The 121,896-nt window shown below is 47.0% G+C and overlaps 1 protein-coding gene across 1 annotated transcript; it reads right to left on the bottom strand.

Annotated features, from left to right (window-relative positions):
- Nucleotides 1–279: 279 nt before the first annotated feature.
- Nucleotides 280–98,187, bottom strand: HCN4 (hyperpolarization activated cyclic nucleotide gated potassium channel 4). Its single transcript, XM_032194909.1, has 8 exons — nucleotides 97,484–98,187; nucleotides 69,270–69,693; nucleotides 41,147–41,308; nucleotides 34,151–34,369; nucleotides 20,895–21,041; nucleotides 19,724–19,964; nucleotides 17,565–17,729; nucleotides 280–1,972 (listed from the first exon to the last, which is right to left on the bottom strand). Exons 1-8 carry the CDS (start codon nucleotides 98,185–98,187, stop codon nucleotides 378–380), a joined length of 3,657 nt encoding a protein of 1,218 aa, XP_032050800.1. The 3' UTR covers nucleotides 280–377.
- Between the last annotated feature and the right edge of the window lie 23,709 nt (nucleotides 98,188–121,896).

Genomic DNA, 121,896 nt, shown 5'->3' with positions numbered 1-121,896 from the left:
CTCAACAGGAAAACCTTTTTTGGTGGCTTCTATGGCTGATCATTCACATGTTCCAGCTCAGGCACACGCCTCGTCTGTGTGTTACCTCGTTGGATTAAATTTGCTCATATCCTTTTGTTCCATGTATTAAAATATTCTATAAAATCAAGTGACCAAAAATCTATAGCTCTAAGAATACCTGGTTATCTTCTTTTTTTTTTTGTTGTTTTTCGTGTGTTTTTTTTGTTTGTTTGTTTGTTTCTAATCACAGTTAAACCTAAACAAAAGAAATGGAGGAAAAAGAGGGAAAATTAAAAAAAAGAAAAAAAAAAGATTAATGAAAGTCTAATTGGGAACCGAATTGCACGGCTGACATAACCAGCTCTCAGAAGGAGTCCTCACAAATTGGAGGGCAGTTTGGATCTGACAGGCTCCAGATCCCCCGTGAGCACTATGGATTCTTTCCGCCCACCAGCAGTCAGGGAAGCAGTGCCCGCAGTGCTGGCCCCAAACACCAGCGGATGTGGTAAAGAACCTGAGGACATCTGACGTGGTAAAGTCACGCGCCCAGGAATTGAGCTACAAGGCTTCCCGAGAAGTCCAGTCCCTCCACCAGGAAAAGGAGAGAAGCTGGAAACAGATTCTCTAGAGGAATGAGAACTTTGGCTCAGTGTCTGAGCCAGCTCTTGGGGCAAAGATGGCTGGGAAGCAGAAATCAACTTGATGTCCTGGTTCAGGCGTCCGGGCGGCACGGGCGGCGTGCTCTTGGACTGCAGGATCTGCGGAGGTGGGCTGGCCGTCTGAGGCAGGAGCAGAGAGCCGTGAGAGCCTGAGGCCCCAGAAGGGCCACACTGAAAAGTTCTTGTTGCCACTGGGCTCTGAGTAGGAGGACTAAGGCCAGAAGGGGTGTAACAGGGAGAGGCGATGCCAGACTGTTGGAGAGGAGACATGGAGGCAAAAGGCGACCGTTCCTGGTGGAGCTGGGCTATCGTGCCAGTTACAGACCCTAATGCACTTGGATGTGTTTGGCACAGGCCTGAGGACGGCCCACCAGAGGCCTGTGCCAGCTGGCTTAGGCTGGCGGATGGCGAGTTGGAAGAAGGAGGGGGCTGGAAGTGATTAATTCCCCCCAAAGTCCCACTGCCTGAGAGCTGCTGTAACTGTCCCCCCTGCAGTGGTCTCGTGGTGGGCTGGAACTGGTTGAGAAGGCCGGGGGGTGAATTCGATGCGAGCTGGGTGAGTGATGCTGATGGGGAGCTAGTTGTGGCTTGCTGGAAGTGCCCGAATCCACTGCTGGGAAGGGGTGGCTGCTGCTGCTGCTGCTGCTGCTGCTGCTGCTGTTGTTGCTGCTGCTGCTGGGTGGGCTGAGCTGTCCCTAAAGGTGATCCGGACGGTGCTTGTTGGAGCTGGCTCAGTGCCACGGAGGATGCACCACTCAAACCCGTCTGGCTCGAGCCAGCAGGAGGGGATCCCACCTGGAACTGGCCTAAGCCAGCGGCGGCCGAGTATCCTGCGAGCTGCTGGATGTGGTAGGAAGAGGACGACGGGGTTTCTGCTCCCGGTGTGTGCAGCTGGGACGGAGTGCTGGAGGGGGAGCCGACGGCGGAAGGCCCGGCTGATGGGATTAGAGACTGAAGCCTTTTCAGCTGCCTCGGGGTCTGGCTGGACTGCTGCCCCAGGGAACCCAGGACGGACACCGGGGGCCGGAAGATGGCTGTGGGGAGGCGCGGGTGGTGGGTCAGAGCTATCGCGACAGAAGTGGTGGCTGCTGCAGCCTGCAGGGGTGCCTGGATCAGTGGAGTCCAGATGACGGGCGTGGGGGTGGATGCGGCGGCGGCAGCGGCGGCAGCAGCAGCCTGGACATTGTGAGCACAGTGTGCCATCTCTCTGTCGTGCTGCACAATCTGCTGGATGATCTCATTCTCTTGGTAGTTGAAAACACCTGAATTGAGGTCATGCTGGACTTTATGCAGCAGAATGGAATTTTTCTTACCTGTAGGGAAAGCGAAGAGAGAAAGGGTCATTCTGATATGGCAAAGTAGGGGAGGCTTCCTCAAAGCTTCCTGCCAGACCTTCCTCGAGTTGTTGGCACTGTCTCCCCTCCACTGTCATTATGGGCTCTGCATACAGTCTTTGTGCTCCAGCAACAAGATGATAAACATCGTCTCTTCAGCTTTTGTGGTATGATCAACATACATCAAGGTCCCATAAAACTGCCTGGCAGGACACATAGTCTTAGACAGTAGGGCCAATTTTGAGAAGTGTGGCAGACTGGTAGCAAAGCTTATGAATCTGGAAGAGTGTCATTTTGCAGCTCATAATCTAAATTTCCATTTAGAAAAAGAGCAGGAAACCAAAGACCATAATTTTTGTATTTGCAAAGGAAAACCTCAGAAACACAAGTTCAGTGCAGTCTCCTGAGTTGTCAGTTACTCTCCAGACATGTCTTTTCATCATCTGTCTCATGCATCTTGCTCATTCTGAAGTCGAACATTTGTTTCTAGTTGAAATGGAATTTCTCTATGAAAAATGGGCAGGACTTTACGTGCTGGAAAAGCCCAGGTGGCCCAAGTAAGAGCCCTCAGACACGCTGCAGCTACCATTATTTGGCTGTGCCCTTCTAGCCCAAACTTTAAGGAAACTGCAGGCTAGCAAACCTCATGTTCCAGCTGGACTTTCTAGCCTGCAGCAAAATATTAGCTCAGCGCTTTGCCTTTTCAATGGGCTGGAAAATGTGGCATAATGAGTTTGTCTGGCCTGAGTGTGCACCTGGCACTGAAGGGATGATCTCTCCTGGACTGAAGCAGGGGGATGAGATGCTGCCAGCGATGCCCTTTCACCAGAGCACAAATGCCTTCTCAAAGGACAGGATTTGTGATGTGGATAGGCACTCTGTGTAACGACTTTTGTATCTGGGTTCTCGTAACAGTCTGTGCATGGGTAACTGTGCCAGCATTGATTTGTAAGGCATTGGTGTATGCTGGCTTGAATGGTTTTCTTACAAAACTGGTGTGGATTAGATCCTCTCTTCTTGCCTTTTCAAGGGTCCTCTATCCTGACAGCATATGCCAGTTTGAACTGATGACAGCACCTGCCTATCAGCTTCCTTTTCGCTTTTATTTATTGCAATCATTTGGATGTGAAGGGTTCAGCCTAGCAAGCTGTGTGCACCCTGGTTGTGTGTCTGCACACAGCTCATTCTGCGGCTGAAGCTCAGGGGTGCAGAAGGGTCACCTCTACACGAGATGCCGGCTGGTTTGGATCAGACCAAAACCTGAACTAACCTTCCTCTTGAACCAAACGCTTCCTCAGGCCCACTAGCAAACCTCTGCTCCGATTCAAATGTCATTTCTGCTGGTTCTGATAGCTTTGAGTTCCTGTACAGTACCAGGGTAAGCACTCAGCATCTTGCCAGCTGCTGGGGAACCAGAGGGGCCTCTTTTCAGTACTTTAATCCCCAAATCATGGCATGTTTTAAGAATTAAAAGCTGGCAGTGCTGCTCCTGTCCATTAACAAGTTTGCTGCAAACAAAGGCTTGTCCATTAAGTTTGTCTCTACTCTCATGAAATCGCTGCTTTCAAAGTAAGTCAGCCCTTGTTATTACCAACTAAAACCACAGTATGGTATTTAATTTGTCCCATATGGCATTCTAGTTTAAACTGGCCAGCTGATAGTTTCCAAGAAGGAATGGTTAGGAGTGGACTGCAACCTTGGTATTAGTTCCCAGTGAGATTCCAGAAGAATTTCCTTTCAATCCTATGCTGCTGAGGTCTCAGGTCTTTGCATGCAGATGACATCCAGACTGTTGTTTCTTTTACTGTATGGTGTATCTTTTACATCTGTAACAGGTAAAAGGCTTACAGCTGAAGGACATGATTCTTACTCTAGCCAAATGTAAACTCAAACATCTGGCAGCCAAGGACTTGAATGACACTCAGAGGAGAGTAACTGGTATCCTGGTATCCTAAAAGTAACTCTGACATGAGGGAGTTTTGAAGATAACTAGCTGAGTTCTAAAGCTACCACAAGAAAGAGGGGAAGCAATTGTTGCAGAAATAAGGAGGAATTTATAAATCATAAGAGAGATTCTAGTCACTACCACATACAATGCTAGGAAGGCATACAATGTTTTAGTTCTAGTGTCTACCTGCAAAGCTGGAGAAGGTGCAGAAAATATCCACAAATCAGGCTTGAAAAACATCTGTGGGTGAGTACTACGTATTCAGCTTCTCTCGGACAAGAGGTGACTTGATACTGATTTATAGGGAACTTCACAGATGAAGGAAGCTGATAAGAAACATTCCCTTTGGTTCCAGAAAGCCCCACAAGATACTGTGATTTTAGACAAGCTCAGAAAAAAAGATAAGGAGCAATCTGACAGTAATTGTAGTTTTTCCTTCACTGTACTTTTCAAAATCAAGCGTTTCTCTCCTTATAAAGGAGGAGGTGTGGGCTCTAACAACTGAGTGCTATGCAATAGTGCTATGCAATTGTTCAAAGCAGGTAAAGCTTAAAATCCACAGCTCCATGGTCAACCCCTCCAGTGGGCTGAACTGCACCATAAAACCAAACCAAAATGCTGACTGGGTTTTAAGGACGTATCTGTTGTGGGTAGAGCTATGGGATGCTTAATGGTTTTGTGGTTTACCTGCTGCTGATTACTCCCTCCAAAAAAGCAGAAAGGCAGATGTCCAGGAATGGATCTTAGAGCTCTGGAAGGACACAGACCTGAAGGCAGCCAGTGTTCAGAGCTGCTAATGCCATTACAGGGGCTGGAGAGCCCGTCCGCACTGAAATGCTTGTGTACAATACCTATACTACGCCCGTTTCACTGTATAACAAGCTGGCATGGACAGCACCAGGTATCCCCTAAACAGAGCCTGCCTCTACCTGCCAAGCATGCCAGCGGAGCACGAATGTCACCTTTAAAATTCAGAGCATTTTGGCAGTGAAGGAGCAGAGGGTCACACTCTACACAAACACTACTTTCCAGGCAGCGTCTTCTAGAAGCACACACCCACTCACAAACAAATTAGATCACAAAATGCTGCTTAAACAGAAACAAAAATGCTAACTGCTCCAAGTCTGGAGAAAAAGAGCAACCAATCTAAATAAATTGACAGGTAAGAGAAAATCTGGCCAGCACACTTGAGATAAAAAGCAATTCAGTCTGCAGGTTTGTAATCATTTTCTTTCTGGAGTTGAAGGTACAAATCCCAGCATGGGGAATCTTGCACAACTGCAAGGTCAGGATGTGGATGGGAGACGGCATGCTGAGTTCGAGCCAGACAGGCAAAAAACTGCCCTGCTGCATTTGCTTTCCTGATAACAGCTTGTAGCAGAACCGGGCTGAGGAGGGACAGCTTGGGTAGAAGAAGGAGAAACAGCAGATGTTGCTAGTGCAGCTTTCCGAAAAGCTCGATACCAGCAACTGCTCTGCGCTTCCATCACTGCACCTCATCTCGCTCTTTTAATTCCATGTCACCTGTCTTTGGCTTCTGATTTGCTTGTCTGTGCTTGAATAGCCTGCCATTTCCAGTGCTGCCCTCAATTCCAACGAGAACCCATTGCGATGTTAATCAGGGCTGCACGGATGAATTGAGGAGACTGATGTTTTCATAACTGGAGCTCCTGACAACACGGAAAGACTTCAACAGCAGACTGGTTTCCTTGGCAGATCACTAAATGGAGAATACACTAACATTTTCCAAACGTACATACGATTTACTGCAAAATGGTTTGATCAGAGCTCCTTAAATTTGTGTCACATTGATAAAATAATTCCAGTAAAAGCCTTGGAATGACTATTTTTGTTATTTTTTAAACAGGACGTTTCAGTTTTCCTTTGGAATTACATTACATTTTACTGTTTTTCTGAACCCAACTTGAATTTATTAACTGTTTCATTAGATCAAATTTTTCCTCGTCTTTTTTTCCCAAGAAAGTCTCAGATTTCAGCTCCAGGTCATTAAAAGAAAATACTGAAAATGTTCTTTCAATTACTGAAGGGGAGAAGAGTTTTCAAAATAATTTTTTCAAACTTGTAACTGGTTAGCAGACTGAAATATTAATTGTTTCCACTGTTCTAATTAATTGCATCACTCATATGATGCTTCCACACCCTGATATAAGTCTGATTAGTTGCTTCTGGAGAAAAACTCTCCTTCCAGCCAGCACCAGATTACAACAGGCACACAGCAGTGCCCTGCTGGCATAAAAACATTTTCCTGGCAGGTCTGACTGAAGTCCTGCATGAAACAGAAGCCAAGAGCAGAATGAGGCAGTGGGAGTCAGTTTGCTTGGGCTGGTGGTTCTGAGATTATTTCTGCCCCCCTTCCATCTTATTTATGAAGTTGCTTCAGTTTCAAATTCATTTTTCCTTGTCTGGATTTTCACTGCACCAGCCTCAAAAGGAGAGCAAACAAGACAGCAATCTGAAGACTGAAAGGCTGATTAGTTTGGCTCTGTGTAACCCTAATTAAAACTATGTTCTGCAACCTACAGTTATACTCGGTGAACTGCAATAGAGCCCTGTGTTCTTGCTAAGCCAGGGAGAGGCTTCATTAGGAGAGAGGAAAGGGGACTCCAGCTTCCCCTTCACCCTAATCATGGCGTGATTATGGAGGCTGGCTGCTACTGGAGTTTCTCCTTCTGTGCTGTTTACCCCACAGAAAGTGCTGAGCAGAATCTCAGGTATTAAACAACCCATCCATGCATTTCTCCTAAACCCCAAAATATTATATAAATTTAGAGAGATTCTAAAGAAAGCTGTAATTTTAACCTATAGCATTTTGTTGACATATTCTTTGAACTGGAAATTCAGCAGAACTTTTGCTTTGGACAAGTCAAAATGTAAAGGATGTTTGCCTTGGAGTCCTGGCACTGGAGAAGCCTACACACACACGGTGACCCTGCCCGAGGCCAACCCGAGACCTGGCGTGTTCAGGTTCTGCTGGTGGGAACATCTCTTATGCAAAAATAGGGACCAGGGCACAAGGAACCAGGAGCCAAGTCTGCAGGTCTGCTCTCTGTAAGCCCGGCACTGGGACTGGCCTGCATGTGTATGTGAAGGAGAACAGCAAAGCCCCGATGGGCACCCTGCAAACTGCTCAGGAAGGGGCTCCTGAACGGACGTGGTCTGCTTGTGAGCAGAGGCTGAGGACTGGGGGCTTGCCGGGAGTCAGTACTCACGGTTAATCAGAGTTTAAAGCTTTCTGACATCGAGCATTCCACGCTCCACCAACTCGAAGGGCACTGACATCCTTGTGCTGCCAGCTCGGGAACTGGGAAGCCCTGGCAAGCAGTGCTGGGTCTGGGCCGTGGGGTGAAAGGATGTCTCTGGAGCAGCAGGGACCTCTCCTCAGGAAAGCTGCCCGTGCTGCCAGGGTTAGGGAGGCTTTTAGGTCGCCCAGCCTCTCTAGGTGGCTGGCTTCTGATCACCAAATTCCACTCTCCAAAAATGTTGGTTTGTAGAGAACAGGGAGTTAATTCCAATTCAGCAACTGCTCTGGCAGAGCTCAGGGGAGAGGTGCAGGAGGAAATACGTCAGAGTGTGTGTGGCTACAGAGAGGGATAAACATAAAGTCAGGTTATGCAACTTCATGTGGGGCCCTTGCTAACAGATGATTCCCAGGGCTGCCTTTCCAGAGGGTACTGTTTTTCCCCTTTTCCTGGTTGGATCATGTCTTTCCAGTTCACCCTGCAAAGCACTGCTCAGATCTGCACCCAGGTCCTCTGAGGTGAAGGTCTGATGGATGAATACTGCCACACATCTGTCTCTAGAGCTCTCATCTGATTTTCGAGGGGAAAAGCATCGCTTTTTACCTTTCCCTGCCATATGTTGCTTTAGCACTTCCACTGGAGCAGGCAGTTACATCTCCCTAGGTAGATTCTGCCTCAGAGCACTGAATCTGTTTAATGCACCTGTGGACTGTTTAGAAGCTCAGGTCCTGCTCACTCAAAATCCCGATCTGTACTAATGTGAGCTCGTGGAAGGCCACTCCTCAACCTCAGCAGACCTCTGACCTACAGACGCACACAGGGACAGCCTAGTCCAGTGCAGGAACCAAAGCAAGGCTTGGAAGCAGGGGCCAAGTTGTCTCTTAAACAGTACCTGTCCTGTCTGCCCCAATAACCTCTTCCATGGTCAGACCCAACTCACCATTTCCAGTCCCACATCTCCTGATTTCCTGACTCCTGACCCTCCTTCTTTCCTTAGCAAGACCTACCACCCCCACTTTCTCTTCATCCTACAGCCAGTGACATGTTACCCATCTCTATCACCCCATGTTCCGGACTCCCCAAACTCCTACTCATCAACCTTTCTCTTGGAGACAAGTCCCAGAGCTCCCCGGGGTGCCATGGAGCTGGGACAGAAGCCACCTTGCAACCACCTCAAGCACCAGCTCCCCACCATTGCTTACTCTGAGGTAGCTTCAGGCTCCTTCTTTCTACTGAGGGAAGAGAAGCTGCCCTGATTGTGTCACGGGGCAAGACTCCACTCACAAGGGGTTCTGCAGAGCACGTGGTGTGTGGCAACCTGCGGAGCGGAGGTCTAGGTGCTACAGGAGTAAAATTAAAGTACCTAGACTGAAGGGTCTCCATGGCACAACTCACCTTTTTGTCCTCTTTGTACAGCTCCTAGCACAGTATGGTTTTTTCCCATGGTCAGACAGAAATAAGTAACATTAATGGAGTGTTGTGTGCTCTAAAAACTCCGTATTTTCCTCACTGCAACAGTGGACTAAATACAGGAGAGAAAAGAAGATATTTAAAGCCTACGAGATGTTTATAACAAAGCTGCCGGTGCTTTGAAGTGGAGTGGGGTATGTGAAATTATGGAAACCAAGCTAATAGATGTTTCTCCCTTAATAAAGAATTGCAAAGTCAGATTTTCCTCAACTGCAGATAGCACACAAAAGAATGGGGAGAAAGGCTCATGTGATTTCATAAAAAGAGCCAGCACTCAACAATAATTCTCCTATCAAATAATCAAAATTAGCTTTCTGTTGTTGAAATTCCGCACAGACACAGGGGAAATTAGCTGTGACTTTCTGTTCATTTCTCTTTTCAGTTCTGTCTAAGTCAGCTGGCTGCAGTTTAAGAATTCAGGTCACTGAATTGCTTTCTGAATTTGCATGCATTTGAAATAATCTCACTTTATTAGGTTGGCTTATGCTCTGGCCTGCTGTCAAAGTGGCTGCCCCCTGCACCACATGGTTACTTCTTTCAGGTCTTCTCTTCTTATTATTCATACGACTGGGTACTGAACGCCCTGCTTGGATCACTGGTTGCTGCAGAGAGCTCACAGCGCGGTGCAGGTACGGAGGTGGTCTTTGCCCTCCCTTGCCACAGCTGCTTCTGTGCCCTGGGGGGATCCTGCCCTGGGACTGTGCTGGCTGGGGGGTGTCGCAGCACCAGCTCCTGCCGCTGTCTTAGGGTCTGCACACACAGGGAAATCAGCTGGAGCAGAGATTTCAAAATAATTCTCAGCCCCCGACGTATGTACTCTTCTGCTGTTAGAGTCTGCCTTCCTCCCCAGTGTAGGTCACCCCACACTTTCTCAGCTGCCTCGCAAAGGGGTCAGCTCAGAACTGAAGGAGCTCCTGGAAGCAAGGCAAAGCCAGCTGGATCCCAGCAGCTTGAACTCTGCCTCAGTGCATCCACACAGGAGTTCCGTGCACTTAACAAATCTGCTCTACAAACTAATTCACATTAACCTTCCTGAGAGCAAGGCTATGTAAACACATTACAAACTGGATGTGCAGTTCTTGATGAACTGCTCTGCAGAACTTGCCATATGTGTGCTCTTATGCCATGAGACGTACAAGGCAGCACCCACCTGCTTAATGCAGTCTATTTCTTTCTTGTCAAAGCCACATCATTTGAAGTACATTTAATGTACAATATTCCCTTCTTCCCCTGCTCTGTCCTCCACAAGCCTCTCTGGAGATAAAACTGTACAAAGGGGTTTATTGCAGGAAAGCCAAGCGCCATATGGGAAGGGAAATAAATGTTATCAGCATAGAGCCCATTGCACTGGGGTGGTTAGCTGAATCTGTTGTCTTATGACCATCTTAACAAACAATAGTGAGTTTAAAATGTTGCCACAGACAATCCCGTCTTTCCAAGTAGAGGTCTGCTCTCCCCGTACAGCTCAGGCCTACCACTGATTGCTTCTCCTCTCCCATATACCTATTTGAAGTATGGGACATCCCTTTTAAGGGACAGAACGCAACCTCCAACTGTGCCAAACTGCTGTAGGTCAAACGATACACAGAGAATGATGTTATCTGATGAATCTCATGATTGTTAAACAAAACGTGAAATAAATTAAGCTGATGATGCTCTTCCCTCTCACTTGTCACATTTATGCCCATCATACAGGAAAAAAAATCAAACCTATAGGGCTCTGTAGAGCAAATTGTTTGTGAATAGCCGTGAGTGGGTGTAAGAATTGTGCAATTCCGAAGCACAGTGGCTGCTACTTATTACTGCTGGAGACTGAAGCCAAAGAGCCTTCTCTTCAAGTGGCGAGAGTGCTTGTATCTAGAGCCAAAGCTTCTGCATTCAATTCTCAGTGTCCTGCTGGAGCTGACAGCTGTGACAGGGACAGATTCTGGAAGACTCTGGGCTGGTGACATTCTGGCACTGCTTTCTGTCAGCAGTGTGGTCAGGGTGCGGAGTTTACAGGTCCCCTGAGTTTACAGGTGTGGTTGGCAGGCAGATCCTACTTCATGTAATTAGAGTCAAAAACTTAAAAAGGTGTTGGAATGGGAAAAATTATCTGAACGGGTGTTTTATTTTGATACTGATAGCAAATAGATGTGAGCATGGCTCTCTAAATGCAAAAGGAATTTGGTAACTTTGGGGATCCATGAAGATGGGTCACAATTATATTGCATCTCCTACCACTCTCCAACTCTCTTGCTTCTGCTGAATGTCTCCCAGCTCTCCAAGTGTCTGTGGTACTAGTGACATCTGCCTAGAAGACCAAACTCTTCCCAGAGAATTTGCACCCTGTGAGGTAGACTTGCAACCTGTGAGGTTGGGATAAACCGAGGTGCTCAAGGTTATTTACAAAGTCAAAGGCAGGTCTCCTGAGATCCCACCACTGTCCCCACCACCCCTTCTACTGGGGTGTCTTAGGCTTTATTTTCCTTCCAGAGTTGCATGAGAAACAGCACTTCTGTATCAAGACAGGGTTGGCAGTTCTTAATTAAGATGAAGTCACTTGCACTCACCCACGGCTGATGAGTTGCTGATAGCTTTCCTTAGGCGAAAATACTCCAAATCTGGGACTTTACTTCCAAATAAAAAGTAATTCACAAATTGAATTCCTGCTGAAGTCTGAGCTCCTACCATGAAGACACCGGTATCTGAGCTAGATCACATTTCTACCTTGGCCATTTTAGATAGCTATCTCAGGGAAGCCAAATCACACTCCAGAAATGCCTTTTTCTCTCTGCTGACTGTAAGTCAGATTCAGATCTGCACGCCTTACTGTCAGAAATTATGGGAAAGGATTTGGGGTCAGAGAAGTACACACAGTGGTATTTGAACTCTGAGTCCTCATAAACAGTTATGTTTGTGGGTGACCCGAGAGGACACAACACGGGAGAGCCCATGTTTCCTCCTGTCAGGCACCGGTATTGCAGCAGCTCAGTATGTGGATAATAAGTTTCTGTCTACTTAAAGGGCTGGGTAGTCTTCAATGCGGCTTGGAAACAAAGCTTTCTCCCAGAGCACACACACTGTAGCACGGTACAAATCCTAGGTCACAGGAACTTATGTCCTAACATCACCTGTGCCTGGATCAGCAGCCTCAGTAAGAGCCATATAGAGCTTTATGACCAAATCTGCTTGCTCATCTCTCACGTGTGCAGCTCTTTGGGGATTACTCACTGGCATACAGTAAACAAATCTGGGACCTCAGCGTGGACATTTTATGCTGAGTACATATTGTTTTATTTCTACTCATTTCAGTCAGTTTCATGTGATTTTGATGGCACCTGCACCAAGGGAGTAAGCGGCTAAGGTGTGTTCAGAGACTGAGCTCCACCTTTGCTGGTATTGTTTTCCCTGTAGGAGAGAAGAGGAACTGAGGCAGAGAGCAAAGGCATGACAAGGACAAACGGGGAATCTGTGGCAGAGCTTGGCACAGGTCCCAGAGCTTCTCATTCACAGCTCGCCCAGCCTAACCCAGGCCAGTCCTACCTCTGAGGCAGCGGATCCCAGAGCATTAGTCACGACCCAGACACGCGGGGTTGCAAACCCAACGGGATTTCTGTTGCAGAAGCATGATCACGAGCTGACAAATGGGGTGCCCAGAGAAAAAGTTGGAGAACAGCTATTTTCGTGGCTTGTATGACAAAGCTTCTAAAACTTCTCCCACTACAATATCTTAAACAGACACTCTTGTACTGTAATAATGTTACGTAATAATATTTAGATGGGTATTTTGTTGCCTTAGCTTTGTTTTTTAGCATCTGCAGTGCCTGGAGGAAATGCAAGGCATTTTTAATCCAGGGTTAACTGGGATCCCTGGATCTAAATATATGCAACTGGCATTCAAAATGTATGTATTTCAAACTGTTTGGTGTAAAGTATTCCCAAAGAAATTGAAAAAATAACATTCCCTGCCTTCAAAATGTTCTTTCAGCTCCCACTGGTGACCTTGATACGGATGGTGAGCAACCTTATGGCAGACGTTCATGGTATTTATTACAGCACAGTGAGCACTGGAAAATAATTGTCCCCCAATATTTTTGGAATGCACTGGTGAATTTCAATTTGACAATATCCACGACCCGTATTGTATTTACTTTCAGTGAACATTTGAGTGGTTGTGTTTTACAAGTGCAAATACTTGTGAAAATCTAATTTTAAGCTTCAATGGTCACCGAGAGCCAGTTTCAAAGCCAGACAAGAACAGAATCCTGAAACTTACGTAACTAACTGACACATCACAAACTGGGGCTGTTCACAAACGCTTGTCAGACACAGAATTACTCACTGGAGAAACAAACAAATCATTTCAACAAACAAACACTAGGAAGAATTTTACAGCTTGGTCAAGAACAAGAAAAAGAGGGAAATTAAATCAGTGGTAAAATCGTTATTAATCAGTGCTCAGCCTGATTTCCTTGAGTCTCAATCTTCAGGCTTTGAGCTTGTGGAGACCTGTGCATGTGATTTTCTGCAGCCTGAGGAGTTCTTTAGAGTCTGAAGTTACTCAGAGAGCAGAGTTAAGCAGGGACACAAATCATTGCAGAATCCTGGCCTTAGTCAATTCTCAGAGACTAATCCCTTCCAGTCTTTAAAGAGCTCTGCAAGTGCAAGACACCTGGGAAACCTCTTCCCCAGCCACGCATGGCCCAGGCAGGATGCCAATATCAATTCCCATTAACGACAGAGGTTAGGAGGAGACACCAACATGCTCTTTGCCAGAACGATCAACGGAGCTGACAGCTCCTGGGGGCTGTGCCCTCCATGTCACCGCACCGCTGGGCTACCAGCAGGAAGCGATGGGGGGCACAGATCTGCGTACATCTGCCCCTCTCCTTGCCCTCTGTCTAGCCACTGGCTTTCAAAGTGCATTTGCTCTGCAAAGCGAATGCCTCATTGCACCTCCAGTCAACCAGCACTGCTCCTGGTGCTTCAAGGGATGGGGTCTTACGTTCTTACCCTGTCTCTCTGCTACCAAGGTGAGCTCAGACCACGCTTTCTAAGTCTTCTGTATAGCAGCTAATCCTGTAAGCATGCCTCCTGTGGCTGGATGGACTGAGATTTTTCTCCCTGCTCTCGACTCCTCACTGCACAGGCAGAATACTGGATGGATCTACCCTGGTACCAGAGCAATGATGGAGGCCTCCAAATCACTTTGTGTACTCAGTGAAGCTTGGGCTTCTCAAGGGCATGTTGTTGGGTCGAATGAATTCAGTGAATGCAACACTGACTTGGAAAGAGGCTCCCACTTGCTTCCATCCTGTGTACAGATCCTGAGCTGAATGCAGCATGAACCAAAAATACAGATCCTCTGTTCATACCAGGCCCTTCTGGCCCCTAGTCCTTTACTCTCAGCCCCCTGTAACAATCCCCTTACTGTCAGTCTCAGCTCGGTGCAGCGCTCCTGACTTCCCTAACCAGTCACGTGCCGTTATGCAGCTACTGTGCTGCTGCTTCTGGATGGCGCACATTTCAGGGGAAGGTGAAGAAATGTCTTATTTATAAAAGGCAGGGATTTCCATGGGATCTGCCAATTCCAGTAGGATGGGCATAACTCCCTTAGGCTCTTTTTGGAAATTCCAGCCAAAGAATGTTACACATGACGGGGCTGGAAGGTGCTATGAGGATGCTATTTTGCAATGGCAGAGGACATAAAGCTGGAGAATAGGCAGCTGTCGAGTCTGATTGCCAGGGAAACAGGGAGAGCACTAGGATTTTCCAGAGTATGGCTCTAAAGGTCTGTGCCTTTTTTATGGTGCAGGGACTGATATTGGCTCTGGTCAGCAGAATGGCAAAAGCAGGGGAGGACAATGCCAGAGCTCTGCACCAAAGGGCATGTTATTCCAGTAGCTCTGTGCCACCTTCTGACCTTATACTGACATTTTGCAGCTGCATGTGGAAGAGAATTTCTCCTAGGGGAAGAAACAAATGAGTTTTTTTTATGATGGTTGAGAAAACATAGCTGTGAGGAGCAGCTTTCCCCCTCGACCATCACTGCAAAGAAGGCTTCCCACAGCTGCACAGACATGGAGGTTCCTGTCTGGCTTTTGGCAGCCTTTCCTGCATGCCTCCACACTGGAAATGGGAAGGAGCTACAAGCCAAAAAGGCTGCCTGCAATGAAACGCCCCAGATGAGCGGTCTGACTCATGGTCTAAGTGTTGTTCCTTGGAAACTTGAGTAACATCACAGGGATAGTTCAGGCATAGTTCTGATGGAGCTGTGGAAAGGGACCGCTGCCTTGGGCTTACAGGATTACGAGTTGAGCCAGCAAAGTTTATTCTCTGTAGCCTCTGACTCAGCGTCAGCTTGAGCAGGTTGGCTTTACCTCCCCTCATCTCAGTTTCTCCACTGTAAAATTCCCTGCCCTAACACCAATTATTAATGCAGTTTTGGGCAACTCGCTTTGATCTGCATCATGAAAGGCTCCCAAGTGTTTATCGCATTGAAATCAACAGCAACTGGACAGCTGGGTAGCTCTGGGTTAAGATTACTCTGTATAATGGGGAGAATAGCACTGTCCTGCCACTGTATGAGAAATGATTGCAATCCATTCTCAAACTGACAGCAGCAAAGCAGAGTGAGAAAGGTGGAGGAACTCTGGGAAGTTCTTTAATGTGGAGACGCAGTCTGCAAGGGGACCAGTGAGGCATTTTCTCTCCTTCAAGTTGACTCCGGGAAGGAGCAAAAGGAAATCAGCATTCAGCTGGTCCAGCCACCACCCCAGTGGCAGAACAGTGGCTGGTGTGCGCATCACTGCAGATCTCTGAATGCCTGCGATGCAGCCACTAAGCAAGCACGATCCTGCTCTCTGACCTGCAACCTGTCTCCCACACCTCCAGCCCTTACACCCAGGGATCTGGCCTGACTGATGATTGCCACCAGCGGTATGACGACAGGCAGTGCTGATGGCTGGGAGTGAGGATGACAGATCAGATCTTCAACAGTAAAGTGCCTGTCTCTGATCCTCGCACTGAGACAAGCAATGCTGCAGGGCAGTATCAGTAGTAGCTTCTCATCCTCTTCTGTCTACACAGCAGCTCAAGGACTGCAGCAGGAAAAGACACCAGCTAGCTTCAGACTAGCTCCCTCAGGTTCTGGTAACATCACTGCAGGTTAAGCACCCAAGGATTTACCTCATTCCACAGTGGTTTTGGGAACGTCCTGAAAGTTCAGCATCACTGCTGACGAGCAGTCTGTGCTACATTTGCCTTGAATTTTGGCTGTGCATGAGGCTGCACACAGAGCAAAGGACAAGGAGCACACAATGCCCTGCCCTCCTGTATGTACAGTTACAAAGAGCACCAGGCTAGGAAGCGGAGCAGTACTGACCATCTGAAGACAAAGAACTTCAGATAAAGTCAAGCTGGCCCATCCCTGGTTGTGCTCGATATTACATTTTCTAGAAGATTGTTCAGTCTAATTTAAATAACCTAAGTGAGGAGACTGTTGCCACTTACACTAGGGCCTCATTAGTGGCCAAACTCTACATATGTAGCTCATAACCTTTTCTTCAGGGGTCACGCTTTCTGGTCTGAAGCAGGTAATGAGATGCACAGAATACAATGTTCCTGGCATGAAAAGCCCCAGAGACACTGCACCTCTTGCTGGGATGCCAGCTTCCTCCCTATCCCTCCACCCCCACCCCATTATCCTCCTTGCTTTCTGCGTTGTACTCAAGACTTGCACTGACCTTTTTGATTCTGGAAAGCAATGGAAATGTGTGCAGCTTTAAGTGATGTAGAATAAGAAACTAAAGAAGTTAGGCTGGCACTCTGAAATGCTCAGTCTTTAACTCTGCAGAGACTTCCTGCATGACCTTGTGTAAGCCACTTAATCTCTATGTTAAATGCCTCTGGTTGTGACCAAGGCCGGGTACCTGGTCTCCTCTAATCAGACAAGGCTGTTTGCAGCACAGGTGATGTCTCCCCCAAGACAGGACGGCATCGTGGCATGGGTGACTGTGAGCTATTCCAATTCACTGGTGCTCTTTGGTTATCTGTGTTTACTCTGGGCTGTGGGAGGTTAAGTGTTCTATCAACTGTTCCAAGTCTTTGTTCTGTCTGGTGCCCATTTCTACTGAAAATATTGGACTCCTGTGGACAGCTGGGAAGTGCTTTGCGGCTGTGCTTTGCTGATGGCTTTGCACAAGACATCAGAAAGCACTCCAAGCTTTCCTGTCCCAACAGCACTTTCTGCTTTTCCAGCTGTTTGCCAGCTATGACCAGAAAAACAACTGTCCCAAAAAGCTGCATTATGGTCTGCATTTCATAGAGGAGACTCCTCCTCATCAATGTGGCTCCAGTTTTTGTCTTTTAAAAAGTAATACCACTAACCCATTCAGCCATAGCCCAACCAGCATCCATGCAAAAGACAGGCTACCCTCCAACAAACACCCAAGACCTCGTGCTGAGGGATGATTGCTGCTGCAGAACATTTCAATGAAATACTGAAGTTTGCTCACAGGACCTGGGGGAGGTCACAGCCTGGCCTATTTTCTGTTGAACCTGGGGGGCTCTGGGTACTTACACATTCTGAGCTAAAATTCAAAATCTAGAGAATTCACCAGGATGGTTCTAATGGGGTCAGAATGATCTTGGTTCTTTAAAAGGAAATGGTAACAAATGAAGCAGGAGCAGGCAGAAATGTGTATGTGAGAGACAGAGAGAGAAGGATGAGGTTCTAACTGATCATAAACGGGCTTCTTGTTGGAGCTGAAACCAGACAAGGAGAGACTGCGTAGGATCTCCTTCAGTTCACAAATGCAGCAAAGGAAAAAGGGACCAAAAGGACCAAGTCTGGGCCCAGGATGCCAGAGCAGCATGTAGTTGAAAGGAAACCCTCACATCTTCTACTTACCAATTCTGTCCAGCCTGTCAAGAGCCACTGTTTCAAAAGCTCGCCGCATCATGGGATACTCTTCCAGAACCTCGTTGAAGTTGTCCACCGAGAGGGAGTAGAGCCGGCAGTAGGTATCGGCTCGCACACTGGCTGTGCGCCGGCCGCGAGTCAGCAGGCAAATTTCTGGAATGAGAACCCCAGCCTGAGAACGTGGGGACAGACACCACCACCCCTGCCATACAAAACCTGGCGCTGCCACTCAACGGGCAGTCCTGCCAGCCACCCAGTCTCCCCTCCAGATAGACTCTACCTGCTCTCCCCCTGGAAGCATGAGCAGTGGTAGTGTTCTCCATATGCAGTAACATTTAAACAAGAAAATACCAGGGGGCTCAGTTGTGGCAGCTGCTGCGTACAATTGCACCTCAGGGATTCTGCTGATCTAATTAGCCAGTCAAGTTTTGTTATGGTGGATTATCAAAGATGTCATTTGTGCATTCAGAGTGGAGAAGCTGTCTTTCTCCAACTCCTCATGGGCACTGGGAGCAGAAGGTCATGCCGTGCCCTCATTGAAGCTAATTCTCTCTTTAGATTTGCAATAAAGGCTCTGTGCTGACCTGTGGCCTTGGTGCCTGGTAGTAACAGCGATCCTCAAACCCAGAACATTTATCTGTTCAAAGATGCTTGGAAGTTACTTGCAGATGTGTCACAAGCTTACAGATAGGATAAGCCAAGTTAGTGGTACCCACTTACTAACTCTTGGTGTATTTACACTGCAGTCAGCTACTCTCAGAGGTTGCTCAGCTGGCTACAGAACAGAAAGTCCTTGATTCTAACATAAATGCCTCATTTGGGCACAGACGCTCCTTGAGCACTCAGCAGAGAGCTCCTGAGTCCTGCTTTTCCACTGATTACACACAGAGTCTGGGCACCTAAGACAGGCACTTAAAGACAGATGGTGTGACCTAAAGGCAGAAGGTCTGGTCACAGCATGCTTTTCTGTGCTGTTGGGTGTCAATCTACCAGCACCACTCTCAGGATTCATTCTGGGTGCACTTCAAAGCGCCAGTGTAGCAGCACTACAAGGTTGTGAGTTTTAGGCTGCTTTCCTAACAAAATAATGCCTCTGAAACTGTGCTGTCTTTGAATGTGTGAGAAGTTGTGCGTGTGGTATTTGAAATGCATTGAATCTCATGGGCAATTTTAATAAAATCTGTCAGAGTAAGGGTATCCTGACTCAAACCCTCCAACTCCAAATCCCGGGAAGCTGACCCAACTTGCTAGTGATGCACAAAATCCCTGTACCCCAAGGGATTGGGGTACAGCTCTCCAAGGAGCTACCTGTGCAGGTAGCTGCAAACAGGTTATTTTGCAGGAAATAACAGAAGAACTGTGTAGGAAATGCAAGATTGGAATTTCTTAATAGAGAACGGTTCTTACAGAGAGGAAGGAAAGTCAGGTTTCATTCTACCCCTCCTGGTAGGCGATTAATTATGATGCATTCAGTGCTTGTACTGAAATGTGCATCTACCAGAGAACTGTCTGTCTTGGGGTGTCAGTGAGGTCTCTGTGGGGCTGTGATAGCAGGAGTTTCTGTGTTACTCATAAAAGCAATATCCTAAATCTTCTCTTATGGTGTTTTCTGACCTTGTATTACTTTCACTGTTCCAGGCCTCTGCTGCTGATACATTATGCCTGCCTGCCGACCTTCACGACATTTTGCTGAGCCACAGACTGGGGAGATGATGGACTATGTTTTTTCCTCCATGTTTATACAGTACCTCATATGATGGATGCCAGGCAGTAGGAGTAGGTAACACTATAAATGTGCTTGGAGAATTGAGAATGCTCAATTTTTTTTCCTTTAGATTCTCAGCTTCACAGATCTGTCAGTTTGCTTGGGGCAAAAGGAAATGAAACTACAAGAACTAAGTTTTCCTTCTCCACTTTGTTATTATTTATTGCCTCGACTCCCACACTGCCCACGACTCCCAACCACCACTCATTGCACAATTTACTTATGGGAAGCTGCAGGACAGGTGAGATGAACAGAGACAGGGGGTGGAGGAGGTGACTGGGTATCAATACCACATTCTGCCCTGCCTGTGTATGACAAGCGAAGGAAAATGTGAACGCTACCAGTGGGTCTCACTACACAAGGGTGACTTGTTAACACTCACCTCCAAAGTAGGAGCCGTCTGCCAGCTTGGTCTCCTTGTTGCCTTTGGTGAGGACGCTCACCACGCCATGCTGGATGAAGTACATCTTCTTGCCAATGGTGCCCTCCCGGATGATGTAATCCCCGGGCTGGAACACCTCGAACCGCAGCTTGGTCAACATGGATGTCACAAAGTTGGGATCTGCGTTGGCGAAGAGGGGCATCGAGGCAACCAGCTTCCGGCAGTTGAAATTGATGATTTCCTGATGACAATGTGAGTGCAAACAAGAGAGAGGTGGGGGGGAGGGAGGCGGGGAGAACACATGGGACAGGGAGCAGAAAAGACACACACATATGTTTAGTCAGCATCTAATAATCCATGAAGTTTCCCCACTTGGTGTGTATGTTAAAAAGTCAAAAATAAAACAATGCTGTCCTCTTTGTCTGGCGCCCCCAGTGCAGGCTGGAATGGGCCTTGGGACACAGCACATAGCAGTGCTAACTGAAGCTGATAGCTTGACACCATGCTTCATTGCCTTCATTCATATGTTTTCTCTCTGAGCAGGGATAAAACAGGAACACCCCACCGTGCCAAATACATAAAATATACCTCTTACTTCAGAAAGCCTTGGATTTTGTGAGAGGTGTGTAGTGCTGGTGAAACGCTGTATGAAAATGCCCAGGGCTCCTCTCTGGGAAAACGTTATAACTCACCTTGGCAGCCCTACGTTCTCTGTTGCCCTTGCTTGACAATGAGATATTAAACAGCACAGAAGTGCCAAGGCGCTCAGAGAAATAATTATCCTGGGCAGCTGGGGACAGTGTCAAGAGGAGGGAGGGAAAGGTGCCCACCAGTCACCAGGGCATGGGCTGCCTCATCAACCTCAGATGAAGAAAGCCCAATTCAGCTGTTCAGCTGTCAAACAGCAGACAGGGACCGTGCCTCTTCCTGTGGCTTGGTGTCACTCGGAGGGTGTGACAGCACCTTCCGTCGCACAGGAGCTGCTGTGCCATGCCAGCTCAGACTCAGGGAGCAGCAGCAGGTGATACTGAGTACATCTCCCCAGCACAACGCTCCCCAGCCAAGCGGTGAAGGAGGATCTGGATGACTGGAGCAGGAAGAAAGAGGGCAGGGGAAGCATCTGTCTCCTCCTCACTGGAACACACACTGCCCATTTGCAGCCCCTCCTCACCTCTCGGAGGGGCTCGCTCAGCTCTCCCAGGATGCTCTCCTCATCGAACATCTTCCCCTGGTAGCGGTGCTCGTAGTAGTCATGGATGCGCTGCCGCATGTCTGCAGGGAGCTTGTGGAAGGACATGTACTGCTCCACTTGTTTGTACTGCACGGGGGAGAGAGAAAGAGAAGGAGTTAGCAGGACACGCAGTAAATGGCACCGCACCCACTCAGGGACAGCTACATGCCAGGCTGATCCCCATACCTGCTTTCTTCACGCCACGCTGTGTTGGCCGAGGCAGGTAAACCTGGTGCAGGATAGAGCGATTGCCTGAACACAGGGGAAGCTTGCAGATACCTTTATTATATTCCCCAAATAGCTGCCCAAGGTTTTAACCCTTAAACTTACCCTCAATCAATTACACCATGGACATAACTCCACATTCCCTGGGTACTAACACGCAGAGATAAAACTGATGGGGGTAAAGAGCGACCAGCAGTGCCCTGCTCAGCAAATAACGGTGTGAGAAGTCTGTGCAGAATGGAGGCCGGGGCACACGTCCTGGCAGCTTGGCTCCATTCCAGTAAGTGATGGGTAGCACCTCGGTGTCTCAGCCCAGCAGAGGATCCCACTGTCCCAGGTGCCGCACCAAGCAGCAGAAAGCAGTCCTGCCGTGGATGTGCAGTCACAGGCAAACTGAAGGAGGCGCAGAAACCTGACAGTTGCTTGCATGAAGCTGCAGCACCCATGGGCTGCTTCTCCTGTCCTCTGTGTTCTCATCCACCCAGCTACGAGGCCGAGCACTTTTGTTTCCCACTCACAGCTGCACAGGTCCAGGTTTTTTCACCTTTTCTGGGTCCCTGCTGGCCCATGCACTTTTGCTGTCAAACCTGCCTGTATTTTTGCCTAACAATTTGCATTTCCATCACGTCACTTAGAGGGGAATACAAGGGCGTGCTGCCTGATGCCAGAGCAGTATCTGAGGATGAATGGTGCTTTCTATCAGTACCTGACACTTCTTCAAGGGCACGGGGCTGTAAATGTGCCCACTTGCCCTGCAGGTGCTGCAGGGACAAGGTGTGTGTGCTGGTCATGCCCCCTCCCCCAGTGTGCAACACGGAGCATGATCCTGAGCATGTACTGCACTAAATAATGCTGATAAGAGGATCACGCACCCCCTTTTCTTCTCCCCTTCCCCTCTTTCCCCCAATAAATCTGTCCCTGAATGTCCCTTTACTGCAGCTTGTGCTGAAGTGCCTAATTACCGAACTCCTGCTCATTACAGACCTCCCCGGCACACACCAGTGTCACTCAGCTCTCAGTACAGTCTGTGCTGGCACTGCCTTGCATGCTAACAACTTGATCTGCACCAGAGAGGAGAAGGAATTACTCGGAGAAGCCAAGGTGGCAGAGGGGACACTCGGGGTTTCCTGGCATTTCCAGAGCTTTTTGTCTGTAGCTTGCAGCAGAGGAGCTGGCTGTAAATATTCATGATCACTATAGCATGATCAAAGTCAAGCGAGTCACCACCTCCCCACGGGGAGCCAGGCGGTGAATTGGCAATGAACGGCGCACTTTTTTATTTGGATTGCTGAAGTTCTGTAGAGACTGGCAGGAAGCTGCAGTGGGCTGTGCTGGGCGCTGCATAGTCCGCGGCTCCTCAACGGGGGTGGCAAAGGCAGCAGAAAAAAAAAGGAGCAGAAAGGCTCCGGTGGGGAGAACTCACCTGGTCTGAGCCAGTCGTGGATGTTGCAGGCTGTGCTCTTAAATGCACCAAGTGTAAGGGCTTGGCTCAGACGGTGAAGCAGAGATGTGTGCTGCCTCTGGAGATGCATCACGACACCTGGGGCATCCATGGGACTGGCAAATCAGATGCAGGACATGCAGGACACGCACTATGGAAAGGGCCCAACTTTTGCTGACTCAGGTTTATGAAATTTATCTCGAATCCACAAACAGCTCTGTTTTAATGCTGTGCTTTTGTTCAATAAATTACTTGCCAAAAATACCACTTCAGACTCTCAGTTTTAGCCCCGTGTCCTGTATCAGACCGTGTCTACCACACAGCAAACGCACCACAACACATGTTCCATCACAGAGATTCACTGGTCAGAGCTCCAGGTGACCCCTTTGAGTGTGCCCCATGTCACAAGATGCCACTCATCACCTGCTCCCAGCCACCAGCCCACTACCCCTCATCTCCCCACCATAAGCACTTGCTGTCAATCTCCAGCTGACCTCTGCTTCTCAGGAAAAATATCCCTGACTTCTCAAATTCACAAGCACAGTTTGGATGGGGAGACTCAGACTCTGCTTACTCACTACTGTATACAGATTTATTGCTTTGTAACAAAGAGCAATAAATTATGGCTCTGCAAAGTCCCTGGGACTTGTCAGATTCTCCTACAGTCACTGTCCCCAGATAAGGCGCAGAGTAAAAGCAGGACAAATTTACTTCACTGGAATGAAAGGTTCTGCTTCAGATCACAAATTAAAAACACGGTTACAAAAGAAAATTGTAAAATAAGGAATCACAGTTGACAAGAAGGAGGTATTTTGGCTCTCCTGCCTTTGGCAGTGCCATCTCCCCTCACCCATGCCAGGTGGAGAGTTTTTGAGCTCTCCTGCATGTAGAGATGGAGTCCTGCAGAGCTGCTCGCAGGTGAGAGCATCAGCCCCTTCTCTCTGTGTGTGATGGAAGAAAAACCTGCATGAGGGAGGACCTTTCAGTCCATGGTGGGCAGTACATATCACTCCTCAGCTCCAGATAAGATCACTCCCGAGGCCACCAGCAACATGCGGGAACGGGACTAAGTCAGGGGCTGATGGTGACTGTGGTGAGCACGACCGCCAGAGTGCATGGATATTAATCAAGGCTCTCAGATGGTGCAGACCCCGTCCCTAAAGCCACTTGATGCCCACGGAGTTGGCTCCCTGTCAGGTGCCTTTCAGACGTGGCCAGCCATAGCCTTACAGCCTCCTTTTGCCTCCCTTCTCCCTTGCATTCCAGCCCTCCAGTCTCCACATCCTCAGTCTGACCTGTGCTTGGAGGACCTGTGCAGAGATTTCGTGGCCTCTCTGAGTTCAAATGGAAAGACTCATTTAGGAATTATTTAAATCTCTCTGAAGACAATTGAGTCAATTTAAATCCTAACTCATTTTCTTTAAGTCTGTTTTTCCTCGAATAAGCCCTTGAAGAAGGCATTAATATATCAAAAGGGAACCATTTAGATGAGTATTTTTCCTTCTAGAACCTGCTGCTTTCCCTAGTTGTCTCCCCATTCCCCTCCCTTCCAGCAAAGCTCACATCACTCACATTCGAAAGAGAACAAAATATTTTTAACTCCTTTCATACCCTCGATCTCTGTCATGAGTCCTCCTTTGGCAGTAATAAATCACTGTCTGGAAAAGCTGGGCTACTTCCTTGCCCTACTTCTGAACGCAAAAAAGATCCTGCATTTGAGAAGAGCTGCTTGCACCCCAGCCCTGGCACAGACACCTCCCTGAGTCCTCTTTGGTCCACAGACATCACTCTGCAGAGCTGCAGAGCAATGCTGATTTCCAGTTTTGCAACTCAGTTAATTCAAACACGTTTACACGCTTTCACAGTATGCTCACCAACACGGGCACACACACATAACCTACTGCAATGAAAGGCCCTGGGATGCTAGTTGCCTTTTACCCGAACATCAATATACATTTCCTATACAGAGCTGTGTTGCTTGCATCCTTCCGGAAATAGGCTGAGGCAGCTGTGGGGAAGACTTTAATCTCGCACACAGTCTCCACATCCAAACTCCTGCAGATCAACAGAGATGAACTCATGTAAGAAAAGGAGAATCGAGCAGAGTAATGCATCTTCAATTAAGTGAAACGTTCTGATGCTCTGACAGCATTTCGAATGCTGTACGGGAATGGCAGTGCACATCCTGTGAGACTGCATTAAGATACATGGAAGCAGCTATGATGGACGATGCTGTGGATCTCTTAAGTGGATTTGTGCTTCATAAGGGCAAAGATCAAATGACAAGATTGACCGGATGGAGTGTCTTGATGGGACACAGTTGCATCTTTGTTTATTTTATCTGACATATGATTAGGAGTAAAACAGTGCTGCAATGTCAGCTCCCCAGCATTTAGTAATCATCAAAAACTAATAAATGCTAAGTTCTGTTTTTTGTCTTCTACGTCATTTATATTTCCTCCCTCCGGATTTGTTCTGCGACCAGGAGATCTACTCAATGTAGCTGAGGTACATTCTCTTGGAGTCCAATGAGGAGAAAGAGAGGAAGAAAACAGAACTTCTGTAACACAGTAACACCACGCCAACACTGCTGGTGCAATCTTTCCTGGTTTCAAAGGGAACTTGCAGAACTTGGAGCATATTTAGTATCAGTCCTAGCCTATAGAAGTTTGCTCTCTGCCTGATAGTTTGTCTGTACCCGGTGCAGGCTGTCACATTTTGACCTGCCAACTTAGGAATGTAGTTGGCTTGACATACACACTCGTGCTCCTGAGCACAGCCCTGCAGTTTTCCAACAAGAACAAGGGAAGTCATAAAACGCCATGTGAACATGGCCATGCTGTCCATAGTGACGGGAAAGTTCCTGAGGGGTGCTGTATGCAGGCATATGCTGCCCTTTCCATCTTCTTTGGCCTGCAGGCAGCAGGAGGATGGTGCTAGGGATGAGGCTGCAGGATTCTGCATGATTCTGCATAAACCCATGTCTGTCTACTCTTCAGCTTTGGACGCTGTTTGGTCACTTCCTCTAGATCCAGTCTTCATTCTGCAAGAAGCCTTCTGTGCTGTCCTGGGTCTGAGCCCTTCCAAACACTGGGTTATTTTTGGCACCGCAGCACCAGCTCAATTTGCTACAGGAGGATGACTTTCAGGTGTTGCATGTTACATGCTGAAATACATGGAAAGCTTTTACCTTCACTGCAGTGATACCTTCAGGTATTATTTTATGTAGAATCAGGCTCTCTATCTCTTGCTCTGTTACAAATACCACAGACTCCAGCAGAAAATTCTTGGAGCTTTTTTTTCCAGTTTCTATACAACATTGATTATACTGAGGATGGCTGCAATGATGAGCCGCTGTCGCTGCCTCCCCTTGCTGGTAATCAGTACCTATTCAGGCAGGGATTATGCTTCAGACAATCCCATTTCTGGGCTGTGACATGTCAACAGACTGAGTAGGGTCAATTATGAGCCTGATGGATGAAACAGTTGTTTACTTCCTCCCATCGGCTGCAGTGCTGCAGTGGCCCCAGCACAAACCAGGGAATCCCAGCACAGGGACGGAGCCGTTCAGCACGTAGCACTGAGCCAGCAGTCACACCATGGGGGGACACGGCCTTGCTTTGCTGCAAGCAATGGAAACATCTGAAAACTTCAGGGGTCCTAGGAAATCAGATCCAAACACCTTGGGACCAACCTGTTCCCATTTAATGCTGTGGCAACGCCCTGTTTGTCTGCTTTTACAGGTGCTCAGCCTTAAGGTCTAAGCCTGTGCACCATGGCAAGGTTTTCCACAACCAACTTCTGCCTGGGAAAGACGCCTGAGGAGAAAGCCTCGCTGGGCTTGAGGCCACATCCTAGCCCAAGCATATTGCCCTGCACCATGCACTTTTGGACCTGGTCAAGGAATCTTTTATTATTCATCAAGCATTGTGAAACAGGATATTTTGGAGACGTCAGGCCATGTCACAGGATCCACCTATCTTAAAGGGTGACGGGGAAAAAGAAATCAACATTACTTTCATCAGCAGAGTAAGACAAGAGAGATGAGGTAAAATCTGCCAGCAGACAAAGGCCAGAGATGTGGAAAAGGGAAGAGTGAGTCTGTGAGCTTGAAATCAGTATTGCCGGGAGCAGCCTTTTGCCAGGAGAGGTGGCTCAGCAGGGAGGCTTAGCTCTTCGTGTTATGATGTATTTACTTTTTTTATTTACAGTTCAAGTGCCAAAATGAATTTCAAAACTGATAATGAAGTTTGAAATCCCACACTGGGATACAAAGAGCTGCTGAGGAAAGAGCACTTTCCGTGACAACACACAGTGTTTGTGCATGCACGAACACACCGCTCAGACCAGGCTGTGCTTGACATTGCTTAAAGAATAAAACTATTTGTCTGGTTTCTCCTCTCAGAAATAAGATGTCAAAATCTTAGCTATAATTACTGTATCTCTGATACAGCAAACCAAGACCAATCCCCTACGTAAACCTGCTGACAGAAAGCAAAACTACATGGCAGCTTCGTTTTTCCTTCTGTGAAGACGTGCTGCAAAGACATAGAAATGTCAACAAATCCTTCCTTCGCCTGCTGAGCATGGAGAGGGCACTGCCTATACACCTCCACTTCATCCCCCTCACCCAGCCACACGCTCTGTATGGGCGCTGCTGCCTCCAAGATGGACACACTCCCACCTGGGCACTGAACTGCCTGCTTCGTGCCGACTGATCACCACTGCACAGGTATCGAGAAGATGTTTTACAGCTTCTCTTAGTAAAGCTTGGGTAAACACTTTCAAGAAAAAGGAAGTTCACCGTGAAATATTCTTCTGCAAAACCAAAAAACTACTTGATCCCAGTTGAGTTACAGCCATAAAGGGAAGACAATTTCCACTGCAAGATGTTTTTAAAAGAAACCGTTGGGTTTTCATTCAGAAAGCATTTCCACGTTCCTTAATCAATGCAGGATTCTTTTATGAGAAGGATTTAATAACCTTAAAACAACTGACACAAATTTCTGATTTTCTGGTTGAGTTCCTGAACTGAATGAACTATTATTGGCACCACTCTATTGACTATTTCTTACAAACATTCTTCTCAAATCAAGGTGGATGTGGTGTCCATAAGAGGAGGGCTGTCTTGCAGCACTGGATGCACAATCCGGAGCCAGCCGTTCTCACCAAATCTTGACTGCTTGTTGCCTGAAGCAATCAGGGACTTTGGGTCACGAAGACCAATGTAAGCTGGAAGGGACCCCCTGGGGGTCACCTGGTCCAAATCCCCTCTCAAAGGAGGGCCAACTTACACCAGGTTGCAAATTTTGGCAAAAAAAAGGTGGGGATAAGGACCCCTTGCTATTCCAGCTACTCTTTACCATGACGGGGGGAAGCTGGACCCCTCCTGGTATCCTGAGCTGCATCCAGGCTTGCTCCTTTCCCTTGCTGACTCTGGCCTGCACAGCTGCCAGAAAACCCAGCCCTGATCACAGAAGAACCTACCAGGAGGCACTGCCTGAGACACCGAGCCCAGAACACATCGGCAGCCCTCGCAGCTAGACGCAATCAGTAAAGCACATCATTTATAAGCCTTGTTATCTATCCCAAATGCTTTGATTGATGGTAGCATAGGACATAACACTTCTCAGGCCATCTCTGAGCAGACTTGAGGTAACACACAACCAGCACAACCATAACAGGATAAAGCAAGGCTCTCCAAACTTTTTTCCAATGAGGAAATTTGATTACATTTTGCATTTGATTAAATTTTCCAGACACCTTCAATTTCTGGAGTGCTACACACTCCCAAGCCTCTCCTTTACACACCCTACCACAAGAGTCAGGGAGTTCTGCAGCCTTCCCACCATCCAGAACCGAGACACTAGCTGGGGGGGACACTTGCCCCTTTGGACTCTAAGAAACTGAGACCACCACCTGAGGAACCACCAATGCTGGTGACCTGTTGTCTTGGGAATAACACTACAAACCCTGTCCAGGTTGGTAATGAACAAGAAATCTGCCATCTGACAGAGTGCGTGCAGGAACAGCAGCAGTCTTTGCCCAACTCCACGCCAGCAGAGCAGCTGACACGAGTTATTTTCATATTTCTGCACTGTGTCATCCCCAAGGTAGCACTGGCTAAACCAACCCTGGAGCCACAAGAATTAATACAGCTTCGGTGCAGTGCTGCGTTTGGGTTAATTAGCTCTGCTTAGAGGGGAGGGAAGGGGGCTAATCAGCAAAGGCGTGCTGCCAGGCTAATGTGATTATACCCTGTCCAGGACTCCAGCTAGGATCTCTGCACCAAATTCCATGCACACGTTCATTTGGAGCCCGTTCAGAAAACTGTGTAGTCCAACAGCCTAAAAACACAAAAAGGGTGAGCTGAGGGCTCCTCTCGCCTGTGTTGTCTCTGACAGTTTCAGATGCCTTGAGGAAGAGGAGAAAGAACAAACGAGGCGTAGGGCAGCCCAGCTCCTGGCCATACCCTCCCAGCTTCTGACAAAAGAGGATGAGGGATACCCACTGCCAGGGGTTATGGCTGCATCTTAGTATTCAGTAACACTTCAAAGATTTTCCTTGTGTGGATTTATTTAAATATTCTAAGGCTCATTAAACTTTGGGCCTCCGCAGCACCCTGTAGCACTAAGTTTCACAGTTTAATTACATACCAGGAGAAAAAAATCACTTCTTAAGCCTGCTGTGTAATAAAACTCTGTCCTGCTGGTCTCCAAGGAAGGGAAAGGCCTGATTAAGCCCAGGAGATGGCTTCCCAGCCCCCTCTGTAGCAGTAAGGCACAATGGCAGTGTGTGCTCTTTTGGCTCTGTCCGTTTTTGGAGCACCGAATTTCAGTCCGCAGGGCTGATCCAGTCCCCAAACTGCCTCCATTCTCAGGGGAATAACTCATGCTGCAGACTTAGCGTGGCTCTCTGGGGAGAGGACTTGTGCCTGACAGTCTGAGGGATGAAGGCTATCATCTCTGGCCAGTGGCATCAAGCCAGTACGCTGAGATCACCCTGACCTGTACTGTGCCACAGGGATGCTGTGGGAAGGATCACACAACATCACTTGGTTCAAACTGTTGCCTGACAAGAGTCTCCCACTTCTGTCCTGATGAATATTGGTCTAACATCTGCTTTGTCCTCCAACAATGATTGTACTTTCCAGACAGTATGCTTCAGCCTTTACAGTTATTACATTTTCCCCAATTACCAGTATCAAAACCCTCTTTGCTGAGCTCAGGCCAATGACAGAAGGATTGAAATGTTGAGAGTTGGACAGCAAAGTGCATTTTGGCGTGGACAGCCAGAGAATGGGATGAGTCTGTTGCAGGAATGAGGGTGCTGGCGGTTGAACAGGGCTGTTTCAGGAACTACAAATGATGTCAGGAGTGCTTCTGCAGGAATTGGAGAGCACTTCTCTCTGTAATGTTACCCTTTGCAATTGTGCTGCAGCAGGTGCTTCTTCGGAACAACGCTGTGCATATGTAAGTATCTACCCGGTTTCAATCTGTATTTTAAGAACAACAGGCACTGGATAGACTGTTCAGGGGAAGGGGGAGCAGGGGAATGAATATGGAGAACAGAGAGCTTGAGAGAACACCAGTGTAGCAGACAGATCTTGAGCAGAGATGAGGCTCTGGCAGAAGAGATTACAGCTTTGCCGGGCTCTGCAATGCTGACAGCAGCAATTCCTACTTGTCATCAGTCATTCTTCTGCATGTACCTGAGCAGATAACGCGGGAGAGCCGAGCCTCTCTGCAGGATGCCCATCACTGCCTGCATCCTGCTGCGATGGAAGAGTAAAGCCCAGAGTCTCTCTCTGCTTTGTTCCGAGGAGCATGGCTGCAGTCAGCAGCATAATCACTGCTCCCAAAAGCCTCAAGGTTACAGCGCCTACCAGGGAGAATGAGTGAGTGTGTGTGTGTGCATTCGTGGTGACTTGACATAAATGTTAATCCAGCTGAGCTTTAGGATTAGAGAAAGAAATTAATAGGGCAACCTGCAAAAAGCATGAAAATAACTTTCATATGCAACTAGTTTACTCATCTCCTGAGCAGGAAGCACTCTCCCACTCTTGTACTTTCCAAGTACTTGTGAGCCACAGTTACTGCAGGTTGCACGATGATTTTGCAGTCAATGATGAATCTACATGCTAAGTTGTGAGTTGATACAAGAACAGCCGAAACAGGCCTCGAGCCTCTGCTCTTGGCTATGGACCTCGTCCACCATCACCCTGCACCAGCTCTGGCACTCGCTGGACTCTACAGCAATTCAACCCAGTCACCTGGCAGAAAACTAACCCAGAAGAGAGAAATCGTCTCGGTAGAGGTCTGAGAAGCATACGATGTGGTGCACAAGAATGGAACTGTGCAGCTCTGAGTAGGAGAGCGCCGTGTGAAAACAGGTGTGCAAGGCTTCCCCTCGCTGGTCAGAGCTGTCAGATCAATTCAGTTATAAAATGTTAACTCCATGACTTTGGAAGATTTTTCTATCAGAACCCCTCAGGATGAACTTCTAATATTCTCCCATCATACACACGTAAGAGAAAGGATACCAGTCATGGCTGCAAAGAGATTTTGAAGCTAGACACTAGACTGCAGTATAGAGATAGGAGTCAGCTTCTGACCCTGCTGTCACTGACTCTCCCTGTGTGACCACAGGCAAGCCATTTAGGGTGTAACACACTGTGCAATGCAGGACAGGACAGAGAGGTCTGTTCTAGCTTTGTCTCGGGGACTGGAAATAAAACAGCCACTTCACAGTGCCAGAGCTAAAGAGCTATTCCGCCTCAGAGCTTTTTAAGGATGGCACAGAGCCATACTTACATGATGGCTGTGCCACTTCCAGTGCCTGAGCTGGTGTGAGTGCTCTCTGCCACATGGGACTCTCCGCTTGCACTTGGGAACCCTGGCACTGAGTTGTCTTGGAAGGTTCAACCTCCCTCTCCAAAATCTCCATGCTTCCTACCAACATGCTGATCCTGTATGGCTTCCCTGCCTTGCAGAAACCAGCACAGCATGAAGTTCAGATGCTACAGGAGGGGATTTAGACAGAACAGGGATAGTGTCTCCAAATGTTCAATGAATCCAATCAAGAGTGAAAGATGGGGCTAAATCATGTACTGTTTACTGTGACAAGCCTGCTATTGAATCCAACAGCCAGCACATCTTGTCTTTTATTCCTCTTCTCAGAAACCCTGTTTGTACAAGGGAAGAACAAGTTGTTTGGCAGAGACACAGACCAATCTGAAATTTCACCACAAATTCCCTCCCAAACCTTGTCTTGAAGGTTACACAAAGCCTGCCAATAAAGTTACTAGCTATACTCTTCTGTCCTGTTACGATGGTAATTTCTGCCGCTCCTCTCCCTCCCAACTGTACCCCCTTTCTTTGGCTACTCCCGGAACAGCTGCAAAAACCTCTGCAGCCTGTTGAGGTAAGAGGCAGAGCCCTATCTGCACCCGAAGGGGTACTCGGCAGAAGTCTCCAAACTCCTGCCTGCTTCTCCCAGTCGACCCTGCCAACTTGTTGAGATTCTTTGCTTATAATATGCTTCAACAGACACATTGTCCCAAGAGGACCGAACTAAATTGAGTTGCAGGGCTGCAAATCACGAAGCAGCCTCATTTTAATCATGGCTATTCAAGTGCTAAGGAATGCAGAAAGTAAATACATATTTGTTTTTAGACCATCATTTGTCCCATTTGCAAGAGGAAATTGAATGTACTCAGTCCCTGAGGCTTTGTTCCTAGGAGAATACCTTGGGAAATGAACCTGCTATAACCACTACACATGAAATACACCCTTTGTTAAACCCTCTACTCACTGCTTTCATCACAAAGCTTTTCTCCTGGATCTATTAACCCTCTCATTCACTTCTTCACATTCTAATCAGGCTTTATTTAACATTTCACACTTCTGACACCCTGCCTACAGTCTCTGCTGGCTTACTGGTGACTGATTTCCCTGAGCACTGAGTGGAATCAAATGTCCAGGGTCAAGTTCTGCCCTTGTCTTCAGACCTGGCTGGGGAAAAAATCGTGCTGCCCAGTCCTGCAGGTGTAAACTTGGCTGCGGCTAGGCTGACCAGGTGGCTGGATTTGCAAATCAGTCCTTGACTTCTATGCTACTTCAAACACATTTGAATAAATATTCTGCATACACAGATTTTATCAGCTTGCATTCCTAGTGCTGCAGTGTCCTTCTCTTTGGCATGCCTTAGTCTCAATTAGCCTTAGTCCAGCCAATCTGGAACACAGAGGCAAAACGCACCCCAGACCTCCATGCTTTTTCTCCTGGGCTTTTTCTTTTAGCTCAAGCTGAGGTTTGATATTTTCCCTATCCTAAAAGCATGATTCACCCTCTGGTCTTTGCTTTCAGTCTCTGCCCTCCTACAAGGTCTTTCTGTGGCCCAGCATTGTAATCCCCGTATCTCAGACCTGCTCTAGGCCACCTAATAAAGCCTTTCTCCCACCCCCTTCCATGCAGCAACTTAAACCTCACCTTTCTTAAGCCCGTGCATACTAGCCGTACTTTATGGACTTGAACACCAGCTACCCTCTCACCTAATCTAATTGCACCAGGCAAGGTCAGAATAGTACTAGCACCTCATTCTTCCTCTTCTTAATCTTCACCTGACCCTGACTGTAACACCTCTGAGCCAGCCAGGCCCTTGCTCTCAGTTACACACAGTCACTCTTCAGTGAGCCCTCCTGTTTCGTGGAGGTGCAGACCTGCTGTTTCAACCAGAAGGTGAAGGCAGCTTTTCCTGCCCATATCCTAGAAGGAAAAGCATCACTGCAGCAGCAGCTCCTTTGCTTTAGAAGACGAAATGCCACTGTACAGACAGCAATATACTGCAGGCATGGAAAGAGTGAAGGAATTGAGGCAGTTCCATAAGTTTTTATATCACAGTGAGTGCCCCTGTTTGCCCCTTAACTTCTTACAAATTCGCAGCATCACCTTAAAGCCACCACCAGGCGTTATTGCCACTGCAGTGGTAACCTGATCAATGGTGACATTTCTCTCTGTGCCCTACATTATGCAATTCAACCACCGCGCAATTAATTCGATAGCTACCTGGGGAACCTAACTGGTGCTCCTGAGCTTTGATCTGTGCTTTGGGGTTTGTTAGGTAGCTTCCCTCACAAGCACTGAAGAGATTAATCTGGATATTTTTAAAGGAAGTGCTTGCTAAACAAAGCTGCACGTTCTGAGTGTTTACTTGGGATTTGGAAGAAGATCTCAGAAAGGAAAAAGTGACTTTTAATTTTAGATACCAGTGACATTGATAATGCCAATCTGAAAAGATAGTCTGATACAAAAAGAATCACCCAGTTGCCCTACTATTATTCATCTGATCCCACATCTGTTTCCTCCATGGGTCTGTCTGGATAAACAAATTAAATTACCCGTAAACTGCTGTGGTGTCAAAGACACCAGACCTTTGGCCTCTCACATGAGTTACTCGCAGCCCTGATTTCCTCCAGACAACACGTAAACCACCCTTGGGTCACATAAGGGTTGCAAAGCCCAGTCCTTACCTTCTCCTGGTACTGACGCCGTGAGGAGTCCAGAGACTGGATTAGGGCTGTGGCATGGCCGATGAACATGGCATAGCAGGTGGCACCGACAATCATGCTCAGCATAGTGAGCCACACATCTGACATGCCAACGGGCGCCTGCTGCCCGTACCCAATGCAGAGCATGTGACTCATTGCCTTGAACAGCGCATAGGAATACTGCTTCCCCCAGGAGTCATTCTAAAGAGACAGATAGACAGACAAAGCTTTAGCAGTGGGACACGACATTCTTGGAGATGTACACATTTCAGAAAAGGATACCTAATGTTAGACCCCAAAGTCCATGTTTAAAGCACCCCTGTATGTTAAACAAGCAATTTGATTCCTCGATGGCTTGGAAGTGTTGGGCATGCTGGATTTAAAAACAAAGCCTAAATTCAGCCATCTGACAATAACTGACTTTGGTCAGGGTTTTAGAGGTCCCATGTGCTCTTTCCAGCAAGGCTTTTCAGAAAGAAAGCCAGACTGACACGCTGCTATCCTGGGATAAAATGGGATCATGCACTGGGATAATTTCAAAGAGACCCACATGTGGGAGAAGGGACTGATGCAAATGATTACTCTCCCGGGAAATGGATTTTTCAGAGAACTGGTAAAAGAGAGCCTGAGCAAGGTTGCCAGCAGTAAGATCTTAAAGTGGGGAAAATCACTTCCTCCCCGGCAATTTAGGAAATGTTCAGGATCTCTGGTCATTACCTGAAGAGATGGGAAGGGCAGAAAATTAAGATGATAATGTCCAGACAGCGAGTTCTTTGCAGCTTCAAACTGGGCTTTTTTTCGGGGAGCTGAACAAATGGTCTCATTCGAGAGATGCAATAAACCACCGTGAGAAGCCAGCTGAAGTCAATGGCCTGTTTTGGACACCCTGTGCTCTCCCACTGCAACTAACAGCAGAGGCACCTTGGCAATTATATCATGGGAAAGGGAGAAAAATACAACATAAGCTTCATGACTATTCTGATTAGCTTGAGTTCATGGAACAGCACAAGGTACATTTACTGTCCTGTGGGTATTATATGCTAGCAAGTCCTTGCCACAAAACCTTGTAAAGTAAATGCACTGTCATCACACACTGCTGTTACAAGGCATGTGAAAAAATACCGCTGCTACGGTGACATTCATCACAGCACATAATCTGTACATTCATCAGTCTTCTTTCTGTTCCTAGGAAGGTGCTAACATCGTGGATATAGCAGTGCAGATACATACACCACGGCAACTTAGAAGGTCATGGTGCAGCAGGCCTGCTTTGGGGCTTGGCAGAGATGAGCAATACTTTTGGGAACTCCTTCAGAGAGATGCAGCAGCCTCAGCACCAGTGACCAGCAGTGCTGGACGCCTCCCTGGAGGGATTAAATCACAATCAGGTGAATGGCTGATGACCTGTCTACAAAAACCAGCTTTCTGGGTGTCACTAATGTTGATGGAAATTTTTCAGTAAGCTGACTGGTAGTGAACAGAACCAAAGCGTACTGTTGCTGTTTGGGAGCCGTGGCAAAGAGCTGGAGCCTCCAGAGAGTGGTCACGCTTGGTTAGGAGATAAGCACGTGGACAAAGACAGGCGGTAGTGTTACCTCAGCCCTATTTGGTTACGTTATGCAAGACAGGCCCGGTTCACACTGCAACAAGAAGGGCAAAGCAACACAAGTGACAGCGAAGCGGACACAGAAGCAGCAGCACATCCAGGGTCCCAGAAGGGACCGCTCCCTCCTGGCGCCAGCCTGTCTGGGCTCCCCTCCCTAACAGAGCAGAATCAGTTCACCTCCTGCACTGGAAAAAAATACCTTTGAGTCCTCAGAACAGACAATGCGGCCACTGGGGTCTCTATTCCTGGCTATGCAGTTGGCTTGCTCCAGTGTGACTCTCCAAAAGGGAATCAAAAAGAATTTGTGCTCTGCTGCCTGCACAGGGCCGAATGCAGCTCCTTGAGAGGAGCACGGCAAGGAGAGGAGATAAGAGTCAGTCCTAGCACTAAATACAAACTGCAAGACGTGAAAAAGCATGATTTGGCTATCAATTGAACAATTTGATGCTCCTGGTTGAACAGGGCAGTTTCAGGACAAAAATCCAGCAACCCATGGCGCAGGGGTTAAGCTCACCCCAGCCCACCCGTCTATTATGGACCCACCAGTTGAGTCTGGCAGAGAAAGGACAGAGATGGGCACTTGGCCTGATGGAGCAGCGCGTGAGTTCTTCTCCCCTTGCCCCCTCAGGCCAGTTCTCTTCTTAGCCAGAAGGTTCTCAAAGCAAATACCTTTCCCATGCAGACACTTCTCACCCGCACTGCAGAAATGCTGCTGCCTCCTGAGTTCAGTGTGGCAGTAGTTTAAGAGGGCAGCATCTCCGGAACAGAATTCTGCCAAAATCTCACAGCAAGCTAAAATGGAGCCACAGATCTGTGCTTGAGCATAGTCAAGAGGGATGTTATCTCAAACACATGCCAGGCACTAAGAGTGTTTGCAAACAGGAGTTAAAGTTACTTTGAAGTGGTTTCTCAAACTAGCTTGCTTTCAACATCCACGCTGGCAGGACCATAAGGATTTCTCTAGGATTAGTGTCTGGACTTCAATGCCTCTGCTCAGATCCACCCCTGAATACTTGGAAACACATAGCTGAAACTCTTCAAAGGCAGCATGGGGCTCTGTGCCTTACAGGAGCACCTAGAGAAACAGGACGGGATCTCACAGGACACTGCTGGATCTGAGGAACGTGTGAGTGTGCCTGGCCCAGCCCTCATAGGAGAGGACTAGAGAGAGAGAAGTGGGGAAACAGAAAAGTCCTGGCAAGCTCTTGGGGTAGGGGCGCAGTCCACGGGCACAAGGCAATGCCTGACTTATACCACTGACGTTTCACAGAATTAAGAGTCTGTCTGTAGTGAACGGGTGTATTTTCCCCCTCCAGCTGTCACCCTAGCCAGATGAGCTGGAGGTTATGTGTGGTTCATGTCTGAGACCACCAGCCCAGCCAACCGGGGTGTGAGCACTCTTTGTGAACCCCCTGTTGGTCCCAGCTGTGATATATGCTGGCCACAGGCTGTTACCCCGGGTTTGCTGCTGCCCACCACTTGGGTCGTGCTGCAAAATAAGGCCTCTGAGCATCACTGCCCTCCCCTGGACAACACCATAACTGCTGGGCAGGGAAATGGACCTTCAGATCCAGTACAAGGGACAGGAATAGTGGGGTCAGAGATGGAGCTGAAGGGTCGTACCTCACAGGACAGCACCCGCCTGTTCTGGGCTTGTTTCCAAGGGCAAGTTTTGTGTGGCCTTTGCCTTACAGAAGAGAAGATCCTCTCAGGACTTTGGGTGCACCACGAAGTCTTCACTGCCCATCAGCTTTGTGTAGGACCCCCACCCATGCACACCTTGTTCCTGGAGCTCAGCCTGGGCACCCAGTCCTTGTCAGAGCTGTCAGGGCTGTACCTCTGCCAGCCCTGTCCCCTGGCTGGGCCTTGGACACGTGCTTTAGCCTCATCTCCAGCCCTGCCTCTGGTCACATGTCTTGCCACTCCTAACCGGAATCCCTGGATGGGCCTTGGACACCATTAGCACCTTGCCTTCTCTGGGATGATCAACGGAGCCTTCCATCACCAATTCTGCTCTGCCCACCCTGTTCAGGTCCAGCAGATGAGGGCACTGCCTGTGCAGGGGTCACCTTGCTGACACCATCATGGAGCAGCCCTACCCATGCAGCTGCTCCTTGACAGGTTTATAAAACACAACACTACTACGCAGCTTTGCAGGCCTGCTGAGTGAGGGTATGAGGGAGCTGCTCACCAGAGCCTTAGGGGGAATTAGGAATCAGCCAGGAGCCCCATGCAGGATTGCTCTGTCTTCTACTCTATGTGCTGCACCGGCGTCTCTTCTTCCTTTCTCTCAGCAACACAACAACAGTGTGGCAGGGGAGGGGGTGGTAGGCTCAAAGGGGAGCAGAAGGGAAGATGAGCAGTATTTCCCGTGCAAGGTCGCTGCATTTGACAGGGGGATGTTTGCCTTCCCCGCAGGGTTTATCAGTTGAGCGCCGTACCCAGGGGAGCGAGCCACGTGTTTCCAGCAGCTTTCAGGTCTCAGCAGAGCTCAGATTTCTCTGATGAGGAGCTGCCAGGCGAGGGTCATGGGGCGATGCTGCTGCCCGCACATATGCCTCCCTGGACCTGACTCACCAGTGTTTCCCTTTTTAATAAAGTGCCCTGTAGGGAAGCTAACGCCAAGGCCCCTGAGACTGGGGCTGAGCAATTAATACCGCAGACATCCTTCCCTGCCATGTCAGAGCCCGTTCAGAAAGAAGGCTCACACAGAGTCAGCGCTACAATTGCAAAAGATGAAAGATGGAAACATAGAAAACAACAAAATGAACTGGACCCAGGGATTTATCGAGCCCCTGATATGATTTTGGCAACACCAGATGCTTCACAGATCCCCTGGAAGAGGATCAAACTTTAGGAAGCAGATGGGAGGTGATGAATCTTCTTTTCCTGCTGCACTGGAGTCGGAGCTGGCTTTATGGACTGCCAAGTGGCTAGGTGGGAAACTCTGGAGCAGGGATAAGCAGCACCAGCACACTCAAGGAGCAAGCCTCCAAAGCATTTGGCACCTTACGAATAGCTCCCCTTGGATGCAGCAGCCTCAGAAGATTCCTTTTCTCCCTGCAGTGGTTCCACCCCAATTTTTTTAGCTCCTGTGGGCAGTCCCAGCAGTTGTGCACCCAGTGCGTTTATCCCTTCCCAGCTGTGACCAGGTCCGTACTGGGCATCCCAAGATCCACCCTGGGGACTGTCACAGGCAGATGCCATCGGGGCCTCCCAGCCCTGCCCAGCACAGCTCTCAGAGAGCACAAGCACCATCAGCACCTCAGCACCAAGGCCTGGGAGCAGCCCAGGCCATTGTTTTCTGGCTGTTTCCTGACTTGGTGGCCTCTCCCACCACTTCACATCAGACTACAAGGAAATCGGTGCACTAATCGTGCCATCCACATCCATCGCTAGGGAGCAGGCTCCCAGTGACACATCTGGAAGTCCCAGGAGATCAGAGGACAGAGCCTTAGTGTGAGAAGAAACTATCTGATTCCAAAAATTCTTTTTGTTGAATGTTCTAAAAATGAGCTATTTCAGGGCTGGCATTTTCCTGTACAAATTTTGGAATGGAAGCCACCTAAATTCTAGGTGGGGCAGATAACCATCTCTCCAGCTCCCCATCCCAGTTTCCTGAGATTCCATTTCTGAGACAGTCATTGAGATCACCATTTTTTTTCACTTTTAAGAAATGGAAAAAATGAAAGTGATTTAGCTGCAGATGAGAAGCTGAAAAAAAAATCACACAAGGCAAATTTAATTCCCAGCTTCACAGGCTCTCAAGGAGGGGAAGACAAGCACTGCAGCATGAGTCCTTGCCTGGTAAAGCCACGCTCTGAATAAAAAGTTTCTATCCTATCCTTCCTGGAGACTCTGCTGAGTCCTCCTGCCTGCAGGACACATCCTTCCCCCTCCTCCTCAGCCCTGCAGCTAATAAAGGTGCCCAGCCTAAGCAGTAAGAACATGAGGTGGCTCACCCTTTGATCTGCGGTTTTCACCCAAGCTCTCAATGCACATAAACATATCCTCAACGATCATTTGGCTAACGAGCACTCCCTCTGCAAGAAGACTGAACCACTTAAGTGGGAAAGAGCAGGAAGCAGGACTGGGAAACGTATGTGAGGAATAAGGAAACACGGTTCAGATCTGCTGCTCTCAGACTGTCCTGCAAGGACACCGTGGCTGAGCCACTTCATCCAATGGGGATGATTCGCCTGCACCTCTGAGCTCTCCAGGACAAGGAGCTGTCTGTCCTTTTGAACCTGAAGAGCACAAGCACAATGAGGCCTTGATCTGTCATTGCTCCTGCCATATAAATAATAAAAAGGCAGCACTGGGGAAGACAGGGCAGCTGCTGCATGGGTTGTTCCTCTGCTATAGATAAATAAGGGACTGGAGTCTCCAGAACTGCCAGTCTGGCACCTTTCAACAGCAGGAAATGAATGATTACTGCAGAGGGAAGAAGTAACAAATAAACCCCCAAACAGACGACTTTTTCATGGCTGCTCACTCATCTCAAGCATGGGCAGCATGTGCCCACAGCTCCGCATGTGGGAGGCATGGAAGTTGGCAGTTTTAAACATTTTACATTTGTTCTGTTCTGCATGAGTGCCTGATATTATTTTTTTTTAAAGAAGGAACTGGCTGGGGGAATCTGGAGGTTAAGAGCTGCAATAAGAGGCAATTTTTTAAGCTTTGTCAGTTGTTGCTGCTTAATCAACTGGACATTGTCCCTTTGAATAAAAGATCCTGAATTCTCAGTGAGACAGTTGAAAGGTACCATGAAATCCCCGCGCATGCACCATATGGAACAGATCTCCCTCACAGCAAACAGCGCAGTGAGCAGCACAGCTTGGGACATTACAGGGAAGTCTGGTCGCTGTTCCTACAACGGAAGGCCAAATTGTGGCTTGTCTGCTTCAGCCTGGTTTAATGGGATATTGTGCAGCTCCCCAAGGAGCAGCAGGCAGTGCGATCACACCCACCCTTCATGTGGCTATGGAGCAGGAGGCTCAACAGTTTCCTTGGGACCAGTAATGGGAATTAGGATGTTACGGATAAGACCCAGCTATGGCTCTAGGGCTCCCCTGCCTCTTCCCTTTGGCTCAGCAGAAAGAGGGATCTCAGATCCCAGCAGAAAGACGCTCTCATTTTTGCTCTTTGCTGTCTCCTGCCAGGAGGGGGAGCCTGACTCCTGCCTTGCGCTGCAGGCAGCCCACAGCAGGCTGCGCTGGGGCTCTGCTCCGACACTGCCATGGCTCTACCAGCGCTTGCTGGACCGTGGAGGATGCCCCTGAAAGGACGTGGGGTAAATGGGAAGCTGGGGACACCACGTTAGTGCTGGGAGGCGACCAGGGGCCTGGGGAACATGACGGGCAAGCACTTACCACCATGCGGTTGAGGGATACCCAGCAGTCATCAGGGAAGTCCTGCAGCATGGGCACGAGGAACTGGAGGCAGCCATCCCAGTGACACAGCAGCAGCATCATCCCGATCAGGTTCACAATGCGCACCACCGCGCTAGCCAGATCATAGGTCATGTGGAAGATCTGCAGGGGACAAGAGGGAGCAGATTAGATGGCAGCTCCCCAAACAACCAACCCAGCATAATTAGACGCAGTATCGGGGTCAAGAGCCTTGCTGATGTGACAGGAAAGGCTGCATCAGCTCAGCTCGGGTCAGTCACTGTACGCGAGCAGAGCCAGCTGAAAAAAAAAATAGATTAAAAACCAAAATACAAAATTGTAAGCACTCAACCCTCTTGCCCTTTGATTTTACCTTCAATTTACATTGAAAGCTCCATAACTGCTCTTATAAAATAAGTTGGTTGCAAATATTTCCAGAACATCAGCCACACCTCAGAAATAAACTCCATCATCACATCTTTTTAACCGCAGTGACCTTCTTTGATTTCTGCTCTTGTTGGATATATGTGTTGCACTGACCCATGGCTGAAGCTGTCTTTGTATCAGATGTTGGATGTAGCCTCTGTATGTATCAAATGCAAGAAAGAACAGCCTCAAACTCAGCAGACTTCTACCAGAGCACCTGGTTTAACTAATTCTTGTACCAGCTGCTGCATCACTTCAAGTCTTACGAGATGGATAAGAAATTGCACTTAAATGAAGTGCAAGGAAAAGAAAAACATGCCAGAGCTACACAGCAGCTCTTCGCAAGGACACCCAGAAACCTGACAGAAAGGAGCTGCAACCCCTTCTCTGCAGCCAGTTCTCTGATTTCTCTGATACCAAGGAAGCCTACATCCCTCTCATCCACAGCACTAGTCATAAGCAGGACACACGGAGACAACTGGGTACTCCATCATCAAATCCACATAGGTAGTCAAGAATTACTTGATGGACACTATTTGGGGGGGACTTTGTTGTAGAGACATTGAGGGTGCTTGGCTCTTTTATGCCCAGCAGCCCTAAGCTACATGCCTGCCTAGGACTAGTTTTCCTTGCCCTGCAACATGTCACGGTGAGCAGCAGCAGAGCCCTGGAGAGCATGGTCACCCTGTGTGACTGAGCACAGAGCCTCTTCCAGCCTCTTTTCCCATGAACACATCCCATGAAGAGGGGGAGCAGGGAGCAGCCCCTACATGCTGCTGTAGTAGCAGCAGTCCCTCCAAGGAAGCAGGATTGTTGGGATGCAGAGGAGGCAGCATGGCCACCTACTACAAGGGAGATGCTCTCGCTCTGACATCACCCCGCAGAGACCCCGAACACATCTGACATCTTTTCCCACACGCTGCCGCATCGCCACAGCAATCTGGGAGGGATGGAGGCCTGAGAGCCATGCCCTAGCGTGTCCTGCCCTAGAGTTCCACCTGGAGAAATATTAATCACCACTCCCCACACACAGTGCTGTGCTGCTGCTGCTACTGGAGGAGTGAAATATTTGCAGGGCTGGGTGTGAGTGCAGCAGAGACTCACTGCTGTCACAGCCGGGCCCTCTCAGGAGGCCTCCCCGTGGTTTGGAGGCACGTGCAGCCTGGCTGGTTTGTGTCTCAGCCCGCAACCCGGTGACACAATGTCCTACTTGGATTTAATGGAAGGAAATGGAAACAGCATGCCTCCTGGTGCTGCTGCAAAGCTGACCTCCAAGTGAGCCACGCAGAGCGCATTTATCCAGACCTGCAATTTCCCTAGGGGTGTAACAAGATTTACTCTCAGTTCTTCAGATGTAAAATAAGCCACAAATGCGACTTTCTTACGAGTTGGCCAAAAGACAGGGAGACACTGACACAGGCTTATATAGGGTGGCAAAGCCATTTTCAGTTTGCTGAGTTATGAACAAAAACAGAGAGTGCAGTGACAAAAACTGCAGGGAGAAGCATTTCCTGAGTGCTGAACAGCTCCACGGAGCCCCAGTGCATAAAGCTGGGGCAGATGATTACTGAGGAGCTGTCTGTCTGTCAGGGAAGCAGGGGACAGGGCCGTAGGCATGCTGTGTGACTGTATGGCAAGGTCCATCTACCTGCTTGCTGCTCTTACAGGGTTAGCCCTGCTCCTTGCAGCCACCAGCAGCAATATGAACCTGCCATCCTTGCCAACATCATGGACTGGCTCCTCTGCTCCCACAGTGAGTCAGTCTGAGCAGCTAAAAAGGCAGAAAACTAATGTTATGAAAGAAAGGAATCGTGTTTGTCAGTTTAGCTCCCTAAATTGGCTCATCACTCTGTTGTCAGAGCTAGCTGTTCAATTTCAATGCTCGTTGCCACACCAGATATTAACACTTCCCTACCTAATCAGGATGCCACGAGGTCACATGCATTAGGAGATGCCAGCATGCTCAAACCAGACCAGAAGGGAGCCACAGAAGAATGCCGGGAAGCAGAATGATGAATGATGTGGATAGCTGCTTCTAAACCCCATTATTTCCGCTGCATCCAAGGTGCAGCTGGAGTCCACAGTGTCACTTAGCATGAGAAAAGCCATTCTAATGATATTTCTGAGCTGAAAAGAAGAAAATATCCAAAATCCAGCATGAAAGGCTGTTCTAGGAAATCCGACTCTCAATGCTGACTCAATAGGTCAGTATGAAAGCCAAGCACATAATTCATAAAGAATAATTCCTACTGGTTTCACCTTTTTTTTTTTCCATTGCAGAAACGATCATTCTCATTTAGATAACCCGAAGTGAAGCCAGCCTATCTGAGTGACAGCCATGGGCTATGGTTTTAATGAAGCCAGAGCAGCAGTTTGCAGAAGGATCACTGGGTGGATCTTTTGTATTGCCAGGGTTTTACTATATTAATTACTTTTCCTCTCCCACCTATGTGTGTTTTTCAAAGAGCTTCAGCCCTCCTGTAACCCAGGGAACTCCAGCCAGGGAGAGAGAGAAACCCAGTCTGGTTTAGGAAGTGCCTTTCTTCCTTTAATATATTAAAAGTAGAGAGTGAAGAGCCTGAGGGAATGGATGGTTTAGGGGAAAGGTAAATGGATATGGGGCTTCTTATACGATGAATGGCATCTGTTCTGGTCAGGGTTGGGCAGCAAGCCCTTATCCCGTGGTGCACCTGCAAAATCCAGCCGTAAATGAATGTGTTTGTTTCTGCCACTGGGTCCTGCTGCTTTCTCTCACTCTCTAAAGGGTGGCTTCAGCTCACCTACTGTGGGCCTAGAGGCCATTAGTCACTAGATGGAAGCACGCCTACTGAGGGCAAGACATCTGGTTTGCAGCACTTGTGTACCTGAGAAGGGGACACATCACATCTCAGGAGTTCCTGCTTCTCTCTGCTGCCCATAGCGTAAGCCTGGGTCAGAACTCCAGCTGTAAATGTCTGAGCTGCAGGTAAGACAAATCTAATTTCAAATGTCAGTCTGTGGAGCTACCAGCCCACTCCTTGGAATACATTTGCATTCACGTGCAAGAGAAAAATATGAAACACTCACCCTGCAGCACATGGGAATAACAGTGCAGGGGTGGAATGAACACCTTTCACTGGGAAGAAGCTCCTGTAAATGCACTGCGGCACTGCAGGGAATGCTAACTCCAGGAGTGTGCTGGAGAGGGCCTCGCCAGTGCTGCAGAGCCCAGAAGCAGCCTCCAGCTCACCAGGGAGAGAAACCTTCCAGAATAGCTGCTCCAGGAGCAGAGGAACACGCACGGTAATTGGTACTTCTCTGGTTTTCATTATTAACACTTGGGGCTTTCTTGTCCTGTTGTAACACAACCCCAGCTGGGTCCCAGCGCATTACACCTCTGTCTGTCCCTGGAACTGCTTTTGCCTGCCGGCTTTCAGCTGCCTGTCATTTAGAGGAAGGGAGTGGGGAGGAGGAGGAGGAGAAGGAGGAAGCATGGACTCTAGCTTAAAGGTACCTGTTTCCAAGGGCATTTTCTGATCGAGCCAATAGTGCTGTTATTTGACTGTCCAGAACAAGCTGTGGCTTCAGAATCCCTGCCACAAAGTCCACTCTGTGCTTCTAGCCAAAGGCACCTTGCGGCACTCTCTAAAAGGATAGGTGGGGGAAAGTGGAAGGACCAAAGCTTTCCTCAGCAAAGTCATCTCTAGGTATAAGGGCTCCGTCTTGGAAATCCAGCCCATACTGAGCAAACTATCTGTCAGGATCCTAATGGCATGAATCCACGATCCTGGAAGTCCCAACTAACTCCATGCAGCACCCCTCACTTGGCTCTCTGCTGCAGCAGGTTTCCTCTGTCCTGAACCTTTGAGCTGGAAGAAATCAAAGACACCTTGGAGAATTGGGGGCCTGGCTCTGGCAGTGAAACGAGGGCTTTGATTCAAGTCGAAGCTGTATATTTAAGTGTTGTATGTTGGCACATAGCTTGCTGTGGCCATCCAAACCACTAGGTCAACAATATTTCTCAGATCCTTGCGAGCGATGCTGCATTGCCGTGTCCGTCTGTCTTGGGACCACAACTGCAAGCTCCTGGTGGCTCTGCATGGGCTGGAGGTGCCGTGCTTGGAAGAGGCAGATTGTCCTGAGGGGCTGGGGACTGCGATAAGGCGTAGCGATGATTCTGTTTGGAGCCAGTGTTTGAGCCGGAGCTAGACACCCTGCCAGACAGAGCTAACAGCATGCACAGTCACTCAGCTGAATGCTGGCTCTGCGCAGAACTGCCTTGCATCCGCTGGGTTTACGAACAGATTCTGCACCACAGGAAAGCAGTGAAACTGCCTGTTGCCCTTCACTACCTCTACTAGCAATATCGCAGGATTTCTGTAGCACTGCATCCAAACTGAGAAAGCCTGCTGGTCCTAAGCCAGTTCTGGCGTCTGTAGCCACACCGTGGATAACACACAACTGTGATAAATCCCCTGTGGCTAATCAAGTGGCTGTGACACTGCTCCAGCTTAATAGAAAGCAAAGAATCTACTCTTAATTTATGGCTTAAAATCCCAAAGACCTTAAAAGGAAACATAAATATCAAAAGAGACCCAAAACGTTATCATATGTTATTCTGAGAGCTGTAGGGGTCAGAGTTAAGGTTGTTCTGCAGGGAGGAAATATGTATTTTTATTCCTACTTAAGAAGAATATTTGTGGACTCTGGGGAAGAAGGTTGAGAGGTCTCTGAGTTCACCTTCTCATACTTGGCTTTTGTAGTTAAAATCAGAGGTAAAGATATCTTTTCCTCACAGAGGCACTGGCCTTTCCAAACCTAGGTGCTCAGTCTCAATCTGCTGGAGACAGGTGACTGCTCTGAAGAACTTTTTGGGAGCCTGGCCATGCAGCTCCATCCTGGAAGGCTGAAGGGAGGGAACAGACAAACAACTGGCAGAGCTTGCAGGAGGGGCTTCCCCCAGAAGAGGAATCCTCTCTGGGCACATACAGCATCACGCACGTTAGAGCACTGAAGCATGGAAGCCACGAGCATACACGAGGCACACGCAGAGCCAAAACCCCTGAGCAGTTCAGACACTGCTAAAGACATGCAAGAAGTTAGAGTAAGGAAAGAAGGGGCAGCTCCCCAAGACATTCAGCCTGTCATGTAGGCACACACCATTGGGAAACACAGTGTTTCAGCAGAGCAACACAGAAGACCTCAGCTGCTGATGCTGTTGATGAGAAATGCATCATCAGCCCCTTTATTTGCTCCTTCCTCTCCCTCCCCAACTTTGTGTTCATTCTTCCAGGGATGCCACATTTAAGCTGTGCCAAAACATAAAGAAATCCTACCCCAAAAGGCTTGTTGTCTCCAGTAACTCATCAGGCCACGCATTTTGTTCTTGTGGATGAATAGACAAAATGCTGTTCTTGCCACTAAAACATACAAGGATAGAAACTTTGAATTTCTAAGGCTGCTTTTGCTCAGACTGGACTGCTGAAAAGAAGCTTAAGAAGGAAGGAAGGAAAATTATGTAAAGGAACACAATCAGGCTTATTTACAACCTCACAGCATACTGGGAAGCAGAAGGCCCATATGAAGGCTCAGCTTCGGGTCAGACAGCTTTGGGCTGTGCTAATCACACTGTGTTTGGCAGAACGGTGAGGGAGGGAGGGAGCTCTGGGATCCAGATTGTATTGGGACAACGCTGAAAGCACCAGCCAGCACAGAGCAGATGGACTGGAGACGGGAAATCATCTGTGGTGCACAGCTACATCTGCAAGCAGTGTGCAGATTCGGGGCTGACAGTTTGAGACGGTGTGGGATTTGGTTCTGCCCGCTTTTTGCTGTGCCAGCAAGGAAAACTATAGCCAGAAGATCAAGTTTTAGATGAAGGCAAGGGTTTGGGGTTGATTCTCTTTTTATGCTTGCTTTGCACCGAACGACATAATCAATGTCAGCAGAGTTGCTGATGCTGCCTTGAGTCAGGGTGAGAGGAGAAGCAGGTCCGTGATTCACTCGGTGTAACACTCACAGGGGGAGATGTTCGGGAGCGTGCCTGTCGCAAGGCTGCCTGAACAGTGAGTTGGAGGGATGTGCATTGAGTGCCAGGTGTTAGGAGAGAGATCCAAGTAGATTTTACACTTTAAATAATAATCCTTTGTGCTGCTGTGGCAGTTTTCATCTGAAGGTCTCCAAGGGCTCGGCTGACATTAATCTGGTGTGCTTCAATATCTCCAGTGAATGTGTTATCTCCATTTTCCTAGATGGGCAAAATGAGGCACATAAAAGGGAAAAGCCACGGGCGCAGGAAGCTTTAAGCAAAGTTTTAGATCAAATCTGGGGACACCAGCTTTGGAATCCTGCTCTACCCACTGCCCATGTGGTGGGGCTCCCATACAGAACCAAGGAGCTGCCCTTAGCAAGGGCCACTGCAGTCCAGAAGCAGGGCAGGGGGAAGAGATCCCCGAACAGCCCGTTGCTCTCGAAGCCCTACAAGAACATGATGCAGGTCTGCAGACCTCTACCTCCTCCTGAGGTCTTTTAACTCTTTCCAGGCAGCTGGTGTCTGGCTAAGGGAAGTTCTCCAGCTATGAGATAGATATGGGGCCGTAGACAGGGAGCAGCAGAAAGCCCAAGCCAAAAGTAAAAGAAAAAAAAAAAAAAAAACAACACAACTTTTCTTGCCTTCTCCCTCAGAGACTTGTGTCTACTGGAAAATATTTACAGCAGAGAAAGGTGAAATAGCAGGACTAATTAGCACTGAGAAAGCTGGCATAGATGGCAGATGTTTATGGATATATATAAACCCCAAAGATCCTGCCACCACCATGTGTTTTGCCTCTTGCACTCTCAGAGTTCGCGTTGTCTTGACAACAGCCCCCCTTCCCCTCCCCATGCCACCCCCCAAGCCTAGACTTTAATCTTCCTCCTTTTAAGAACTTTTGTCACCACGGCAACATGACACAGACTTTTAAAAATATTTTCTAGCACAACTCAGACGACTGCCTTCCCTGCATGGTTTTCTTTAAACCTCGCGGATGAAAACATTCGGGGTTCCATTCTGCCTCCACGGAACCGAGCTGGAAGCACCTCGGGTGCTGTTGAGCAGGGCCAGGAGTTGGCCACTGCCCCCAGCCTGGGGGGACGATGGCAGCTTCTGATCCCAGGGAACGTGTCCCAGAGCTGCAGGGTCCATGCACAGCCTGGGGCCAGGAACTCCACGACTTTGGAGCATGTGCCCCTTTGCTTTTCAACGGGGCTTGTGTTCTCATACGCCTACAGCTCAGGTTTTCAACAGTATTCGTGCATCTCTTGATATAGTTAAACGCCTTTGGAAGAAAAAAAAAAAAAAAAAAACAAGCCCTGGAGCTGTAAGTAGGTTAGGTGTCTAGCTCTCTGTGGGAATGAGATATCTTACCTGCCTAGGCATTTTTTTAAATCTCTCATGGCTCTTATCTGCATCTTTGGGGGCAGTGATTCTTCTGAGAGGCCAGCAATGAATCACTTCTGGAAATAGGTCACGGGCTTTTTTGGAAGTTTAAGAATGACCACAGTCATCAGGCAAAAGGCCCATCCGGCTCGGTGGCTATACTTAGGTACGCCTAGGGAAAGAAATATCTGGGAAGGCAGAGGGGAAAGGAGGCATAAATACCTGAGAGAGAGACAAGATACACAAGCGGTTTGAAACCAGGGCGGTGGAGGTGGCCGGCACAAGAGAAGGCAGCCGGGTGGCGAGCTGAGGTCATCGATGGACGACTTGGATGACGGAGGTGAGGCCAGGCTGCAGACTCTGCCAGAGGAACCTCAGCTGTGGCCTGATCAAAAATTCATCAAGCTAAGTGGGAAGACACCCCCTGAGTCCATTGAGCTACCAGGCACAAGGCCAATTAAAACAGTTAGCACGGGCAAGTAATGAGGCAAAATAATACTGGAAATATTGACCATGCTGTGCTGTCGCCTAGGTCGGGCACAGCCCTCCCCTCAGAGCATGGCTCTATTTTCAGGCAGGAAGCTGAAAAATTGCTTGAAAAAACATCAGCTGGCGAGAGGAAATGCTGCTCTCCAAGCAATGTGCTGCTCGGCCTGTGGAATGCATCGACGCAGGAATGCTTGAGGCCAGGAGCTTGGCAGGTATTGAACGCACACCTAAATAGACACCTGGCTGAAAAAGAGTAACTTTAAAAACTAGGATATATTCTTCCTTTTCAGAGCTTAAAAAAAAATAATAAAATGACCGAAGAATAGATCTACCTGCAAGCAGATTATTACAGAGCTGTTGTTCTGGAATTCATCACATGCTCCCTCTGAAGCATTTCATCACCATTAAGTATGGGAGAGCGGAATGAAGGAATCTCTGGTCTGCCACACTGCTTCTCCTTCTCCATTTAAATACATGAAAGAGCTGGACCCAGAGAACCAAGGACTGTCAGCAGGATTTTTAGCCGCAAACACACAGAAGAACATGAGAGAAAGAAAATGAGATCCAGAGAAGAGGCCCTTCAAACAACAGAGAATCACCTCAACATTCAGACTGCCTGCAAAACAACCGCAGCTCATGTTCTAGAGAAAGCTGCCACAAAACACGAGCAGTGACCTTTATTTTCATAGTTCCTTCAGTCACGCTTGAAGTTTTTTAGCCTAAGATTCGTACCAGATTTAAAAAATCCAAGGCTGTCTTTCAACACACTTACAGACTCCTGTGACTGGCAGCCAGGCTGTAACAGTAATTCATTAGGACCTGCCCAGGAAGTGCAAACTCACCCAACAATTACAGAACTTGGCAGTTTCCTCTTGATCAATTAGTATGTCTTTAGTGCTTCTTGCCCTTCAGTGGAGAGAGGCCTTTATTAACTTTCTGTCAAGCCCCACTCAAACACAACAGCACAGCAAGAGGGTGAGGCAGAAGGCTCACACCCCAAAATGAAATGAGCTCGTTGTCTCCAAAGCACTTCTCTGCACCAGCATCCCAGTTCTGGAGCCAGTGTTTAAAGGACTAGCCTTTTGGGAGACTGAAATGACAGCAAGTTTTCCTCCTCCCATTTTTAAGCAGCAGATAACATCGTTTTCAAAGAGGTGCATCTGCCGGCCGAGGCTGCAGCTGCGGGACGTTTGGCTGTGCTTCTGTCCTCCAGCTTCATTCGATTACAGCCTCAGCAACCCAGCCCAACTTCCACCCCTGACTTTTTTATGCTGTTAGTGACTGAAACACCTGTGAAAGGAAGCAGCCTGGCAGGCCTGGAGCCTTAAATAGTTTCCTGTGCCACGAGGCAGAGAGTGTGAGCAAGATAATGACAAGCTCCTCTGGCTGCAAACTCAGTGACACTGGATGTGTATGGAGAGCAGAGTTCACGGATTGAGGATGCTCAGCACAATGGCCTGATTTTCCAATGGGCTGAGCATTTGCCTGCAGAGTCTCCATTGATCCATATTGGGCCCTTTCTTTTTCTTGCGAGTAACGTCTCGCAGGCGGCGGATGAAAAGGAAGGTGTACTTGACACCGCAGCAAAAGAAACGCTGGGCTGCAGCAGCACACAAATTCAGAACGGAGGTGTGCCAGGTCACTGGGGAGGCTTCAGTTTGGTCCTCAGTAGCACAGATTTGAATGGTGGTGTTAACATTGCTTTTATGACTAAATTACTTTGATGAAGGCTGGTCTGAATAAGTCCAACGAGGATCTGAATCATCTTTTGGGGGACCTCAACCAGTTTGCCAGCAGCATGCCAAGAGATTTCATTGCACAGACTGATGGAGATTTATTTGCATACGGTGTCACACGTCGCATCCTGACCAAGACAAGTAACAGGAGAGACAAACGCCCTCCCACTCTTTCAGAGTAATAATAGCAATATAACCTTTTCAGTACTGCCATGTGCACCTTAGAGAAGACATCTCTTAAAAGGACAGTGCAGAGAGAAGAACTCCTTGGGTAACATACCTAAAAAAACCTGTACCCTCCCGTAAGCTTCCCAGGGCAGAGGATGGTCCAAAATGAGGGGAAGAGGAGCTGCTGAAGGAAGTGCAGCCACCACCCTCACACCACGCAGGCTGCGGTGGACCAAGGAAGAGGGAGGAAGTGACATTTTTTTAATTCACTTTAGGGATTTGGGGCACAGAAAAGTGATACTTTTTACTTTAACTGACAAGCGCTAGATTATATTTATGAAAATATGACAGCATCCTGCTATGGTTGTACAGAGATACTTTGGGTGATTATAAAACAAAGAAAGTTCTGTAAGTCAGAACAAAGATGGTTAAAAGCCGTATTTAAACACTACCTAAAATGTTCCTAAACCTCCCTTAATACATGCTGGGCAGGAACATAGTCCCTAAAGGCTGCCATTTTAATTATAAATGCATGAGGAAATGGTGCCTGTTGACAGGTATCAAGGCAAAAATACCCAGAGCTGCAGCCAGGAAAAATGAGGAAATTTGTGCAGCTCTTTTAGGGGTATAACATAATAACACCACACTAATAGCAGTAATAGTAGTAATGAGAGTTTGACAGGGATGCTGTACATCCAAGCGAAACGCCAGGTCTGCAGCTGTGCCTCAGAGGCTGAGCTCTGGAGTAACGTCACCCAGCGGAAGTGTGGCGCGAGCCCCTCTGCACTGTCCCAGCACAGGGCTCTTCTATCCTAGAAACACATCTTCCAGATATGGCACCCTTTCTTTGCAGCAAACCCATACCAACCAACAGTCCCAAAGGTAAAGGGTGCTAGCAATTGCTTTTAAGGGCCACACCCTTTCACAGGCAAGTTTTTATCTCTTTTTTTTTTTTTTCCTGAAAGGATGAGGCATGAGGTACTAGGTCTCTGCTGTCACTGCTGGAACAGAGCCAGGTACCAAGGTGCTCACACAAACATTAACAAAGTCCTAACGAACCCTTTTCTTCTTGCTGCATCATATAATCAGCAAGTATTTTATTTTTTCTCCAAAAGGCACACTCCCTCATAGAATTATTGAAAGAAAGTGACTTGCTTTGGCCCTAGTGCTGCCATTGTCCTTCAGAAATAGCTTTGCTGCTAACTCTGATCAAATTTTCATTTTAGTCCTGATGGAACGTGACCCACCACCCTTTCCTGACGCAATCCTCTCCTGCCCTGTAAGCCCGGCTCCCTTCCCACTGGTAAACATGCAGAATAATTCCATTAACTGCATGAGCAGAACAAGGACAAACCACATCTAGTGTCCATCCCAATCGCTCTAGCAAGCTCTTAGGCAGCAACCAGAATCAGGAAATCCAGAAGGAGGCAGAGGAAACCTCCCATCGGGCGGAGGGAAGATAACCCACCTCCTTGGAAGACATCACCTGAATGTGTAATAGTGAGAGATTGATTTAAACTTGGAAGCAGGAGTGTTTTTTAACCTTCCGAAGCTCTTGCCTACCTTTTGACTCTGGATGTTCTTATAGCTCACATAAACATCCAAACTGCCCTTGAATTGTGCTGTCTGTGGAAGAAGCTCCGATGTCTGAATGCACGCCATCTGAAAGAGTATTTCTTTGAATTCATTTGGAATTTGCTGCCTTTTCAATTTCACTGACTGCTCCATATCCTTCCTGTATGCAGCAGGCAAAATATATATGGCCCTCATCTTTTTCAGGCTCAGTTACTACTTTACAGGCTTTTTTTTTTTTCACCACTTCCCCTTAAAGGAAAGGATTTCAAACTTCTGATTTATTCCAAGTTGCTCTCAAGCATTCTCATCAGTCTTCTCTGAATTCCCTTTACTCCTACAGTGCAGAGGTAGTCCCAGTGACTACAGTTGGGATATTTTCATCCCCCGTTGTCCTACGATAGAGATTTATAACATTTTTAATGCTTGTCTCCACCCTGTGGTCCTCCGACACCTGCTCTGCTTTTTTATCACCTCCAGCAAAGACCTGGGCAGGAAGAAACTACACAGAAGCAGCTTTCACAAAGAAGCTACAGTACCAAACAGAACTGGAGCTGCCTCCCTGCTCTGCTTGGTTTCTTGTTTAGTTTGAGAAGAAACTGAGTCCTTTGGGAATTCACTTCATAACCTGCTCATCCGACCTCTCCTGCCTTGCCCTCTATATTCTGGATCATTCTTCAACTTCTGCTGCCTTGTCTGATTTAATGACACCTCATTGCTGTGAAAGCCCCCAGTGCAGCAGCAGGAACATTTGCCCCCATCAGTGTAAGAAGAAATGGGCAGAAGAAATGATGGTGGCAGCACTGAAAAATCGCCAGGGGAAATGAAGTACATAAAAATGACAGCATTGATCATTCTTTACAATCCCCTAGCAGCTCGCTGCATGCTGCTGCGGCAGAGCCTCCCTTGTCAATACCTCTGAATATTTATTCAGAGAAATTAAGTGCGGGGTAGGAGCTGCTTTACCTCTGTGGCTGTCTGGGCTTTGCAGGAGCTGTGCCTACACTGGCTATGTCTACAAAGGCTACAGACTACATACACTGAGGCTCTATCGACACTGGGAAATGAGAATGGACTCCGAGCAGTGCCAGCCTTGTGGCACGCACCTCTCCAGCACCGCAGTGCCTGTAGCATGGGCTCGATGTACTAGAGGTGAATTTAGGAGGGCTTGAACATCCCAAGGGATCTGCTCCTGGATGGTGCTGAGCCTCAGTCACGCTTGATCTGTCCAGACCACACAAATGAGGGCTGTGTGGAAGGGCTGAACATACTCAGGCTCCACGCCTCACAAGTAAGGCCAAGGCTCAGTCCATGTCTGGATGCATGATTATGGGCATGCGGTGCAGATACAAGAGGGGACTCAAGAAATAGCACAGACTCCTGCTGAAGTAACAGCCCAAACCCAGAAAGGCTGGGCACTGCCTTTGCTGCCCCCCCAAAAAATGTTAAGAAAGTGGTCAAACTGCAGCCCAGGACCAGCCTTGTGCCCTAGGGAGCCATGCTATGAGAAGGGTGGGAACAGGACCAGCACAGTGCTTCACTGCTTTACATTTACTGTAACGAGTGGTTTTACATGAACACTTCTAACCTAAGGCAGAATTATTATTAAGTGTCACCAGTGATTATAAATGAAGCTGGATCCCTGACCCCGTAAAGCTCTGGCAGAGCAGGAAACGTGAATCAGGACACAAGCATATAAGGCAGAGGATGTAGAGCCCAGGAGCAGCTGTAACTTGTGGGATCGGGCAAGGAGAAGCAGCAGGGCAGTAGGCACATTCCTCCTACACAGTGTCAAAGGTACTCATCTCAGGAAGCTTTAGCACGAGGAGTAAATCCTTCTTTGTTTTAAATAATTCTATCACTTACTTTCTTTGTGTTTATGGAGCTTTTCCTCCACAAAGTGAACAGAGAGTGAAGCTGCAGTCAACCAGTTCCTCTAGAGCACCACGGGGTAAGAAATGCCTCTTGGAAACCCAGCTTCAGACAAAGTCTTGGCCCCTTCTCAGGCTGCTGCCCTCCCAGGGGAGTGGGAAGCCTCAAAAAGCCAAGGTACAACCATGCATGGGATGAAGCAAACTTGAGCCACTTCAGATTTTAAAGCCAATATGGAGGAACCCAGATATGAGCCTGCTCCATTAGATGAGGACTCAGCATGAATTCAGAACCATGGGACCTGATTGCCCAGCTCCATGTCTGATATGGTTGAGATCGCATGAGAAGGGAGGTTTTGGCTCCTTTCACTAAACTTCCATGAATATCTTTCAAGTTTACAGCACCGTTGTATTCCAGAATTTTGCGCACATGGTGGGCAGCAAGTGAGACACGGGAATCGTCGTGAAGTTTCTCTTCCTGACCACCTACAAGCTGGTGACTTCCTCGAGAGAACGTACTCTGAAGCACGCAGATGGGTGTGGGCACTCTGAAGAGCAGTAAACAACACAATCACAGGGATCACATATTTCACAGCCCCCAGTGGGACGACTGAAAATGGAAGGGAGTCAAGAACAGATGCCTGTTATTAGTCTGGATCTCCCTAAAACCTCAAACTCCGAAAGGATTAAACTTGTGTCCACGTATTTAGCAAGCGATTGCTATTTGAGCCTCAGCTTTGTAACTCTCCTTATTGCAGAGACGAGAAATGATCTGAACATCAGGATTTCAATTAGAGAGCCCTCTCTCCTCTGTAGGCTAAATATCATGGGGGATGTAAACACTTCTGATGAGAAAGCATTTGGCAATGGGGTCTTTTTTGATCTGCTGGATGCCAAAAGGGAGGTGAGGAGGAAAGAGATCTTTGAGGATGGGGTGAGGAGCACAGAGCGCAATGTGTTGGGATGCAAGTAAAAAGGAAAACCTCAAAAGGAACTTCAGGGCAAAACACAGACTGTAAGACTCCTGTAGCAGCATTAGCTTGCTGAATGAAAGGCTGGGAGGCCACATCACTTGGGGAATCAGAAATCAGAGCTGATACAGGGTAAAGGAGCTTCTTCCAGCAGGTGAAATTGCACCTGGATTTCCCCAGCACACCCAAGGTGACCTGGCAAACCCTTATGGTCACAACAGGCAGTGAGGGAGGGCCGCAGTGACAACCAGGGCCAGGCAGGGCCAGGCACGGAGACAAGTGCCAGCGCCCTGCAGCAAGCCGGCTGGGCTTTGCCGAGCTGTCAGCCCCACAGCGCAGCTAGGTGCACGTACGGAGGTGAAAGGATGTCCCTGCTGAAACTAATAGCCACAGATGACCTCCTGCTGCCATCGCCCCAGGAATCAAGAGGATCTCTACCTACTCTCTTGCCCCTTCTCTGATGCCAATGCAGGCATCTGGAGTTGGCAGCTGCCTCCCACCCATTATCACATCTCATTTTCTGGGCCAGTTGTCAATTAAGCTGGCTCATCGGTGCAACCTCCCCACCTTCCAGCTCCAGCAGCAGCCCACGGTGTGCTGCTCTGCCAGGCCCACAGGCAAGAGGCTGGCTGTCAGCTGTCACACAGGGTAAGCTCTGGACCACCTGCAAACAAGCAACAGGAACAAGAAGCCACTGTGTGGGGTGCCGGTGCCCAGCCCTGCCTGGAATAAAATATCCTCCGTCCCTTTTAGCCTGGTCTTTCCACTTCAGTCACATGCAAACATCTTCTCTTCCATTAGAAAGGTCTCTTCAAAGAAGAGTTTCTGCCCTCTGTCCTAAAACAATGCAGCAAGTTGTGGGGTGCTGTCCTACAGCTCACATCTCCCCCAGGGAGGAGGGAATGTACGCGAGCAGCTTTTCCTCCAAATGCCCCCCAGATTGCTAGCTAATCAAAGCAAGCACTGCTTCGCTCCAATGGCTGATTGCAGCACTGGCTCTTTGCCCTTCCCTCACCCCATTAGTTGATCAGGGTCAAACGCTGGGCTCTGAGGCTGCTTCCCCTCCATCTGCTGCTGCTGGCTAGAGGCTGCTGAGGTAGGAAGGAAAGGGAAGGAGGTTGAAGTGAGCAGCACATCCTGCAGCCAGTAATCACTCGGGCTGGGGCAACATTTATCAGGCAAGGGAATGGCAGAGCACTCCTACACTTTAACCCCCAGGAGCTTGCTGCAGCACACTCGGAGCCCACGGTGCTCGAACACAAAGAGCAGCCGGGGCAATGAGGCAGTATGAGCTTCCATGGGGGCTGTGCAAACCTCACCAAGGCCCTCGGGTTTTCAGTGAGAGCGTGATCTCTGATCTCTAAGATCCCCCCTCCATGGTGCTACTGAGCAAAGCCAGTAGAGATGCATGGGCACTCTTCTGCAGTGCTGGTGAACCTTGAAAAGCGGGAGGCATGGCTCTCCCGGGAGCGTGCACGGCTGGTGTAGCGGCTGCACTGCTGCAGGCAGGCTGGGAGGGAGGCCCGGAGAGCTTTCTGTCTCCAGCAGCAGAAGGAAGGCTGCTGCCAGCTGCTGCACGTCCCCAGCCAGCACTCTGTGCAGCACATCCACGTCTGAAGGCTGCAGATAAGGGGCGAGTGCTTTGCGATAAAGTTGCTTTTAAAGGAAGCATCTCCTACAGGAGCTCGCAGCATGCTCTGCCTCAGGAAGGGGGGAGGAGGGAAAGGGCAAAGGCCAGAGAGGAAATGTCCCAGCCTGGCTCCATACCTCATCGCCTGCGTTCCCAGCGCTCCCAGCGACCCAGGATGGAAACCAAAGGGTTTTTTTCCATCTTCCTAAAATGGGCTGCACTCTTCCTTCCCTGCTAGCTGCTGAAATGACCTTGACGAGAGCAAGGAGAGGGGCAAAAATCTGTACAAGAAGCAGCAGCAGCATGCGCTTGTATCTCATCTCCAGCAGCATTGTTGCCAAGGGTCATGAGGGGAGCTCCAGGAAGGATTCCTCAAGTTCTCCTAAAGCATCGCTGCACTGCCTCTGCCCTGTGTGCACTCATGGGAAGCACTGTGCAAGGCGAGACGGAGCTACAATCTGTCATGCTCACTTCTACATGCTCACTGCTACGAGCATTTCCTTTTGCTTTCTGTGCTGGAGAAACCAACCTCTTCCCCCTAGAAACAGCAAAGACCAGCTCTCTGCTCCCCAGCCCACTCATTCTTTGTGCAGCAGCAGGCAGAGCCCGGCTAAGCAAGGCAGTCTCCTGTGCTTGAAAGTAAGTAATCCTTCACAACACACAAGGCAATGCTGCAAGATGAACTTCTCAGAAAATGTGACAATGCCTTGTGACTTGAGGCATTTAAAACTTATCTCACAACAGCCTTGAAGATCAGATAGTTCTGTGCCAGGGCAGATTAGATGATGCAGCAGGTCTTCCTCATTTCTCATTTCCTCTTCGTTCTGCCTTCCTCCTGCCCTGCCGGCCTTCCTCCGCTTTTCTTTCCTATTCCAGAGTTGGACTGGGGCTGCTTCTCCCCCAAGACAAAATGCAATGTGTCTTTCAGATCCGGAAGGCAGACAGCTGAAGGGGAAAGTTCGTATCCATCCTTCCCTGTACCTGCAAGCTGGAGGTGATTTATCGACTGAACAAGCCAGCTGGTGAGATGCCTGCTCAGCCTGGCAGGCAGCAGACCTTTGTGGAAATATTTGGGGTGCAGAGGAGCAAGGCTCACACGTAGGTCAAGCCTGAGGGGAGGGGGAAAGCCTGCTGGAGAAAGTGCCATCAACCCGAATCACACGTGGGTTTTTTTCTCTCCACCTGTATGCAAATGACAGCCCTTTTTGTCCTCTGTGTGCATGGCGGAGCAATATGAAAATAGGGAGGATGGTGATCATGGCACAAGCTCCTTGTGGTTCATTTGTGGCTCCACTTTGCATCTCCTGTGGCTGCTCCAGCACAAGGCGGGGATGGACACTCACGGAGATGGGGAAGTGCTGGGCTCACGTGATACCCCAAGTCCACCAGCGCGTCCATCAGCATCTTACAATGCATTGCTGTAAAACCACCAGCAGAATATCACCCTCCAACCAAGGGGCACATTCCCAGCCCACGGGGAGTCCCCATGCAGTCACTGGGCTCTCTCTACGTGGTCTCTTATGTGAAGGGGCAGGCAAAGCTCTGCCAGCCCAGCCATTTTCCAGGGCTGCTCCCAAGCTTTTTTGGCCCCCACGATGTGCTCTAACACCCTTGCAGAAGACACAACTACCCTGACGTGGCTCACCTCCTGCTCCTTCAGAAACCAGTTAGAGCCGAGCCCAGTAGATGGGACTGATTTGGGGTGGTGGTGACATGATGATGACTAGGACCTCTCGGTGATCACTGCTGGGCCCTGACAGAGCCTCTGGACTTTGGCTGCACCCAATTTATCTAACTAACTACACAATCCCAGCCTAATTTTTTGTAGTGTCAAAAAGCCAATCACTGTTGGGATAAAGTGGAATTAGGGATGTTTGGGTGGTGCATACTGGAGAGGAGTCTAATCAGCCCTATTCGAGGGACAGCCTCTCCAAACTGGGCTGCACTGAGACACAGCAAATCAAGAGGAATTAACACCCGGCAGTTTGCTGGGTAAAAAAAATATAAATGAAGAAAAAAAAAAAAACATAACAACAAACACAGCTGCTGCGTCTTAACTGTTCTCCACCCCCTCCAGGGACTTGAGGAAGAGCAGGCCTGTCAGCTGCTTTAAGAGACATTATCCTCACAGTTTCTTCCCAGTGTTTACAAGGAAGCACTGCTGCTGCCTGTTTGGTTGCCTGTCATTGCCAGCGCAGAGCGAGGTTCTCTCCAAGTTCACCCTCCGCAGGCTCCACCACCCAGGAGCGGGGCCAGACCTAACCCAGCGCCGGGCAAGGGCAGGCTCCCAGGGCTCCGTGCACTCCCCCGGTACCAGGCAGCATGCTGCACAGCCCAGCTCTTCCCAAGCCACTTCTTTTCCAGTTGGTCCCTGGCCACTGTCAGGGCTGGCCCTTACCTCAAGACTTCCCCTCAGGCCCATCTCCTTCTGCTCCAAGTCCACTTGCTGACTGCAAAGCCCATCCGTCCTTCCTTCAGATCCTGGTGGGATCCAAACTTGGGAAACATTCACCAAGCTTCTCCTTCTCTCCTGCCCCTTACGGGGCAAAGATCCAGAGTAACCACGATGTCACCCTCTTCTGTGCTCATCTACCTGCACTAAGTTAACAGGTGATAGGCAATGTGAGACACGTCACAGTACAGTGAAAAGCCACACGCTACGACAGAGACATCTCTGTCTGACGTTGGGTTAGGGCTCTGCTTCTGGAAAAGAGTAGGAACAGTGTCCCAGCAGCCCAGGGGCAGGACCTGCCAGAGGGCACATAGCCGAGAAATCTGTGCTTAGGTCACATCTCATCAGGATTGTTCAGGGCCTGTGTCGGAGCAGATCCCAGGCCTGATGGCACTGCAGAAGCTTGAAGGACATGCTGCTGTTTAAGCTCGTCAATGAGGTGACTACATCATTACCTCCACTTCACAGAAAGGAACACTGAGGGATGACGGGCACAGGGCTTATCCTAAGCCCAGAAGGAGGCTAGGAGAAGAATTTGGGTATTTCTGTTTTCCAGTCACATCTCTCACATTCTTTTTGCTGCTGTCATGAAAGGCCAAAAGTTTCCTGTGATCAGGCCTTCCCTGATTTCTGGCTTCTCCCTCATAAATACTGGATGAGCAATGACAAAGATACAATCACCAGTTCAGTTGCGGACTGCCTGCCACGGGGCTCTGCCAAGGTAGACAGGGCCACCGCTGCCATTCCACAGCACCAGGAAAAATACTTTTCCCTTGCGATTAAAAAGCCAAACTCCACAGTCTTCATTCCCCTTTCCCTCTGGACGTGCACACATATACCCCCACGTTCAGCCCTAGACCAACCTGATCATGTAGAGAACCGCTGAGGGGAGGACGGAGAGCGTGGCATCATCCAGGCTCCTGCGCTGCTGACCCAGCTCAGAGCTGCATGGCACCTGTGGCTGGCTGCCACCACCCGTCCCTCTGGCGGTGGCACTGCTGTTCCTCGTGCTGCCACCTGCTCCAGGAGCCCTGGGGGCTTGGGCTGCTGTGTGCTTTGGGACTCTCATGCCATCAAACTGTCACAAAAAGCTCAGAACGGCAGGGTCCCAATGAAACGCTCGCCAACTTTTGTGATAAAAAAGCCAGTCGAGGGACGCTGATTGAGGGGAACTAGAGCACTGTTGCTTTTTTGGATGAGTTGTGTTGTAAAATTCTGAAGATTTTTGTTGTGAAGTTTTATTTTTTATTCCTTTGCCCAGATCATACAAAGGATTTTTCATGTGTTCCTAGACTAAAACACCACGTGCGTGGCACAACCTACTTCAGGAAGGACTGGGGTAGGAGTACTTGAGAGGAGGAATATTTATCAAAAGTGGGGCAATTACCTCTATTCTCTCCAATTTTATGGCACACTCTTGTTGAAGAACTTCTCCAAAGACATTATCCAGCTCACAGCTCCAGCACCTGCTGTTCTGCAGGACTTCTTGCTTAGGAAGGGAAGAAACAAGGGAGGAATAATGACCAACTTATTCCTGACCATGCAGGAGCAGGGAAGGTGACAGAGGCTGGAAAGGCAGCAACTTGGGGGACACTCATTCCTTGGAATGAAAACCCAGGGTGAAGGTCGGCATCGTTAACAACACGTTACAATTCTTTCCTGGTGACGTGGTGCTGGAATGAAAGGAACAAAAAGGTTCTTGTCCTGAAGTCAGAGCTGCAGTTCCAAGTCCTTTTCCAAGAAGGTAGCAAGGAGAATTTTGCAAAGAGATTGCATAAACATTTTCCACTCTTAAATGATTCTGGGAATATGGAAATTGCCTCATCCTTTCCTCTAGCCCTTAGGGTATTCCTGCTTAATCAAAATGGGGAGAGGGAGGAGTTAAAGCAGAAGAGGAAGCTTAAAAATATGTATCCTTGTGAGAGAAGCAAGAATAAAATGTCATCTCTAGGCTCTGAAAAAGTTACCACATTGATTTCTGCTTCATAAAAATGAGGTTAAGTTGAATGCATTAAGCTGGCAAACCGGATAATTGCATGTCCTGAAACTGTCTTCGAAACAGCTCTTTTCACAGCGGTGCTCAGAAAATAACTTCATCAATAAGGCTCTTGCCCATTAAACCTTCGCACCTCTCTGTGCCTTGCTCAGGAGTGAAGCTTGTCCTTCCCCAGAAAGATTTTTTCCTCCTTTCACCTCAAACTAGTGGAAAAAGTAAGGCTGTTTTGCATTGCATTAGCATATTTCTGGCAAAGAAGTAAGGAGGATAAAAACCAACCGTCTTCTCAGGGCTTCTCAGGCTTTCCAGCTCCCTTTCCCCACACACGGTGTGCTGCAGAGCCTCGCACTGTGGCTGGCAGCTTTTTTCTCCGGAGTGGAAGTGAGAATTGTTCGGAACCTCAGGTTTTGCCCGCTGAGCCCTTGTGCAGCCCCCCTGGCAGGATGGGTCCTGCCCTTTCTGCCCAGCTGGCATCGCCCCGTGCCCCTGCCTCTGCACCTTTGAAAGGCAAGAGCTTGCCTTCGGCTACCTCGTTCACATGGCAATGCCTGGGACTTCTTTGGCTCACAGTATTATGCAGCGCTGGTGCTGAAGCCTCAGGTCTGAATGCTGCACTGTGTCCTAGCCAGCTTTGTCTGGGAGGGGGACTGAGGCTTTTTGCTCTGCCTCAAGCCCCACAGCACAACAGCACTTGCCACAGGGTGTAGCAAGTGCCTACAGACAGGGAGATGTGGTGATAATCGGCTGTTCTCCCCCTGGGTCCCTGTCCTCCTGCTGGAACAGAATGGACTGGGTAGGTCCCCACTACCCTGAATTGATCTGGCGTGCAGAGGTGCCCCCGAGTGCCCAGCAGGTCTGGGGATGACAAGCAAACAAGGATGACAAGCAGACTTGCCCTCACCCATCGACTGCTTCAGAGCACACAAAAATGCTCCATGGGGAAACAAAGCAATCAACTTCAATTTCTCCTGGCAAAAAAGCAACTCAATGCTGCTGTGCTCCTTCTTACACTCCCAAATCCCCTCTTCGTCCTTTCCCACTAACCAGCTTCTAATTTTTTTCCCTCATGGCCCTATCTGGGCCAAGGTCCTACTTCATTCACACAACTTATGGATCTGGCACAGCCCTTTCCAACCCTGTCTCACTAAATAAGAAAAGTGAGGCGAGGAAATGCTGTTCTCTTCAGCTACCTCATTAAAGTTTTTCACTTGATATGAATGCAATCAATAGTGCCTTCCTGAAGAAGCTTCAGTGACAGGAGCAATTAATTTGCTCCCACTTGCCAAGGCTAATGTGCCTCAGACACACCGGCCTTAAAGTATGGGGTGAGCCTGGCAGAACATTATTCCCATGCAGCTAAAACACAGGGGAGAACGCCCCATCAATAGCATGCAGCCTCCATGGTAGGAAGCCTTGGAAAATGGCATGGATTGCAGCAGGAACCTCCTCACGCCAGGCTCCAGCACTTCTCCTTTGAGGACCCTCTGTTACTGTGCCACAGCAGCAAGAACAAAGGCTGCCAGAGAGCCCCCTCCAAAAACAATGGCCTGAGGACAAATGACAGGCAGCTGGCAGGATACGGGCGTCGGGCTGCAGGCAGCTGGTGCTGGCAGAGAAATGCGGAGACGTGAGCTCTCTGGGAGAAAAGCGAACTTAGCACGGTACCCAGCAAGGGGATGTGTAAGGAGGAAGCTGGGAGGAGTCTGAGGGAAGAGGAAAATGAGAGGCTGGAGCAGCAACCAGCTCTCCCAGTGATTAGAGATCATTAGCAGATCAGCCTCTCTCTTTTGAAAGCCTTTATAATTTCATCACAGCGTGAAAGCCCAGACTGAGAGCCCTCTGACACGCAAAACGAGAGGCTGGGCACAGGCAAGACCCTCTTATTGCTGTGCCCTGTGCCCCGATCACTGGGGACTTCTCTTCAGGGGCTTGTGGGGCCTTAAACCTCCCAGATGCTACTAAAGGGAGCCAGAGGCTTCCCAGGGCCAGCCCCACAGGTGATTGTGTCATGCAGGCACCCAGCTACTAAGAACAGCCCAGAGACAAGCGGCCGTGAGATGGCAAATGGCTTTCACTTGCTACGAGCTGCATCTGAACCACTGACCTAGAGACAAATGGCTCTGCGCCCTCCTCCCGGCCCCTCACGCCATCTATTCCCCGTATCATACCACGCTGTTGACAGGAGACGCATTAAGCACTGCCAGAAGGTGACTATAAAAAAAAGAAGAAGGCTTTTTCCTTTTTATGGCACCCTCTGTAGCCGCACAGCTATTCAAATATTTGCCTTGCTCCTTATAATTCATTATAACCCATTTTTTACGATACCATCTTTGCAACTGTGTATTCCCATTGCCCAGGTAGAAAGCTGAATTTGAATTATGGCGGCAGAACTTCCTGCCGGAGACAAACCCTGCCAAAAAACTTTGGGTAAGGTTTCTTTCTCCCGAAAGGTGACACAGCCCAGGGCAGGGGTTGGGCCACTGGCTACGGGGAAATGTAATGTGTGCACAGAAATGGAGAACATCTCCTTCCTTCTGGTGTCTGCCCCTGTTCGGCAAGGATATTCTGCTGCACAAGTGAAACAGCTCGACGTAAAGGCTGTGGTAAAATCTTGAGCGACCTTCTTCTCGTGTGGCAACAAGGGGGTTTTGCTATTAATTTCAGTGCAGCCGGGATTTTCTCGAAAAGGAAAAGATGCTCCAGTTTTGGGACACTTTGTGCAGTGAGAATGCAAATGACTGTAACTGGCATTCTGATCCTAATTAGCTCTTGTGATGACATTAAGACAAATGCTTGGTAATTCTGCCTTCAGAAATGAGGTAATGCAAACTAAGGAAGAAACTCAGCCCGTTCTCCCCCTCCCTGCCACGTTCCCCGTGTTTGCTGAGTCCGATTTTGCCCAACGGAGGCCAGAGGTTTTAACGAGTTACTCTCATGGGTCTGCCTCGCTATTTAACGCAGCAGAATTGCAAACCATATCGACGAAAATCTGCTAAGCTATTTTCAACTGCTCGTGGAATGGGACCCTGCTGTGCTGCTCGAGTACAATAATTCTGCCCAGCTCCTCCCCTCTCAGGAGCCAGTTATGGATTTGGACTATCATTACATCCCCCAGGCCACTAGCCATGTTAAGTTAATTTAATTTAAGGAAGGCTACAAATAGGTCAGAAGAACCTAGGGGAATTAGCTGTTCAAATGAAAATGGAAATCAATTGGGAGCTACGGTCTCACAGTTGTTGGAAGCTTTCTCCTGGTCCTGCCCGGCGAGCCCTCTAACCTTTGAATCAGCCTTCTGAATCTCTCTGAATCTTCCTAAAAGCGACGTCATCTTTCAGATGATGTAATCTGTGGCCAGTAACAGACCGGAGAAGATGCATTTCTTCCATTCTGAAACTTTTATATAATATGGAAACACAAGGGGGGAAAAAGGACAGTATCTGGGAAGGTTTGGACGTTTTCATTGAAGTAATAGTCTGAAAATGACACAATTGTCCTTTCTTCAGGTTTCAGCTGCCAAAATAGAAAAGTACACCTTTCTTTTTGACAAAAATATTTACAAAATCCTCTCACATCTGACAATCTCTTATTATTGTGATATATATCAAAACCAGTTAGATGCTTTCCTTCCCACCATAGTCTCTCGCATGAGATTCTGAAAACAAAATGTTTTGGTTAGCATTGCCTATGTGCTATTTGAAAACCAATTTCCAGGAGCAGGGTATTACTGTTGTGCCAATAAATGTTCCTTGTCCGTAAGTCACAACAGTTTGATCTTAAATATAGGTTCCTGCATCCTGGCACCAAACACAGGGCAGATGTGCATAAAACAGGGGAAGCTCAGCAAATTGCTCTTAAGGAAAAAAAAATCAATCAATTTTCCTATGAAAACCTAAAGGGATTTTTTTGTTTGTTTGACACTCGCAGTCTGCGCTGCCTTTTGATCGGGTATATGGATTACAGGGCATTATTCTGCTTTATTATTTCTTCTGGGTGACCTTGGGATAAGGTCTGTAGGATATTACCGTTCAGTCTGCTTTCTTTGAACAGTTTCTCAGGGATGACACCGCGAAGGCCCAGCTCCCTGTGCCTGGGAGCTGCAGTGTGCCCCTCTTTTCACATGGCCCAGAACCACAAACCTGCCTGGATACCCTGACTAGCTGCTGGGGTGGGCCGAAGGCCGAGGTGGGCAGAGTTCCCCTGGGGTGCCACCAAGCCTGGCAGCATGAAGCAGGGTTAGGCTGGGTGTGCACAAGCAGCAAGTACTGCCTTCTGCAGCCTCTTCTGTTTGTTTTTTTTTTTTTTTTGCTGCTGTATCCTGAGCTCAGGTTGCTCCTTGCTGCAGCACAGCCACTTTCCCAACCACTCCGGAAAGCGCAGGGGTCACCTGTAATCTTGTCACCGCTTGTTGGGCCACCTCTGGACTACTCCCATGGCTGCAACCGAGGCATGACAGGAGTACCTGTGTTTGTTCTCACCCTGCCAGCACAGCTCCAGACCCAGACTATGTTGGCTGCTCTGGATTTCTGCTAATGCACCTGGAAACTACCAGACACCAAAGCTTATAATAAGGCGATGAGCAGGCATGCTAGGCTCAGCCAGTGCAAGCATGCCTTCCTCCACTGCAGTCCAACTTCTGACTGCAGGACAGATACGGGCAGACACTTCAGAAAGACTCTATTTATATTCTGCCCTACTGGTAAATTCATTCCTTGGACCACTCATGCAAAATGGATAATGCAAATAAATGCTACATTTGGAATTAAGCTTATTTTTTTACTCCAGTGAACATGAGCGCAATGAATTTTCTTTTTTTTTTTTTTTTTTCCTTTTTTCTTTTTTCCCTTCTTTAGGGTGTTTTCCAAGCTGCAGGCCCCAAAGTGCTTGGTTCAGGTCTGGGGGAGGATGTCACAGCAATCTGCTGCTGAGACAGAATGGCGCAGGCACTTCAAACCACTGGCTCTCGAGCCCACAGACTCATGACTAGCATTGATCTGGAACTGATGAGTGGCTGGCTGTTTTACAGCATTGCAGCCCTAGAGAAGGCTGCTCCCTCCTCACTGCAGGGTGAGTGATAAATTCATGCAGAGCATAGCCAATTGCAGGGGGAGAAACAGAAAGGCTCTCTCAACTCAGGAAGTGACCACTCATCCCTGTACTCAGAGTGACACTAATGCACAGATGCAATGTTCACATAGGAGGCAGAGCAAGGAGACTGACATCTCTGCGCACACTGCATCCTCCTCCCCTCCTCAAACAGGACTCGGCGTCTCAGCAGTAGGTACAAGCGAGGAGCTAAGTTCCCCGTGGCAGCAGTGATTGCTCCAAGAATTGTCAGCGTGGTTCCAGCGAGCACAACAGCTTCCTCCCACACAGAGATGAAGCAGCACTTCTCTTCCCCATCTCCTTGGTGCTTTGTAGCATGCACTGCACCGACGGCAAGGGATTGCCCCTTCTCTCTGCTTCCCTCCCTCATTCAAGAAGGTGGAAAACCCCCTAGTGCCACACTCTCTCTGGGAAACTGCTGCTTGGGTCGAGCCCTGTTTGAAAAAAGACTATCGTGTTTGCTCTGCTGGGCTCTGCAATGCATAACAGAGTCTGCATTGCAGTCTCCAACTGCAATCCAACACCATCTGTCCCTTCCACTTGCAGCACTGCATCACTCCAGGGAGTCTGCTTTTCAGGAGGGATCCAGAGCGTGCCCAGCTATGCTGTCCCCTGGTGCCCAGCACAGCCAGCAGAAGGGCAGAATGCCCCACCCCAATCTGCAGTACGAGACTGGAACCACCACCGGCTGCTCAGTGAAACCCTGTGAGAAGCAAGACAGGGAAAGGGTGCCGAATTGCTTCCTGTTCACTATGTTTTTAAAAGAAAATCAGTGCACTTAACAGCAATTATATTTAACTCCTCTTCAACCACCTTATGGAAAGGAAGTCAAGTAGCAGAGGTGCGCAAGTGCTGAGCCCTACACCCCCATGACTATGGAAATCAGCATCAAGGAGCTACGTTGGCATCAACCTAAGCCACCAACTCCCCTTTCCTGAGTGTCAGAGAAGCAAGGCAACCAGGGGACAAGACAAGAGACCTGGAGATACTTCATTGCTCAGCCCTGTCTCCGAGCTACTGAGCCACACCAGGAAAGACATTTCTGCTTTATTGGTCTCCATCTCTCAATGCACATCCCGTCTGTCTGTGCTATGAAGCAAAGTAACCTAGTAGTGAATTCTTCAGGGCTGTAGCTGTCTCTCCCTATGCATCTGTACAGCACCTAGCACAATTTCATCCCAAACTTCAGCAAGGCGTTGTGCTCTGCTCAAAGTGAAACATTCACAAATCATAAGGCTATGAAGGTAAAGCCCGAGATTTGTAAGGTATGCACCAATGCTCTCCCTCTGAGCCCGTGATGCTGGGAGGAGGAAGCAGTTCACCTCCGTCGTGAGTTAGTGTTCTGACAGCTTGGTGCAATCTAGCCATGACTTGCATGGCTGCTTTCCCTTCACATTCCCAGGAGCGCACACTGCATTAGATCATGTTCTGCATCAGCCTCTGCTCCAAAGCAGAGGAGAAGGAATGGGGAAGAAGATGAAATTGCCTTGACCAGCTTTCATTGTCCTGAAAATATGCTACTGACATGTGGAGAAAGCTGCAGGGAGCTTTCTCTCTGCTTTGGAGAGCACGGAGACAGGAAAAAATAACTAATTTTCGAGCTACTTGTAAGGTTGTGGCTTCACTCACAGTAAGCCTGACAACTTGCTCTTCACATTGCAGCTCCTCTGAGAACAGCACAGGATACTGGGGCTCTTGCTTTTCACCAGACCATTATGTTTTTAAACGGACCCTATTTGTCTGCAAAATGTTCTTCTTTCCTCTTCCCCTTAACATCATGTCAGAGAATTTAGAAAGCAAAAAGGTTATAAATATATAACCAAGCCATTTATTCAGGAGCTAAGCATGTAGAAGTTGCTTGGGTAAATAAACGCCGCAGGTTCTGCAAATCAGCTGTCTCTAGACCCTTCCTCTGCACCATCTCTGGACCCCCTGGGGCTCTGAGAGGGCAAGACCACACTGCATAACTGCTCCCCGCACAGCCAGCTCTGGCTTCACACTGCCTGCAGCAGACCCAAGTGCACTTGCTCCCCACTCAACCCATGCATCCCCTCCCCAGAGCACGCGCAGTACGACCCTGAAGGAGATAGTAGAGTCTCAAGTGACTGTGCAACAGCAAGCTGATGGCCCTCTTGGGAACCTGCTAAAAGCAAAGCATTACACTCAAGACACAATCTTTAGCATTCGCACTGGAATAAAGTGGGAGAATGGGCATTCAATCTAAGCACCTTTGTGTAATACCGGCATAAGCGGAGAAAAGATTTAGGATGCAAATGCACCGCAGGCTCTGCTCACCTCCTCCCACTGATGAATGTAGCGGATGAGCCGGGAGAGCCGCAGGAGCCGCAGGAGGCTGAGGATCTTAGTGAAGCGCACGATGCGCAGTGCCCGGGCTGTCTTGTACACTTCAGAGTCAATGCGGGTTTCAACGATCAGGAAGATGTAGTCAACGGGGATGGAGGAGATAAAATCCACCACAAACCAGCTCTTCAGGTACTTCATCTTGATCCGCTGTGGGTCTAGGATGATCTCCGTGTTGTCCTCCACCACGATGCCTGTTCGGAAGTTGAGGACAAGGTCGATGAGGAAGAACGTGTCCGAAACCACATTGAAGACAATCCACGGGGTAGTGTTTTCATCCTTGAAGAAAGTGATGCCCACAGGGATGATGATCAGGTTCCCTACCATCAGCAGCAGCATGGTCAAATCCCAATAAAACCTGGACAGCAAGACAGAGACACGTGAGATCAGCTATGGAGTGGGAGACCAGGGAGCCCACATCAACAGAACTGATGTGCTTTATACATCTCTCCTGTCACTCGTTACCTAAGCTTTGCTAGGCTGCCTGATGTTTTCCCAGTGCACAAGCAGCTAACATAATTATGTGCTTAATGGCACAGAGACACTCATCTTCGGGCTGAGAGGGTTCAGAGAGGAATTAGGTACATGGCTAGACGTGCTCCCTGGAAAACTTTGACTGGACCTTCAGGGCCACCAAGAAGACAGAGGTATTTGAAGTTACTGCAGTGACTGCTATGAAAAGGGTCAGAACAAGTATCTGGAAGGGCCCAGAGTCAGCATGTCAACAAAGCCATTTGGGGTCACAGTCATCAATCAGGCTTGCTCCTACTGTCTGATCCTCCTTTGCAAGCAGCCAGCGCAGGTAGCATTGGGATCAAGACAGAACTAGGAACGGCCGTATTTGGTTTAGCTCTCTTGTTGAACCAAGCTTACACTGAGCCTGCACTTGGAGTTTAGTTCACACTCTATAGACTCTTCTGCTGTACAGAAATGATCAATAAAGCTCAGAGTCATGCGCCTGGAAATTATCTATTTCATTTCTAAAGTAAGCAACAACAACATTTAACTACTGTGTCATAAAGCACAGTCTCCAAGAAACTTATCTTCACTTCAGCGACAAGTCAATATTATCCAGCAGGCCTTACAACAACACTCGTTTTCATTCTTGAAGGCACACACAGCCTAAATACAGTTCCTAATTTATTTGTTTGGGCTTTTTAAAGATTTTCCCCAGGTTCTAGTGCAAACAATACACTTTCACATGATGTTGCTGCGACTCAACCAGGGTGAGGACTGAATTTTTTTCTGAATCTCATACTTTGATGAGGAGTCTCACAAAGTACCCTCAGTGCCCAACACTGGTGCTCCAGTCCCCACCAAATGTTTCACTCGTAGAGATGTCAATCCGCTGTAGTCTCACAATGCCAAGATTTCATCAGCTCTACATCGTATACTACAGGGCTGTTACTGTTACACTGTGAGGTATCATAAATAATTTACATCCAGATGCACTTGTCACAGCAAATGGACAAAGTGCACAGAACAAACCGATTATTGGCTTCGGTTGCTTATACCTGAAGATGAGGCATTCAGAAAGCTGCTGTGGCTCTTCTAGTCCGTCACACCAATTAGCACGGTGTTTATATTCTTTTTATTATTAACCTCTTGAGTACCAAATAAACCTAACTCCCTTGACTATAAAAAGGCAACAGAAAACTAACAGGACTCAAACACAAGGGAGAGAATTGTGCCTTCCTTTAAAGCAGATCACCACAGTACCAGTGACGTCAGTGGAGTGACTCTGGATTCCCAATGATGCAGTGAAGGAAACTGCTGGGTTTGCCAAAAAAGGGCATCCCCATGCTGCTTGTCCATCTGTCTGACCAACTACAGTCAAAATCATGGAAATGTTTTTTTAGAAAAAAAATGGATTTGCCTCAAAGTTCCTCAAAATCTAGGTTTGGTAAGAATTGTTCAGCCCAAGCCCGTGCTGCAGACCAGACTGAGCTGCTGCAGAACAATGTCGCTGTAGTGAAGCGCCTCATGGATCTGTTAAACTCTCAGCAGCAAAATCAAAGGGTAGAAGATGACTCAAAAGCCCTGCCTGCACAGATTCTCTCTCCTTGGTGAGAACCTAACACTCTGAAGCACCTCTAAACACACGATCCCAGCCATTACACATGGACAGACAGGGCCACAAACCAGCAGCCCGCAATTTCTCAGAAACGTTCAGCAGGGGCTGATGGCAACCGGCTTTTGTGTAAGCCAAGTTATCCACTAACGAGGTTTCTGAAAATGTCATCAACCATCTCCTTGTTCTCAAGGTGCCATGCCCCTGCAGGCAAAGTATCATAGTATAGAAGTACAGGAGGTGCTGGTAGACACTCAGCCATGAGATAGGTCCGTGTGCTTCTGAGAGCAAGGCCGTGTCAGACAGCAATATGCATTAATACTGTATAAATCCATGTTGCAGTCTTCCTTATTAAGGGTCTGAGATGATGCTGCATCTTTCCTAGTCAATTAATCTAGATAATCGCACAATAGCAGGAAGTCTGGAAGCAGTGTGTACGTTATTACTGAAAATAAATAACCTCCCAGCCATCTTTAATTTGCCTACAGGGGATACAGGAGGAAATATGCACAAAGAAAATTATTTTTCCCAAGTTTCAAATTAATGGCATGAGACAGATGTGGCCAGACACGCACAGATGCAAAGGTAAGTGGCTTTCCTCAGAGATCTTTGGATTTTCCTGCCTCTTAAGTCTGCATTAGCTGGTGATTTCAGTACTAAGCGGCAAGTGGGGACGATGACTGCGTTGGCCAGGACTGCTCACCGCTCCAGTGAGCTCTACACACACAACCCCAGTAAAATGCTTTCTGTCTGACTGCTGTCCTGGTCTCTTGTAGTCAGGCATGGTCATACCACAGTCAGTTGTCCTGCATCCTGAGCTGCAGGGTGGTGTGCGCAGTATTCCAGCACAGCCAATTCACCTGCCTTTACAACATAAACTTCCTAGAAGTTAAAATTTGACTCTTAGGATTCCACAGTTCCTGCACATTGAATCGACATGGGAAGTACGATCTGCTCAGGGTGGCATCGGTGGATTTACACTGAACAGATTCTCAGGGACTGCAGCACCTCAGAGGTCTAGTACCATCCATGTGTCATTTTGTATTTACACTGAGGAACACTTTTCACTCCCTGTAAATTATCGGCCAGAATGAGTAACAGTGCATGCGATGTATGTAAGGGCAAGCACCAGCTATTAATAACCCATGTTTTCTGTATTTCTGCGCTTCCTTTCACCCAGGGATTCCACAGAGCTGACGATGATGAAATTGGCTCCGCTGCACCCATGAGAGGCAGAGTTATTATCCCTGTCTTGCCAATAGAGAAGCCACGTGGCAAAATTGAGAGAATGGGATTTGTCCACTGAAGTCTGAGGCTAAGCAAGGGCTACAACCTGAACTTGATTCTTGAGTCTCACCAGACTGGAAATTATTCTTATGGCTTGACAAAGGGTCTAACAGAGATTTGTATCATTGGCGTCTTTCTCTGATATCCTGTCTCCTCTCCTCTCTTCCTATTTTCAAGAGCCTACATAAAAAATTAATAAATATGAATGTATTGTTTTATTATAGCTGACTTAGTGCAACTGAGTAGCTCCCAGCATGGGGAACAGTCAGCACTACATAAAACAGATGCCTCGTTCGAACACACTTGGTTTCAGTACTACATCCTAGTTCTATGCCACTTCTTGGAGATGAAAATCACATTTTACCATGCACTGCTACCTTTGAATGGTTAATTCCAAATATATTATTTAGTTCTAACAGAATGTGTATGAGAATTAGTGTGAGCAAAGACAATTCAAGAGTATATGCTCGTTGAACATATTTGGTGTCGTGCAGTTGATTTGATATGAGGAACGCTTCATAGGTATTAGTTTGTGGGCTTTGACGAGCAAGTTGGATCAGCTTTCCATTCTGTCTAGTGCATAATTTAACAGCAGGCAAGGAATGTGGCTTTCAGATGTAATTTTTCTGTTAAATAAACCTTGATCTTTCAAAACAATTCTATGGTGCAGTATAACCATTTCTAGTGCATGAGCTCAGGAGGGATAGTGAGCACTGGACTGAAAATAACAAACTGCAGGGGTCAACCTGGTCAGCATCGCTGCGTCAGTCCTGCATTCACGGACCGCTCCTGAACAGGGCACATTTGTGGCCTTAACTTCTGTTCTCCTTGCTTGGTAGCACTTGCACTGTCAAGAGAAAATAGACTTGGGCAACCTCACCTCTAAATTAACAAAGCTTTTTGGATGTTTTCAGCTTCTGCTGTAATGCAGCCAACTCGAGGTTGAGCTGAGGAGCTGCCTGACAGTGCACAGAAAAGAAGCAAAAATAAAAAGGCATCTAACTGCAAATGCCAGGGAGCCAGGATATCCTCATCAGTGATGAATTTAGCTCAGACACCGTGTCAAACCTTCCTAACCTTACAAGAGCACATCTTTAATGAACATATCCCGCTAATACCAAAACCAAAGACAAATCCAATTGCTCTACCAAGCCCAGGCAGGCGCAGTGCCTCAGTGCTGACTCAAGAAACAGAGTGCCACCTACTGAGTCACCAAAGCCATCTCGATCCTCTGCTTTGCATGGGGAGGAATGGCTGTGGTATTTCTTTAAAGAGCTGATGAAAATCTGCCCTCTTCTGCAGAGTGGCAGCTCCCTTCCCCCTCCGGACTGCATGTTGAATTATACACTGCTGTGCTCACCAGCAACTATCCTGACAGGAAAGAGGCCACACTTTAATTCCCAGGGCTGCTAGTCAGGCTAGAAATAGAAATCATCTTTTGTAAAGAGCATTAGCGGATGTCAGCGTGGCTGGTGGGAGGAAAGTGTACTCCAGAAAGCAGCCATTCACATAGGTAACAGCACAGACGGGAGAGGGGAAAGAAAAAGGAGCTGGAAGAGCTCCTTCCCTGTCTCTGGAAGCATTACTTCTTCCAGATATGAGTAGGCGTATTTCTACTGGAGAGTTACAAAGTTTGCATTATTCACAGAGATAATAGCAAGAATGTGGTGATTCATTGCTCCTAAACACACCAAAGGATACTTAACCAGCTACCGAGTCCAAGAATTCACTTGCTAGAAGTGAATTTATTTATAGTGATTTATTCAAATACCTGTGCACTTGAAAACCTCTTTGAAATGAATACCCACCAAAAAAAAAAAAAAAATCAAATTACTTACATAAATTGTCTGCGTGCTATATAATGGGAAATGAGAAGGGGAACCTATTTAAAGAGTAAGACAAACAGTTTTAATTCCTTCTGACCAACCTATGCAAATAATCTGTATCCTCTGCCATCCTGAGTAAAACCCCTGAGAGTGCTGAGAATTAGCCATGCACTAAGACAGCATGAAGGAAAGGGCTCTGCTGTGCCCCAGCCTCCTGCAGAATTCCCCGGCCTTCTGCTCCGGCAGTGCTGGCTGCTTCTTCAGGCAGAGCCTGCTGCTCATCCGAACTGTTCATCTTCCCTTTGGACTTAGTCGCCACAGCGATAATGATGCCTCAGCTGGGTACGGAGGAGTAAGGGGCACCACTGAGTTACGCAGATGGGATACAAGTCTGCACTTTCCCATCAGAAGTGTGAGGACTATTAGCTAGTTGAGAATTTGCAGTGCTTACACAAGCAGGTGTATGAATAGGGATATCTCACAGAACAGCATCCGCTACAAAGGAGGTGTATGCCTTGGGGCACTTTTGTTCCATCTAGATTTCTGAAAACTCATGTACTGCCTTTGACAAATTTTTCATAGAATTCAACTGTCAGTTTTACTTCAGGCAAGCTATTTTCTAAGGTCTCAGTTTCGCCTTTCACTTAGATTATCTCCAGTCTACATAATTGCTCACCTAATCCCCTCTGAACACCGCAGAATTCCATGCCGTGTTTGGAGTTTAACACACATGCTCATATTGTCATCTTCAGATATAATTACTGGATTTTGGTGAGTGGAAAATTAAGAAAGCTATTGCTTATGCAATAGTTTGAAATGGCATTTGCAGTCCAAGCAAGGTAGCACATTAGCTTTTTTACTGCTTCTCTATCATCAATTTTTAAATCTAACACTTCTCTATTAAACAATAATCAACAGCCTACATTTTTCAAAGTTATGTCCACACACTAATTAAATCCCAGCAGACCTATGAAGGCATTATCATCCTACGTTATCAATAGAAAGACTGTAAGATACCAAAGATTTAAGCAACGTATTCAGAACTAGCATGTCGAAAATATGGATGCCTAGTTTCCGAAGAGGTTTCCAGTTATGGTATATCCTGTAATTTGCGGTAACAGCAAAGGGGAAATTTCCATTCTCCTTCATTGTAGAAATAAACATACACATTACTTAGTGGTATTTTTATTCCAGTTCTAATACTTGACAATTTGCAAACAACACGTTTGAGGCATTGATGCATTTACCCTATTATAACAGAACACATTATGAATTATTCCCTTTCTTTAACTTACAAAGCATAATGCATTACATTAATATCAGTTAGCCTAAATTATTAGTTCTGTGATAATACCTACGATACACCCACTCTATTGTCAGGCTTCTTGAAGAGATGAAGATTTGCTGTATGGATGCTGTTATAGGAGGACTCCAAAGACTAGAGGACAAGTAAAGCAGCCCTCAGGCCAGGGGCAGGCTACCAGGGAAGGCGTTTGTCTGTGCCACGCTGCAGCACAATGCTCTGAGTGAAGGAGGAGTTAGGGGGCTGCTGGTACAGCCCCTGCTGCTAGCGCCCGGTGGCCTCTGGAGCCACCAGAGCAGACTACGGGTGGCTTTCTTCCTGCTGGCACAAGTCTTAGACCTTGTGTTTTCCACTGGCTCTAGACAAAAACTGCAAAATGTGATGTGAGCTCGTTAGCAGGGGAGTGGCCTTTTTCTTCAAGCATTAGCTAAGAAGAAACAGCACAGCCGGCACCTTGCACAGAGAAATCTCACTCCCTGCGGCTCTGGGTGGCTGTGACACCCAGCACTGAACTGGGAGATGCCAGAGGAGCCACACAAAACAGATTTACCAAGAGACAGGCATTTCTACAGCCTCCATCTGGTACCACCGGTCACTTTAAAACAGGCTTTGTGAATCAGCCCAAGCAGGCAGCCCTGCCGCTCTGTGACTGCGTCAGAACAACTTCATTCCCTTCCTTGTTTTTCTGTCTCAGAACCCCCAAGCGCTTTCTCATCCTTGCACTGAAATGCAGCAGTCATGAACCAAAGCCACACTAAGAAATGTACTGTTCAAGTATGCCAAAAAAATAGAACCTTGCCCCAAAACCTGCTGACTCACCTTCTCATAGGTGTTTTAACATTCAAATTTAACTTTGTATCATCTGCTCCCCTAATCTGAGGGAGTTTAAGTGGCTTGGCTAGGACAACAGCACTCCAACCACTAGATAGTGCTATCTTTCACTCAAGTTCCTCCAAATGCCATACGGTGTGTGTGAACTACACAGCAAGTGGCATCACTAAGCTCGGTTTCATGCAGACCTAACAAACCTTGCAGGGTGTTGTTTCATTACAGTCTGAGGCATGTCAGGACAGAGGAGTTCATGAGGCTGCAGCGCTGCCGCCTGGCTTGCACACGTTCTGGGATAATGATAACTTCTGGGCATCTAATCTGTAAAGTCAACATCTACCACCTAATCCTGCAGCATGCTTAATAGAAATTGTACAAGCATTTTCAAGAGTTTTGTGTGCAATCTGCCATTCAATAAATGCAAATGTATTGGAACACTTACACCTACTCCTTGGCCTGCAGACATACTGTATCACACAGAAACAATATGCTCCTGCATTTCATTTCCAACAATGCTGAAACACAAACATGTCACAAGAACAAGAAAAGCCACAGCAGATTCTGCTCAAAGTAGTCAACTGACCTGAACTGAAGCTGCCTTCCTGCCTGCAGATACCTGCCTAACAAATTAAGTGGTATTTTAAATCTGCGCTTAGAATCCAGTCTCCTCAGAAAGGTAAAAATAAATGCACAGACAGAAACAGAGGTAGCCACAAGAGACCTTGTTTGTTCTGGCTCTAAATTTGGAGTACACGGGCCAATACAGCAAACCTCCTATTTCCAACTAAAAACAGCATTGGTGATACTTTCTCACCTGTCTGGACACAGCTATTATTACTAGCTCATGGAGAATTCCCCTGTAATGAGCTGCAAAAGCAGTGAGATTTTTGTGCGTATTAACTGTTGGAAAGCTTATTCCTTCTCTTCCTTGAAGGCCTGAAGGAAGAACGTTTACATACCAGACCTAGACAATTTATTGTTCTCATAGCACTGTTGCCCAGGAGGAGGTGATCAAAGATACAAATTGTTATGCAGGGGGAATTCATCGCCAGGAGTGGCTGGAGGTACCACTGGGAAGTTAATACAGCACAGATTCCGTGGGAAATTTATACGCGTGAGCTTTCTGTAGATGGAAACCAGCCCAGTGCAGCTGCTGGCAAACCAGGCTCTAACCTGCTGGATGGGCTCCTCTCCCTGCTGCAGGTACATGAGATCATTTCAGCCTCCCCGATGAGGGGAGGTGCAGGCAGAATACATAGCGGCTGCTGGTGCTCTGGGATTACCTCCTACACAGCCACATCACTGCACGAGATGTGCTCTTCTCCGTCCCATGCCCTTCTCATCAAACTTCATCAGAAGGAACCTGCACCACCACATTCCCCCAGAGTTAAAACTTAAGTACAATTTTCTATTTGTAACATTTAACCAAAACTGCAGGAACCCTTGCACTCATGGCAGACAGCCTAAACCAGAGCTTAACCCTTTCTTCACACCCCACTCTACCGCACTTTTAAGCATGTCGATTCCCCCTCCTCAGCCCCACATGCCAAATCCCAAAGGTTTTCAAGGTGTTAGATGTGTATTGATTTCACAGAGCTCCCTAGCATACATTATGCATGAGACTGACATGCTAAGGGCCTGGCGATGCCACATTGTTTGATCTTCTGAAATCTCTCACTTGTATGAATATGGAAAAGTTCCTCTTTGTTTGCTGTCCATTGATCCAGACGTTGACCCTTCTCTGTGTGCATTTATCTCTGATGATTTAATAATGAAAAAGACCAATAAACAGAGGAAAGGAATGAAGCCCCTTTAGGAGGACCTATTGCCACGGAAACATGCCATATGTTGTTGTTGCAGGGAATGGACAGATCAATAAGGGCTGCAGCTTCCAAGTCACCATGAATGTGTTGTGGAATGTAAAGGACTAAAGCAGAAAGACATGCACAAATTGTGGCATTATGAAGTTCAGACTCTGGCCCGCATCCAAGGTCTAGCATGACTCAAATTCAAATGGTTGGGCAGTCTGTCTCAAATGGATCTGCACTAGGGCGCTCCGAGTTGTCTCAAAATGCAGGAATACTGGGCCAAAGTTTTAATTTGTACCCAAGCAGATGAAGGAAGGGGCCGTGTCTTATTTCAGAGTGCTCAGGCTGCCATTTCTTGGAGACATACAGGTAGACATCTCAAAGCCCACTTCTCTGAATCTTATCTTCCACGCTTACTTGCCAGAGTATAAACAGCAACTCACACACAATTCGGTGCTGCAGGCACAGACTTTGCATATAGAGATGATACAGATGGCTGCACACATACCTGTGCAGAGTAAACACTGCAGCAAAGGTGGCAGAGAACATACGACACCAACTGAGCTAACACACATCTTCCACCAACTCAGCATCCCGCTGAGTTACAGGGATGACAGGCTGGCCTGTTAACTGTTTTGCAGTGCCATAGCTCCCTTGACATAATATGAGTCTACTTGAGATGAGGATGTCAGTCTCACCACCAGAAACCCAAATTTACTAAAATTAAACACTAAAATAGGGCAGAGAGATTACGTGAGTCACATATCTATCAGAATCACAGAAACACAGTTTAGAAATTGGAGGACAGTGGAGGGAACACTGCTCTTTCTGCTAGCTGCTATTTTGCATTGGATAGACAAATTTGTGTCCACATGCTCTGCGGTAGTCCACAAAGAGGTGACAACCACATGCAGCAAACAGTTAAGTCATCTGCCAGCCTGAGAAAAAGACTTCTAGCCACCCGAGATGCTAAAAATGTCCCTCCTAGGTATTGCTATGCTACAGCTTGGTGCTGGTTAGAAATCACAATTCCAGCCCATTCTGCCCAAACGGAAAGCAGGGTGAAACTCAAGGTCTCTTCTGATACCGTTCCCAAGCTCTCACAGAGGCTCCTGGGGACATTTGGGGCACCCACCGTAACCTTTGAAGCATGCACCATCACGGTAATCATCTCCACAACACCTTATAGTGGGCTTAAGCAGCCTTAGAAACAACTTTATGTGCAGTTTGGCTCAGTAGCTGGTCATTTACATCCAGTTTCAATGCAAGAGCAGCGAACAGAGCTGTTGCTCAACTGCATGAAGCAATTTACTCAATGAAACGCATCTCAGCCTGCCTGCAGTATGAGGCACACGTGTTCTCTCACATGCTTTCTTCAATGTCTAAAGTTACCAGAATATATGGCTGGGACAAGCAACAGCATCTGCCAGACATGGGCACCTGTGCACGCTTACCCCTTTGCCTCTGTGCCAGCCGTGGATGTGCCACAAGGGGCCAGGGGAAAAAAATCGATCATTTTTTACCTGCTGAGTGGCGAGATGGAAATCCAAAACACTGCCAGAGAAAGGTAATAGAAAGTGGTTTGGTTTTGGTTTTGTTTTGTTTTGTTCTGTGGTCTGTTTGAATGCTCATGTTCAGATCTGTGTTACTCTGAAGTCCCAAAGCTTCCTAAACCACATGCTCACCAAGGAGAAAGAAAGCCGGAGTGACAGAACATGTTCCCTGCAGGTAGCTTTTGTCCCTGAAAAGGACACTTTACCACAGACCTTGTGGTTATGCAGCACAGGGAGAAGCAGCCCTGGAAGAGAGTTCACTCCGAACTCACACTGCCAAGTCAAATGCCTTCTTTGACAAGTATTGCTTCTTGGTCAAAACCACTTTGGCCAGCACAGATGACAACTCTGGTGCAAATTTTCTGCCTACTCTGTGACCAAAATTATGGCTTCAAGTGTTACAGGCTGAGGAAATGCCACAGGAGCAATGTGCAAGAGCTCTCTTCCATGGGGAAGAGCAGATGGGGCGGAGGGGAATAAGACACGTTAAAGGGTGAGGAGGCAGTGACTAGGTGTGTTTCAGTTTCACAGGCAGAAAATATTTTTCCTTCCTAACTCCTTCTGGCTGCTAATATCAGACTCTTGTTTACATTGAGTTATTTGGGCTGGAGTAGAGAAAAATGAATCCTCAAAAAGACTAATGCTGCTGGGACTTTGGGGCTCCTCGGGTATCCAACACCCCAGACAAGAGATGAATGACCTTCTAAAAATGCAACAGTTAAGAAAAAAAAAACAAGTCCAGTAGCCTCTGATTATTTTAAGTCTCAGCAGAAGCATACTGTGCAAAGGCTATGCTTATCTAAGGCATCCACGTGAATCCACTATCCCCTCCAAACATCGGGTGCTGAATTAATTACTGCATGTACTGAAGCAGTACATAGTTCACAGGGGATCTTCGCCTTTTGGTCTCTGAACACTTCGTGGCAGGGGCCCAGGTCTCACCGTCAGCATCTGCCAGCCAGGGAAACTGAGGCACAGAGCGGCAGCCACTTTTTCTGGGCCTCCCTCACACAGAGGTCCACAAAAGAAGGGAGGACAGAGGCCAGGAATCCCAACATCCACTCCAGGGTCTTAAGGGCACTCAGATCAACTCAGGACTTAGCACTTGAGGTCCACAGAAAGGCAGTTCCTCACACAAGGAGCCTCTGTGCTCCAAAGCCCTTTTCAGCGTCATAGAAACATTTACTCGTTGTCTGTTCCTGACTTTTGACCTTTGATAGAGAGGGCACGTCCTTGTTGCGTGGTGGGGATCCTCCATGAAAGCTCTAATCCAGGCTGCAGGTCTCAGTGACCCACACAGCCCACTCTCTGCACCTCTTCGTTCCAGTCAAGAGACCTCTCTGAGCAAGTTGTCACTGCAGCCCCTTTTTTCCTTGCCATTCAGAACGCCCACTCCAATCAATGGGAGCTTGCATAATCACTCTCCTTAAAATCACACAAAGCAGGCAAACACTGGTTGTAAAACACAGCAGCTTGCTGTAACTCTACCATAACATCGAGTGCTCCTCCAATATATGTAGTACTTTTCTGCCAGAGGCATCCAGACAAATAGTGATGGGCACCATTAAAAAATGCTTAGATAAATCTTTTCCAGTATGGGCTGGGCTTGATCTGCTCTATTTAAGTCAGTGGAACACAGCCATTGAGCCCTGGGGGATCAAGTGCCAGCCCTAAATCATTTCTTTGATTAATTGTTCTTGGGAAGGAAGAATTCATTAAGCATTCAGCTCAGCAATTAGAAATAAATATATTTTTAGAATGAACAACCTGCCAGAAACAAGTTGTTTTAGAAAGATACTCAGATTGATGCAGCCCATTTCCCATCAATACATACCGAGGAGGCTTCAGCCTGCCAGGTCCCGTCCTAAGCCAAAGGGACGTTGCAGAAGGGAGCACAGCCCCGTTCCCTAGAACTAGTTGTGTGTCTGCACAAGTCCAGTTCACATCCTGTGAGCAACTCTAGGAAATGATATCGTTTCTCTGTATACTAGTTTTCCAGACATAAAATGGGAATAAATATCCTTGCTATTTCACAGAAATATTACAAAGCTATCTCTACAAACAGCTGGGACAGCGCAGATTTAACAGTGATGAAAAACCAGAAGAAAAAAAAACACCTGTCAGACATGCAACACAGTGAAAGTGAAGTAACAATCTCTTTAGAGCTGTTTGGACATATAAACAACCCATTTCCCACAGAATTCAGGTGTAACTGAAACACGCAAATAGCTTTGTTGACACACTAAACAATTACCAGACGAACAGAGGGACAAGTACCTGTGCCAAGCCAGTGACAGCTGAGCGCTTTCCTGTCTGTTTAAGGTGCAGACCCAACAACAAATGAGGTGTAAATGTATATTTTCAACCTACCTGATTCTGTCAATCACTACAAGTTCTGAATCCACCTACAAATAAGCTCATAGCCCTTGGCAACATGCAAAAGTGTTCAGAAAACAAAAGAGGAGCAAGAAGCAGGTCTCTCTGTTCTCTCAGTGTCTGCCCACCCAGCCCCGTGCTGCTGCAGACATGGGCAGCGATTGCCAGCGGTGGTGTTCCTGAAGGAGGCCCAGTGCTGCAAGGAAGGGGCTCACCTCCCAACTCCAGCAGCAGGGCTTGGTGAGGACGGGGTCTGTTCACCCCCAAAGCCCAGAGAAGAGCGTGCAAGTGAGAGCAATGACACTTGGTGCACACCACAGCCCCCTCCCCAGTCTAGGAGGATGTACTTCAGGTCCTGAGGCTGCAAGAAGAAACCCCCAAAGGACCTAAACCTGCTCTGTTGGAAGTTACAACCACAAAGACCATCCCAAGCTTCAAACTGTTGTGTCTTAAAAGGAAAGACATATCTTATCCTTTGCTTTCAGTGCCTGGAGGCAAGTCTGTTCCCTGCCCTGTTTTGGGTACCTATGATGGGAGCAACGTCTCAATGAATTCCATCTTTTTCAAAAAACAATCTAAGAACATATTCTCAAAGGCCTTCTACTCTAAGACATGAAAAACACCTGTAGTTTTGTACTTCTGTGCATGCAGACTGGAATTTCAAGGCCGCTGTAGCAGGTGCTGGCCTTTGATTTCAGCAGGAGCAGGGACATGCTCGGGTATTGTGTAAATTAGCCAGGAACTTGTGTATTTCAGTAACGCTTGATCAGGTGAATTCTATGTTTGTTTATTTTTGTTGTTGTGGTGGTGTTTTGTTTTGTTTTGTTTTTTTTCTTTTAATTTTTAGTTAACGCAGTCCTGTTTAAGAAAGCTTAGTAGTAGGGCTAGGGTTTTCCTCACCATTCTTTCAAATTCATCCCACCCAAAGTATATGCGCTATGACTCAGCCCAGCTGGCTGGCACTCAGCAGATCACAGAAAGGCTGTGCAAGAGAAGTAAAAAGATGGTTCTGCCATGAGGGAACCTAGGAGGATGCTCAGCAAGTCACTCAAAACAACATCCTTGGCCCTCCCTGGTCCCACTGGAGCAGAGGTGCCCAAGAACATGGGAGGATCTGGATCTTCCACTTTCTGATCCTCCTCTGTCACGCAGAGAGAATGCAGTCCCCAGTTCAGGGGGTTCCTGGAAACTACAAAGCCCTCGTGTGCTACAGTGGTGGGGCTGCATAACTGCCTTGGCAGGTGAGCTTAAGCTGAGCACCAGCAGTCGTTAAGGTACCTGTTCTCTGAAATTTTCCATTTAGCTGCCCCCATAAGGCTTGACTGGCACAGAGGAGAGTGGAATCGGGAGAAGTTGCTTCAAAAGTTCAAAATTCAAACTAAATCCCCACCACTTTGAATTCTGAAGCCTTTCCTTGATTCTTTCTCTTTGTGCTCAGAAGCCGGAGCAGAAGGTCTTTCCACTGGAGTCCAGGCAAAGCAGGGGGCAGATTAGCTCTGCTCTCAAGTATATCCAAAAACATTTTAGCCCATTAGATATGTGATTGTAAATTAGGGATCTCCTTTATGAAAGACATCACTGAATCAGAAATAGCTATTTTGTGGGCGACGAGCAGAAAATTCAGTGCTCTAAAATACTTCCACTGTAGCAACAGAGAGCCAGCCTCACTAAATCTGGCTTGGAAGATCCCCTTCACGAGCACCAAAACGTGAATGCAATCCCGTCGCTCTCACTGTGGTGTGATGTTAGCAGGTCTCAGACAGCGCGCATGCGGTGCCCAGATGTGCCCAGTGCTATGGGTACACAAGAGGCCAGGAGCAGCTCCCAGGGGAGAAGCTGATGCCTGGTACCACCCCACTGGCTGCAATGGGTTCTCACCAAGGAATTTTGCTCCATACATTCACTGATTAAAACCTAACTCCAAAGAAATGACAATATATCCTTCTGCAGATACAAGAGCCCCAGTGTGTGGAGAAACGATTGCCTCCAGCACTGTAGAAAAGCCAGAGCTGGGGTGAAATGCAGCAATTAGGCAGTGCACCACACAACACCGCACAGTTGCTGCTTCAGGGTAGGGTCTGAATAAACTCGAGTACATCATTTGAGCTGTATGGCAATTACCTGGCTGTTTATGAAGAGCAGTAGTTTGCTCTATCAAAAGCCATGGGTTTTGAACCATCAGGGTAGTTTATGATACTACAAAATTATCTGATTTGGAATATTTTCCCTTTCTCTCACCAAGCTAAGCAGGAGCATACACATTTTTCCTTTGCATAACAGTGGGCAAAGAGAGTGTGAGGAATCCTCTCCCCTCCTCCTGTGACCTGCTGTAGGAAAGCTGTTCCAGCTCCAACCCCTGCGAGTAGAAGTACAGCTGAGCAGGCGGCTTTTCCCTTACCGGCCTACAGATCTCAGTAGCCAAGTCTGGGGAAGATACAAGTTTCCACTTGTCCATCCTCACCTGAAAAAGGCACTCTCTCCTTGAAAACCACAGCCCCTAGGATGTGTGCAGAAGGAAGGCCTGCAGCCCACTGGTGGGACAAGCTGAGGACTAACATCAAGGCATCCTTGTTCAGCTCTTTCACAGCTTGTCTCCACACATCTTATCTGAAGACTAGAAAGAAATGCTGATGGTCTACCATTACTGAGAAAATGTGTGTGTGATGATTGCACTAGAGGAAGTGTTTAAGAATGGCTCAGCCTTGTGAAAATAAAACCCTCCAGCAGCTGCCAAAAGCTCAGTCCCAGAGGGGTTCCAGTTCCCGACCCCTGAGGCGGGCATGGCTTCCATGCCTCGACATCTCCAGCAGGATGTGATGCTCGTGGATGGGCGTTGTCTTTCCTCTCTGTGCACAACCCAACACCTCCGTCGTCTCCTACCCACCACAGGGTGCTCTGCCCTGCACAGAGGGTTGTGCTGACCGGGGGGCTGAGCTCTGGAGAAATGTCACTGATTTTTGTTCCTCTTTCGGTTATGGGAGACAGAGGACTGGAGACATCTGAGGTACTTTAGGGTGGGAAGAAGAGACAAAGAGACTCTGGTGGCCTAGGTGTGGCAATTATCCTCCTGTGGTGCTGGGGACAGCGTTCCCTGTACAGATGTTGGACACGCTCAGCTCCGCTTTGCACTTCTCACGCACACATCACTCACGAGGTGGTGTATTATTAGATGCACCCCCGATGTTATGTATTAATTCCCAAAGCAGACTCATTCACACACACATAACACATCCACCCACATGCAGTAATGCTTAGACAGACACAAAACCATCCAGCAGCCAATTATTTGGGGTGGGAACAGCTTGCATTAGCTCATGATGAAGCTTAGCCTTAATTCTACTGAGCTGGAGAGGCTGGGAGCTGTGTGTTGGTCTCCTGACTGACTGCGGATCTCAGAGCAGGGCAGATGATGTCAAGGCAAATCTTTTTTTGTCTGCAGTGCAGATTTGGCTGTGTGAATTTACTTGCAGATGAGGCTTCCAGATCCCCTGTTCAAAAGCACGAGCCCTAGGCCATGCCCACATCTGCCACCACTAGCCTAAATTCCCCTTGGTGCTGCAAAAGGAGCACACAACCAGCAGCACTGCCCTTGTCTAGGACCTACGCTTTGGCCACCTCTCCACCAATGCACATAGCCAACAAGCAGCAGGAGGAATTCATCCCGTTTGGGTGACGGATGAGGAGTGTCCATGCAGCCCAGTCATAACGGGAATTCACCGCCATGCTCTGCACGACGTCACTTTATGTGGTGTTTTGCAAAACTGAGGACCAGAAGCTTCCCAAAGCAGGCAGGGCTGAGCCAACAGCCGCTGCCAGATCTGGAGCTTGATTTAAGTATGCCTTTGACCCAGAAACTTGCTCCAGCTCCCAAGCATGGGGCAAGCCCCTCAGCTGCTCTCTAACCAGAGCGCACACAGTGTGCCACCTTAACCGGGGCTGACATGATCTGAAGCACACCTGAGCGTGCACTAAAGGGCAAGGGGCAGAACAGATCGTCCAAAAGCTTCAGCAGTCAGTGAGCTCAGACGCTGTTTTCTAAAGCTGCTGCACCAGAGGAAGACAGACACCTTGCCAGCTCCTGTGCCAGACCTTCCACCCAGGAGTGTTTACTGAAGTCAAGTTGTTGCATCTCCCTAGAGCAGCACACCTTGCAATACACGTGACTGGTGAGGAAAAGTTGGAACATTTTCTTTTTACAGCACCTCCAAACCCTGTGCTGGGGCTGCATAATTCTCATTACAGACACAAAAAGCAAAATTCTCATCTCCATTCCCTGTCCAGACTTTTTTCCTATGTTTTTCCAACCTAGTTCTAAACGTGCTACACAATATAGCATCATACATGGAACTGTAAAGGTGCTGGCAATAAGGAACCATTATTCAGAAATCACTTAACAGTGCATGGATCTACTCATTTTTGTGGTCCTAACAGCAGATGGACAAGAGATGTAACCAAATCTTCAGTAGCACTCAGAGAAGTAGAGTCATGAAGAAATTCTCATGAAACTGCCTTGTAAACCATATACCCTTACCGACACCTACTCTGAATCTTTTGTTATGTTAAAATGTTTTAAGAGGCCTACAGCCTCTCCCCTGGCCCCTAGCAGCACCATGGCTCCATTGCCAAAGTTGGAGAAATCAAGGCACAAAGAGCATTGTGTTCATGGTTGCTCATAATGTCAAAACCAGATGCCTGCCCTGCCTTCCAGTTTGTCCTTGTACCTGCTCCACATTGCTCATGGTCCAAAAGGCATCCACAGCTAAATGAGTATGGGAAAGCGATACAAATGGGTTTGTGTTGGCATCAAAGAGAACAGCCCATAATCTGTGGTCTACACTGGTCCTTCTCCTCCTCTTCCCAGTAATTCACAGAAAATCAGGGATGGAAACAAATGTTCCACTTGTTAGTAATAAAAGCGTAACTTGTGCATGCATTAGTGCTTTAAGGCAAAGAGGGAAAGATCAAGCACCAAGAATTTGTGCTTAACAAAAGCAGGTTTGCCATCATTAAAAAAGCTGCAGAGAGTCAGCCAGTGTTATCATTTGTTATCGCTCTGCCTGTCAGGAGAGCCAGTCCAAACCCTGACACTGCCAGGCAGCGTCACCTTTGCACCGCTTCCCTGCGCCTAATGCAACCGCGGTGCCTCTGCAGAGCTGCAGGATGTCACTGCGCTCGCTCAGCCCACACCCTGGGCTCTGCACCATCCCTCCAGCCTACTCACAAACGGGGACAGAGGTGAGACCACCAGGAGTGGGATGGGATAAACTGGGGCCTCCACTACCTCCTGTCCCCTGGAGACGGGCACGTACGCACGCATGCACCAAGTCCTCTGCAGATGAGGCATCGCACCGGTAACAATGTTAGTGCTGTGATGAGTTAGCACCTTGCCCTGAAATCACGTGTGAAGCCACGGCTGGGAGGAAGGGACTTATTAATGTGGAGTCCCCGAGTCTTTGGAATGTAGCCGTTATCTCCTTCGCAAGCTCCAGAGTGCTGATAACTTCGCAAGGCATTTCTTTCCCACACCCAGGCAAATCCAACTGTGCGCCACCAGGCTTTCCATCCCCCAGACATCAGACTGTAACAGTGCCCTGCAGCTCTGACCAGGAAAATGGGATCCCATCAGAGTCCCTCTGCATACAGTCTCGCTGGAGCTGTGTGCAGGATGAGGAGTTACTCAGCGTACAGCTGCCGATCTCCCGGCAGTCACCAGAAGCCAGAGCACAGCTGTGAAAAGGGAAAAAAAAAAAAAAAAGGAGTTATAGCTCCTACACTAGGATCAGCTGGCAACCTGCAGCACCTCTCCTGCCTCTAAGCTCTTTCACAATAGATGCATAAACACAGACAACCTCTCTGTCCAAGGAGGCAAAGATTTAAATCCTTAATTAGCACATTTGGACAAGTCACCACAAATGAGATTAGCTTTTGAGCACCGCTGGGGAAGCAGTTGTGCCCCTATAATGTCCAAGGGGTGGGCCCTCAAGCTGACCTTGGAATTCCCCTTTGAATGCTCATCTGCTGTGCTCTCACTCGCAGCATCTTCCCCTGCTGCATGCAGCGTCTCTTCAGGAGTTAACAGCCTGGTTTACTACAGCCTGGTGCTCAAACTAGGCACGGGGTGACCATTTTGATGTCAGCCGCTGTGAATATACTGCACGGAATGAATAATTTCAGTTTGTAAAGGGACTTCCCAGGTAGCCAACCATTCAGCAAGGAAAAGGGGCAGAAAAAGGTCTCTGTAATAGCACCTTGTTAGCCCAGCACACATCTGCTTTCTCTTCTGTATTTCTAGAGTCCTAACTGCTTTGTCTGCTGACAAAACCCAGGTTTTAGTGCTGTCAGCACTGCAGAGCTGTAGAACCACGCACAGCCAAGCCGCATTCTCATCTGCCTTGTACATCACCCCAAAAATTGCCCACTTAAGCAAGGATACCTGAGCAGTTCATATATACATATATACATATATACAGCAGCTCTGGTTTGGAGACCCTGGGACAAACTTGCTGCTTGGTCAAGAAACCTCTCCTGACTTGCAGGCTGAAAAGCACCTTGTGTTACAGCCATCTCTCTGCAAAATGCTCAGCTAATGCAGGAATGAGTGTTGTATTGCTGCTAGACAAAGAGGTTATCTAAACATTTCTGAACAGAACTTAAATCAGCCCTATTCACCATAATAACTCTGACTCTTTTATAACAGGAGCAAGTAAATCTCATGCAGATATATACCACTCCTCACCGAGACGGTAATGGTGCTGCCAGCCAGATGCTGCCTGGTTTGCAGGATGGCTGGGGATGCTGCCCCTACATCAGCAGCGGCAGGATCGCATGAGGACACCAAGAAGCACCAAGGGAGGAGAAGAGGCCTCGGGTCTCTCCACACTGAAACCACCCCACGCTCTGTTACAAACCAGGGGAGGGATAGAGCAGCATTCAGCAGACTTAGGGGCTTTTGTAATTCTCCCTCTTCATCTCTAGTTCTGGAAATTGCCTCACCCCACTGAATACAGGAACAGCCTGCACCTTGTCCCAACACAGACCACGTGGCATAAACATTTTGGGGTGAAATCTTGTGCTCTACCAGGCCACTTCCCTATGGAACGGCCTTTCCCTTGCTCTCACCAGTGGAAATGCGTTTTTTTGAAGTTCTCAAAGATAGAAATGGAGTTGGCACCTTCTTTTTGAGTGACATTCATCCATAGGTAAATTGATTTAATAGCTTGTTAGAGTGCCAATTAGAACCAACAATAACTCAATTGACCTATAACTTCCTTGGCACCAACAGAGCTTTCAAAAATAAGAGAAAGGACGAAAGCTATGCTCTGGCAGAGATGAGAGCTCAGATAGTTGGTTTTGAGAGCAAACGGAGGGATTCATGGGCTTGCTAATGAGATACTCATAACATATCAGAAACAAAGACAAATTTCAATGGTTCCAAGCTAAAATGACACTATGTTATCTCCAGACAGAGATCACTCTTTTATCTGTATAATAAATGAATTTCAGTGCAGTAGCAGTACCGCTACAGCAGAAAAAAAAAACCCTGAGTGCAACAGAAAGCACTAGCAGTTACCTAACCACAATAACACCGTGCTGGAAACCCAAGTCTACCTGCTTATAATAGTACTGAAACGTCCTACACTGATTCTGTGTGCGCCTACCAATAAACACTTTTGGAAAACACATTTTTCCCTCAAATAAAATCTGTTTCACACTTACGCCGTGGAGATGGTGCTTCTACATAAATTCATCGTTTGAAATGCTTGGCTTCAAGGATGGATGTGTTTCAAATTTAAAAAACAAAGAATGTGGGTAGAGTTTGTCTAAACATTGCTGGGCTGAGAGCATCCAAGGATGGAAAAAGGGATAAAGTGGAGAGGTTTGAAATTACTAGGCAAAATGATCACTGTTAAACCAGGAAGGAAAGCAGGGACTGAGAATACTGAGCTTATCTGAAGAGTCCAAGGGATAATAGAAACTACAGATACATAGAAGGAGAGAAAACAAATGTGGGGCGGGGGGCGGGGAGATCCATTTGGAGAAAAGACAAAAGAAAGAAAGAAAAAAAAAAAGAAAGATAAGGACTGAGACTGGCAAGGGAAGGAACTGGTGTGAGTGAAGTGCCACTGACACTGGGCTGAATAAAGTGCCAAGCATAACATACTGCAATTGGACAAGGGGCGGGGGAGAAGAAGCATTGCTAAAAGCTGTGGTGAGGTGGAAAGGAGTAATCAAATGAAAAACTGGGTATGAGGAGCTAGGACTGGCTGGACAAGAAGCATGCTACAAGAAACCTAGAAAACAGAGATGGGAATGGTGAAATAAGCAACACGAACACTGAAAGTGAGGGGTAGGGAAAACAGCAGATTGGAAGGAACGGGGCAGAAGGCATCATGCTTGGGTACAGGAGAGAAAACAAACAGTCTGCAACACAGAGCACACTTCCCTTTGAAGCCTGGAGAGCTACCCAAGAACCTGGCACATCATCGCCGCTTTGCTGTAACTGCCTGCTACGGGCATTGCTTAATTGAGAGCAGAGGGCAGTGCAGCATATCCTCTCAAAGGTCCATCGCTGCTAATGAACCCAGGGACATTATTATGATGAGGATGGGGATTGATTTACCTTAACAATTATACAAAATCCTGTATTAAAATTAGACTGCAAAGTCGAAAGCTTCAGTTATGAAATAGCAGAAGGAGGTTAGCTGTATGTATTACGTTACAGTCATTACATGTTTCAAAATAGTTCTTCCTACAGAATTCATTCAAGATGAGAGGAAGGGCTTGAGGCAGACGTGTGGGGAAAAGATTTTCTGTACGAGCTCATTTCTTGCACAATCTGAAAGGTTTGCAATAAAAGAGATAAGGAACTGGAGGATGAGATGTGATGGCTAAGGCAGATGAGTGCTGCCCTGGAGATTCTGTCTTTGCCAAAAAGTTCCTGCAGAGGTGTTAGGCAAATAGCTCAATCCAAAACTGGAACTAGAATAATATTTGTAGGGGATGATTAAAGAGGACACTATGTTTTTGTTCACAGCTTTGTTTTGTGGAGTTTGTTTCTTGACAACCCCCTCTTCTTTCTTTTTTTTTTTTTTACTATAACAGACAAACTAACAGCCATCAGAGGCTTGGGTGGGATCGGTATGCCTCTTTCTCAGACTGGCTGCTCACCGAGCAAGTCTAAGAAATGGTCCAAATCTGAAATGTCCTGCTCATCTTAAAGCATCAGATACTCTTAAAACAGGAACCATTACTTCTGTGCCCTGGTCTTGTGGGTCACAGCAATGTCCAGTTCCTTACTGCGCACCCACAGAGGCTGAGCTCTGAACATAAGGCATGCTGTGTATTGCTACACACTCTGCGAACGGGTCCTCAGGTTGACTGTGCCAAAGTAATGCATGTTCTTGATCTCGCTGTCTGTGAGCCTCTGTCGCCTCACTACAGACTGGGGATGACAGTACTAGTTCCCTAGCCAAGGTGTCAGGAAGAGAAATGATCATTTATTGCTTTTACACTTGAATATTTCCTAAGTGTCAAAAAAAAACCTGTTTTTTCATACTAGGATCTGAATAAGATGAAATAAATATGCTATTTTACACCAAGAGATGGATAAAATGTTAAATAGCTTTTTGCAAAGGAACAGCCATCCCCGTGTGCACCGAATGAGGCCTGGGCTTCTGTGGAAGAGAGAATGTGGTCATTTATTGGCAGAGATTTGTACCAAGGGTCTGAATTAAGTTTGTGCAGGAAATCTTAATCATGCTATTGCCTTAAATCTCAATGTTTGCTTTAGTATTTATTCATATGATTTGATCTCATTTTCTGCATATGAACAAATATGAAAATACTATAATATTATATGATTATGATCTTAAAACATCTTATGGTGGTACACTGAGGTGTTTCATTTACTGAGATCTTCCTGTTTTCAAACGCTGCCTCTTATAGTACCTGAACATGTCTCCTACCAATAACTATATCCACACATCAAGCCTCTAGCACGGGGTTTTTTTATCATCTGCTTCACAACCGGAGCATGAAGCTTGGGGTGACTCGCCCAAGGACATGAGAAGCACGGCTACCACCAGCTTGGTCCCCTTCATGGTCAGGAAACCGCATTTCCTCTCCTGCAGCTTGATTCACAGTCCACTGAAGACAACAGAAGCCTAATCCATGTTACTCAGCAGGATTTGGATTATCCCTCATGTTATTCCTGCTTGGATTCCCTTGTTCAGCTCCAGCAAAACTGCCCTGGGAATTGGCAGGAAAGTTCTCTGCAGTAAAGACAGCAAAGTCTGACTTCAGGAACATCTCCCTTCCTCAGCTAGCAGTGCCCCCACATGATTTTAAGGCAACTGCCATCAGCACAAACAAGAAAAGAGAGGCAAATATATGAGCTGCCCACCACCAAGCCCGTGCCTGATTTGCACTTTTTGTTTGTTTCTAATGACTGGCACAGGTTCTGCTACTAATGCAGACGTTTCCCCCGCCTTTCCCTCCAAGCAGAGGTTTCAGTGAACCAGAATTGCAATTTGCAGTACATAAGGCTCACACAATGGCTAGCTTTCATTTTACTTTCATGTGAGCAGTGGGCAAGTCACAAGATCAGCATTTGCCATTGTGGGCAGCCTTTGAATGTGGAGAGGCATGAAGGCAGGCACAAGCAGCAGCGTTCTGGGCAGCAGGTAGAGAAAAGAGCATTATTGTCCGAGAGCTGGAAGAGCAACACCCACCTAAGTGAACCGCCAAAGCCAGGGAGCGTGCTGCATGCTTCACAAATTGTTTACCCTCTTAACAAATAGCAAAAAGGAAAAGCTTACAACTGAAAACAATCTCCACAGACAGAGCAGCACCCCGTGAGGCACTCTGGCAATCACTTCTGTTCAGGAGAGTGGAAAAGGGAAGCATGCATCCTTCCCATTTTTGCTCAATCCTGCCACTGCAATTGGGGTCAGTGTTTAGTAGTATAATTAATAAATCCCACTGATTCCCCGAGGGAAGTGTCTGACTGACACTGCTGAGAGGTCTGGACCAGCACGAAGGGGAGCAAATGATTTTGTTCTTCAGAAATTCCCCTACCTCACACATCTATTTCTTTTGGTGCCACAGAAATCTGCCCAGCTCCTGAGCAGGTGTGGGGGTCTTGCAGAGGAAGCAAACAAACAAAAGGGTCTGTTTGCAGATAAGTATTCCGAGTAAGTGAGAACAGTGGAAAGAAAAAATCCAAAATCTCAAGTTGGGACCAAGTGGAATATTTTCCATTGTTTTCAAGCAAGCAGCAGCTTCTTTTTCCTGTGAAGAAGTTAATAGATTACTGGACAGTGAATAATGTGTAGTTCTATTTACATCCACTGTTTGGACTATTTTGGTCCTTCAGATAGCGTATCTGTTCTCAGGCCTTTCTAAAAGCAGCATGCTCCACTGTTTTGCAAGCAATTCTGGAGAGCAGCTCCAACCAATATGCTTCATTCAACTTCAGACTAGATAGATCATTGTTTGTCTGGAATTTTTTTTATTAAACCGATTTTACTAGATCAATGCATCCTCTAAGCAATAAATTGCAATCCTATCTATCCACTGAAAAAACTCTCAGAGCCTCAGATAAATCTTGATCTACACTTTGGCTCTGCACTGATGTGCAATCAGCCACAGATGCAAATAAACTCAAGTAACTAGCACTTAGATCTGAACCTCAGAAGAGGAGCTAGTACTCTTATTTTCATTAGAAATCGCTAAGACACCTTTAAAGTGCTCCCAGAACTAGTCCATTGCATTAGTCATGAGTACTCAGGGGCACTGAGTCTGGTTTTTATAAAGGTCATTCGGTGTCTTTTCCCCTCACAATGGACTAAAAGCAGAAATCAACAGAGCCTTAATCTATATTAATTTGCTTTACTCTTTGAGGGTCATAGATTTGCCACTGGAATTAGCCATATTAGATGCTAAAATGATAATTTAATGAGACAATGATGAAAGCCTCTGTTCTATTCTAAAACCAGAATGCCTCTCACATAGCACAAAGGAGAGTTACTCCATGAAGTCAGAGGAATTGCACAAATGTAATTTTACAACAAAATCAAGCTCCGCTAATTAGGGTCAGAGCGTTCAATTCAAAAGTTCACGTCTTGAGCTGTACGTAGCCAGGAGTCGTGAGGTCTGGAGCTCTACCAAAACACCTGGAGATGCACCTCGCTCTCAGAGGCGTAGCCAGTTTCTCCAAAAAGACTTGAAAAAAAAGATCCGGGGCTGAGTATTTATTAACTTGAAACTTGTACACCAAATGCTACTGTACAGCTTTGGTGACAATGCAAAGTGCCAGATAATGGAGACTCGTGCCTCTCACAGCATCCTAATGCTCCAGGATCTGCACCCATCTATAGCAAGGAGCAAGCACGCCTTGCACTGCGTAATTTGCAAAGCAGCAAATGGAGTCCTTTGGGCCAAGGATATAGCTCTTGAAAATATCTTGGTCATACCTGCTCTGTGGCGCAATCTACTGCATTTCGGAGGTCAAGAAATGTTACTCATATTCGTATGAGTTGTTTCCGAGAGATGCTTTGGTAGCACTCAGAGCAGAAGGGAATACCTAATCCGAACAGCATCTGGGAAAGCTCCCACTCTTCTCCTTCACTGCAGCCATTGTTCACAGGTTATTTTCATGATAGTCCACGCATTTTCTCTAAGTGGCAGTCACATTCAAACAGATATGCTGCAAGTGACCTAGAAACACGGGTGAACAAAGTTCCCTGGAAAATGCACACACTGACCATACAATGGTGCATCCAACTCCTCCTTGCCTCTTCAGATGTTTCTCTGCACAATCAATACCACTGCCCCATCTGATGCTGATCCATAATAGTAGGGAGGAAGCACATATTTGTGTGCTCGGCTTCTAGCATCAATTTAGAAGAAACACAAAACGGCAAGCTCTCAGCCTACCTGGAATCTGACACCAGGCAGACAATTTCTCACACCAGGGCACAGATATCCAACTCACTTTGCTTTCTCTACAGAAATGCAAAGCGACGTTGCAGAGGATTTTGTTCTTAATGCTAACAAGTCATACATGGATACATCTGTAACTGCCTGCATGTGAACATTTGGGTGTTAGCACTCTGTATGATCAGCTGGCTTGGGATAGTCTAGCTTGCCTGCGTATTTCATTCCTTTGTGTAAGGCTAGGAGTGGCCCTATGGCCAAATACCTCACAAATAAAAACTTGCCTGATAATTTGCTATGCCATTTTAAGGAATAAGCACTGGTTCACTAGGAATATTCAAAAAATTAACTCTTAGGACCATCTCACCTTGGGCAAGGTGGCTACCTCAGCTACTGCCACAATCCTTCTACTGAAGTTTGCCAGTCTGGTTCAGTGCTGGAAACAGTCATAAAGACGGAAGGGCATAAATCCATTATACAGACACATAAAAGATATACAAACTGAAGGCTACTTTAGGATAAATCCAAATACGATACAGAGACTAAATCCAAAATTCCTTTAAGATGCAACACACAGAGAGCACTTTGCTAGAATAATCCAAGAAAGCACAGCAGTTAGTTTTTAACTCTAGGCTTGTGGCAAATATACAAAGATCTGTAGCCAAAAGAATAAAATTGGTTTGTTCTTTCTAAAGCTAAACACTCTCACATTTCTCTGTGTTTGTGAGGTATTATTTGACCAGTCACAACAGTGAGGCAATTTTATACTTTTTCCAATCTGTGTTTGAATAAGATTGTACTTACAAGGACTGTGCATCACGATGTAGCTACTGGAAACCCTCATATGCTCGGTCAGCTCTATGCTTGGGACACTTGACTGCGCTGAATTTAAATGACAGTGCAGTCTTCCAATTCACATCGCCTTCTAATAATGTTTGTTAATCCAAGCAAGTATCCAGGAATCTGTTCAGTGCCAGTCCTGAATCTTCTAAGCTTGTTAAATCCCAAAAAGGTAGTGCCAAGAGGTTTCTGTCATTGGGCACCAAAATCCATCCTGCAACTCCTTCCTGCAATTATCTTGCTAACTATATTTTACTGGATAAGGCAACATTTCTTTTAGAGTCCAAGAATTCAATAAAATCACGTAATTTGCTGGCTATGTTTGAATAATGTGCTTCTACTGTGTGCTTTTAAATGTGAAATGTAAGCCAGTTGTAATTAAAGTTGAAGCAGTAACCCTTAGCCATTGATTGCACTAAGTAATTAATTATTGATTGCAGCACTTTACATACGTATTGCAGAGGACAATTCACCTGTGCAGTAGACAATACTTTACTCAGAAATGCCTAAACACAGCCCCCCCCCGCCAGCTATGTGATTGAAACTGTACAATAATTGGTTCTACTGTTTACAAGTTAATTTTTTTATTAACCTTCATGGCAATGTTGCTATCTGAGTGAAAGAAAGCCATTACTCTCCTAAAGACAACGTTAACTATTCCCTGCCCAAATTAGTCTTGCAAATAAGCATCTGCAGATGCAAAAGAGCAGATCTTTGTCTGTAAGACTCTGAAGGTCTTAAGTTCCTTCAGAATGAACACTGCTATCATCCTCTGCACATACCAATTCCTGACAAGCGATGCTGCAGTAAGAAGCTGTACAGAGCAGCAACAGTGGCAGCATCGTTCCCTAACTCTTGGGGAAGGAGAAGGGAGAGGACTTTGAGGTATTAAAATGGGAAACGAAACATTAAACTGGCAGACTGCAGGTTGTGAGCTGGAGATGCAGGAGTAGTTAAGCAGCAGACATTGTGCTTTTAGTCTGGAGTTGTGCATCAGGTGGGAACGTTTTTCCCCATTTACACAGGACTATGGAGAGGCTTTCCCTTATAAAATGCTGAAGCAAGAGGCATCTGTTAGTTTAAAAACACGATTTAAAAATAATAGTAGCATGGGGACACTAAAATTAAGCTAAAATATAAACAAAACCTGCAGATTGTTTGACCAAAGCAGATCTTGGATGTGTCCTCCAGCTCTTCTGACTAGGAAATCAGCAAGGAAAGTTATCCCTGGGTGTGTGCTCTGTGCAGAAAGGTCTGAGCTGGACAGGGTAGGGGAAGGGGCAGGCCAGTTTTGAGCGGGCCAGGAAGGGGAGATTGTACCTGAAGTCACTGTAGGGATGGATGATCCAGAACCCGGCAGACTTAACCCTTTCCTGCTCCCTCTCCACGGCCTTCTGGCTGCCAAACATCCTCAAGGAGAATTTGTTGACCCCCGGCTGGAGCATGGCCCCGAACTGCCTCTGCATGAAACCGGCTTGGCCCAGCCTCTGCTCCTCATCTGGGGTGATCTGGTCGCACCCTCCACCTCCTTCCACTTTGATGGAGGTAGAGGAGCAAGCCCGGGGGGGCTGCTGCTGGGACTCCGGGGGGGATGCCGGTGGTGGGGGTGCTGGCAGTCCCTGCTCCGTCTCCCCACTGCCAGGGGGGCTCTTGTCCTCTCCGGGGGAGGCTGGCTCCCCTTCGCCGCCGATCAGCCTCTTCTCCTCGGCCGCATCGTGGAGGTGCCTGCTGGTCAGCGAGGACAGGCTCCCTTTGAAGCGGCGGCAGTCCCCGTTGGTGCTGGTCTTGGCGCCCTTGCTGCCTGCCTCCGTCTCCAGGAGGCCGGGGTCTCCCCCTCTGCTGGGGTCTCCCCCGAGTGCCCGGGTGCTCCCAGCAGAGGGCGAAGGCAGTGGCTTGAGCCTGATGCTTTTCCTCCGGGTGTCCTTGTCGCTGTCTTCCTCCTCATCCATGATCGACGCCTTGGGTCCTATCTGCTGGGGCAGGCTGTAGAGCCTCTTGCGCATGGAGGGGGGCAGCTTGTCCATGGCCGCTGCTGCTGCTGCTGCTGCTGCTCAGTGAGGGGGAGAGACCCCCCGGCTGTGCCGAAGGAGGGGAACCGTCACTGCCCCCAGGCCCCTGCCCCCAGCTCAAGAGGCAGGAGGGACCAGAGGCTGGCGTGTCATCTCCTTACCAGACTGTGGCATCCACAGGCTCCGCATCAACACACGGGCTCTGCATCCAGAACGGAAGGAAAAAAAAAAAAGAGGGAAGGCAAAAAAGCCCCCCCCCTCTCTTCCCCTGTCCCGATTTGGCTACTTGCTGCTTGCCTCCCCTTGGTGAGTGTTACTGCAATCCCTGTCTGCTCAGATCCAGAGCACTGGGCAAGAAGTCTAGAGGAGAGCAACACACTTCTGGCTGGAAGGCGAGGGAGGGCGGCAGCAGCAGCAGCAGCCGCCTTGCCATGTTGGCTTCGAGATGCAAATGTGCAGTGTCTCCCGGCGGGCAGACATCATCCGAAAAGCGAAGCGCAAGCCTGGGTGCCTCAAACTCCTCAACCTGCCGGCCAATAACACAATGAACTGCAACCTGCAGCAGCCACTGCTTGCTTACATCACTGTCATCACTTATTCCTCATGCAGCCCCGGCTCCTGGGAATATTCATGAAGCGATCCCATTCTATTGGGTTGCCATAGGAGCGACTACTGCACACAGGCTCTGCCTACCTGAGCCAGCACCCGGGCTTCTTAAAAGGGCAACGTCTGGCTGCCAAGGGTGTGTGTGGCAGGAGGCACGCCGCAACGCTGCTGCTGCTGCTGCTGGGCTGCAACATCCACGGCGCCTGGGCACTGCGGGGCTCCTGCCGCTCACCAGGAGTCAGCCGCGGCTCAGCTGCAGCTGAGGGAGCACCCGGCTTAATGCCATCCTTGGTTTAGCAGCAAAACCTACCGGGCAGCTGTGAATTTAAAAATAGCAGCATCATAAAAATAATAGGAGCAAGAAGATTCCTTTTTCTCTTAGATGCTGGCGATCCTTGTCTCCTTCTGGAGTTGCGGCTGCTTGGCTGCAGGTTTTCTGGTGAAGACACGGGTGGGGGGGAGGAGGAGGGTGGGTGGGATGGGGCAAATCCAAATCTAAAGGAGGAAATATCGGTTCACCTTGAAAATCTCACTTGCATGCAAAGCAGGGGCTTGGGGAGTGCCTGTCTGTTCTGGCACAAGTTTGCCTGCTGGGAACCCCTTTGTGTTTTTTACCGAAGAAAGGTTTGGAAGGTTCTTTTCCTTTGCTGCCTTGCTTCCCGTTAGACATGCCAAATGCTACTATTTCTCCCTGAGGGGTTGGATCCGTAGAAGTCATTCAAAAAACGGCAGGCTGCATCTCGGAGAGCTCCCCTACCGGAACGAGGGAGGCTGGACCGGGATGGCGAAGGCGCGCGTGGGATGCGTGGGCTCTCCCTGCGCCGCGGGGAAGCCCACTCCGCTGGGCACCTGAGTCAGCGCTTTCTGCAGGAGGACAGCTCGGGGTGGGAATCTTCCTTCCTCTCACTGCTGGCCATGAGGCACCACCTCATGCAACACAGAGGCCAAAGCCATAGAAAAAAGCTTAAATCAGGCTTGTCTCTACCTTTTATTTATTTATTATTTTTTTTTATTTTTTTTTTTTTTTGATCACAAGGAAAGGAAGAAAAAAGGTGGCCATCAGCCCTGCCCTGCCCTGCCCTGGGAATGGCTGTTTATTCCACTATGCTTATGAAGCTCTTAGACTGATAAACCAGTTCCAATTATTTTCTAATGTAAAGCCTTTGAAACCAGGGGAGTTAAATTAAGAATCCGTTTAGCCATGTAAGAGACTGTTTGCAGATATTTTTGCACAGACTCAGGATCTGTGGCTTTCTAGAATGTTTGTTGTTTTATATAGTTAAAATCATACCTCCCAGAAAAAGGAAACCACGTGAACCCTGCAGACAGGCAGGGAGGCTAAATGCAGGCAGCCAATGCCCACTGCAAGCAGTGAGGAAACCCTCACCGGTTCCCTGAGAATCGCTGTGCTTCTGCTTTCATAAGCAAATGTTCACCTTTCCCCCCATCAGGAGTCACTTGTCACCGGCCTAAGATAACTCTGCCATTTAAAGCAGCAGGATGGTACTTAAGCTCTTACTTTAAGGAAATGCAGCCACCAGCAGTGACTTCACCATGCACACAGACAGCACATGCTTCTTCATCTTTGTTTGCCTGCTCTCCAATCCTTTCTCCGAAGCATTCACCTGCTCCTCTTATCCTCCCACCTCCTGGCACAACCTGGACGAGCTGTGACTCATTTGAAATACTCTACAGAGAAGCTACCTGGCACAAATATTATTTAGTTTTATTCTTTTCATCCCAACTTCTGGTAGAACAAGCTTTTTCTAGAGAAATAAATCTCCATTTTCAAACAATCCTGTAGATTAGATAATGTGAATAAAGCCAGTGATAGCGGTAAACGTCTTTTTCCTCTACTTTTTTCCTTCTCTAGGCACCAAGGGATGCTGAGGTGTAAGCACTTCTGTGCCTAAGCTGCAATCAACTGCCTTCCAAAAGGAGCTGTTTTGATTAATGAGGTGCATAACATCTGAAACTGATGCAGCTTCTTAAACACAGTCCCTAATGTTCCCAGAGAATGACAGAGCAATAAAGGACGTGCTCAAGGAATCAAGCTGTTCGCCTTCCTTCAGCTATAGGTGTATTCTAGCAGGCTTGGAAAATACCCACACTCTTTTTTTCCTGGTCTTTCTGGGATTATTCTCTGAATGTTGCCTTATTTGATGACACAAATAAGATTCTCTTACAGCCTTGAAAAGGGGGAGAGAACACAACAGAGCATCCAGGCAGCAGAATGCTCCTTTATCACTTCTGTAGCTAAGAAAGGAAATTATCAGGTGCAAAGACTGAGTCAGGCTGCCTGGCACACTGCTGCGCAATGACAGAAGCATGCAGATGTCCCCGTGCTTAGACCTCTGGCTCTCACTGCCCCGGTCACCAGCATCCAGCCTGTACACAAGGCATATAATTCCTCAGTTACAGAGGAGGTTTTTAAATTATTGGTTTGGGACCACGTTTGTTATCTTTACAACTGTTTGTAAAGCATTAAGCTTCTCTTCAGCACCTGCTTTGAAGCAATTTCTTGAGCACGTCACTTTAATATCTTCATCCCCTTCTGAAAAAAATGCTTAACCTGAAAGGAGAATGTAAGTGCTGCATCGAATCTAGGCCTTGTCAAGCACATAGCCCAAAATGCTAAAAACCAGAATGTGAATTCCTGCATAGCTCTGTCTGCAAGTTCCTAAACACTTCTAAACCTTGGCTCCAGGATTCACAGGTACCAAACTCAGAGGAAGTTTCAAAGTCCTTAAAATGTAATGACAATTTGGTATCCAGAAAACTTCAAAGTAATGGTATTTTATTTGAGAGCCTTCCAAGAATTAAGTGCAGGAGGCTGGGAATTATCCTTGTCTAATGGTATGAAGCTACCATCACGGACATTATTTACTATTGGCATTATGGCAGTGCTTTCCATGTTAGCAATGGGCCTTTGTAGGCACATTTTAGAACATTTCAGAAAAGCTGAGACTGTTGCTGGGTTAAGCCTTGCCTATCATTGGCTGCACAGAATATTCAAAGGGGGTATAGAGAACACACATACCAGAAAAAAAGGAAAGCTCTTTTTGAGGAAAATTATCTTTTTTTTTTTTAACAATATTTATCAGATACTGCTCCAAGAGCTGGCAGAGATACAAAGGGAGCTGATTTAGTAGGGAGAATGCAGGTGAAGCAGCCAAAGATTTGCTTGTTTCTTAGGGGATTTTGTCAACTTTATGTACATATATATGTGATGCTACTTTAATAAAAATACAGTGCTGCAATGCAAATGTGAAAAATCAGGTTCCTACTGAGCTCAGGATTATAGAAGAACAGACTGAGAGCCATAAAAACTGGTATCCTCTTGCTCAGAGTGCAGGAAGCAGCAGTGCAAGCTTTCTGCATGCTGGCCTGCTAGGACTAGCTCTGCTTGGGTGAGAGTTTCAGGCATCACCCTTGAACCCTTGGCTTCACAGATAATAAAGGAGTTAATTAACATGTGGTATAGATTGGAGGAACTGGAGCAAGTCCCTTCAAGGCTGCATGTTGTTCCTAGCAGGCAGCTTCTAACTCATAATTGGCATTTGAAAATCCATGAAATATTAAACACTACAAAACACAGAAATTCTATCTCAGAGTTTTAGTGGCAGAGCCACTCACTGCGCCTGCAGCTTGCTTTTGTGACCTTCATACCTAGAAGATAACAAAAAATATTCACCTTAAATACATAAATCCTATATCCCCCTCACCCCTGCCAGTTACACGAGCATGCTGTCACATGTGGGCTTGTTGATATTCAGCCTCTGCTTTCTTACTGCTCTGTCAACAGGAACTGGGAAGTGGGGGACTGAGCAGCTGGAGCATATCTTGAAACCTATTTATTGCACAAAGAAGGCACCTGAGCATCTGGTCAGGTTAAAGAAAGTGCTGAGCAATGGGAAGCGAGATACATGCCAGGATGTTGGGCTCTGGGGAGAGGGAAGAGTTCCACTGCACTGGAAGTCAGGATGGGAGCAGAAAGTCCTCTTGTGCTGCACAAGAACTAGGTTGCATTGGGAGAAAGAACAGTTCCATGTCCATCAGTGGAAACAGAGAGGTACTAAACAGATCTCTAACAACAATGGACTGTGGAACCAGCACAGAGAGACAGCAGCAGCAGTAGCAGAGGCACAAAAGAAAATCTTGTGTCAGAAGTACTTGGAAAGCTATTTTCTGTCCAGCTTCCATTGATGAATAAACCTGGAGTAATCCCACCCTCTTCATCCTTATAACCACAACAAAATAGGAGCACTACGTCTGGGACGTGTATTTCCAGGGGGTTGTTGGCAATGTGCTCGTAACTAGCAAACAGCTTTGCCACTGCAAAAAAGGAAATGTTATCCAAAAAATCAGTCATGCTGCTATCTGTGAAAATAAGTCACAGACTATGCAAAAAAATAAACCCTCAGGATTTTCAGGATGTTTAGAACTTCTGTAAAGGTTGCTAATCCTCCCTCAAAGAAGTAGCCAAAAATCACAGCTACAAACAGATTGATTAGCAAGAGCATCTTGTCACCCCACCTGTAATACTCCCCGAGCAGAAAACTTAGGGACAAGTAACCAGGTGTGAAGCCACGAGGAAGAGAAATTACATAGGCTCTGGGAAGCTGCTGAGGTCAGAGTAACTATATGATTTTGTCACAGTTACTTAATTTATGGAGTATTTGCATTGTGGTCTAAACTCTATAAATGAGTTTTGCAATGTCCACACTGAAATGCTCATACTAAGCTTGTATCTTGGACTTCAATAACATTTGCTTTCCAAATGTATATTCCATCAAATTCCTGTTAAAATACTGAGAACCAGCTTATTTTTCTACCCTTATCTGGAATTATTGAGAAAAGGGTTGAAACAGCATGGGGAGGTTTGCTCAAACTGGATCCATTCAGCGACCATCAAACGACGCTTTCTCAAAATAGCACCTTTCACCAGCGTTTAATGAGCCGTAGCTTCACAAAGAATAATGGATCCCTCTTCATGAGCCTCTCCCCGCCGATGCATCTTCTGTCCACATTAACTGTACTATTTTTGATTATCACACAGGGCTGGATTTGATGGCAAATGTGCTACTGTCTCCAATAACAGTAATGGCAGCACCCAACTTCAGGAAGGCCAGACTTTTTAACACTTCTTCTTCCTCAGTGAGCGCCTCAAACCAGCTCAACATCGCCTTGTTGATGCAACTGCAAACCAGTTTCACACCTGTATCACCTGTTGGATGCACACACTGCTCTCCCTCATTGTTTTTGTGAGCCTACCTTAACGATGCCTCCCTGCGGCAAATTGCTGAAGACAGGCAGAGAATTTAAAAATTTTTAAAAAGAGACTGTCTGCTAATTAGAAATAAATTGTTCTGTAAGCAGAATGGTTATGAAAGAAATGTCCCATAGATTCATGTGTTGTGACTGCAGTCTCCCATGCCTAAGGTGCAGGATTCAGCCCAAACTTTTCCTCCATGATTGAGGAAATATAATTTATTGAGGCTGGCGTGCAGGCTGCAGCAGAAGGCCCCTTGAGCCCTCACAGGTCCCTTCCAAGCACCATTATCGTGTAATTTTATGACCCTATCTACTTCTACAGATACATGGGAAGATACTCACTCAGAGACAAAATCCCTCTGTTAACGTTTTACATCATTAACACGTTGAAATACTACCAGGAGGGAACTAACAGACTGATGGATATAAAGCATAACTGTATAAGCTTCATTTCCTTAGGTGGACAGCTAAAAGCCATTAATTTCACAATTTTGGGGAACAAAGCTGAACATTTTAATGCTTATTCATGATTTCTGAACTCCCGAAGACAGCAAAATTACAAAAACAAGCTTAGCCAGCATATCTAAGCAATATGGCAGCAGAAGAGCTTCAAGCAGAGGATCCCACCTTGTCACCACCCCTGCCGTAGATACCCCTCCTCAGGCTGCTGCCCCCCGAGGGCCCATTTTAGGTGGTTACCCCTCCCACTCAGTAACTTTACAGGAATAGAATGTCATTGCCAATAAAAACAAGGGCAAATGGAATGGAGATACAGCATTTCTGCCTGCGATTCATTCCTTCCTGGCATGAGTACATCCTCTACAAACAAGCAACCAGGTCAGGCCAGCCTGAGTCCTCAAGACGTTCCCATTATCTTGCAAGAGAAAAGAGCGATTTGGGCCACCACCACGTCTGTTGCTCAGCAGCGGTGTCTGCAACTGCCTGCAATGCTGAGTGCCCCGGTGAGCCAGTAGATAAACAGAGGAGAGGGAAGAGGCATCAGCTGGTACAGCTGCACTTAATTCTGTGAGATTAAAATAAAGGCCTCCTCTCTCTGGGCTCTGCTTTTAGAAACCAGCCCTTCAGTGATACTGCATGTAACCCACTCAATACCAGAAAGATCTCATGGTTATCCTGAAGCTTGAGATTATTTCCTGAGTTTGCACACGCCTGCGCCTACACGGGCACATTTGTGTTTGTGCTAATCAAGCTTTTACCTCAATTTTGGATCAAAAAAAGCACGCCAAGTCCATTTGCGCCCCTTTCTGTCATTTGTTACTTTTGTTTAATTTTAAGCGTTACTGAAGCATCTAGAAAATTCTGTTGATCTCAGAGCCACAGCAGAGGAAGGTAGCCCAGTCCCAATCTAAACAGAAGAACAGAACACAGCAGCAGAGTAAACAATCTCGTGCTCTCCAAATGCCAGTTCAGTGCTGTGCATTTCCTTTTTGCTGTTTCTGTTTTAGAGAGGGCTTTGCTGAGAGGAGCTAGAGCAGGGAAAAAAAGCAGATGGAGAAGGGTGGATCTAAAGGAAGAAAAGAAACTATGAACAGGGAAAGAGGGCAGGGTGAGAGCTGCCTGCATTGTATTTGCTCTTCTGTATGTTCAAGTCGTGCTGCAACGCTACCATTATGGAGGGTCTGAACTTCCATTCCAAGCTTCTTCATGGTCGTTCTTGTTGTCAGCCAACTAAGCTGACATTCTGAAGACCTCATGTTTACACACTGGTTTTGAGAACAAGAAGGGTGTATGTGTAGAAGAAGAAGAAAAAAAATACTTTTCCTGTTCCAAATGGTATTTCAGGAACCAACGCACTGTTGTAGAAGTAAGAGCTAGAGGAATTTCACAGAGAAGGAGGTATGAGGAATGATCAAAGGTTAGGCACAGAAAATTTGGCTCTAAATATTCAATCATGGATACCCTGGCTCAAAGAATGAGGAGAAAGGGGAGCATTCCGTGATAAGTCCTGAAACGAACAACAAAGAAAAAGGAGTTCTGGCTAAACACACAGACTGACACTTGTCAACAGCAAAGGGGTAAGAAATAGCTCAGAGAGCTTGTTGGTCAAGCTTTGGGTGAGCTATCTCCATTTACATCTGAAAACCACACCTCCAGGTCAGAAATAGCCCCTTCCCCTCCTTAAGCCCACTCCTCATGGAGCACGCGCAGTGAATTAAAGTGTCACAGGGCTGTTAAGCTGTGGCAAGACAGGGAATCACCAATTAGAAGTTGTCATGCTCACTTAACCACCAATTTTAGGAGGTTTGTGTATAATCAATACGTATAAAGATGTATTTGTGGCATCAAAAGGTGTGCTAGCTGTGTGGAGCTACCACCTAGCACCCATCTTGCTGCAGATACAAAATAAACAAGTATCTGGACTCAATGAGCCGCTTGGCTCATTGTGCATTGGGTAGAGAACCCAGTTTTGGGATGACACCACCCAAGTGGCTAATAAGATCTGAGCTTCCTAATAGAAGGAAACTGAAGTGCTGTACACCTGACAGAGATGAAATACCCAGGAAATCCAGAAGGGTCATTGAGGATTTTGCTCTCTGTGACTCTCCTTCCCTGGGTGCTTGTTGCCAGCGACACCTATACAGGCTCTATGCTCTTGTGCTAATTAATATCCATCACAGAGGCATATCCCATATTCTCAGGCACACAGAACTAATGAAGCTTTTAGTTTCCACAGTGCCCCACAGGCCAGCCCCGCTGAAGCAATGTCAAAGGCTCAGATACTGCTGGAGCTGAGCTGCAGGGCTGCGTTTGGCGCTGTTCAGGCAGAGTTCTAGCAGTCTGCCCAGGAATCCCCATTGATTAATTTCCATGGCCGGTGCTTTCATTTGTTTTCAACACTTGGTTGACCTTTCTGTAAGAGTTTAAACAAAGCTCTGTAGACACCTGAGGCCATTGCCTTGATAGTATCAGTTCATCATTGTATAAATTTGTCTCAGAGGATGGTAGCCTTGTGTTTGTGTGTGTGTTTTTGTGAGGGGGAGGCATCCCGCTCATCTGGCTCTTTCTCTGAATGCTGAAGCATTTTTCAGCAAAATCAATGAGAAAGCTTCACACTGCATCTAACATTACTTCTCTGCACTGTCTGATGCAAGGGCATGGCGCACAGAGCAGTTCTAGATGCCACTTCCTGGTATCTCTCTACTTTTTGGGCAACGCCTTTTCCCTTGCAATTTGTAAAAACACGCCTGGGAACAGGGACCAGAAGTCAGGCCTTCCTGATTCTCCCCATAGCCATTACCTGACAGAATCAGATTCCACTCTGTGCTCTCTTACCCACTGTTGGAATCTTAAATCTTCTTCTGCTCAGTAGAACAACTTCACAAAGACACGTCCCATGGGATAGTGGGGTAACAGGAAAGTGGTGTTTGCTTCACCGATTGCCGTTTTGGGTAAAAGAGTGAAGCCTGTTCTATCTTTCTGTATATTAAAAGTAAAAAGCTTAAAACTCTGACAGAATTCTAGAAGATGTGAAGGTGTACGCAGCCCTGCAGCACCTGAACAACGATGAGATGAGTGTTCCCCCATGGCTAGGTCGCTCCCTGCTCAGCAGCAGCCCTGCAGAGCCACCAGCACATGGGGCTGCAAAGTTCGGGGTTGCCCCAGGCTTGGACAGGCCCCCAGGAGTTGCAGGCTGCAATACACAACCTTTAAGCACCTATAACCCATCACTGAGACTGGCATTACAAAACTGCCTGCAGTCACATAGGGAATCTGTCTGCTTCCCAGGTTATACGTGCTCCTACTGTGTCCAGCCCAAAGTTACTAGCAAAACATATCCATTTCTGCTTGCTGCTTCTGTTCACTACTGCGGCAAAGAAAACTGCATGTGTATAGATATAAAGTAGCTTAGTAAAGCAGACCCAGACACCACAATCATTTTCTCCTCCTACTCCTACAGAAGGATGTCAGATTAAACAGCTTTCTGAAGCTGGAGACATCTCAGTGCATACTTTACCCCAGAGGAAGCATTTCAGGCTAAAGAACAAAAACAACAAATACCACTTCCCCCTTTTTAAGCAACTTCATGTCATAGTGGGCGCTTGACAAGTTGCTGTTCAAAGTCTGCTGAAGGAAAAATTGTATATATTATTAGTCACTTCTCTGCTTGTTAATTCTTTGTTTTTTACCGTTCTGCAAAGCCCTTCACAAATCCCTGTTTCAGTGGAGCAACAGACTTCCACTTCCTTGGATTTGCAGGTTTCACTTAACAGGATTAGGTGACAGGATTTATTTAGAAATGTGTGGCTATAAAAATACTCATTTTTTTCCCTGTTCATGAGTAATGGAGGGAAAGCTTGCGATTTTCTTGTCGCTTTTTTAAAGTCAAACATCTCAGCAGGGGAAAAGGTTCAGATCAGGTGTTTGCCACCCACACTTTTCAGTACTAGAGAATGCTTAACTTTTTCTAGCAGGGAGAAGACTGGAGTGGAATAAATAGAGAAGACTGAGTCTTGCTGTGAGACCTAAAGAATACGAGATTCAAAAGGACTTGATCTTACCATCAAGCCTAGGGCTGACACAGAACTTGTTAAAACATCTTCCTGTGACTTTGAGTAGTCTGAAGACTTCTCCAGCTTTTCACAAGAGGCAGATTTATTAGTCTAAACTAGCCGTAACGTGTAGCCCTCAAGCACACACTCCCTGCTTTACAAAAGGTGCTATCAGAGCTGCTCTGATGACTCTGCCCTTCCCTATTTCTTAGAAAGCTCTAAGAAGTGCAGAACACTCTCAAAAGGTGGTAAAATTGCACTTCGGGCTGCCTTTGCTGCCTGTGGTAGAGGACGTTGGTGCCAGATCAAGCCTAAAGATCCTGCTCAGTGGAGAAGAACAGGAAAACAGGAAAGATCCTAGGAGCTTAATCTTTTTTAGTTAAGCAAAAGGGAGATGTAATTATTTGATAATAATCTGTAAGTACCCATATGGGCAGGAAGAGACCAAAACACAGAGGAATCCTCACACCAGTAGATGTGGCTACAAAAGAAATGCTGCCTGGAATTTGAAGCTGCACACAGGCCAGAATAAAAGCTAATCACTTGTCATATTCAGGGCAACCAACCTGTAGATTCTTAGTATGAAGTTTTTCACCAATTCTGCATCACAGATCCACTGATTCTCTGCCACAGCAGTGTCCCTACCCATGGCAGGGGGGTTGGAATTAGATGATCTTTAAGGTCCCTTCCAACCCAAACCATTCTATGATTCTATCACAGGAAATTTTAAAAAATAAGATTTGTTTGTTTGTTTGTTTTTAAGGTGTGTTTTAGCTCACCTTTAAACCAGCTACTAGACTTGAATCTGGAATAATTTGGGTTAGTCCTAAATCACACCACATAGGAAGCTAGAGTAAACATTAATTTTGTTCTTTACTACACTAAAATCTGGAAAACTAGAAAAGCAAATGACCAGTAACAGTGGCTGGAATGTTCATACCTTTTTCTGGGTCATTTGTGAATATGCTGAACTGCTACATCCCAGTACAAATCCCTACAGAACTCGCTTGGCACTCTGCTATTGTGAGGCTCAATCATTTATTTCTACCATCTGTTTCTACTTTTTATCCAACTACTCACCCATGCTAGGACTTTTCCTTTTCCTCTCTGGCTGCTTAATTTCCTCAAAAACTGGATGATGGACTTTGCCAAAGCATCTTGGAAATTGAAACAGACAGCATAAATCAGATCACCCATACTTTGTTTCCTGATGACCCGTCAAAGATCCCCAAGAGGTTTGTAACCTGTCAGCCCTTCACAGAGACCACGTAGGCTCCTCTCAAGTAGACCAAACTAGATCATAGTTATCCATGTCTATGTTTCTGGCCTCAGGACTCTGGTTTTGTTTAGAGTGATCTATTTGTCTAATAAAGATTTCCATCTAAGCTAGCACAAATAGCTAGCTGTTCACGTCTTTTGTTGTCCTGCACTTTAATAGTACAGCAGCAAGTCCTGTATGTACCCTTTATAAAAGCATTACAAAACAGAAATAGATGGCTCTTCCTTCCTTGCTGAGAGCTGCCAGTACTATCACCACAATGCACACCTGGCAGCGCACCTGCCTGGCAGCACTGACTTGAAATATCCCCATTCCGACCCCACCAACATCTATAAATATCAACCAGCATTCATACGCACGCTGCTCCCCTGCTTGGAAGGGAAATTAGCTCTCCAGAGCAGAGCTGCAGTAAGAATAGGGGTCTGAACGTTGAGTTGTGTAAATCAGGGTCTACACAGAAGGTGTGTGCCACTTGGTTACAGAGCTCACAGGACAGCTTCAAGACGAGAATACTGAATTGTGTATCGATCAGTTGATTTGGCACATGACAGCAAGCATGCTTGCTTGATATCAAGCCCTATCTCACTACATAGTTTTGCAAGTCAGCCAAGATCTCTCCACACTCTTCTTGTTGAAATCCTATCATCCTCCTCATTCAGCTCTGTTTTGCTTACACTTCTGATACATTTCAGTGCCAGCTCTGGCATTCTGATTAAAATCAGCCTGGAGGGAAATTGTTAGTCACATGTGCCTGAGAAGCTGAAATAATACCTTTCCTTCCTACTGGAAGACTCCTAGGCTTCTCTCATACTCCTGATGGAACTGTTTGCATGCCAACATGGGAAACAAAAGCGTTATATGGGCTTTGGATCATTATCATAACTACTCCAACAAGAAGAAATACACAGAAACAATGCTAATGCAGAAGTTGTAGCCCCCAGCTACAGGCAGGATGACCTTAAAATGAGAGTGTTGGGAGGTTCTGGATTCCTGAATCATATTTTTGAATTTTGTAATGAGGTACACGATTATCAACATCGCCAATGGTATTTACACTAAACAGGGGGCTGTGCAGACTTTTTTTTTTTTTTTATATGAACTGAGTGCTGAGAACTTCTGCCAAGCTTGACCATCACAATTCCAGTTTCAATATGGACTTGCTTCTAAGAAACAAGGGGTCACCCCCTTGCTTCTTGCAGATATCCTTCTGAGAGTGTACTGGTGTTGTCTAATGGTGAATCCCAATTAAAATCCACAAGCAGTAACCTTTCCTGTAGAAAATGTATGCAGCATATTGAAATTTCCCAGTCTCTGAAACTATACTGCATGGATTTCCAAGTGTGATGAAGTCATCTTTAGCCTTTCATGTTTATTAATGCCTTGTAGCTAAGTAAAATGACTAATAAACTGGCATTTTAAAGAACTAGATGGAGCCATTCTAAGGACTGAATAATAACTAACTATTCATTTACTAAGCTCCCTCTAGCAGTTTGTTAGTATACACAGAAAGAATATCATGAATCTATGGAAATAAGTTCAGGCTACTTTGCACCAAAGATGCCCCTTGCTGTAGGTGCACAAATTCACTTCAGCACCTTCTGCCTATTTCCTTTGTACAGAAAGGGAGGAAACAGGATTATCTCACCCAGATTACAACAAAGTCAATGCAAGACCCAGAATTAAAAACATGGAGCAAAGAGAGATGATTTTCTGAAACAAGGAAAAACTAGACAGAAGCACTTGTAGATCTGTGCTTTCCCCCCAGAAAAAGAACAGGGAATTCACAAATATTATCTCTCCCTTGTGCACCACTGAGACAATACAGATTGCCAGAATACTCCTCATTATTAAAAATTAAAAGAGGGAAACCATATGTACTGCTTAATTTTCTAAGCAAGGCACAATATTAAACTGCAATAAACTGTACAATATTAAACTGCAAGCCTTTGTGACTGCTCACTTGAGGCAAGTTTTAATGCTACCTGAGATGAAATAAGCAAGGTGCTTGCTACAGAAAATCTAAGAAGAGTTCACCCAAGGCCCCTCAGCAAAGCAGTGGCAGGCCAGGAACTCAATTGAAGGATTTCCGATTTCCTCATCCTATAATCAGTCCATTGGAACAAGCTTGTTCTCTCCACTTGTGCTTGTTCAACACTGCCACTTAAAACCAAAATCAAGCTGTTGTCACTGAACTCAAAGCAGCTTTTGTTAAGCATTTCCCTATAAATGCATTCCAAAGCACAATTGTTTTCACTAAGCCTGATCTACCAGCTGCCAGACCATTAAAACTGGAAGGACCCACTTCCATCTCCATCTGATATGAATGTTTAAGCAGGCATCTCAGACCAACAAACGAAATCCCAGGCTGGAACTTTGAGTAGAGATTCTAACTGATTTCTTTCATGGCTCTTTTGTCTTGTATACTGCATTATTCACAGGGCCTTATTCACTTCCAGTTCCTGTGCTGCAGGTATTGTACAGTGGCTAGTATATGAGTAGGAACTGGAAGTTTTTATAAAATAATCAGAGCAAGCAGGATTAAAAATAGACCAGGCTTGTAGTAGAAGAGGAAGAAGACACTACCATTCCAAGGTTGTTTTGATTTCAGATCAATAACAACGAACAATCTCCCAGAGGTGTCAACTAAGGTCTCTGAGCCTCCATCAGCAGCCTCCTGGCCTCTCTGCTCCTCCCTGGCTGTAGGTATCTTGGGCCACTGCTGCAGACAAACAGTGCACATCTTCCATGTGAGTGGAGAGGAAAGCTGATGGGAAGGCACAGAACCTGAGAGATGTCCTAAGGTGGCATGACAGGGATCTCCAAAGCCTGTGCTGCACTGAAACCCGCAGCAGTCGATGGCAGTCACTCTGTTTGGGGACAGTTTTTACCTCTGTGCCCTTGACAGAGGTCAATTTGGAAACGCTAGAGTTGAGAGTGTGCACTACCCAGAAGAGAAAGCAGCACGTGTGACATGGATTTATGCTTGCAGTTCCGATAATTCTGACTTCTTGAATTCACCCCTAATTGCTGTGTGCCTCACAGATGATTTACAGCATTTGATTTACTGATCTTATTTTACTCTTCCTGCAATTTCACTTCTTTGATCAGATCTTGCCAGCAGGTTTTCATTACCAAATAGGTGAGTTTTTTAAATAGCACAATTGCAAGTCATCATCATAAACATCAATCTTCATAACTCATCTGAGCACTCTATGTTCTTGTAATGTCGCGTGTCAGGATTCTGCTGCGGAGATAGCCAGCTGGTGTGGCTGCCAGCTTCTCATTCCTTTATTGATTCTCCCCTATTTACTATAATTGAGTTTTCATACTTACCTTGTTCTTCAGTATATAAATGCCTATCAGAGACAGAAAAAGAAAGCCAGACCAGGGATTTCCACTCCTCATCATCTCAGCAGAAGAGGGTGCTGTGCAACACTTATTAGAATAGGTATTTTATCAACTGCGACAGCCAAGCTAAGGACTGCCTATCCAGTTATCAAACCTACTGGCATGTCAGCAGGTTGCTGTAGGAAAAATCTTATATTCCTTATTTTCTAATTTTGATGGAATGGTTGGGGAAGGAGAAAAGAATAATCTCCAATTTTCCAGCACTGATTCATCTGCTTTGAGTTGCCAGTGTTAAAGCAAACCTTAAAGGGAACTTTGTGTTTATTTTATTTTACAGGACTGTAGAGAAATTCTCCACGTCACTGTTCTGAAATGTTTGCGTGTTTAAAATCAAGATTGCCCTTTAATTTAGTATGGACTCCAGTAAGTTTATAGGTATGTGTTTACAGGAAAGGGCATCCTGTCCATCCCTAGCTGCCAGGCAGCCAAAGCCTGCAGCCTCCCTGCTGTTGCTGGCCTTGCTGCATGACCCCATCTCAGGTGGAGTGACTGGCACAGGGATCGCTCAGGGCAGACCTTGGTGGCTAAGCCAGCACGAGGGGTCACAGAGGGTGCATAATGCTGCTGGGGTATTCTGTGGATACTCGTGAGCCATAATTAAGTGGGACAGGCACCCCTGAGATAAGGACTTCATTCCTTGTTTTGCTTCCAGTTTTACTGTCTAATCTCTCAGTTTTCCAGTCTGAAAAGAAAGTACACACTTGCTTAGAGACCCTTACAGAAAGTCTGCTAGCTCTGATCAGATACTCTGCCCTCCCAGGGAGGAGGCTGCATCTCCCTGACACCACACATCACCAGGAATGACCTACAGAATAGCAGGCAGTGCTGATGGCCACTTTTACTCCCTGGTGAACCACATCACACTGCTGTTTGTCTCTGGTATGAAGCAGGCTGTGGCTGCACCAGGTGCTGGCTCTGGCTATCCCAGCTCAAAGCAGCAGCAAACCAGCAAATGGGACTGCTTATTGCCGCTACCTACTAGCTGGAACCAAACTGAGCATCTGCGTGTCCTGGGCCGTCTGCTGCTAGTGGCAGGGAGAATTTCTCATTTTGCAGAAACAAGTTTGCAGAGACTCCTCAGAAAGCAAAAAGTTCTCACTTAAATAGGTTCCAGAATTCAGCCTCTCAATTGCTCTGACACTCTCTGGTATCCCTGTGCGCATACTGGATCAAAATATTTCTTGTTCTTTTTGGGGGTAGTTTAGACTCCATTTGCCAAGTTACCAACTTGGAATTTGTCAGCCATTTTCAGGCCTGCACTGTAAGAATAAGGCATGCACATATGAGTTTGTTCTGAAAAAGCAGAACATTTTTGGCTTTTTTGTGCTTCTACCACTAGAGAGCAGGAGAATGGTTCTCCCAGCTGACTCCTAAAGCTCCAGCAGAGAGAGCTGCTGTGAATCACCAAGGAGCTCCTTACATAACTGCATTTCTGAGGCTGACACTCACAGCAAAGCTAGAGAACCTTTCAATCCATTTATCAAACCTCTGCAGTTGCCAGATGAAACCAAGCTAAGTATGAAGCAGAAGAGAAGTCCACATCCAGAAAAACGTGCTGTAGTTCTAACAGACAGACAGACATTGCTCTGTTTCACTGATACATGCTAGGGTTTTTTGTTTGTTTTTAATTCCTTTCAGCACAAGTCTAGCCTAGACTCCACCCAAGGAGGAGAATATTAACTATTAAGGGTTGAACACTACCACAATATACCTAGAACTGGAATTACAAGGGAGACTACATTCATGTGCTTTGTAGTCTGTGATGATTAATTACCCTGTAGACATATCTTAATAATTAGGAGAAAGATCTCTGAGCCATGAAATTCTGTTCTAGGTTTTCAGTTTGTCCTAATGTTTAAGAAATAAAGGGATAAAACTATAGCTGTGGTTTCACACCCTGATCTACCAGCTGGTGGATGCTGAAAGGGGAGAGGCCTTATTCCTCCTGCAGCTTTGCTCTCCTTTCCCCTTTCCTTGTGCTCACTGGACCTTCACAAACATTTCTATCCACCAAATCCAGAAAAATTGTGGCTTTTTTTTTCTTTGCTTCCTCAGCTGTCCAGCAGTTCTCTGGCAGACCATCAGTTTATTACAGTACCTGACAAGAAACAGACACAGTTTACAGCAGCAGTGTAGAAGAGAGCTGGAGAAATATGTGCCCTCTTTCCATAGCAGTAACCTTTTGAACAGGTTCACTCTGACACACAAAATAGCAGGCTAAGGTTGAGATATCAGGAAGGGATGCCTTGTCAGGAAAGCTGCTGAGATGTTCTAAGAAAGAAGTGCTGGAAGCCCTGAAGAACATTCTGTACTGGGCTCAGGCTGGGCAGTATGGGATGGTAACCTACAGCACTCCTAGGACTCTCATTTCAGCAGCACATGTAACCACCTACAAGAAATGAAAAGGGTTTAACGCCAAAAGCAAATTGACCTGGACGTGCTCTCCAAACAGAGGGTTTTGGTCCTCCATTTTTTACAGACCAGGTTATGTTTTCCCAAAATAAGCTACTGAATGCAGAGTTTCTCTTGACTTAGAATTACCTGGATCTGGTGAGACCACAAAGTGCAAGCTGAGACCTAGTCAAATTCTACTGTCCCTAAGAGCTCCCCAGAAAAACTGTTGTTTTCTCCAGCAAAACTAACCTTCAGAACTCCCTAGATCAGTAACAGAACAGAACAACTGTGATTCTCCTTCCAGGACCAGCCAGCATGTGAGAAAGGACAAAGCAGTGCTTTTCTCAGACAGGAGGAACACCTCAGAAGACAGAGACAATAGATCCAGACTCTATTTCCCACTCTATGTACCACGTTCATTCTTCAAGCTTAGGGTCTGTGCAGCAGGTAAGATGGAGCTGCCTGCCAGCCAGCACTACCCTGCAAAACCTTCTGTGAAAAGATGCTGTAAGCCCAGCTTATTACAAGCATGCTGCCTGGGCCTGCAGGTTCTGACTGGCTCTGGCTGGGTGTCACATCCAGCCTCTGTCAGAGCCTTGCCACTGGCCCAGGAGTGACACCAAGCATCTCAGGTAGAATTCCTTCCACTTTACAGTCCAAGAAGTATTGGGCTCATTCTTCTGCTATATACTTTAAAGCAAATGCTTTGTCAGGTGGGACAAAGGCAGGCAGATCCCAAGCTGAGTTTCTCAGCTACTTTAAAGTAGATTCAAATTCCTCTCTGCTTTGTTTCTTCACAAAAGTAGCTTTTTACATTGGAGTCATTTTCCCACCAGGTTGTATCAGCAGATTGTGCTGAAACCCAAGACACCGATTTTCTCACCTGTGATAACTAGCTAAGGTTCCACTTTACATATTGACTGACCTATTTAAGAAAGGCAGGTCCTAGGGAGCATGCTGCAGAGATCAAATGTGGCAGGCAGGAGAGCAAGGGCTCGATTCCTACTGATAGCAAAAAAAAGAATGTGCATTTGCTTGTACATTTAAGTTGCAAACCTCCTTAAGTGGACCAATATAGTCAAAGGATGAATTATCTCCATTACAGGAATGTGCTCCAGAAAAAAAGCCCTGTTACAAGTCCTTATTGTGAAGCCACAGTTCCTAGGGTTTAGAATGGACAGGACAAACTCCCTGATCTGAGCTTAGCTTATTTCACAAATTTGTTTCAGAACTCTTGTTCAAGTTAACTGAATGAAGTTACCAAAAAAAAAAAAAAAGTTGATCTGTTCTCACAAATAATCTAAGCCTAAAAGTTTCCTGTGTGCAACTTTGAGCAAGGCTTGAGGCTTTAAGCCAAACCCCAAATCAGGTAAGTTTTCACTACAATGTATCAGCAAACAGAAAAAAAATGCTATGAGGGAAAGACTGCAGCAGCACTGTGCTTTGGAACAAGGAGACTATGTCTGCTTTCCTGCTGTGCTGAAATTGCATGCATAACGTTGTGTTCTGCAATGGGCTCCCTGTTATCCTAAAGTCGTCAACAGATTTTGCAGGGAGTTCAGAGAAAAGCAGCACAAGTGACTAGGGGGCCAAAGGGACTGACTTGTGAAGAAAGATTAAATTTGCCAAATGTAATATACGTCGGCTGGCTCAGCAATGACTGAGGCCCACCACCAATTGCTGATGGATTTGAATACAAGGAAGGAGAAGAATTTAGTTTGTTATGAAGCACAATAATGGGAAGAAAGGGAAAGGAAATGCAGGAGTAAAGGCAGCATTGTCTAAAGCCCAAGGAGAGCTTTCTGACAGTGAGATGCTGCTGCTATGTGAACGATGGGAGAAAAATGTTTTACCCTTACGTAAATTAAGGTCTTGAGCACAAATTCCTAAACAGCTCTGATATACAGAATGGGAAAGCACAGTTGCTGTGGAAAACACTGTAGAAGTACACTTCATCAACAGTAAGCCAACAGACAGCTCTTTGGAGTCCTTAGTTGCAAACAAGCACAACAAATTACCAAGAAACAGGAAGCACCGGCCTCTGTGAACTCGGGTAGTGTAACACAGCAAATGCATTAGCACCAGCGGGAGGCTTGTTCATGCACCGAGGGACAGCATCTGCAACGTAACGGAGACTCACGGTGACAGCGAGGATAAGGCACCGCTGTGAAAAGGCACCTGACCGAATCCCACTGCTCCTCATCCCCGTGTGCCTGTTCCCAAACGCAGTCACAACCAAAGGACAATGCCTACAGAGGTGCAGCCCTCAACCTCACCCCTCAGTTTTCTTTCACTCATGTAAGTTGGAGCAAATTGAATCTGGTCCAACACCTGCTAATTGCCAGGGACCCCACAGCACTCACAAAAACAGGCAGCATGTATGCGTTATGTGTGTGAAGAACAGCTATACCCGCTGGATTCCTGCAGGCAGGCTTCACAATGCTGCTCTACAGTCAGATAACACTAGCCTAATTCATGAAAGAATTTCTTCTTGTATCTGGAAGATAGGGAGAATTACATTCTCCAACTTCCTCAAAATACTATGAACCTGATAACGTATTTGTAAAAAACTCAAGAGATCTCGGGATGAAAGTGCAAACAGCTTATGTCTGCAGAATTCAGAAAGGCTCTCTACACATCAACAGCTTCACAGGGCATTGTATTATGGACAAATGCTAAAAATTCTCACCTTTCTACATGTCATCCCATTGCCATTAACTATGCTCTCCCAAACCAAGAACAATCAGTCCAGTTATTCCAAAATCTAGCTATTTTCTTATTCTTGGGTAGTAACTGTGTGCCTCCTGTCATATCATGAGAGGCCTATAGACACTCCAAAGGGTACAACATCTGAAGTGTCAGAGACAACTGTTTTTCCCAAAATCTCATTAGACAGTTCTTTTCAGCAGACACTGATTTGCAAGGCTGCTGCTCTGGCCCGGAGGAGATCAGCTCAGAATATCTTTAGAAATCACAAAGTATTGAGTGCACACCTTAGAGAAAAAGCAACACAGATAAAATCAGGATATCAGTTTCAGCTAAAATGTTGGGATTGTGCTTGAAAGAAATAAAATGCCTTCAAATTACCAAGCTTATCTCTTGGCCTTGTGTTTTTCCTGTGCCTTGAAGATGCCTGTGCTCAAAGCTTTTCCCTTTCTTTGGACAATAGGGACTGCAAAGGAGCCTTTTCAGTGTGTCAGGTCAATAGTCCAGAGACTGAGAAGGATTTGTGCTATAGATAGTAACAGCATCAAAGAGGCCATTACATCTTCAGCACCAGTAATCCCCATTTTAAGAACTCCATTATCTGACTGGCTCTTCATTTGCTTGTCACGTAATCCTTGCTGTTGTGGTAACTCAGGAGTGAATGCTGTGAGCTTAATAGAGAAGTGACAGAGTTGCCTGTCCATTGCCTGTCGAGTAAGGCTGGTTAAGGGTAAGGCAGAAAGGAATCACAGAGCAGTAAGAACTTCAGAGATGTTAACTGAGCAACAAGAATAAAGTCTGTGAAGATGCTGCTGCAGCTGTGAAATACTTAACAGACATTCCTGGGGATCGACTGCTTTCTGATTTTCATTCCATCAAAAAGGAAGAGACTGATAGGCTTGTAAGTTGATCATGGCATAGCTGTGGAAGAAATCCTTGCTTTCAAAGTCTCAAATCAAAAAAAAAAAATAGTCAAAAAATAAGAGGCTGAGAATCACAGTGATCATTCCTGAGAAGATATGTCAGCTTTAAGGAAGTCAGTGCTCCCACTTGCATCTATATATTAAATCCCACCTGTACAGATCACAGCCCTTTGCAGCTTGCTAGAAGAGGAGAATTAGGGGGAGATTAGCACAAAGGTCTCTCGCCAAGAATGGGCCAAAGCAGGGAACCCAAAGATGACCAGTTGTGGCACAAGATGTTGTCAGATTGCCTTTAACTCTCAGGAATCTGACGCAAAGTATTTTAAAATAGCTGTTGTAGATACAATGACAAGACTAAACAGCACCTCACCATGCCATAAATGATAAAACAGTTTCTCCTTTAACAAGCAACTTTGTGGTGCTTCTCCTGCATGAGACCAAAAGGACTGGTTGCTCAGCTGGGGCATCCAACTGAAACATGGAATCTCTCTTTTGGCAAAGAGCCTAATATTTTATTGAGGTCTCTTCCAACCTAGAAATTCTGTGATTCTGTGTGAATTAGAGCAAAGTATCCTGTGTTGCAGAAGCCCAGATGCAATGTCTAGAGGAACAGTCAAGCTGCAGCCCATGGAAGACCCTGCAAGATACAAAGACAGTGGCTAGTATGTAAATCAGCTTTTTGGATGCCTCAAAAATAAACTATTTAGGAATTAAAGAGACAGTCCCACTTCAAGTTGCTGCACATAAGAAGTAGTTGCTCTGTTTCCTTAGAAAAAGGTTCCAAATAGTTGGTTAGTAACTCATGGTCAGATGCAAATCCTCCACCGGTGCTGTAGGAATGGCAGTAGGCACACATCACACAAGGAGATGTAACAGCTGGATTGCCATGACTAGAGTTGAGGGCAGGGGAACGATCATCCTTCCCTGTCACCGTAACAGTGACATCTTTCTGTCTGCAGTGTTTCAGACACCCAACAATGTGAAGAAGAGTAGTTTATCATTACGTGTTCTTCATTTATTCCATCTTCTGAATTTGCAGGAAATGGGAGTTGAAGAAATAAGATGACAAAACTGGATTTCAAACTGACTTGTGATGACACTTTGGAAAACAACACAATTGCTTTACTGTGACTTGCTTGCCACGGTCAGGCTGACACTGGCTTTAGCAGTTTCATTACACTCAAATTAAGGGAGCAGCAACTCTGCATCCACAATACCAGCCAGCAGCTGTTAAAGGCAGACTATTACTGCATCTTTCAGCTCATAGTGCCAGAGACCTCAGTGCACCACTTAGGCTTTAATCACCCCATCAGGCTCACCCTTACAGCCTCTGCTTTATCTCCAGGACTTCCATTTAAGTTCTGGCCTGGGCACCCTGCTGTGGGCCTGCCTGTTCCTGAGCTGTTTTTCAGCTTTCCTGGACTGACCTCAGACCTGACTGGTTCTTTACTTGATGATAGCTGGGCAGTTGATGGAACCTGTTCTGGTCACTAGCTTGCTTAGTTCAGGTAGCACACATCTGTGTCCTGTTGCAGAGGGTGCTGCCTCTGCAGTAGTTTCCCCCAGCTGATGGCTTCTCTCTCCTCATGGAACAGCCCTGCTCTCACTTCTCCCTGAAACTTGGTCATTTGATGTCCCTCAGCAATGCCAAGGGGCGTGTGGTTGAGAAGGGATAGGGATGTTTGCAGAAGTATTAAAGTAACAATTCTTCCACTATTACTTTCTCACTCATAGATTTCCTTCTCTTCACACTTCTATTGTGCAGTTATTATCCATTGGCAAAAGCAAAATTAAATGATAGTCTCAGAACTAACTAGGATTGGGATGTGATAAAGGTTGGCTCATGAAGGTGGGATCAAGTCAGAAAAGAGTGACTAGAAAATGGCACCAGTAACCAGAGCCTCTATACCAAACCGAACTCCCATCAGTAGTGAGCCAGAATCAATGTTTTTTCTTGACTACTGGATAGAAAGCATTAAATGATTTCAGCCCTGTTCCTAGACAAAAACTGGCTCAAATTAAGAACAGGATGAGCCACTGAGACTAAACTTTCTCCCTTTTTTGAGATGCACATGCAAGGATAGGACAAGTTTGTTCTGCCTGAATATGTGTAGAGCATGTTATACATGCGGCGGAAGTGTTGTAACTTAAAAAGAAAAAATAAAAAAAGAAAAAACGTGGACAAGTTTTAGGTGGGTGATTAACCAAAGGACATTTGTGCCTCACTTTCCCAGATTAAGCTTTTCACAACGTAGGCAGCAGCTGCTCCCAGTGCGATGTACTCCTGACTAAAAGCATTGAAGGATGAGTTTATGCACTGAGGTTTATGCACTTCCCATGCGTTGGTTGCATGTTCTATTGATTTTAGAGTAATGCAACTAGAAAACCTCAGTACAACAGAATGAAGAAAACATTGCTAATGCGAAGGAGCTCACAGCCAGCAGTAGTCATGTCTTACTCAAGCACGCAAACTGCAGCAATGCTCACTTTCACAGCAGTCTGCCTCCCAGGAAACTTAACATACTCCTTCTTGCCCCACTTCAAGAATGAGGAGTCTCTCCCAAACTTGCGGATAGTGTCATACAGTTTCATTACTTCCCCAAGGCTACACTATCTTGGTTTC

Source organism: Aythya fuligula, chromosome 11 (assembly GCF_009819795.1).
Source record: "Aythya fuligula isolate bAytFul2 chromosome 11, bAytFul2.pri, whole genome shotgun sequence".
Classification (NCBI taxonomy): domain Eukaryota; kingdom Metazoa; phylum Chordata; class Aves; order Anseriformes; family Anatidae; genus Aythya; species Aythya fuligula.
Note: the sequence above shows the minus strand (reverse complement) of the source record. Positions and strands in the feature narration are given on the sequence as shown.

What these genes read in the sequence shown, in the direction of transcription:
- HCN4 (XM_032194909.1), bottom strand. Translation starts at nt 98,187, where the DNA reads ATGGACAAGCTGCCCCCCTCCATGCGCAAGAGGCTCTACAGCCTGCCC. An exon ending in ACATTCATCAGTGGGAGGAG is followed by an intron (nt 41,309 to 69,269) that starts GTGAGCAGAGCC and finishes TGTCCCCTGCAG; the next exon opens with ATCTTCCACATGACCTATGA. An exon ending in TGACAGGCTGGACAGAATTG is followed by an intron (nt 1,973 to 17,564) that starts GTAAGTAGAAGA and finishes CTTTCCCTACAG; the next exon opens with GTAAGAAAAATTCCATTCTG.